Here is a 144,179-nt window from a genome sequence, read left to right on the forward strand (position 1 = left end):
CTCATTGTCTCTTTTTCTTGGAAACTTCCTTTTGAAAAAGATCATCCAATCCCTCCTTTTGCAGATGTTCCTTCCTCCTTCTAATCTCCCTTCTCTCCCCAGTTCACTAGGAATCAAAATGTATAAAGACCTGATCCTTCTTCTCCTCCTGATCCTCCTTCCCCTCCTCCTCTTCCTCTTCCCCTTCCTTTTCTCCTTAGCCTTTTCCTCCTTCTTCTTCTTCCTTTCTTTCTCCTTCCCTCCTCATCTTCCTCCCCTTCCTTTCCTCCTTAGCCTTTTCCTCCTCCTCCTTCATTTCTTCTCCTCTTCCTCCCCACCTCTCCTTCTCTTTCTCCTTTTTTTTTTTTTTTTTTTTTAAATGGGGTATGCTGGCAGGTGGGGCTAAAGAACATTTTGATCCTCTGGAAGTAAAATCAGGAGGCGTGACCTCAGAGGCAGGCTGGATCAAAGCCCAGTTGGTTACTGGAGCAACCGGTCTAACCCCTCCCCTAGCCCAGTGCTGTTGGGAGCATTGCCCCAGCAACGGCTCCCAGCTTCACCTGAGCCAGGTGACAACAGCTGCGCCTCATCTGGTTCGCTTTCCACCCTGCCGGGAGCTTTCATTGTTATTTATTTCAAAACAAGTCCCTGATTCTTGTTTTTGAAGCAGATCTGGCTCCTTCCAGTCACAATGAACATTGTCCTGTCCAGGTGAGTGATTTCACTGTAACCCCAGCCTCTCCTGTGGACCCAGTCATTGTCTTTGACATTCTGGATTTCCCTATCCCTGAAATTTTCCCATAGAAAAGGGGGAAAATAATGGAATGGTTAAGGTCTGGGGGTTTCTGCCTCAAAGACATTTGGACAAGTTGCGTAATCTGTGCCTCAGTTTCCATATCTTTAAAATAGGAATAGTAATTTCTGCTTGACACTGCTTGTCTCACAGGATTATCATGTTGAAAGCATTTTGTGAACATTGGAATGCTACATAAATGTAAATTTGTACTATATTTGCCTCAAAGGAGACTCAGGCAGATTTTAGAATTAATGTTTTCTCTAATCAGATCAATAAACTATCGCTGGCAGGGATCTTAGACACCATAGAATCCAGCTGTTCTCAAACTTTGTGGTCTCAGAACCCCTTTTCACTCTTAAAAATCACTGAAAAATCCCACAAAGCATTAGCTTAGATGGGTTATACCTCTCAATATTTACTATGTTAGAAATTAAAATGTCTCAGTATTATTAAGAAAATAATTTTGACTTCTTAGGTCCCCTTGAAAGGGCCTCAGGGGATCCTAGATCACTCTTTGAGAATCACCAATTTAATCCAATCTCCTTATATTACAGATGAGACATGAAGAAATGATGTGATTTTTTCCCCCCCAGGTCACATGAACAGTAAGAAGAAAAGCCCACTCTGAACCCATTTATAAAGCAAATAAGTTAAATTAGATGATCACTAAGATTCTTCCTAGTTCTGAAATGCAATTTTTATGATTCAATACCTTCAAATACCATGATCTTTCCCCTCCCCACAATCTGATTTTTACGTGACTCTAACCTTAAGTTTCCACTATTTCCCTATGCAGAGTTCATTACACCCATAATTATCTTCCACACTCTTCCAAAGACATCATGTGCATCTATAAGCTCCCACTAACTTGCTTTGTATCCTTTATGCAAACCAGTTCTGTCTTCCAAGTCCCAGCTCTTCCTGAAAGCCTTCTCTGCTGATTTCAACTCAGTGATCCCTGGAACCTTTAAGCTGTTGTCTATAACACTCATTTGTCATTTAACCTAAGTTACATGGGTCCAACCCTTTTTTGGTGTCTTTGTCTTGCCTTTTTAGCTAAAAAGTAAGAAACTGCCTGGCAAGGGGATGGTGTTGTACAGGAGCTAGAGGATCTGGGTTTGGAGCCCAGCTCTGCCATTCCCTATTTTAGGTCTTTTGAATCTATGCAATGAGAATGTTGGACTAAATGATTTCTGAAGTTCTTTTCAACTCTAACTATGGTCTTATGATTTGTAAAATGAAAGGGGTACATTAAATGAAGTCTAAGGTCCCTTCCAATGCTAACTTCTCTGGTCCTTTGTGAGGAACATGTGGGAAGTGATCGATAAATATCAGTTGTGAAGTCCCAAACATCAGTAACAAAATCTCCCTCCCTTCAAACTCACATCAGATTTTGTTTTGCACCATCCACATATTTACATGTACTGCATCTCTAATATTGTTGTATTCTGTACTTCTTAAATTATAAACTCCATGAGGGCAAACACGGAATCTTTTGTAATATATATATCCACACCCTGCCACTTCCCAACATTTAATGCAGTGTTCCGCCCATAGTAAGTTCTTAAGAAATATTTGCTGAATTAATAAATCAGGGAAGAAGCAGAGTGATATGGTGGAAAGAGATTCAGAATCAGAGATTGGTTCCCACTCTATTACTGACTGATGATCTTTTGGGCCTTGATTTGCTCCTTGTGAGATGCACAATGATTAAATGACCTTCCTGTTCCAACCTGGTTGGTTTCAATGAAGGCTTTGAAAATCCCCTAAAAGCCAATGCCAGAAAACTAAGGATGAAAACACTTGATCAGGGGCATAGAATAACTACCAATTAAGTGATCATTCTGTAGCTTAACTATAAGCTACAACCTTATTTAATGTTTTCTTGGCAAAGATACTGAAGTGATTTGCCATTTCCTTCTCCAGCTCATTTTATAGATGAGGAAACTAAGGCAAATGGGGTTAAGTGACTTGCTCAGGGTGACACAACTAGTTGGCAAAGATACTACTTTGGTTTATCATTTTCTTCCTCAGATCATTTTTTCAGATGAGGAAACTGAGGCAAACAGGGTTAAGTGTACTTCCCAGAATGACACAGTTAGTAAGGATCTGAAGCAGGATGCACGTTTGGGTCTTCTGAACATTGGCTTCATCCATGGAACTATCTTCAAAGATAAATTCATGGCAGGGTCTTGGTTCCATGAGAAGGGCTTTTCAATCCATCTTCATGTAACTATTTGAACCATATTATTATCAATAGCAACATTAGTAATATGTTACATTTGCATGTAACTTTGTGGTTATAAAATGTTTTACTTGCATCCTTTCATCTGACCCACATAGGAACCCCAGTAAAATAAATAGGGAAGGGACTATTATCCCCATTTTGCAGGTGAGGGTGAATATCACTTAGCCAGGAAAGAGGCAAAATCAGGGCTCTTCTGAATGCTAGCCCTCTAGGGTAACTGTATTAAAGAACTATGATAATTATACCTAAAGGGCTATCAAACTATGAATACCCTTTGATCTAACAATGTCTCTAATGTGTCTGTATCCCAAAGAGGGAAAAGGATGCATGTGTGCAAAAGTGTTTGTAGCAGCCCTTTTTGTAGAGGCAAGGAACTGGAAACTGAGTGGATGCCCATGAATTGGAGAATGGCTGAATAAGTTCTGGTATATGGATGTGATGGAATATTATTGTTCTGTGAGAGATGATGAACAAGTTGATTTTAGAGAGGCCTGAAAAGACTTGCATGAACTGGTGCTAAATGGAGTGAACAGAACCAAGAGAACATTGTACATGGCAACAACAAGATTATGTGATGATCAATTGTGATGGACTTGGCTCTTCTCAGCAATGAGGTGATTCAGAGCAATTCCAATAGACTTGTGATGGAAAGTGCCATCCACATCCAGAAGAGAACTATGGAGACTGAATATGAATCAAAGCATAGTATTTTCATCTTTTTGTTGTTGTTAGTTTGCTCATTGTTTTCCTTTCTCAAGGTTTTTCCTTTCAATCTCATTTTTCTTGCACAATATGATGAATATGGAAATATGTTTAGAAGAATGAACACATTTAACCTATAGTGGGTGCTTGCTGTCTAGAGGAGGGAGGGAGAAAATTTTGGAAAATTGGAAAAGGTTTTTGCAAGGTGAATGTTGAAAGCTATATTTGGACAAATAAAATACTATTTAAAAAAAGAACTGTGGATTGGCAATCAGGACACCCAGGATGTTAATTAACTGTGTTACCCCAGGAGAGTCTCATCTTCCTGTGCCTCAGTTTCCTAAAATGTAAGGGGGGATAGTTAGGATGACTTCTAAGGTCCAGCTCTATCACTGTAGGATTTCAGGTCCAGGTCTTTCAATTGCATTGTTTTCTATAGCTTTAATAGAAGAACAAAAGACTTCCAGTCTTTTGTATACTGTGTGTATGTGTGTATTATACCTGATGATTATTCAAAGTAAGCTACTGCATGTTAAATGATGAATGCAAATAACTTTCCTTCTCTAAAATAATTTCCTGCCATAGAGAAGAGATGGAGAGATGGAAGACTCAGCAGGGGGCACTATTACTATTCAGAATTATATATTTCATAGTCCAAAAAAGTGAATAAATGACATTTCCTTGCCAGGTTCAATGGAAGCCAGTAAATAACTCTTGAGGAAAATGGTCACCCGAACTGCAAACAAAATGCACATTAGCAACTCTTCAGCATGAGAAAGATGCAGTAAAAAGAAATCTTATTTTAACGCTAGTCCATATTTGGCCATTTTCTTTGTGTGTGGTCTTAGATAAGTCATTTCCCTCCCTGAGCCTTAATTTATTCATCTTTTCTTCAAGGGGCTAACAGTGGTTGATCTTTAAAAATTCCTTTTGCTTCTAAATCATATAATCCTGATTTAGAGAAAGACAAATGAACCTAGAAGAAAGAATCAGGATTTTAATCCTGACTGTGACACTTACTTACTGTGTGACTTTGGCTAAGTCAACAAGCATTATTAAGGCCTACCATGTGCCAATCGCTGTGCTAGGCAACAGGGAAATAAAGAGAACAATGCTCTCAAGTTCCTGCCTGGAAGAAGGTTAGGTTTTTTTTCTCAAGGAGGCAGAGGAGTAATATAGAGAGGGATAGAAAAGTTAGGTGGTGTGAAGTCTTAGAAGGCTTTGAATGCCAGGCTAAGGGAGAAGTTTGGATTTTATTCTACAGGTAATAAGAATCCATTTAAGGACTCTGAGTGAAGGAGAGCTCTAATCAGGTAAATCTATGACTGCATAGATCATTGATTGCACCAGTCAAGCATGGATTGGAGGATGGGAAAATGTAGAGAACAGAAGAGCTATGAGGAAGTTATTAAAATCATCCAGGCAAGTGATGCCCAAGGTCTACATTGACTATACTTGTGGCCATGAGAGAAGAAGGAATGGGAATGAGAGCGATTACAAAGACTGAGTCAACAGTGTGAGGGTGTGTTAGAAAAATAAAGCATTTATTAAGGTTTTACTGTGTATCAACTATTGTGCTAAGGCTTGAAGATCAAATACAAGCAAAACTGTTTCCTATACTATCCTCAGGAAGTTTATGTTCCACTGAGTAGAGAGGCAAGGCAGAAGTCAAGGGGAAAGGGGTGGGATTTGAGATTTTATGAAACCAGTTGGTCAGTAAATTTTTATTAAGTACCTGCTATATGCCAGCAACTAAATGCTGGGTATACAAAAAGAGACAAAAGGCAGTCCCTGCCCTCAAGGAGCTTACAATCTAATAGGAGAAAGAATAAGCAAACAGATATATTCAACCGGATAAAAGGGGAATAATTACAGAGGAAAGGTTCTACATTTAAGCGTTTGGGGGAGGCTTCCTGTAGAAGGTGGGATTTTAGTTGGGACTTAAAGGAAGCTAAGGAGGTAGAGATGAAGAGGGAGAGTGACCCTTCTTCATTTCTCATTTGAATGAGAAACGGTCTGAGAAAATGTCCACTGGCAAGAGATGGAAAATGATCATGTTCATGGAACAGAGAGGAAGCCAATCATTGGATCAAAGAAGACATGGTGTGGAGTGAGGTATAAAAGGACTAGGTATAAAGAACTTGAAATGTCAAAGGTTTTTATATTTGATCTTGGAGGTGAGGGTTAGCCATTAAAGTTTATTGAATAGGAAATAGGGGGTGGGGGATGACATGACTGGATTTTATTAAAATCTCTTTGGTGGCTAAAGGGAGGATGAAGGATGGACTGGAGTGGGGAGAGACTTGAGCAGGCAGATTCACCAGCAGTTATTACAATAATCCAGATGTGAGGTGATAAGAGCAGCACTAGAGCAGTGATTGTATCAGTGGAGGGAAGGTAAATATATTATTCAAAATGTCTGAAAGGCTGTTATGAGGAGATGGCCATGAAGTGTTATGAAGGTCTTGGTCCTGCAAGAAAAGACCAAAGACTACCCTGCAGAGCTGATGGACCTAGAAATGGAGTGACAAGTTCTGACAAGAGGGAGAGGAGGACAATTGACAGAGAACAGGTGACACGGCAAAAAGATAGCCATGAATTGAGGGAAAAACCAAGGCTAGCACTCTAGTTTTAAAAGTGGGAGATGAAGGAGGATCTGAAGGACTTCAAATCTGTTTAACACTTACTGGCTGTGTGACCCTGGGCAAGTCATTTAACCCCAATTGCCTCAGGAGAAAAAAGAGTGGGAGATGAGTGGGACAGCTAGATGGGGCAGTGGATAGAGCACTAGTGTGTAGGCTAGAGCATCTGAATTCAAATCTGGCCTCAGAGAGTTATCACTTACTAGCTGTGTTTATATTTGATCTTAGAGGTGGGCAAGTTGCTTACCCCCCAATTGCCTCCACATAAAGAAAAAAAATTAAAAAGAATGGGAAATGGGCTAAATAAGGGAATGGGAGGGTGCCATCGACAAATACTGGAGTCAAAAAAAAGAATCTGTTTGAAGGAGAAAAAGTAATCACTTCTGTTTTAGGTACGTTGATTCTATGACAGATAAGCAGTTTCAGTGGGCAACTGAAAATTTAGGTATACCACAGTGGCGGGTACCCCTACCAGCTGTATGATATATGAATTTCAGCATATGAGCAGAATAAGCCAATATTTTCTGCCCAAGCTGTAATCTACATGTCTCCCTGCCTGTAATCACTTCCTGATAAGATGACCATGAAACTCATTCATCAGCCTGATTCCATGGCAACTACATCCAAATGCATCACTCTCGGAGGCTTGGTCTAAGCAACTCAGCAACTACCTTATTCCAAGTCACTGTGAGTAGATGATCCCAAAATCTTTTGTACTGAATATCAACAGGAGGTATTATGGGATTAAAGCTGGAGATGACCTTAGAGTTGATTATTTTGTTCCTTGTACTTATATCCTCAGCATTAGCACAATAATTGGAATAGACTAGACTTGTTGATTCACTAGTATTCCAGCCGTCTCCTTGTCCATCAGAGGAAGAGATGGGAAGATGGCTCACCCAAGTTCACCTCATTGAGGGTATTAATAGAACCAAGATTCAAAACCCAGGTCCTCCTAAGTGACCCAGGGTCATTCTATTAAATCCCATACCTTCTCTTCTGGACTTGTTTTCATCTACTCTGTTTTATTACGGTCTAGGAAATTGTAATATTTAAAAGAAGATAATAGACTTCACACTATCAATAGACCAAAAAGTATTTATTAAGCACTGACCATGCAATCCAGTCTCAGAGATACTTACCAGTTGTGTGATCCCAAGCAAATCATTGTTTACCTCAGTTACCTCATCTGTATAATAAGCTGGAGAAGGAAATGGCAAAGCATGCTAATATTTTTGACCAGAAAACCTCAAATGGGGTCACAAAGAGGCAGACGTGACTGAAAATGACTGAAGAACAATAACAACTACACATGTGCTAGACACTGTGCCGGGCTCTGCAGATACAAATACAAACAATTCATTTTAATGGGAGATGTGGACAATGCATAATAAAAATACCCTAACTCAGATCTCTTCATTTCAAATTCAGCATTCTTTTCACTCTATCATTTTAGAAAAGAATGATTATTAAGTCAAATTACCCTTCTTGGTGGAATTTCAGGCAGTGTAAGAACAGGCAATCTAGAATTTCAGGAAGTAAGAAGTGTAGGGACTTCCCCTTCTCTCCTGTCCTTATATCTCTTTTCTATGTATGTTAAATAAATATAAAGTGAATAAACATATTACATAGGGTATTTAGTGTCAGTAAATACCAGATAGTTTTTGGGGAAAGGCATTAGCTATTGTAATCAGCAAAGTATTCATGCAGAAGATGGTGCCAAGAAGAGAGGTATGAAGCAGAGATAAGGAGGGAGTGCCTTCCCAGCAGAGGGGGTCAATGACAAGGTGTGGTGATGGGAAATAGAATAATTTGAAAAGATTAGACAGATGACCAGTTTGGCTGGATCAAAGAGTGAAAATGAAGGAATGGAAAAATCACCACCCCCAATTCTTCCCTTTTCATCTATTCCATGTAAAAAAGAAACAGGAAGAAAGGGGGAAAGACAAGGAAAAAGAGAGGGAGACAAAGAAGAAAGGAAGAAGGAAAGGAGAGGGGAAGCTAGAAACAGAATGAGCATCGTCTCTAAGACTGATTCAAAACACCAGCTTACTACCAACCTTGGAATAAGACAGTGTTTTGGTTTCAGAGGCGTCTTACAAGGCTGTAGACATAATAACAGGAAATAAGAGCTGGTGAATTATGTTAACATAGGCCTTGATCACATGCCATCTCCTTGGCCTAGTTAAGTTATGGGAGTTGGAATCGAGACACTTTAGCTTTCCTGGCATTTTCTTTTCCCAAATAGAAAGAAGCGTCAGGTCAAATTACAGGATGGGCTGAGGCTCTGGAAAGACCATCATTTATTTCCACATAGTTGTGACCATTGCCTCTCCTCAGAACTGTTACTGAATGAAGTGTGGCATGGGGTATCGGAAACACATTGGACTGGAAATAAGGAGGTCTGACGTTGTTTCAATGTTGATGTTTATTCGCTGTGGTTTTATTGGCCAAGTTAGTTATTCTCTCTGGGGCTCAGTTTGCTTTTCTGTCAAATGAGAGGGATGAATCAGATCCTAAGGTCATGAATATAGAGCTTATTAAATGATTTGTCTAAGTTTGCAGAGTTAGGAAATAGTGTTCTTTGACCGTGATCCAGTGCTTTTTCCCCTATGTCCTTATCACCTTGTTCGCAAAAGTAGGTGTTCTAAGGGTCCTTCAAGGTTAGGCTGTTTCATTTTTCTGAAATGGTGGCTCCTGGCAGATAAGAGTGTGTAGATCAGAGGAGGAATTTGAAGAAAGGTGAAAGAAAAGAAGGAAAAGATAGTATGAGAGAAAAAAAAGGAAAGGGACATGAAGAGTTATACCCAGGAGTGGTCTTATCATAGTAACTGATATTGCCATAATATATGGCAATATACTTTTTAAAAATTTATTAATTAATATTTTAAAATTAAATTTTATTTTCAGTACATATTCTTTCTCCCTCTACCATTAAAAAAAGCAAGAAAAGTAAAACTGGTTATAAATATGGATATTCAAGCAAAACAGATCTCTTCAATGGCCATGTCCAAAAATTTTCATACACACACACACACACACACATATATATATATATATATATATATATATATATATATATTTATTGTACATAGGCTTAAGACTATGGTGTAGTCTTGTAATTTTGGCTTTTTTTAATATATCACCATTTCTCCCTGCGTATGATATATATATATATATATACACACATACACATATATATGCATTCACATATACACATACACAGACACACATTTATATACACATACATACATACATGTGTATACATGCATACATACTTATGAATGTGCACTGAATCCATTATTCTCTATGAAAAGATGGGCAGAGTGTTTGATCACAAGTCTTCTACAATTGTTCCGTCAGTATGTTGATTCAACCTTTCAGATTTGTTTTTACAATGTTGCTATCATTGTATAAATTATTTTCCTAGTTCTGCTTATTTCAGTAGTCATCAGTTCATATAAGTCTTCCCAGTTTCATAGTATCCCTTAAGGTTTACAGAGTATGATCTTAATTGAGCCATATAACTAGGAAGTAAGAATTATCTATTAATCAGTCATCATTCAATCATTTTCAGTCATGTCCGACTCTACATGACTCCTTTTGGTGTTTTCCACTAGAGTGGTTTGCCATTTCCTTTTCCAGTTCATTTTATAGATGAGGAAATTGAGGCAGACAGGGTTAAGTGACTTATCCACGGTCATATGGGTGGTAAATATTTGAGGCTGGATTTGATTTCAGTTCTTCCTGACTTTCCAGCAAGCCATTTATCTTAGGATAACATAAATAATAAAGTATCTGAGTCAGTATTTGAAACTAGTGCTTCTCAACTCTTTTCTTGGTGGTGGTGGTGGGGAATGTGTTCATTGTACACAGGCTTAAGGCTATGGTGTAGTCTTATAATTTTGTTTTTGTCAATATATTTTTTCATCATTTCTCCTTGTAGCTACTCTTAAATTTAAGTGTCCAAATATTAAAGCATATGTAGTACCTTAGTTTGGAGGGCCTTATGAAGTCTTTCATGGAATTTTTCTTTTCATCTTAACACTACAGATCAGCTGCACATTAATTGCAATTATCTTCATGGTGGCTTGCTGTGAGCACTACACCAGCAGATAAAGAAGCATCCCATGAAATAATTTCTTGTTGCCTTTAGATATACGATAGAAATCATTTCTTGCGATGCCTTTATTTGCCTCCCCAAGAATCCCTGAGTTATCTTTCTATATATCAGCCCCTTCCTCCTAACTTCTGGTTTCATTTACAGCAAGAATGGCAATATTGACATGACTCCATTCCTCCAGTAGAATGAACATTTGTTAATCAATTGGACAAGGATCTAACTCACAGTTAGAGTAGCAGCAGCTGTTGGTATGATCTTGATTGTTGACTGTTAGATATAATCTTTAAAATTAGTCTAAAAACTCCATAGTTATTAGCTTTCTCTGCTCCCTTTCCTTCTTTTCTACTCCTATCACTACAGAAGTTGAAAGTGGGGACCATGCAGGGCTAACAGCTATGGTGTATTTTTCTCTCTCGCTTGTTTCATGGATTTCCATGGCCAAAGAAGATAATCCCTGGTGACTAACCGTCTGGTGGTGAGCCTCTCCATACTTATCCTGGTCAGTCCTTGGAAAGTAGATGTATTCTCTTGCCAAAACCATACTCAAAGGAAGCTAAATAGTGTGGTGGATAGAGTGCTAGGTTTAGAGTGATGAAGACCTGACTTCAAAAATGTTCTCAGACACGAACTAATTATGTGATCCTGGTCAAGTCACTTTACCTCTGGCTCAGTTTCCTCAATTTTATAATGGAAATAAAGTTGTAATGAGGGCCAAATGAGATCATAATTATAAAGCACTTAGCACAATGCCTAGCATATATAAGGCAAAACAAAAATGTTCAATAAGGAAGGAAGCATTTATTATATTATTATCTTTTTGACTTGGTAGATCACACTCAGGCTGATACTACAATGATACAGCTTTGAGAGTCTAGGATCACCTCCATTCCTTAATGAAGCTTTGGATTTAGGATTACTGTTATAAAATACAAATATCCTTAAGAGGGTTAAGAAATTACTCAGGATTAAATATTCACAGTAATCCCTAGTAGATATCAAATTTACAGAGGAAATAATAGTTTGATGGAAAGATAAAAGAGGGAAAAGTGATTTTGGAATCTAGAGCATTGGGTTCTGACTGAATGGAGGAGAGGTGGAGGTGGGGTACTTTAAAAGGAGTTTACTCCTGGGCAGGTAGGTGCAGTGGATAGAACACCACCTCTGGAATCAGGAGTTCCTGAATTCAAATGTGATCTCAGACACTTGACACTTATTAGTTGTGTGACTCTGGGCAAGTCAGACAAGCTCCATTGCCTCAGAAAAAAAGGAGTTAAATGTGGCTAATATACAGCAAAGGGAAGCCTGGAAACCTACAAGAAGGTGGATGTTGTCCAGGATAGTGCAGAAAAGAAGGTGGGAGGGTATTCAAAGACCAACTTCACCCACTTTGCAGCTTTTCTTCTAAGTGTGGCTAAAGAAAAGATGAGTTTAGATCTTGGTGAGACAAGTGTATAAAAATAGTAAAGATTGTATAAATAAATTCTGCTTGGGGGGAGAGTCACATTCAGCATCTAATGTTACTGTAAAGGATCTTTGTTCCTCTAAGAGAAACTATATTTAATATCCTTGTGTATATTTGGAGAAATAATTAAAATTTTTCAATTATTTTTAAAAATTATTAAAATTTTTTAAAATAACGAGATCATTTGATATCTTTGGGGAAAGCATTGAGAAGAAAACAAAGATTTTGGGCCAGGCAGTACCCAAGGGAATCATCCTCTAGTCCTGTTTCTCCGATTGCTAGGTAAGCCATGTCAGCTCTCTATGCTATTCTCCTCAGAGATAGCCAAGTCCGGGTGATGGAGAACACGGTGAACAATGCTGAGAAGTACTTCGGCCAGTTCTGCGTGCTGTTGGCTGCCTACACCCGGAAGACAGCCAAACTGCGAGATATGGCAGACCTGCTCGTTAAGCAGCTCTTGGATTTTGCCAATACCGAGAATCCTGAAATGCGTACGACCTTGAAGAACTTTGCGGAGGAGTTGGCTAAAGTACAAGATTACCGGCAGGCGAAGGTGAGTCCCTGCTCCAAATGCCACATTTCATAAACTGCCTATCTGGAACATATTGATGACTGGATACAATTCTGTTCAGGAAGCATTTATTAATTGCCAACTGTGTGCATGGCACTCAGCTTACGGCTATGTATGCATAGAGAAACAAAAACCTGCAAAAAGATTTCACTCTTAGGATGTGTGGATGGAGGGATACAATGTGTTCATAAATAAATAATTGTAAAGCAATTTCAAGAAGAAAATGATAATAAATGGGAAAGTGCAGGAGGAGCAGCTTCATGGAGTAGAGGTATTTTGAAAGAAGCCAGTGATTTAATGGGATGCAGGTGAAGGGGGAGATATTCCAGGCCCAAAGCACAGGAGATGGGATGTCATGCACTGAGAACAGCTAATAAACCAATTTCACTGAAATGGAGAGACTATGAAGGGGAATAATAATATGAAACAAGACTAGAGAGATAAGTGGGAACCAGAGTGTAGAGGGCCTTAAATGTCAGGTTATAAAGAGAGGTGTTACTGTGAAAGTAGATCAATTTTGAAAGATTTTTTTAAAATATCCTATCAGAGTTCCAAAAGATTTTTTCCATAAAGCCAGAAAATATTAGCACTAGAAAAGAACTTCATGGACTTCTTAATTCATTTTGCCGGTGAGGAAACCAAGTCACAAAGGAAGAAATGAGCTGCCTAAGATCTCCTAAACAAATAAATAACTTCGTTAATGAAAATGTTCAATACACGCTCAATAAATATCTTATGGATACATATCAAAAAGTCTAGAAACTATGCATTATTGAATATTCAATGAGTACTTATCAAGTTCTTAGGACCTAGGCACAATCTTAAACACTTATTAGCTGGGTGATCCTAGGCAAGTCATTCTACTCCTCTATCTATTCGGTTTCCTCAATTGTAAAATAGAGAAAATAAAAGCACCTCCCTTCCTATCTCTTCCATTTGGTGCTTATATAATTTTGGTCAGATCACTTAATTTCTATTTTCTCATCTGTAAACTGAAGGGGTTGACTTATTGATCAATAAGGTTCCTTCCCACACTAAATATAGGAAGAGATATAAAGAAAATTACAGCTCCCCATGCTCAAGTCTATTGTATGGCAGAGGACTTGCTGACAAATAACTTGAATACAAAATTGATTTATCAAAAGGTAAAAGCAGTAGAAAGGGATAAACAAAGAATCAATTGAAGGAATTGGTGATTTTTAGTCTGGGTAGAATACATAGCTAGGTGGTGCTGGAGTACTGGATCAGGAATCCGGAAGATCTTAATTCAAATTTGACCTCATACCTTTTCAAGCTATGTTGCCCTGAGCAAATCACTTCTCCCTGTTTGCCTTAGTTTTCTCATCTGTAAAATGAGCTGGAAAAGGAAATGACAAACACAACTGAAATGACTGAACAACAACAAAGTCTGGGAAAGAGACTTGTATAAAAGTTACTGTCTTCAAATATCTGAAGAACTGTCATTGGACTTGTTCTGCTTGTCCCCAGAGAGGCAGGGCAAAGACCAATAAGTGGAAGTTAGAAGGAAAACAGATTTTTGAATCAATATAAAATGAAGAATGATGTAGTAAATTAAGTTGATAGACAATACAACAGGCTACACTATAATCACCCTGTCACTGGAAATATTCAAACATATCACCTGTCAGACATTTTGCAGAAGAGATTCCTTTGAAAGGCAGAAAGATCACATGACCCTCTATTCCCTCCCCTTTCCCTCCACTCCATTATCTTGTGATATTTATTTCACTATAATTCATTTCCTAACCATCCATGCTCATTCTTGAGATTCTGAGTTATAACAGGAAAAATAAAAATGAAACTACTGGGCTAAGGAATCAGAGAGCCCGGTTTCGAGCCTAAAGGCAAGCATTCTTTAAAAATGGTATGGCCCAAAGGAAAAGACTGTGTATCCCCAGAACATAGGTTGGTTCAATCAAGAATATAGGATAATAGGAAGACTATTGGATTGAGTATCATAGGATCTGGGCTCAAATCTCTATTAGTTATTGACCTTGGTCAAATCATTTAATCTCTCCAATTCTCAGTTCTTCAAATGTAAAAGGAAATGGTTGAGCAGGATAATTTCAGAGAGACCTGGAGAGACCCTTATCTGACAGGAAAACAGTTGATAAAATACCATTAGACTTTAATAAAGTTCTAACTCATAGTTTTCTCAGTGCTTTATCCATCTTATAATGATGGGATGGATGGTGCTATGCTGCAGAGGACAAAGAGCTGGATCTGGAGTCAGGAAGAGTTCAGTTCTTGCCTTAGTCACTTATTAGCTGGATGATACAGAGCAAGTCATTTAACCTGACTCAGTTTCAACTGTAAAATGGAGAAAATAATAGCTTCCTTCCAGAATTTTTCAACTATTCAGTCGTTTTCAGTCATACACAACTCTTTGTAATGCTATTTGGGATCTTTTTGGCAAAGATACTTAAGTAGTTTGGCATTTCCTTCTCTAGCTCATTTTACAAATGAAGAAACTAAGACAAACTGAGTGAATTGACTTGCCCAGGATCACACAGCTAATAAGTGTTTTAAGACAAATTTGAATTCAGAAAGATGTTTATCTAGCACTCCATCTGTACCACTTGGCTATTCAGGGTTATTTGAAGCTTTAATCACATATCCAATAAAAAATTTTATATTAATTCCCTCTGAATCATATGTTTACTTTCCCTTTGACTTTAGGTTGAAAGATTTGAACTGAAAGTCATCAATCCACTGAGACTGTATGAGACTCAGATAAAGCAAACCCGTGTATGTATAAGAGGACACTTCTAACACCATGGTTGGTTGCCTCCCCTATCTTGTGGTGTTTTTTTTTCTGCTTTCAATGATGTTGAATATTAAGTACTGCTAATCTCTTTCATTTAGGCTGAGATCAAGAAATTCAACAAGGTCCGAAATAATGAAATCAAACAACTAGAGAAATTGGAAAGACTGAGGCAGAAGTCACCTTCTGACCGACACACAATTGTATCCTTCCATATAGAACCATAGAGGTTTCAAGCTAATATATCCCTAGTGGTAGCAGGAGGAAGAAGAAGAGCAATGATAGCTAACATTCATATGTCTCTTTATAATCTATAAAGCACTTTATAGAGTGTTCCAAAAATCTTAAGGCAGTTCTAAGCTATTAAATTATGTTCTTTCACTCAATCCTTACAACAATCCTATGAAATGAGTGCTATTATCATCCTATTAACATCCTATTATCATCTATTTTGTAGCTACTGTAATGGAGAGAGATTATTTGCCTGGCATAGAATCCCACAGCTAGTAACTGTTTCAGGGAGGATTTGAACTCCTGCTCTTTCTGTTTCCAAGTTCTGTCCACTATACCTCCAGTATTAAGTTAAAAGACCTGGATGCAAATCCTGTACTTGTTATTGGTGTGACATTGGACATTATGTCTCCAAGTTCCAAAATCTATCTACACATTCCAGATATGAAATCAAAGGACCTAGATATGAATCATGAATATAGTACTTGTAACATGCATGATTTTGATTTTCTCATCAGAAAATGAAAAGATTAGATTTGATGGCCTTTGAGGTTCCCCCATCGATTTTCCACTCAGCTGGTTTGTCTAACCTATGTCACTCCCCCCACCCATAGTTCCCAGTAGCTCTGCAATTACCTCCAGAATAAAGGTCTTTGGGGGGACATTTTTAGCACCACCTTGTCTTTTCCTACCTGTCAGGCTCCCTACACTTTATATCTCTCCATGTATTGATGATTTGGCCACACTGGTCTTTCTGTTTCTCATACATGACAGCCCATCTCCTGGTCTCTGTCTTTGCACTGACTTCCTCCTGGGCCAAGAATTCTTTGTCTCCTTACTTCTACCTTTTCACCTCCTTTAAGACTCATCCAGAAGCCTTCCTTCTGTGGGAAGTCTTTCCCAGTCACCCCTTCAGCCCCCCTCAAGTGGCCGAAGTCTTTCCTTTCAGCTTACATTCCATCATCTCTCTATCTTGTATTGCCTCGTTCTTTGTTTGTGTGGCTTTTATTACTATGTCTTCCTCCTGCCTCCTATGGGAACAAATGTTCTTTGAAAGGGAGAACTGTTTTTGCCTTTTATATTCTCTTCTGCTATTTTGTATTCCTAGTGTTTAGCACAGTTTTTGGCACTGAATAAATACATAGTAAATATTTATTGACTGATTGACTGAATAAACCTATGATCTTGTGATAGTAGGTTTTTTTTTAGTTTTGATCATTGTGTGAGGGATATTTATAATAATTGCTCCATATTGACTTATTAAAAGCTTCCACAATTGCTCCTATAATTTAGATTTCCTTAATAACTGCTTTTTTTCCAGTCCCAGGTAAGAGTAGCCCCTGTAAGAACATTGCTGGTATGAAATGGTAATAAATTCCCCTGACAAACCAGAGGTGAGCATTATATTAGATAATCAGACCTGGACAGAATTCAAAAGAAAACAATAAACATTTAGTGAGCATAAAAATGTCATGGAAAGAGCATAATTCTAGGAGATTAAAGATCTAGTACTGGTTTTGTCTCATGATATCAGGTACATCATTTCAGTTCTCAGTCTCAGTTTCCCCATCTGTACCACTATGAAAAGGTTAGATTGGATCTCTAAGGACCCTGACAGTCCTGAGATTAACTTGGTCATTGACCTCAAAGGACATCCCTCATCTGGTCTTTATAATTTTGGTTGGTAGGCTAAGATCCTAGAGATCATTTCAGTCATATAAAGTCAAGCCAGGTCAACAGGCATTTAATAAATGCTCACTAAGTGCCAGGAACTGTGCTAAATGTTAGGAATACCATACTTGAACTTGTGTTCAAGCCCTATGTTCTACATAACAGCCAATCAACAAGCATTAGGTTTTTTTGTAGATTTGTGCTTTTTTTGATTTGGAGGCAAGCAGGGTTAAATGACTTTTACATAGTCACATAGGGAATACATGTCTGAAGCTGGATTTGAACTCAAGTTCTCTTGACTCCAAGGCCAGTGCTCTATCTACTGGTCTACGTACCTAGCTGCTCCCTCAACAAACATTTACAAAGCACTTATACAGAGATCATTTAAATCAAGTCAAGTCAAGCCAACAAGCATCTATTAAGTACTTACTAAGTGTCAGGAATTGTCCTGAATGCTCAGAAAATGAGAGTTGAACTTGTGTTCAAGCCACTTATTCTATAGATCAATTAACAAGCATTTATTAAGTACCTGCTGTGTACCAGGCAAGGAATACAAAGTCCAAAAAAAACCCAATCCCCACCATCAAAGAATTTATATTCTACTGGGGGAGAAAACAAGGAGCTATATAAATTTATATTGAATAAATATTCATAGAGTGAGTACAAAATAAATACAGGATTGTTAAGAAGAAAGGGCAATAGGAGTTGAGGGAAATCAGGAAATGCTTCAGGTAATAAGTGGTTTTTGAAGAGAATAATTCTATGAGATGGAGATGAAAAGGGAAAACAATCCAGGCTTGGAGGCCCGTGCCAATGGGGATTTGAATCCTTTCCCATCTAGATCCTGCTCTGGCTTTGTGCCAGGTGGCCAAAGGGAGAGAGACCAAACTTAGGATTCCCTTAGTATAGGATAGGTTGGCACCTTCTTAGCACCTTAAAGTCTTAGAGAGAGAGCCAATCCATGTCAAAGGAAGCACTTGTACCCAAAGTTTCCTGGCTTTAACAGCAACTCTCACTCCACTAGAGCAGGCTACAAAAATAGATGGTCTATAATCAATAAGCTAATCATTCCTGCTAATGAATTCTAGCTGGAGAACATCTTATTTTTTCCAAGTAGCATAATGAAATAATCATCATGGTAGAATGATAAGAATGCTGGGTTTGGAACCAAAGGTCCTGAGTTTGAATTCTGCCTCTTCCATTTCCTGCCTATGTGACCTTGGACAAGTTAATTCCCCTCTCCAGGCTCTAGTTTTCTTATCTGTTAAAAAAAATGTTCCTTTAAACTCCATTTAACTCTAGGATTCTATGTACAGACCTCTCCATTATAGGTATTTGATGAGAGTATCTATAATGGTGGAAATCTCAAGCCAGTGAAAGGGAGATTTTTAGCCAAATAGGACTTCCAATGCCTGAGAAATTCCACTATGTGTGGCCACCTACTCTCCCTATGCACAGAGCCCTCCCTGGATCAATCATTTAAGTCAATTCTCTTTACTTTCATGTTAACAGCAAATGTTCCTGGATTTGGGTAAGTATGTAAGTGAGCTGAAAGCTAATGTCTCATTCCTATTTCTCAGGCTGAGACAAATGTGCAGAAAGCGGCTGTGGATATGAATCGTACCACTCACCAACTTGAAGAGACTATTGATGTATTTCAAAAGCAGAAACTGAAAGACATCCAGGTAGATAAGATACTCACGGATCTCCCATGGAGCTCTCCCCATCTCCAACTTCATCTTGGAATCAGTGCATTAAAGAATGCATTTGTGGGCAGCTAGGTGGTGCAGTGGGTAGCGCACCCAACCTGATATCAGGAGGACCTGAGTTCAAATGAGGTCTCAGACATTTAACACTTACTGGCTGTGTGACTCTGGGCAAGTCACTTAACCACCCCCCAAAATGCATTTGATTGGCCAACAAAGCACTCTTAGAAGCACTAATTTTTTGGTATGGCTACTTCTGGCAAAAGTGGGGTACAACTAGATAAATGTCCAACATGATAGCCTATGAGACAAGAGGAATGAGAAGGCCAAGATCCCCATGGGGGTAAGAGTGATTAGAAAAGAGTTTGTGCAGGAGTTGGGCCTTGAAAGTGGATAGAATTTAAAAGAGCTGAAAAAGAGGGTGTTAGCAATATAAATGGGGTAGGAGAGAAATTCAGCTGAGGTTATAGATCAGTGACACACCTCAGAGTCTCCCCTCAGGTCCAATAAGTATATAATCTAGCTAAGGCTGCTGTATGTCAGTCAGACTGGCCCAAATATTGGGAGTGTCTCAGTGCCAGGAGGAAGAGGATGAGGAAGGGAATTCCACATAAACCTCTAGGTATACAGTGGCTCAGCTGTGATCATGTGGCATCTTCCTTTGCCATTTTCTCTGGGGCTGGCACTTGCTAACATCCCTCTGGAAGGGACAGTCCATCAGGAACTCACATCTATTTTATCCTGAGGTCTTGTGTGATTCACAGTCAGATGTTGTGTGGCTTGGGAGTCAGGACATATTAAATCATAGAGAGCATCTGGCCGGAGATTTTCACATCCTTCAGATTGGGCCTTGGAGGTATGCATCTGATTTCTCACAAGCAAACAGCCATTTTGAATGCTAATTGCTAGGGAGACTTACTCACCTCTGAGGTGACCATCTTCATGACAAGGAGGAGGACATTTCAGGAAGGTGTAAAAACCTGAAACACATTTGGGAAGAGGGAGACAAGAGGCAGAGCTTAGCTCCAAGACCTGAATAAGATCTGAAAATCTAGACACGAGTCAACAATAGAATTTTAAAGATGGAAATGCTCATGGACTCTTAGGATGCTTTTAGAGAGACATCATATACAGGATGAGGAAAATAAATATAATCTTCCAGTTGGGTTACCTGCTCAGATCACACTCTGGGAGATTTCTTAGTTCTGCCTTGTTTGGAGACAACATTTTAAGACTTATCGATAAGGGAAGAGGATCAGGATTGTAGAGAGTACACTCCATGGGAGTTGGTAGAAGGCATTTGTGGTGTTTAGCTCAGAGAAGACTTAGGGGTGACATGATGGCTGTTTTAAAGATTGTGTGTGAAGAAAAGATTAATTCCTTTGTTCTGCTAGTCTCCTCCAGGTAACACTAAAAGGAAGAAAGAGAAACTTTTAGGCTTCCAAAGGAAAAAAAAAGCATTCTAACAATTAGAGCTATCCAAACGTGATATGAGCTGCCTCGGTAGACTAAATGGGGTTCATAGGATCATAGATTGAGAACTGGAAGAGACTTCAGAAACTATCTAGTCCAAATCCCTACAGATGAGGAAATTCACTGATTTGCCCAAAGTCACACAAGTTGTAAGTGTTGGGGGTAGGTTTTGAACTCAGGACTTCTGTACTCCAAAGTCAGTATTCTTTCCATGATCTGGTGATTAGATTATTTTATATATGACTTAGATTGAACAACCTCTGGAGATTCCTTCTAAATTTGAGATCTCATAAATTCTAAGGATTTTAAAAAACACTTTCTGGGGCAGCTAGGTGGTGCAGTGGATAGAGCACCAGCCCTGAAGTCAGGAGGACCTGAGTTCAAATCAAGTCTCAGACACTTAATACTTCCTAGCTGGGTGACCCTGGGCAAGTCACTTAATCCCAATTACCTCAGCAAACAAACAAACAAACAAACCACCACCAACAAAAACACTTTCTTAAATTATATCTTTTCTGCCTTGATCTTGATGGTCTTGAATGTCTTATCATTTCTTGCATTTTTTTCTTCATGTCCTATTCTTAACACCTGGGCTTTATCAATGCTCCTGTGTGTTCCACCCTGAAAATGTACAGGATGAGCGAATTAATGTAATGCATGTGTGTGTATGTGTGTGTGTGTGTGTGTGTGTGTGTGTGTGTGTGTGTGTGTGTAGCCATCTGGCGAGCCCAGTTTATAGGAAAATAATCTCCATCAATTGCTTTGCTCTCTATCTCACTTATTGTTATTGCTGTTGTTCAACTTAGCAGTTACAGGAGTGATTTGCCATTTCCTTCTCTATTTTGCTCCCATGAGGAACAGAGGAAAATAAGGATTAAGTAAGTTGCCAGAATCACACAGCTAGTAAGTGTCGGAAGCTGGATTTGAACTCAGATCTTCTTGAATCCAGATCCAATATTCTATCCACTGTAGCACTTAGTTTGCCCCTCTTACGTTACTTACCTCACAATTAACATGGTCTTCCTCAATGTTAATGCCATATGTTGAGGGCATAGTGAATAGAGCTCACGATCTGATGTCAGAAAAAATGATATGATCTTAGACACTAACTGTGTGACTCTGGGCAAGTGACTTCAATTTCGTTTGTCTCAGTTTCCTTATCTGTAAAATGAGGATAATAACATCACCTGCCTCACAAGATTGCTGGGTAGATCAAATGAGATAATAATAGTAAAAATATTTGGCATTGTACATAGTTGGAGCTATATAAATGCTTTGACCCTTCCCCCATCCCCTCCCTCTTATCTGTACATAGTTAATTGCATGTTGTCTTCCCCTTAAGTATTATATTCCTTGAGGATAAGAACTGTTTTTGTCTTTCTTTGTATCCCTAGTGGTTAGCATACTTAGCACACAGTAGGCACTTAATAAATGCTTCTGGTTTTGTGAGTCCCAGTGAAGTTAAATAACTTAGTACAGTCAGAGACAGTAATCTTCCTACCATATTTTATTTCCAGTTATTGGTGTGACTTACCCATGGTTTTGGTTTGATTTGCTTAGTGATGAGACTCCCCATCTCGCCTGGATCTAGGGGTACATCACCTCCAATCCTATTCCCCACCACTGATTGGCACAGAAGCTTGAGCCTGACCCATTTCTTACCCGGACCAGCTTACCCTTCCTTAGACAGCCTGCTGGTCTCTTGCTTCCAGGAGCTCACCATATTGCTTCTAGCCTCAGTTAACTCACTTGATTGGCTTGGCTCATTGTAGCTCAAAAGCCATGAGCTCAAGGGATCCTTCAGCCTCAATCTTCTCAGATATAGGAATTACAGGCATGTCCAGCACCATGGTTGTTGCGAAGATGATTTATAAAATGAAAACCTCTATAGAAATACAAGTGATTGATATGATGATGTTTTTACCCCCCAGAAAATTTTCTCTGACTTTGTGACCATTGAGATGGTTTTTCATGCCAAGGCTGTGGAGGTATATTCCAAGGCCTTCCAGATACTAGAAAACTACGACTTGGAAAGAGATCTAGAGGTAAGGAAAAGATGATCTCTTCCTTTATTTCTCTCCCCAACCCTGCCAGTACACAGAAGAATAACTTTTGTTAATTGAAAATGTATATATTATTCATTCTAAAGTCTGTTCTAAGGAACTTGAGACTCCGATGTCAGATTTCATGGATGGAATTTTCCTCTTGCCACCAGCATGCAGTTTATAATGGGCTAGTTTTGCTATCAATGGCTATCATCAAGGTAAAACACATGATCAGAAAACCATGGTGCAGTGAGAAGGGGAGTAACAGGCTGAGAACCAAAACTGACCTAGTAACCTTTGTGTCACCTATTTGCTCCATGTACAAAATAAGCACTTAATAAATTTTTTTTTCATTCATTCTCTTATCACTTGATGAGGTTCAGATAGAAATGGCTCAAGGACAAATCATTATCTCGCTAATATTCCTTTACCGTTAGTATTCTACAGACAATTGTGCAGGTGAGTAAAGTTTTTGAAGTTGAGGAAAAATATTAAAATGCAAACTTATCCTCTAAAGATTGTGAAAGCATTCTCAGACAGCAGAAGGAAAAATAAGAATGAGTTCATTCTTTTTCCAGCTGATTTTGACCTTCTCTGCCAGATCAATCAATCAATCAACAGACATTTATTAAGTGCCCGGCACTGGGCTTTGTCTCTTTACTTTGAAAGCTTTAATCTCATCTGGTTTGGAAAATTGAATGTTTGATATAGAGATAAAATCTTATTTATGTGAAATTTTAAAAATAAGATTAAAAGTTTTTATAAATCAATTTTATATCTAGGTAATTTGAGACAACAGCTTACTTTATGAGAAGGCTTTAGTGCTAGTATAGTTTACTGGTTTAGTTCTTGGGGATACTCTTGAGGTCTGCAGTTGTAGTTTAGGAACTTGTTATCTGTCTGTCCAAGTAGTGTAGTAAGTTTCTCATGTTTAAATCCAGCCATGAGTCTGTGTCTTGCTAAGTATTTGGTAGGAACTAAAATATGAAAGTCTGCAGTGATGTTTCACAGTTCCTTATCCTTTTCTTGAATGATCTGCATTAATCATAGCAAAAGAAAGGAGCTACATTTAGGATTTGATGATGAGGATGATAACAATAGGTAGCACCTTTGATTTCACTGGAACAGGAAATTTCCTAGCAAGATAACTTCCTTCATCACTGCAAAGTTTTTCTGAAACTTATAGCCAGTTGCCTAAAAATTGAGAAGTTAGGGTTACTTGTTGTTGTTCAGTTGTTTCCAACTCTGTTTGCAGATAAGGAAATTGAAGCAAAAAGGGTAAAGTGACTCTCCCAGGGTCACACAGTAAGTGTCTGAAGCAGATTTGAACTCAAATTTTCCTGACTCCCATCCCAATGCATTACCCATCATGCTCCATAGATCACGTCTTAAGTCTTCATGACCCCATTTGGCATTTTCTTGGTAGAAATACTGGAGGGGTTTGCCATTTCCTTCTCTGGCTCGTTTTATTGATGAGAAAACTGAGGCAAACCAGGTTAAGTGATTTGTTCAAGGTCATGCAGCTAGTAAGTGTCTTTCTTGTTCTGGATCATAGAGCCAGCATGTATCAGAGTGACTTAAACCAGGTGTTCCATTTCCCTCTACAACATTATGGAACTTCTTTTTATTCTTTATTTCTGAAACAAATCCCACAATTATCTTCTTTTGTCATCACTCCCTTACTTATTTTCTGTTATGTTGCCCTTTGATATTAAAATCCAACCAAGACTGTTTTTGCCTTTCTAGGATTTTAGAGCCAAGGTACATGGTGTTCGTGGGAATGTTGATGCAAGGCCCATCAATGCTACCAACCCTTCCTCATCTCTACCATGGTCTTTTGCCACTCCGGTAAGTGTTGGAAAGTGTTCATCTATAGTGATCACAGTAAACAGGTTCCAAATTGAGAAGCAGCAAATTATTCTGAATTAACTCAAACCATTGCTAGCAAAAATCATACCTACAATTCTAAGATCAAATTAAATCTAGAGAGATAATAGATCCATGTCCTTAAATGTCTAATCCCCTAAATTTACAGAGGAAAAAGCAGACCCTAAAAAAAGTTTAGTGACTTACCATCAGTCCCATGAGTGGTAATATCTTTTCCAGTATCTGGGACTTAAGATCTTGGATCTAAAGTTAGAAAACATCTCAGACACCATCTTGTCCCATGCCCTCACTTTACAGATGAGGAAACTGAGGAAACCTAGGGAGATTCAGTGATTTAACTAACATCACAAATAGCATCCAAGGTGGGATTTGAATCCAGATCCTCTGGTCTAAAAGCAGTGGTTTTTCCACTGTCATTTTTTGAAACAAAGTTGCTTTTAAAACAAACATATTTAGAAAAGCTACATATTCTAGTGGAAAGAACTATACTCAAAATCTGTATTCAATTCCTCACTTTTCCACTCTCTGAGTAACTTAGATAAGTCACATACCTTCTTTGGGACTCAGTTTCCTTATCTGTTAAATGAGAATAAATGAGCTCCAAGCTGTGAAATTCTAATAGCTGTGAAGAAGTAAAAAGTACTTTGAGAATGGAACATCAATTTTACTTCTTTTTTTTAAAAAAAAAATTTCTTTCTCCCCAGTTACTCATAAAAACAAATTTTAACTTTTGTTGTTTTCTTTTTTTCTTTACGAGTTTTAAGCTTTTCTATCAGTTGAAAAAATTTGTTCACTCCCTCCAAAGCTGTTTGTCCATTCCCAAACCATAGAATGTTACATGTGAAAGAGGCTCTCTAATTTAACTAACCCCTCCCATTTTCCAGGTGACTATCCTGAGTCCAAGAGAGGGGAAGTGATATCACACAATTGGTACAGATAGTATTTGAAGCCAAATTTCCTGAGTCCTTGGTATCCCATAACTTCTCCTGTAATAGTGTCATATGACAGAACTCCCTGAAAATGAAATTTTAAAATGATTTCTCTTGGGCAGCTGGGGCTTAGAACAAATACTTGCTAGTCTTCTAAAAGCCACTAGACCTAAGGTGAGTTTTGCCTTTGAGCTTTACCATCACCTTGGGCATTTAAGTATTGCCTGGCTCATGGGTGCTCTCTGTTTTTTCTTTCTCCTTCCTTTTCCCAGTTCCACTGCAGCCTCTTGGTATTATGAGATAGTTACAAGACCCAGATTCTGATTGTGCTACAAGTCTCATATGGCCTCCAAAGACTTTCTGCACTCTAAATCTGATGGCTCCTTTCTAAGCAAGATCAATGATGCCATCTAATATTTGTAATATTGAGTAACAGATGATGATATTTCTTCTTTATAGAGTGCCCAGAGCACCATGCAAAACCAGAGGCAAGAGGAGGAGGCAATGAGTGGCGAAGCCTCTGCAGAAGAGGACCAAATAGAAGATCTCAGAGAAACAAGGACTTCTCGGATTAGAAAATAACCATCCCTTGGGAGTCACCAAAATTCGAGTTTGAAAGAGCATTCTGTATCTTTCTTAACAATGTCCTAAGTTCATTCTTCATCCATAGGATCCTTTGATATGACCTAAATTGGAATTATCCAACATGGCTCCCCATGTGGCTGGCAATAGTCCTAAGGGAGGCCTGGACCAGATCAAAATATAATTGAGGTATACGTATATTGTACTTAATTTATACTTTAACATATTTAGCATGTATTGGTCAACCTGCCATCTGGAAGGGGGAGGGGAAAAATTGGAACAAAAGGTTTGGCAATTGTCAATGCTGTAAAATTACCCATGTATATATCTGGTAAATAAAAACTATAATTAAAAATACAAATATATATATATATGTACATATATATATATATATATATAATTGAGAACTATTTAACAAAGTACATCAAAATGCAATAGAGCAAAGGTGATATTAATACGGTGTTTTGTGAGTCAAAATGTGACTTGCAGGGTTCTTTATGTAGGTAGTGTTTAGCAACTTTTTTTTTTCTATTTGGATTTGATCCCACTTATTTAAGTTAGAACTTCTTAAACTGTGGTTCAACATCCCATACAGATCATATAAATGAATGTGGGGGTGACAAAAAACCTGGCAATAATAAAAGATATCAAATATTCCACCAAGATCTAATTCTTTATGTAAAATAAACAAGTATGTCCATTTCATTATTATGCAAATTTGAAATTGTATGTATACCAAAGAATTGTTTTAATAAATTTCATTATGATTTTTTCTCAGTAAATGTTTGATTTTATAACTATTTTGTATATCTAAAATCAGGATTATGTAAAAATTTTTTGGGTAAAAAGGGATTGTGAGTGGAAAAAAAATTGAAGCCTTGATCTAAGTTGTTTAAATGTAGAGAGCAGAGTGGCAAAGTTTATCCATAAAACTGCATCCAGGGGCAGCTAGGTGGCGCAGTGGTTAAGGCACCAGCCTTGAAGCCTGGAGGACCTGAGTTCAAATTTGATCTCAGACACTTAAGACTTTCTAGCTGTGTTATGTGGGCAAGTCACTTAACCCCAATTGCCTCAGCAAAAAAAGAAAAAAAGAAAGAAAAACTGCATCCATGATGCAATGCTAGACTTGGAGAAATGCTGACTCATGAAAAATTGAATTGCTAGATTGGGTTCTCTTGATGATAATTTGGAGGCTTTATATACCAAAGGTATATATGACATTAGCTCACCTGAATTGGGTGGATTTTCCAGTTGCATCTTTGAAAAGCAAATCCCTGTGTTTTTTTTTTTTTTTTTTTTTTTTTGTTTGTTTGATAGGGTTTGTTGTTTTTTAAACATCTCTACATCTCACTCCTCATGATGAAGAAGTGACTCTCTCTGGTCTCTCTGAGATTTGAAGGAAGCTATGTGACTCTGGGCAAATCACAGTCTTTCTTAGCATGTATAAATGGGAAATATAAAAAAGACATAAAATAATAAAATAGCTTAATATTATTACATGAAATAATATAATAAATAAAAGGGGATAATAATAGCATCTCCCAGACTTATTGTGAGGATCAAATGAAGTAATTTTTGTAAAGGGTTTTGCAGACTTTGAAGTGTTACATAAATGGTAGCTATAATGATGATGATAACAATATTTTAGCCCTTGTTGATATTTTATAAGCTGGTAATTTTCAGAATGTTTTTGTTTGGTATTGCCAATTCAATATAACAAGTATTTATTAACCACATACTGTGTACCAGACAATGGGGAATACAAAAAACAAAACAAAAAAACAAACAAAAAAGCCCACTAGTGCCTGTCCTCAGGAAGCATATATTCTATTGGAGGAAATGGTATGTATAGAGATAAGCACAGAAACTGAACCTATGATTTCATTTGCATTGGCAACTCCCAGGGAGGAATTTCCTCCATCACTGTAGGTTTGATGTAATATGAAATCCTAAAACTTGGTTTTGAGGTCTGCCTCAGGAAAACTCCTAGGCCCAATCTGTCTGATTCTGAATAGACTATTTCTCAGTTCATTGCTGACTAATGAGCTGGTCAGTGATAATCAAATGTTGAAGACCACCCCTCAGTCTGGAGAGTACTTCTTAGCCCTACCCTTGGGCTGTAGAATTAACAGGCCAGCGATAGACTCCCTAGCCCTTGAGCCATAGCATTGGCATATCTATGGTAAAAGCTGGATAAAATGACTCTCCTTGCTTCTGTTTCTTTACTGAATTCCACAGAGTACCATTACTTTCAATAAAACTTTGCCCCTTGACTAGGACATGGCTTCAATCCTGCAAATTCTTTTGATTTACCTCATGACAACGGTCTGGGACTTTTGGGGTCCTCTTTTCCTAATCTCAATAGGTTAGCACTTTTCAGCAACTTTGCAGATTAGACAGTTCCCTAGAACACTGAGTAGGTAAATTATTTCCCCAGAATCAGATGACAAATACATGTGGGAGAAAAGCCTGGAACTAAGGAGTTCTTAGCTCAGAGGCCAGCTCTCTATTCCTACACTGGTTCACTAAATAAATATAAAATATCTGCCAAGATTATCCAGGAAAGTACAATAAACTGAGGGTGATTAGGAAAGGACTTATAGGTTGTGATATTTGAACTGAGGCTGGAAGGGAAATAGAAAATTGTGGCGACCATGTTAGCACCCTGATACCTTAGAATCAGTCAGAATCAGGATAATTTCTTGGTCTTTAGTGGTAGAAGTGAAGAGAGTGGATGCGTAGGATCTTTGCGACCTCACCTCCTCGTCTCTCTCACAGAAGTGACCCTGGCTAGTCTCTCTCCACCAAACAATTGGGCCAGCAAAGGATAGTGGGAAGGGCCATTTTCTAAGCATATTTTTATATTGTCCAATCGATAATTAGCTTCAAGTGCTCGATTGTCCAACTTCAGTCCATTGCCTCAAGAGTTTCAGCCCTTTATGTCTTCCGCTTTCTTTTGTTTTAGAACACAGGTGGTCACACCATCCCTGACTTCTCAGGGAAGTGAGATCCTCAAAAAGGAGGTGATCACACCCTCCCTGACTTCTCAGGAAGGGAGGTGAAAGCACTAAAAAGGAGATGATCATGCCCTCCCTGACATCTCAGGAAGGGAGATGAAAAGCACCAAAGGGAAGTAGGGATTGCTAGCAGGTTTCTGGATTGAAGGATCTTATTAGAGACAAGTATGCACAAACCCATCAGCATGGGAGTTATTACACAAGCACATAGCAATAATGTACAGGCTATTAGTGATGACTCTCCCCACAGCCAGTGCAGGCTCAATGTGGGGTAACAAACATGAATTGTACATGCAGGTAGTGATATAACAAACAATATGAATTAACATGGTGTTGTAAAAGATTTCCAGAAGTCCTAGAAGGAGGGCATATAAACAACAGTCACACATATGCCTTCTTCAGCAGCCAAGAGATAGTCCAAAACTAATTTATTGTCCATTACTTCACGTGTCAGGGAATCCAATGATCCCCGCAAGTTTTTGAAGTCCTGCAACAGTCTTTTTATGTGTTAGGGAATCCAATGATTCCTGCAGATTTTGAAGTCCTGCAACAGTCTTATCATTTTTCATAAAATCCAATGATTCCTGAGGGTTTTCAAGTCCTATAACAGTCTTATCATGTCTCAGAGAATCCAATGATTCCTCAGGGATAAGACAACAGTCTTTTCATGTCTCAGAGAATCTAATGATTCCTGAGGGTTTTGAAGTCCAACAATTTTTTTATGTCTATGAGTCAAATGCCATAACTGCCAGGCTCTTTCAGTAGTGAGCACAGTCAGTGACAGAACGACCCAATGTTTCTTGGCTCTTTTCCTTCATTTCAAGGGTCTGCTCCATTTCTCTCTGATGGACAAGGCTAAAATGACTCGTTGGCACCCATCTGATTCCTTCTCCATCTGTAGAGATATAAGCAAACCCTCTCCCCTCAAAAGTTAATCTATCTGGTCTCTTCCATTCACCACTTTCTGGGTCTCTTCATATCACCTTGCGATTATCTAAAGATAGTGGAGCTGCTCGCACTGGACATTGCCCTTCTGGTGGGTTATAAAACCTGTCTGCTGGAGCCAGTGCATCTTTGTCAAAAATCAAGAAGTTAATAGTTTAAAGAGCTAGATTTAGAAGTTCTCTAGGGTTACCTGGGGCTCCCCCTTTCTTTTGTTTTTGGAGAAGCATCTTAATGTCTCTTTCTCCTCTCTACTATTGCCTATCCTTGAGGATTAAAGGGTATGCCAGTGGTGTATAAAATCTTATACTGTGCACAAAAGTGTGCAAAATGTTTAGAAGTATATGCAGGTCCATTGTCTGTTTTTATTGCTTGTGGCACACCCATAATTACAAATGCTTGTATAAGGAATTCAGTAACCACTCAGGCTGTCTCTTTTGCTGCTGGTATTGCAAAAGTGAATCCTGAAAAAGTGTCTACCACAACATGGATAAAAGACCAAAAGATTTATAATGGGTTACATCCATTTGCCAAATTTCATTAGGTCTCAAACCACGAGGGTTCTTCCCTGGAGGGAGTGTAGGAGCATGGAAAGGAATGCAAGCTGTACAGGCTTTTACTATACTCCTGGCTTCCTCTCTTGTTATTCCAAATTGTAAATGTAAAGCTTGAGCAGCCTGATGATATTTAAAATGAAATTCTTGGGCTTCTTGAAATAAAGGAGTATTGGCCAACATGGTTAGAAGGCTACCTATCTTTGAATTACCATCAAAAATAGGATCTGCAACTCACTTCCAGTTGATCAATGATGGACAGAAACAACTACACCCAGAGAAGGAACACTGGGAATTGAATGTAAAATATTAGCACTACTGTCTATCTACCCAGGTTACTTATACCTTCGGAATCCAATACTTAATGTGCAACAAGAAAATTGGATTTACACACATATATTATATCTAGGTTATACTGTAACACATGTAAAATGTATGAGATTGCCTGTCATCTAGAGGAGGGAGTAGAGGGAGGGAGGGGAAAATCTGGAAAAATGAATACAAGGGATAATGTTATTTTAAAAATTACTCATGCATATATACTGTCAAAAAATGTGTAATTATAAAATTAATTTAAAAAAAATAAAAAAACAGTTAACTTTCCAAAAAAATAGGATTTGGAAGTCCACTATGAGAGTGGACATGCAAGATATAAATCTTACTGGGATGCTTTCTCACTTGCTCTTGTAGTTCCTTAAAGAGCTGATATATATTAGAGGCTACAAAGTTTATTTGGGCTGTGGCAATTTTTTGTACCACATCTACTGAATTGGCTGAATCAGATATTATATTTATATCTCCTGGATAATAAATAAGAGCTAGAATGATTTCATTCAATTCATTCTGCTGAGTGGATTGAAAAGGAATTCTGATTACTCTCTTTATAGTGAAGTCATGAGAGTATACAGCGCAAATACAGATGCATCTGTAAAGATAGTTTGTCCTTTAAGAGGAACTTTAGAAACATTTTCTTCAATAATCCATCACCAATTATGTAATAGTCTAGTTATCTTTAATGGAGACCCGTGTATAAAATTTGGAGCCATGGCTAAGAAAGTTTGCCACTTTGGGATGGCTTCACAACATACATTAATTTGTGCATTGGTATAAAAATGTATATCTTGTCAGGTCTTATCCCAGATAATTGTGCTGCTCACTTAATGGCCTTTTAAAAAATTCTAGCCACAAGCACTGGGTAAGGAGTAAGGATTTGTCTTGGTTGTGCTGGGAGATTCACTCACTCTATCACACTGTTTCCTTGATGAAGGACTGGTGTAGGTGCCTCTTATAGCAAAAACTGGTATTTCCAAGGATTTTTGAGTGACTCTTTCAACCACATTGGATAAAGCCAGTTCAACTTCTCTCAAAGCCTCTTGAGCTTCTTTTGTAAGCTGGCGTGGTGAGTTTAAAGCACTGTCTCCCCTTAAAATGCCATATAATGGTTGCAATTGATAGGTAGTCAAGCTAACACTGGACACATCTATTGTATATCTCCTATCAATTTCTGAAAGTCATTTAAGGTGTTTAGCTTCTCTGTTTTTAAGGAGAGTTTTTGTACTGTGAGCACCTTAGAGTATATTTCATATCCTAAATATTGAAAAGGAGCATGTCTTTGAATTTTTTCTGGAGCTATGTGCAATTTGTAGTTCCTTAGTGTTTCTATGATCTTTTGTAGACATGCTTCTAACAATTGTTCCTCAAGTGCACATCCCAATATATCATCCATGTAATGTAATAACTTTACTTTTGGAAATGCTTTTCTTACTGGAGTAAGAGCAGCAGCAATATACATATGGCACATAGTAGGGCTGTTTTTCATTCCCTTTGGCAAAACTGTATATTCATATCTTTTATAAGGCTCAGCTAAGTTAACGCTGGGCACTGAAAAGGCAAATCTTTTCATATCCTCCTTAGGGATAGAATAGAAACAATCCTTAATGTCTCTAACCCAAATAGGCCATTCTCTAGGCAATTGAGGAGGAGATGGAAGTCCAGTTTGAAGAGTTCCCATAGTTTCCATCTGTTCATTTACCTTTCTTAAATCATTCAACATCCTCCATTTTCCAGATTTCTTTTTTACAACAAATACTGTGGAATTCCAAGGACTTAGGGAAGGTTGTAAGTGTCCTTGGTCAAGTTGCTCCTGTACTATATCTAATAAGGCCTGAATCTTATCACTACCTAAGGGCCACTGTTCTATCCATACTGGTGTATCAGTTTTCTGTTGTATAGGAACAAGTAAAAGTGTTGGCAGGCCTTCAACAGCCCTGCCTAAAAAACCTAAGTACTCATTTTTAACCCTAATTGTTGTAAAATGTCTCTTCCCCACAGATAGATGGGGATTTTTTCAACTATAAAAGGAGTAAAAACTCCTGTTTCCCCTTCAAAAGTCCATCTCAAAGCGATAGCACTAACTTAAGCTGCTATTGATTCTCCTACACCAGACATGTTGGTGTCTGCCTAAATCTTTGGCCAGTGACTGGGCCAGTTGGCATCTCTAATGACTGTATGATCTGCACCAGTGTTTACCAATCCTTCTAATAGTATACCATTTATATAGATAGTGAGCATAGGTTAGTCAGCTGTCACAGCTGCTGTCCAGTATATTCTTGGATTTTGTTGCGTGGAGTCAGAATCTGGGTCACTATCACCAGATTGCTTATTAGGAGTCTGTATCAGTAAACCTGATGCTACTACTTCTCCTGGTTGATAAGTCACACATTGTCTACCTGTATTAGTGACTGGGATATTATCTACACATTCCCCAGTTTCCCACATCAGTTTATGGATGAACACTGTTTTGTAAGTACTCTCAGGAGGTGAATGATCAAGCCAACTGTGCCTGGAGGCAAGGGATCCACCTCTCCTGGGGATATCTCAGTTGTCCCAGCTGCATACAACTCTATTCTCCCCAATTGTAATCCCTTTCTCCTATCAGGTTGCTTTGTGGCTGATTGATTGTGTAATCCCTTTCTCCCATCAGATTGCTTCCTGGCTGATTGGTCATGTCTGGGTACTGGACTTTTAGGCACTCTCTGGGTGTAGCATTGGCTGGCATCATATAGTATTCACACAGTTGTTCTCCTTCCAGCTTTCAATTATCTAGCCCTATTTCTTCTTCCTTTAAGAACCAAGGGGACATGCCTTCTAAGGTACCCAAGAGTCTAGCCATCTACAACCAAGTTATAATTTAACCTTGTTCCTTGATCATCTTTTTTTTTTTTTTTTTTGAATTTTTTATTTTATTTTATAATTATAACATTTTTTGACAGTACATATGCATGGGTAATTTTTTACAACATTATCCCTTGCACTTACTTCTATTCAGATTTTTTCCCTTCCTCCCCCAACCCCCTCCCCCAGATGGCAAGCAGTCTTATATATGTTAAATATATTACAGTATAATTTAGACACAATATATGTGTGTAGAACCGAATTTTTTGTTGCACAGGAAGAATTGGATTCAGAAGGTAAAAATAACAGTTTACATTCATTTCCCAGTGTTCCTTTTCTGGATGTAGCTGGTTCTGTCCATCATTAATCAATTGGAATTGGATTAGCTCTTCTCTATGTTGAAGAAATCCACTTCCATCAGCATACATCCTCGTACAGTATCATTGTTGAAGTGTATAATGATCTTCTGGTTCTGCTCATTTCACTCAGCATCAGTTGATGTAAGTCTCTCCAAGCCTCTCTGTATTTCTCCTGTTGGTCATTTCTTATAGAACAATAATATTCCATAACATTCATATACCATAGTTTACCCAACCATTCTCCAATTGATGGACATCCATTCATCTTCCAGCTTCTAGCCACTATGAAAAGGGCTGCCACAAACATTTTGGCACATACAGGACCCTTTCCCTTCTCTAGTAGTTCCTTGGGGTATAAGCCCAGTAATAGTATGGCTGGGTCAAAGGGTATGCACATTTTGATAACTTTTTGGGCATAATTCCAGATTGCTCTCCAGAATGGTTGGATTCTTTCACAACTCCACCAACAATGCATCAGTGTCCCAGTTTTCCCACAGCCCCTCCAACATTCATCATTATTTGTTCCTGTCATCTTAGCCAATCTGACAGGTGTGTAATGATACCTCAGAGTTGTCTTAATTTGCATTTCTCTGATCAATAGTGATTTGGAACACTCTTTCATATGAGTGGAAATAGTTTTAATTTCATCATCTGAAAATTGTCTGTTCATATCCTTTGACCATTTATCAATTGGAGAATGGCTTGATTTCTTATAAATTAAAGTCAATTCTCTGTATATTTTGGAGATGAGGCCTTTATCAGAACCTTTAACTGTAAAGATTTTTTCCCAATTTGTTACTTCCCTTCTAATCTTGTTTGCATTAGTTTTGTTTGTGCAGAAACTTTTTAATTTGGTGTAATCAAAATGTTCTATTTTGTGATCAATAATGGTCTCTAGTTCTCCCTTGGACACAAACTCCTTCCTCCTCCACAAGTCTGAAAGGTAAACCATCCCATGTTCCTCCAATTTATTTATGACTTCGTTCTTTATGCCTAAATCTTGGACCCATTTTGATTTAATCTTAGTATGTGGTGTTAAATGTGGGTCCATGCCTAGTTTCTGCCATACTAATTTCCAGTTTTCCCAGCAGTTTTTGTCAAATAATGAATTCTTATCCCAAAATTTGGGATCTTTGGGTTTGTCAAAGATTAGATTGCTATTTTTATTCACTATCTTGTCCTGTGAACCTAACCTATGCCACTGATCAACTAGTCTATTTCTTAGCCAATACCAAATGGTTTTGGTGACTGTTGCTTTATAATATAGCTTTAAATCAGGTACACTTAGACCACCTTCCTCTGACTTTTTTTTCATTAGTTCCCTTGCAATTCTCGACCTTTTATTCTTCCATATGAATTTTGTTGTTATTTTTTCTAGGTCATTAAAATAGTTTCTTGGGAGTCTGATTGGTATAGCACTAAATAAATAGATTAGTTTGGGGAGTATTGTCATCTTTATTATATTCGCTCGGCCTATCCAAGAACATTGAATGTCTTTCCAATTATTTAAATCTGACTTTATTTTTGTGGCAAGTATTTTGTAATTTTGCTCATATAATTCCTGACTCTCCTTTGGTAGATATATTCCCAAATATTTGATACTATCGACTGTTATTTTGAATGGAATTTCTCTTTGTATCTCTTGCTGTTGGATTGTGTTGGTAATGTATAAAAATCCTGAGGATTTATGTGGATTTATTTTGTATCCTGCGACTTTGCTAAAATTCTGAATTACTTCTAATAGCTTTTTAGCAGAGTCTTTGGGGTTCTCTAAGTATACCATCATGTCATCTGCGAAAAGTGACAATTTGATTTCTTCATTTCCTTCTCTAATTCCTTGGATCTCTTTCTCGGCTCTTATTGCCAAGGCTAGAGTTTCTAGTACTATATTGAATAGTAATGGTGATAGTGGGCAACCTTGTTTCACTCCTGATCTTACAGGGAAAGGTTCTAGTTTATCACCATTACATATGATGTTTACTGAAGGTTTTAAATATATGCTCCTTATTATTTTAAGGAATAGTCCATTTATTCCTATACTCTCAAGCGTTTTTAATAGGAATGGATGTTGGATTTTATCAAATGCCTTTTCTGCATCTATTGAGATGATCATATGGTTTTTATTAATTTGATTATTAATATGGTCAATTATACTAATAGTTTTCCTAATATTAAACCAGCCCTGCATTCCTGGTATAAATCCCACTTGGTCATAGTGTATTATCCTGGGGATGATTTTCTGAAGTCTATTTGCTAATATCTTATTTAAGATTTTAGCATCAATATTCATTAAGGAAATTGGTCTATAGTTTTCTTTCTCAGTTTTCGATCTACCTGGTTTAGGTATCAGTACCATGTCTGTGTCATAGAAGGAATTTGGTAGGACTCCTTCAATCCCTATTTTTTCAAATAGTTTACATAGCATTGGAGTTAGTTGTTCTTTAAATGTTTGGTAGAATTCACCTGTAAATCCATCTGGTCCTGGGGACTTTTTCTTAGGAAGTTGGTTAATAGCTTGGTCTATTTCTTTTTCTGAGATGGGACTATTTAGACTACTTACTTCTTCCTCTGTTAATCTGGGCAAGCTATATTTTTGAAGGTATTCTTCCATTTCATTTAAGTTATCGAATTTATCGGCATAAAGTTGAGCAAAGTAGCTCCTAACTATTGTTCTAATTTCTTCTTCATTAGTGGTGAGTTCACCCTTTTCATTTTCAAGACTATCAATTTGCTTTTTCTCTTTCCTTTTTTTAATCAGGTTTACTAAGGGTTTGTCTATTTTGTTGGTTTTTTCATAAAACCAACTCTTAGTTTTATTAATTAATTCAATAGTTTTTTTACTTTCAATTTTATTAATCTCACCTTTTATTTTTTGAATTTCAAGTTTTGTGTTTGTCTGGGGGTTTTTAATTTGTTCCTTTTCTAGCAATTTTAGTTGTAAACCCAATTCGTTGGCCCTCTCTTTCTCTACTTTATGCAAGTAGGCCTGTAAAGATATAAAACTTCCTCTAATTACTGCTTTGGCTGTATCCCACACATTTTGGTATGATGTCTCATTATTGTCATTTTCTTGGGTGAAGTTATTAATTATGTCTATGATTTGCTGTTTTACCCAATCATTCTTTAGTATAAGATTATTTAGTTTCCAATTATTTTTTGGTCTATTTTCCCCTGGCTTTTTATTAAATGTTATTTTGATTGCATTATGGTCTGAAAAGGATGCATTTACTATTTCTGCCTTACTGCATTTGATTTTGAGGTTTTTATGCCCTAGTATATGATCAATTTTTGTATAGGTTCCATGAACTGCTGAGAAGAAAGTATATTCCTTTCTGTCTCCATTTAGCTTTCGCCAAAGATCTATCATATCAAACTTTTCTAGTATTCTATTTACCTCTTTGACTTCTTTCTTATTTATTTTGTGGTTTGATTTATCTAATTCTGATAGTGCAAGGTTGAGATCTCCCGCTATTATAGTTTTGCTATCTATTTCCTCTTGCAGCTCTCTTAATTTCTCTTTTAAGAATTTAGATGCTGCACCACTTGGTGCATACATGTTTAATATTGATACTGCTTCACTATTGATGCTTCCCTTTAGCAGGATATAATGCCCTTCCTTATCTCTTTTAATTAGATCAATTTTTGTTTTTGCTTGATCTGAGATGAGGATGGCTACTCCTGCTTTTTTGGTTTTGCCTGAAGCATAATAGATTCTGCTCCACCCTTTTACTTTTAGTTTGAATGTCTCATCCTGTTTCAGGTGTGTTTCCTGTAAACAACATATAGTAGGATTCTGACTTTTAATCCAGTCTGCTAACTGCTTCCTCTTTATGAGGCAGTTTGCCCCATTCACATTTATGGTTAGAAGGACTAATTCTATATTGCTTGCCATCCTATTAACCCCTGCTTGTGCTTTTCCCCTTTCCTTCCCTTTTACCCTCCTATCCACTATTAAACTGGTAAACACCACTTGCTTTTCACAGCCCTCCCTTTTTAGGATCCCTCCCCCACCTTAAAGATCCTCCCCTTATTTTATCCCTTTTCCTCGAAATTACTGTATTCCCTTCCCCTTAGCTTACTCCTTCCCTTTCACTTTTCAATGAAGTGGAAGAAGTTTCACCATAAATCGAATATGTCTATTGATACACGCTATGTTCATCTCCCTCCTTTCTTTCTCTCAGATATAATAGGTTACCTTTGCCTCTTCATGAGATGTAGTACCACCACTTTATACTTTTTTATGATATAATCTCCTTTCCACCTCTAGTTTCTAAGACAAATTGTACATATGTTCTTTACATATTTTTTTGACAGAAGTATAGTTCTCAAGATTTCTTTTTACCTTTTTTAGAAGTCTCTTGAGTTCTGTATTTGAAGATCAAACCTCTTATGTAGGTCTGGTTTTTTCATCAAAAATAGATGGAATTCATTTATTTCGTTAAATGTCCATCTTCTTCCCTGGAAAACGATGCTCATTCTTGCTGGGTAAGTTATTCTTGGCTGCATACCAAGTTCCTTAGCCTTTCAGAATATCATGTTCCAGGCCCTGCGTTCTTTTAATGTGGACACTGCTAGATCCTGTGTTATCCTTATTGTGGATCCTCCATATCTGAATTGTTTTTTTCTAGCAGCTTCCAATATCTTTTCCTTTGTCTGATGGTTCTTGAACTTGGCCACTATATTTCTTGGCGTTGATTTTAGGGTCCCTTTCAGTAGGTGATTGATGAATTTTCTCAATGTCTATTTTACCCTCTGTTTCCAAAACGTCTGGGCAGTTCTCTTTGATAATTTCCTCGAAAATGGTGTCCAAGCTCTTTTTTTCCTCCCATTTTTCAGGGAGTCCGATTATTCTCAAATTGTCTCTCCTGGATCTGTTTTCCAGGTCTGTTGTCTTTCTGGTAAGGTACTTGACAGTCTTTTCAATTGTTTCATTTCTCTGGTTTTGCTTGACTCCCTCTTGGTTTCTCCTTGAGTCATTCATTTCTACTTGTTCCAGTCTAATTTTCAATGATGTATTTTCTTCACTCACTTTTTTTATATCTCTTTGTAATTGTCCAATTGAGTTTTTATCTTCTATGGAATTTTTTTCCATTGTATCCATTTTATTTTTTAGAGAGCTGATTTCTTTTTCCAGCTCTCTAATCCTGTTTTCCTTGGAGTTGTTTACCTTTTCCAGCTCACTAATCCTGTTTTCCTTGGAGTTGTTTACCTTTTCCAGCTCACTAATCCTGTTTTCCTTGGAGTTGTTTACCTTTTCCAGCTCGCTAATCTTGTTTCTCAATGATTTGATTTCTTTATCCATTCTGTCTTTGAATGCATGGGATGACTTCTCCAGGCTCTCTTGCCAAGCTTCCCTTTCCTTTTCCCATTTCTCTTCCAGCTCTCTTGTGAGAGCCTTTTTGATTTCCTCTATGAGGTTCTTTTGTATTGAGGAGCAGCTTATATCCCTCCCAGGGGATACATCGGGGGACATTCTGTTCCTAGTCTCTTCAACATTTGAAGTCTGCTCCCTCTCCACACAGAAGCTGTCAATGGTTAGAGCCCTTTTGAATTTTTTGTTCATTTTGTCAGAGTAGGAATCAAAGAAAACAAACTGACAAGAGAAACAATTGGTCTGTTTTGCGGGGGATAGGGCTGGATGGTATTAATGGGCTTCCTCTACAGACTGGGGGTAGGGCAGCAGAGAGCCACTAACAGAACAGCAATGACTGTACTGAGTCTGCGCTCTGAGGCTCTGAGAACGCACTGAGTCAGTCCAGGTGGGGGTTGGGGGTGGCCTGGCTCTGAGAGACGCTGGCTTTCTGCCAAGACGGAGCATCCACACTGGGGCAAAAGCCCTTTCACAGAAACGGCAGAGATCACACCCCTCCCCCTCAGGTCTGAGCTGTGTGAGCTGCCTGTCTTGCTCTGGCTGTCTGCCCTCAGTCTGCGCCCAGTCTGATTGACCCTCCCCCGAACAAACACAGACCTTTTCTGGCGACTTTCAAGGATGTCTTCTCTTGGTGATAATTTGTGGATTTCTTTCTGGGTCAAGCATTAAGTCAGAGGCTTGTCATGAAGTAAGTTCTGAGAGAAAATGAGGAGCTCAAGCAGCTGTCTGCCTCCACACCACCATCTTGGCCGGAAGTCGTTCCTTGATCATCTTAAGCATGCTTTCTATAGCACCCCCTGTGGGTGGGGGTAGGGCTGGGGGAGAATCTTTTCCTAATATCTGCCCCATTTCAGCTAGAAAAGGTTACTAGTTTAGCCCTTAACAAAATAAGTTCCCTGTTTGTCTATTAAAATACTCACCCTATTTTCTGGTCCCCGAGGGCTTCTTCAGTGAAATTAGGGTCTTTGGACCCAAGTTGGGCACCAAATGTGATAACCGTGTTAGCATCCTGGGTACCTTAGAATCAGCCGAAGTCAGGATAAGCAAAAGTCTTTATTCTTGGCATTTAGTGATAGAAGTGAAGAAAGTGGTAGGGGATCTTTGCAACCTCACCTCCTCATCTCTCTTGAAGAAGTGACCCTAAGCTAGTCTCACTGCACCTCCTAGTCCCTCCCACAATTCTCTGTATACACCAAATGATTGAGCCAGCACAGGATAGTGGGAAGGGCCATTTTCCAAGCATATTCTACAGAGTATTGTCCAATCAATAATTAGCCTCAAGTGCTCGATTGTCAGTGTATTAACTCAAGAGTTTCAGCCCTTTACAAAAAATATAGGAATAAGACATGAGGAAGGATAATTTGTTCAGTAACCTCTCACGCAAAGTCTCAAAGATGGAGATGGAAATGTCTTATAAAGGAAACAAACTTTACAAAGCATGACTGAAACCTTTCTGGGTTCATGGACAACTTGCAATAGTTGTAGAATTTCCCATGCATATTTAATAGGAGAATTATTTTCTATCAAAAGTGCCCTTTCTTTCCATACAGTCACATGAGTGTGTGAAATACCAAGAGTCTGTATAGATGTTCACTCTCATTCCTTTCCCCAGTTCCAAAGTCCTAGTAAGGGCAATGGGCTTGGCTTTCTGGGCAGAACTCCCAGGGAGGAGAGGCTTGGCCTCCAAGATGCTATGGAAGGTCACCCCAGAGTAACCTGAGGTAGAGGGCTGAAACACTTGAGTTAATGCACTGGAGTCAGTCAATCGAGCACTTGAGGCTAATTACCAATTGGACAATAGTCCATAAGAATATGCTTGGAAAATGGCCCTTCCAACTATCCTGTGCTGGACCAATCATTTGGTGTATACAGAGAATTGTTTGGGGGACTAGGGGGTGGAGTAAAACTAGCCAGAGTCACTTCTGGGTAGGAGACTAAGAGGAGAGGTCGCAGAGATCCTATGTCCGTCCCCTTCTACTGATAAAGACTAAGAATAAAGACCAAGGACTTTTACTTATCCTGACTCCAGCTAAGGGATCCAGGGTGCTAACACGGCCATCACATTTGGTGCCCAACACGGGACCAACGACCCTACTTTCACTGAAGAAGTCCTTGGGGACCAGGAAATAGGGTGAGTATTTTCATAGACAAACAGGGAACTTACTTTGTTAAGGGCTAAACTAGTAACCTTTTCTAGCTGAAATGGGGCAGATATTAGGAAAAGATTCTCCCCCAGCCCCAGCCCCAGCCCCCCCAACCCTGATGGGGTGCTATAGAAAGCATGCTTAAGTTGATCAAGGGAAAAGGCTAAATTAATTATAACTTGGTTGCAGATCGTTGGACTCTTGGGTACATTAGAATGCATGTCCCCTTGGTTCTTAAAGGAAGAAATAGGGCCAGATAATTAGAAGCTGGTAGGAGATCAACTATGTGAATACTACAATAATAAAGGTCCTCATTCAATTTCCAAGGAAACATTCTATATATACAACATAATACAATTGGCCTTAAAGAATCTTGCAAGTTATAGAAAAAAGAAAAATTTTCAGATGAGGAAGTGTGAGGAAAAAGAGGAATACAATGAACAGATTAAGGGCTTGGTGAAGAAAGTAATGATTCTCACTCTGACTAGGCAGCTTCAACCCTGCCTAAACTGGAACTGGTTCTTCACATGCCCCCATCAACTTCACCTTTTGGGATGGAGGGAGGAGGAGTAATGGAAGGGGCAGTGATACCATCAGCAACTCCCCCTAAGCAATCACCCCCCCTCCTGGGACTAGATTACAAAAGGCACTACTTAAAGCCACAGAAAAAGGGCAGGATTTAGATGATTTGAAAATCAATATGTATCTAGTGATTCAACACTTTAACTCTTCAGATCAAGAAGACACACTCCTTTTGATATAGAAATCCTCAAAGACCTGAAAAAGTCTTGCTCTCTTTATGGGGCTACATCAGCTTATGTTAAGATGTTATTACAGAATTTGGCTTATGATGTCTTAACCCCTAGGGACTGGAAATCTATAGCAAGGACATGCTTAGAACCTGGACAAAACTTGTTGTGGCTTTCTGAATATAGTGAGCTCTGTAGAATACAAGCCCACCAAAATAGTCATAGTGCAGTTAATCTTCCAATCACCAGTGACAACTGGGTGGTGTAGGTTCTTATGCAGACATTTCAGTACAGATTAATTACCTTATAGCAGCATAGGAGCAAATTGCTGCTGCTGCTATCAAAGCATGGGCTTTTCTCCCTGATAGAAACAACAAGGGAGAGGCCTTCACAAAAATTGCACAAAGGCCAAATGAACCCTTTGCTGATTTTGTGGGACGTTTGCAGACAGCTGTCATATGAACTAATGGTGAAAATGCAGTAACAGACATACATAATTGGCGATGAATTCTTGAAGAAAAGGTTTCTAAAGTTCCTCTTAAAGGACCTACTATCTTTATAGAGGCATCCAAACATAATATTTGCGCTGTATACTCTCATGACTTCACTATAAAGAGAGTAGTCAGAACTCCTTTTCAGTGCACTCAGCAGAAAGAATTGTATGCAATCATTCTAGCTCTTACTTATTGTCCAAGAGATATAAATATAATATCTGATTCAGCCTATTCATTAGATGTGGTACAAAGAATTGCCACAGCCCAAATAAAATCTGTAGCCTCTAATATATATCAGCTCTTTAAGGAACTTCAAGAGCAAGTGAGAAAGCATCCAGGTAAGATTTATACCTTGCATGTGCACTCTCATAGTGGACTTCCAGGTCCTCTTTTTGATGGTAATTCAAAGGCTGCTAACCATGTTGGCCAATACTCCTTTATTTCAAGAAGCCCAAGAATATCATTTTAAATATCATCAGACTGCTCGAATTTTATGTTTACAATTTTGAATAACAAGAGAGGAAGCTAGGAGCATAGTAAAAGCCTGTCCAGCTTGCCTTCCTTTCCACGCTCCTACACTGCCTCAAGAGAAGAACCCTTGTAGTTTGAGACCTAATGAAATTTGGCAAATGGATGTGACCCATTATAAATCTTTTGGTCGTCTGTCTTTTATCTATGTTGTGGTAGACACTTTTTCAGGATTCACTTTTGCAATACAAGCAGCAAAAGAGACAGTCTGAGTGGTCACTGAATTCCTTATACAAGCATTTGCAATTATGGGTGTGCCACAACAATGGACCCAAAAAAGGAATTCCCTGCTGGTATTTTGGGCTATCTCTTTTGACCTTGTCAGTATCTTGGACTATCTCTTTCTTGACCTATCACATCTATCTATCTAGGTATAGATATAGATATAAATTTAGGCACTCATACATATTCCCACCCCAGATTAAGAAACCTTGATCCAGAAACTGCAATATCAATGAGATGATTCAAACCAGTTCCAATTGTTCAGTGATGAAGAGAGCTATCTACACTCAGAGAGGACTGAAAGAACTGAGTGTGGTTCACAACATAGCACTTTCAATCTTTTTGTTGTTTATTTGCATTTTGTTCTGCTTCTTTTTTTTTTTTTTTTTACTGGTTTGATTTGATTTTTCTTGTGCAGTACGATAGAAATATGTGTCCATATATTGGATTTAACATCTATTTTTACCATGTTTAACATATATTGGACTACTTGACATTTAGAGAAGGGCGTGGGGGAGGGAGGGAAAATTGGAACACGAGGTTTTGCAGGATAATGTTAAATAATTGTCCATGCATATGTTTTGAAAAATAAAAAGCTTTAATTAAAAAAAAAAGAATCTTGATCCTAGCTTGGCTCCAACGAGGGTTGGAGCTGATGGATACAAAGGCTTTTAATCCAACACCAGAAAAATTTGAGCTCCTACTATACTATAGGCAGGCTCAGCGAAGAGGGGATAGAAGTTCCCAAGGCTGCTCCATTTTATGGGATCAACATCATTCTCCATAGTCTCTTCTCTCTATTATACATAAATGCAGAAAATAAAATGAGGGAGAAGAGAAGAAGGGAAGGCATGGGATGGGCTCGAGAGTGCAAATGAGACAAGAATCCAATTTATTCCTCTTACTAGAAAGCCTAGCCAGCACTGAATTTGAAGTAGGGAACCTCAAATCTAGCTACTGACCATGGACCAAGCACATGAGGACTGGGTAGAGGATCAGCCTCAATATGGCAGACCTGTATACAGATATTGCTTGACCCTTGGCAAATCCCTCAACATCTCATTTCCCAAGGTGATTGTCTCAGAATATAAATTCCAGAGAAGGTGTCTTCCCAGGTCATCTCCCATCCTCATCTTGGGCAAGTGATTTCTTTTCTCTTTGCTTATCTGTAAAATGGAAAAATTGGATAGATCTTTATCCTATGTGAGCTTGGCTGAATCATTTAATATTCCTTATCTATAAAATGAGATGGACCTCTGAAGTCTGTTTTAGCATTAGATCTGAGATCCTATGAACAAAAGTTCATAGTTTTAACATGTTTCAAGTTTCAATATTCTTGATTCTGGATCAAGGTTTCTTAATCTGGGGTGGGAATATCTATGGGTGCCTAAATTTATATCTATATCTATACCTAGATACATAGATGTGATAAGGTCAAGAAAGAGATAGTCCAAGATACTGACAAGGTCAAAAGAGATAGCCCAAAATACCTGCAGGGAATTCCTTTTTTGGGAGAGGTGGAAGGAGATAACTAAAGAGAATTCCTGTCTTATTTACAAAACTCTCTGGAACCTCCTTGAATACAAACATCACTACATCAACATCACTACATCTGAATGACTGTGCTCATGTATAAAACAGAGTCCCAAAAATCTATTCTTTGCAATATTGGCCTTGTACCTTACAGCCATTATATTTTGCCCACGGATCCTTTGGTGTTTCCATTCTAATCAATAAAGACTTTGTTTCCACACAGCATTGAGTAGTGAAATTCATTCGCTAAAGGACCTGCCCTTTGGAACTTTGGGAAGGAGAGAGATAATCAGACATCCCAAAAAGAACTGACCTATCTCGATTTAGGACCTCAGTTTACTCCTCATCAGATGGATAATAGATCCTATATCAATCTATATCTATACCTAGATAGATAGATAGATAGATAGATAGATAGATAGATAGATAGGGAGATAGGAGATAGGAGATAGGGAGATAAGAGATAGATACAGAATGCCTGTGAACTCAAGGGGAAAATTATATTTTAATTTTCATTCATCTAAATGAAATAAAGCTGGAATATCAATTTTAGCTGTCTGATATCAGTTCTAAGATTATTTCCAGTATACCATGCACTAATGAATCTAAACCATATTCTCAGACTACAGCTCTTTCCTAAGATTTCTAACTTTTTTTGTTTTTTTGGTTTTTGGATTTTTTTAGGCTTCCCTTATGGAAAGTCGATCAACTCCTTTATATAAGAGCACCAGATGCTACATTCCAATTTATGAGTACTTGTCCCATTTCTTTATTGGAAAGGGAGTGAAACTTTCTATCCCCTAGAGCAGGATTCCCTAAATGGATGATTCATTATCTACCCACACAACATCCCTGTGGAGATTTTGAGGGAACAGTCCCCCTCAAGCCTTTTCTCCATTCTAAATATCTGCATCTCCTTTAACTGTCCTTACAAGTCCAGATTTCTCTCCTCCTAATTACCCTTCTGCTTTCACTCATGCCCAACTCAGTGTTTCCATTTGGATTTCTCTTGGGAGGGATAGAATGGTTTGCCATTTCCTTCTCTAACTTATTTTACAGTCACTCTTCTCTGGATACATTCTAGTTTTAGGGAATTAACTGATACAATGTAAAGAGGGCTGGGAGTCTTGAGTTTAAATTCAACCTTAGATACTAGTTAACTGGGTAACTCAGTGCAATTTCCAATTTTCTTAATCTCTGTCTACCTCAGTTTCCTCATCTATAAAATATTAATAGCACCTACTTCCCAGAGTTACAGTGAAAATAAAACATTTATAAAGATCTTTACAAACCTTAAATTGCTATTATTTTTAATCAATATTTCTCCTGCATGTAGTACCCAGAATCAAACATAATATTCCAATCATGATCTAAGCAGTTCAAAGTGCAGGGCAGAGTTCTCTGATACTTGAACATTAAATAATATACTTTTTAAGGAATTTGATGCAGGGTTTCTTTTGATTTTGTATTAATTTTTATTGATATCTTTTATTTATTTCTGAATAAATTCATTCTCTACCCATTCATTATGGCAAAGAAAAACAAGTATATAAATGAATTGAGCAAAACTAACTTCAAATCACCCAGGGCTGATGATATCTGAAATATTCCATACTTTTAAATTCTGCACATCAAAGAAGAAAGGGAAGTGCCTTCCCTCTCTTCTCAAAACTAAATTGTACATTATAATTTTATACAATTTAATTTGGTTTTAATTGATGTTATTTGATTGATGTTGATATGATTCCATTCATATCATTGTGGGTATTTTCCTTATTCGGTTTACCTTCACTCTACATTGGTTCATATAAATTTAACTTTCCTCTGGATTTTTAATATTCATCATTTCTTATTGCATTTTCTTATTCCACTGCCTATTTTTTTTTCATTTTAATAGTATTTTGCTTTTCCAATTATGTGTAAAGATAGTTTAACATTCATTGTTGTAAGATTTTGAATTTCAAATTTTCCCCTTTCCTTACTTTTCTTTTCCTCCCCAAGATAGCAAGTAATATAATATAGGTTATAAATGTATAATCACTATTAAATTATTTCCCTATTAGTTGTGCTGGGGAAAAATCAGAACAAAATGGAAAAATTATAAAAAAAGAAAAAAACCCACAAAGGTGAAAATAGGATGCTTCAATCTGTATTCAGTCTCCACAGTTCTTTCTTTAGATATACATGGCATTTTCCATCCCAAATCTATTGGAATGCTCTTGGATCCCTCTATTCCTGAGAAGAGCTAAGTTGAACACAATCTTGTTGTTACTATGTACAATGTTCTGCTCATTTCATTAAGAATCAGTTCATAAGTTTTTCAAGGCTTTTCTGAAACCAGCCTGCTCATTATTCCATTTCTTTAGCCATATAAAGATGATGATGGTGATGATAGCGAGCATTTAGGTAGCCCCTATTATTTATCAGGCACTATACTAATCATCTTACAAATATTCTCTAATCTTCACAACAGTGGGAAGTATTTAACAGTTGAGGAAACTGAGGCAAACAGAAGTGACCTTGCCCAAGCTATCACATGCTTTCCACTGTGCTATTTCCTAATTGATTTTTTCTGTCACGCCAAAAAAAATGCTATTATGAATATTTTTGCCATACATAGGACTTTCCCTTCTTTCTGATCTCTTTGGATATTTGCCTCGTAGTGAGATGTGTGGCATCTAAACTGATAGTTTAGACATTTCTTTTGTTTCTTATTTCCAAATTGTGTTCCAGAACAGCCAGATAAATTCACATTTCCACCATTGGTACTCTCTCTTTCCACAGGAAGGTGTCCTTTTAGAAAGTTTTCTGATAGGGGCAGCTAGGTAGCACAGTGGATAGAGCATCAGCCATGAAGTCAGGAGGACCCGAGTTCAAATGCGGTCTCAGATACTTAACACTTCCTGGCTGTGTGACTCTGGGCAAGTCACTTAACCCCAATTGTTTCAGCAAAAACATAAAAAAGAAAGTTTTCTGAATGTTTCTCATCTCCTGAGATTGACATTTGAAATAGTTGTGGGATTTATTTCCTACTTTCAAACCATTTTCTCCTACCAGAGGCTGCAGGGACATACTCTCAAAAGGAGTGTCCAAGTCCACAGCAATGGAAAGAATTTAGAGTGGTAAGTGCTCTTAATGATCATCTTTATTAAATATAGAGAGAATTTCATGCCATTAGAGCTAGAAGAAACCACAGATCAATCTCTCATTTTATATCTAGGGAAACAGATCCAGAGAGGTTATTTACTCAGTCATATGAGAATGAGTAGCAGGGCTGAAATGTCAATCTTCTTTTTTTTTTTTTTAATTATAGCTTTTTATTTACAGGATATATGCATGGGTAATTTTGCAGCATTGACAATTGCAAAACCTTTTGTTCCAATCTTTCCCCTCCTTCCCCCTACCTTTTCCCACAGATGGCAGGTAGACCAATACATGTTAAATATGTTAAAGTATATGTTAAATACAATATATGTATACATATCCATACAGTTATTTTGCTGCACAAGAAGAATCGGAAAATGTCAATCTTCTGACATCCAGTGGTCTTTTTTGCCACACCTGACTAGGCCTGTTATAGATCTCTATGAAATGAGGGAGCTGGACTAATTAATCTCTAAGGGCTTTTTCAGCTCTAAATCCCATTATCTCCAATAACATTTCTGAGAACCTAACTGTTTTTATGGAACTAAATAGCATGAGGCAGTTAAGGCTATAGCGATGTTTTTAATACACATGCGCGCGCACACACACACACACACCCTAGACTAAGATAGCACAGGTGTCTGACCCAGTTGAGGAACACATTTCCACTTAGGCAAACATTATGAAAAAGTTACCTTTGCAGCACCCTCCTTCCCTCTACGCCCCCTCTTCATGAACCAATGGTGTGACTGAGGGGCATGCAAATTTTTAACAAGTCTTCAAATACCTCTCCATTATGACAAAAAAAAAAAAAAAAAAAAAAACTTAAGCAGGTTGACTTTTTTTTAAAAGATAATTTATTTCTGTTCCCTCCCTTTGACAGTCCAAGGAGCAATATATATATTTCCTTCACAACAGTTTATATTCCAGCACTGCTTTGCAGCTGTCCTTGAAACTGTCTCAACAAAATGCAGCTTCCCTCCCCCCCCCCAAAAAAATAAAAAAAAACCAAAACACCCAGTACCCTTTGGGACACACAGATTGGTACAATGGCAATATACACATCAATCCTTAACTGATGGTAGGTGGACTTGGAGAGGCAATTTTGGATATGGCAATAACAAAATTTCAGTTGAGTAAAGACAAAACTCAAGAATGACTTGAGCAAAGAGTAAGGAAGAAATGCACACAGAAAAGACAAATCACAAACATCTCAAATAGGAACCACAATTATAACACAGGTAGTTAAGTAATCAAACTATCACACACAAGTTTGAACTTTTTAAGGGGACAATAGTTCCCTTTGCTAGTGTCCAAAAAAACCTTCAATTACTTTCATTGAAAAAGATCGAGTAAAATGAATACCAAGTCCATTGCATCTTTCATTCGCTCCAGTCAGAGGAGATGGAAGGAACTTGGTAGAGTTACCTCTATTTCAATATAACTGTTACCTTTGCAGCCTTTTATATTTTGTTTTATGTGTTTAAAGAACATTATTCTGAAATGGGGTCCACTTGCTTAACTAGATGCCAAAGGGCCCAGAAAACAAAGATGAAGCCCTGATCCAGTCCAACCCATTAATTTTGGGAAAGAAATCGATGCCCAGAGAGAGAAAAATCCCTGGCTCAGGGCCAGACCAAAAGAGATGGGACTGGAGAAAGGAAGAAGCAGTAGAGTCTTTGTACAAACCCAGGTACTTTTTGGAGTCATTTTGTTCCTGGTCCCTCTCCAATAAACAACCTGAATCAGTATAGCTTTCTTGCTTTAAGAAAAGAGCTGTTCAATTGTATTACTATTCCACATTCCTCTATGTAGGACAGGCTGAATATTTTCTTCTCATTACTGTGATAAGATATTCATACCGGGTTCCTGTTAACTTTCAGCACTTAGAAGTTGTCATAGAATTTGCAAGCAAAGGTCAGAGGAAGTGGAATATGCAAGAGAGTTAATGACTTCTTCCTTTATTAAGCAGAAATGTGATTAGACATCTATTAAAGCTGGGTGGGAGATGATGTCCAGCATTATTTTATAAGTTAAAGGAGAAAACAATTGCTCAACAATTCATCTACATCTTAACATTTTATATTCTTGTATTAAAGACTTCTTTAGATAGTTTTATCACCTACCAATTCGAGATAGCACTATGTGGCTTGGGCAAAGTAAGTGCTCAATAAGATAGAAGACAGTTTGGATTGGCATTCTATTAACCCCGTTATATTTTCACCTGTCTACAATAGGATTCAAAATAATAGCACTGAATGAACCTGGATTTCTTCTCGAGTCCAAAATTCAATAGAATTCAATGTGGTTTTGATGTTGAGTGATTTCTTATTATGTTCTGAATTAATCAGTCATCCATAGGTAACTGTTAACCTGAGTACATATTTAATTAACAAGCAATTGTATTCCCAGTCACTCCAGGTAACAAAGGGTAAGCTTTGATTTATTATTTGTACTTCCAGAAATCAAGAGTCAATCTTACTGGGAAACTCTGGAATTTTAAGGTGGAAAATGAGTTGGTATTAAATCAGTTGCATCTGAAGCCCCCAACATGCTCCTTCACCCAAAACTAGGCTCCATGGAACTGAGCTGGGAAGAAGGGAATCACTTAGGTTGAAAGTGAGACAAATAAAAGCTGAATGGGTCTTATAAAGAAGCATAGCAAAAGGATATCAAAAATGGGCAATGAAAACCTAGACATGTGTATTGTAGTTCTCTACTTTTGGTTCACCCAACCCTTGCATAATCATTCTCCTGTTTGACTCTCACAACAATCCTATGAGACTGGGCAGACATTTTCTCTATTTTTATAGATTTAAATAAAAAATGCTGTTCCTGGCATTTTATGAATAGTCCTGTTCTGGAATATAATGAATAGTGGAAAAACTCCACAACTAGCTGGTTCTCTGTATCACAGCATGGATCCATGGGTTATTGAAACTGATTAACAGTACTTTGGTAAAGAGAATATCCAGGGGGCAGCTAGGTGGCTCAGTAGATAGAGCACTAGCCCTGAAGTCAGGAGGACATGAGTTCAAATGTGACCTCAGACACTTAACACTTCCTGGCTGTGTGATGCTGGGCAAGTCACTTAACCCCAATTGCCTCAGTGAGAAAAAGAGAAAGAGAGAGAGACAGAGAGAGACAGAGAGAGAGAGAGAGAGACAGAGAGAGAGAGAGACAGAGACAGAGAGACAGAGAGAGAGAGAGAGAGAGAGACAGAGAGAGACAGAGAGACAGAGAGACAGAGAGAGACAGAGAGACAGAGAGAGAGAGACAGAGACAGAGAGAGACAGAGAGAGACAGAGACAGAGAGAGACAGAGAGAGACAGAGAGAGACAGAGACAGAGAGAGAGAGAAAGAGAGAGAGAGAGAGAGATGCCCAAGTGGCTTCACCCTTCTGAAAATGAAAAGAGCCCTTCAATCCAAGGGGTTGGAACATGTGGGACTGAATCCTATGGAATTTCACTGAGAAGAAGGGCAACTGAGTGCTGAGGGGCAAGAATCCCGATTTTGATTTTTTTTTTTTAAAACTCAATAACCCAACACATTTGCAAATGCCTTGTAAGCCTTAAATAAATGTTGACTGACTGAGAACTCGAGAAGGCAGTCAACCTCCGGATTTTTCATGACTTGGAACATACCTACCTACATGACTGGTTCAAAGGCCAGAATACTACTTCCTCTAACACCTAGCTTAGTAATGTCAACAAAGAATGCAAAAATATTTCTACCTTCTCTCAGCCCCCTGATGCCCTTTGTTTTTTTTAAACTCTAAACCTCCTCTTCTATTAAAAGAGGAGAAACCTTATCAGCCAGCCACTTTAGCATTAGGACCAATAGTCTCTCTAGGTTAAGATACCTTGAAGGCTTGACTCTATACTTGGTACAATGACCAAGTCATACTGATCTAACCAATAAAAAAAAAAATCAAATCAATAAAACAACCCTATAAAATCTATAAGGGTAAAATCCACTTCAGCAGTCCTACAATATAAAGATACAGGTATAGTCTATAATATTTAAAATTTAAAAAAAAAAAAAAAACTGAGTGTCGTGTAAATTGTATAAGATTTTGCTTTCTGGAAAAGCTGACTGGTCCCCCAAGGTCAGACAATGAAAATCTCTTGCTGGCAGTGTTTGCACTGAGGTTTCTGAGAAGAAAGGGGCAAAGCCCTGAGCTCTGAAAGCTGTCCTTTTCTTGCCCTAAGAAAAGACATTTTGGGTACTGTTGGATGCTTCTCAGATGCTTCTCGCACGGAGCCAAATGTCCTCGAGTTTTGCAACAACGGGTTATCACTTGCACTCATTCCAAAACATATGTATGCAATTTGCTTTTCCACAAACAGAATGTTTTTGAAATCTGCATTTGTTGAGAGGAACATCCCAGGAAAGGGCAACTGTTTGGATCATCTGGATCTGTTCTTGCCTAGGGGTAAACAAGGCAGAATCACAGATTCCTTTGTGACATGATAGGACCGAGGAATGTAGATCAGCATATTCTGGGCTACTCTTATTGTACAGAACAGCAGGCAGCAGAGCAATAAATAGCCATGCTCAAGGAGAGCTTGATTCTCAGCAGTCAGCACAGCCAAGCTCAGGCAAGCATCTAGCACAGGATTAATAGATTTTAAGCTAGAAGAGACTTTAGGAAGACACAAATAAAATCCTGTACAAATCTCCCTTCTTTAGCCTTTGGTGCCATCCAGAAGCATGGACTGAATCCAGTAATCTATCTTTCCCATCCAATTCTTTGTTTCACCGGAGCTTCTTGGAGTATGGTTTAGATATAAATAAGGATCTGACCTAAGTAGCAACCAAGAGAAAGCCTTTTTCCTCTATTCCAAATTGGTTTCTAAAGATGTGCCTGAAGACTATACTAAGTGAAAGAAACTTAGAGGCTTTATTAAAAAAAAAATGCTGGAAATATTCTAAAATGCAAAGGAAAACAGGAGGATGTCCAAAATCCTTTCCTTTCCAAAGGGCAACCCTCCTTAACACCCAGTCTCTCAATGGCAAGCTGGCAATGCCACAAAGAAGGCATCAGGAGGAAAGAAAATCCAAGGAGATCCAATAAGAAAATCCAAAATCTGCCTCAAATGTGCTTATGGATACAAAGTATTCACGGGGGAACACTTCAGAGCAAAGACTTAAAGCTAAGGTAATCTAGCAATTCTTCTACAGAAAACAGATCAAGACTCAAAGACTCAGAGGAGAAAGGGATTATTTTCCTCCAAAACTATTTTATAAGTGGGGATATTGTGCATAGCTGAGAGTTAATGCCATAAAAAAAGTTTCAAAAGGGATGTTGGAGAAGGCTGTTGACCTGTTGACTTGTTGGGGGATTCCCAAGCATTGGTTACAAGGAGATTTTTGTTGTCATGGACTTGGTACTTTGTCTGGGCCAAATCATAGGCACTTGTGCCCATCATGGGCCCAACAATGAAGCTGGCTCAAAAATATCATACATGGCTTTCTAAATTGTGGGATTACTGAAAAAGAAAAATGAAGTACTTCAAACCCCCATCATTTGTGGAGGTGACCAATCATACAAATACATTCAGATCGGCATGTCCCTTTCTTAGGGTCACTGAATGCCCAAAAGATACATCCTATTTATTGCTTATTCACTCTGTGCTATTTGTTTTGGACTCATCTGGCCATGGACTATGGTCATTTTTAGAAGTGTCATTTGTTCACGACATTCATGGGAGGTATCCAGGGGATAAAGTGGCTGGTTTGATGGAAGTGTTTATCAACGGTACTGTACAGGGAAATGTTAATAGGAAGGATAAACTGGAAAAGGAAAGGAGAAAAGGACCCAGATCTTTCTTAATTTCCTTAATTGCTATAGAAAACCCTACCTTGAAGTGGGGAGGAGGATAACTAGTTTTGTAACCAGTTGTCACTAGAAACATTTACCCAAGGAGCACAGAACATGATTCAGGGGAGCTTAAACCTTAAGATATGACTTAAATGACTTTAAAAATAAGAATATGTCATGTACCTTAGTCTAATCTGGTGCTTCTGGTGGAAACCGGAAGCCAAAGCTTCCAAGAAATACAGAACTCACTAGCATTTGCAGAGAATTGAAGGAAATGATTCAAGGTGCTTGAGGTGATAAGCAAGGAAGATGAACAAGCAGGAAAGGCAGAGATCTCCATTAAATACTCTCTTCCTTCCCTCTCCCAACTATAGTGAGCCTGTGGCTCAGTGATATGGAAAAACACACTTCATTTATGTGCCAACAAGGGCTTCTGACTTTCTCCATAGGCTGCTTTGTAAGTAATAACTGGAATATTGGAAGGAAAAAGAAAAACATTAAACATCCACAATAATCAGGATCACAATTTAAGAACCTATTCCACATACACACTGGCTCAGATACAAAGCTTTGCTCCATGGAGTCCTCTTGGAGGGGGTCTCCCTCCCCAAATTTGGCCAAGTTCCACCATAAGTTGCTTGTCCTTTAACCATCTCATACGGAGATTAATGTAACACTGAACTGTTTGATACTCTATGTACATATATAAATATATGATATTATATATGAGGGGAATGGGGGAAAGGAGATTGTGCCCAACAAGGAAAATTGCATTGATGTTTGATTTCAGGAAGGGCAGCAGCTCTGGGTACCAGAAGAACAAACAGACCTCTTCTTTTGCAACTCCTTCAAAGCAAGCAGCCCAAAGCTGCCCTCAATATGTCATATACAAAAGAAAAGAGAATCACTGACCCTGAAAGCTTCCAAGGCAGTCTGGCACAGACACATCTGTGTTGATAGGATTCATCGCAAATAAGTCCACATAAATCCTACTGTGTCTCCAGAGCACTGCCTCATTCACACATCTAACTATAATTCTCCCCTAATGATAGCCTCAGGTTCAATCCTTCCTGTAGTCAGGAAGGAAAATTTTCTGCCCTTATTTCTGCAAAATTGGAGATTGTCCTTTCTTCTTGTGACTTCCTCAACTTCATTCAAAGGGGAGGAGAAGGAACAAGCAAAGGGGAGGTCTACTGCAGCTCAATGCTTCCCTCCTCCTAGGTAAGACTTCAGTGAGAAGTCCAGCTATTAAAGATAGCCACAATTTGGAATAAGGTCACCTGCCTGGTTGGGAGAGAATTGACATCTCAGGCCTGTAGTAAAGGGTGCTAGCCCTCCAAAGCTAACTTATGGAATGTAGTCATTCATGTTAGTGGGGGTCAGAGCTGCAATAACCCAAACCTGTAGATCACAGATTTATCTTTATATAAGAGACACTGAGGTACAACTTAAAGACCAAAAGACCAGGGCTCAGCTCCTCTGATTCCTAAATCAACTTATATAAACAAGTCATTCACTTTCTCTGGGACCAATTCCCTTATCTGAAAAAGGTGAGCTTGGATTAGATCTCAAAGGAAAGTTCCAGTTTTAATAATCTACATTGGGAGATCCTTTCTACAACATTCTATAATCTTACAGCTACATGGACATGCATGCATTACATTCCCACCAAATCCACTCCCTTACCCCCCAGTTCCCAGCATTCAGCTTTATTGGTCCAATGATGCTACCCCCTCCCCCAAAATCTCATCGCCAGCAACTAGCAAGAGTCCTTCAGGACCCTGTGGCAGTAAGGGATGTTGCCCCATGACTTGCCCTTGCAAATAGTCCTCCCCTCCTTTTCTTTAAAGGTCTTCACTTTTTAGAGGGGATGCTTGGGTCTGTAAAGATAGCTCATCAATTCTGCTTTCACCATAGAAACTGAGGAGTGTTTCTGGTGTGTGTAGAACACACACAAGAGAGGACATGGCAAGGGGAAAGGACAAAGAGTTTTTCTTCACTCCTATGTCTACTGGCAGATCGGGGCTCTAAGTATGGCTGACAGTCATGCAGGTTAATTGCAATGGTGCTAAGAGCTGGTTGTTGGTCCTGGGTGTTTGGGGAGGAGACTTCCACCTGTACTCCTCCCTCAGTAGATGCTGCAGATTTGGTCCTCGTCAGAGCTACTCCATAGTCATTTGCTCAATATGGTCACTCAGCAGCTTGTATTGCTCTGGAAGAAAGAATATTTCACAGAGGAAATGTCAACTTACGTACAAATCTCAGAGAGAAACAGAGAGAGAGTATGGAGGTGGGGGCTCACTAGGAAAACAAGAACATTAAGATGATGTTCAGTATATTCGGGATAGATACTTAAGGTGTTTTTTGGTTATTAAATAATTAAGGTCCTGGGATTAAGCCTTCAGGCTTAATGCCTGAAGAGTTAAATTAATAATCATCTTCATTAGAATCACAGAAGTTCTCCAACCAGAAAATGGGTAGTGTTGCCACAGTTTCTTAGAACATTATAGATTGAGATTTGCTTTTTCTTTTTTTAACTTTCTTTCATGGTTTTTTTAGGGGAAGGGGTAGATGGGGAAGAGCTATGTTTTCTTTCAAAACATAGATCAAAACTTAAGGAGATGTTTTGTATGGCTTCAAATGTGCCTTCTCAATGAGGTGGGAAGAGAGGGATAATCTGGAACTTTAAAACTTTTTTTTAAAAACAAGTGTTAAATTAAGTTGTTTTACATTTAATTGTGGGGAGAAATAAAATTTTAAATAATAAAAGGTTTTTCAAATGAAATAAAAATATTATTCTCACTTTTTCAATATTGTATTGATTCTTCCCTTATTCTGCTAATCAAAGAGATTTTTTTCATCATGGTTCTCGTAAGGATAGGTAAAAATTTCCAACTTGTCTGTGTGGCTGAAGGATTCTAGAATGTTGTAGAAAGGATCTTCCGATGTAGATTATTAAAACTGGAATCCCACCTTACATTTTTCAGATAAGGAAATTGGTCCCAAAGAAAGAAAGACTTTTTATGACTGGGATGGGTATGGAGATATATGATAAGTACAAGAATATATTTTGGCAAGTGTAGGTCAGTGGGTGAAAGACTTTCTGGTACTTGTTAAATGAGATCTCCACCACTCCTATTGCATGCCAGATTAAAATAAAATTGGGAAATATTTAACAAAATAAATAAAATATAGACATTATTTACATTTCATAACAAAGTCATATGGGCCTTCAGGGAGCCTTTTTATGGTTTAGTGGCCTAGGTTTCTATTTGAACTTGACACAGTGATATAGAGGTCTAAGATCTAGTTACTAAGCATTGAACCTACAGTATTATGTGACTTCTAGACTGGAAGCTCCTTGAGAATATAGACAAACCATATAAATTCCACCTTCCTTAGTTTTCAGTCTAGTGCTCTGTATACAATAGGCGAGCAGATTAGTAGCATTAGGTCACAAGGGAGGTTAAAGTTAAATTAAAATTAATTAAAATTAAAATGCTTGTGTTAGGAGCTAAGGAGTTAAGAATAATAAACATGGAAGAGATAAGAAAAATATATAAAAATATATAAAAACAAGGGAGTAACAACTCAAGCTAGTTTGGAAAAATGGACAATTAATGGGAATCAAGAAAGACTTCATATTGAGGGTGGGAACTATTAAAAGAACAAGTTTTCTTGCAGGGAAAGAAATCTCACTAGCTAGAAATGTGACTCCCCAAAAGATGAAGTCGGAGCAGCTCAAAAGAAAACAAAAACTAACACAACCCCATTAGTCAAGTTTTCTGGAAAACCAAGGAATATTTTTTCATGAATTCTTTTGCTTTGTCCCTGTCTACTTCCCCCCTTAATTCTCTATACTTCTTTATATTATACTTTCATATATATATAAAATTCTCAGCAGTAGTAGAGCTCATTCACAAACTTGCCCCCTCACCTTCATCCAGATTGCCAATCACCGCCTGCTTCTTCAGAAAGTCATTGCACAGCTTCTTGCTCAGTCCAAAAGCCAACATGTTGTGAGTAAATGTGCTGGAGGAAGGAAATCACACATTATACCCATTGGGATTCCTACCTACACCATTATTTATACCTTTCTCCAATGAGAAGCAGAAGATTGAACCACCTTTGTCCATGGATAGATAAAGCCCTTTTTCAGAAGACCACATTGCTCCTTTTTAAAATTCCATCTATAGAAGGTCCTTCATTAACACAGGAAATGAAGTATTCCCAGAATACTCCTATTTCTACTTCCTCCATCATTTTCTGGTATCCCTCAAAGGGAATGGCTATTCTAGCAGTTTCTGTCAAGTTGGACAGGCCTTGAAGCCTACCTTTTTCAATCAATCAGTAAACATGTATTAAACACCAACTGTGTGCAGGGCACTATGCTAAATACTGATGATATTAAAGATTGTTCTGTCTTCAATCTAAGCTATTTAAAAGCTAGCTTAATTAGAGTTAGAAACACTCATCACCAGAGACTTAGCCAGTGAATTATGATTGGGAAAGGAGTGCAGTGATTAATACAATCCACTGAAATAAGGAGGGATTGTGATTAGCATCAGGAAAGTTAATTCTGTCCCCTACAGTAATAAAATGACAGATCCATGTAGTATACAATAAGTTAAGAGGATCATTGGTCTGGACCATCAAATCTAACCCACTCATTTTAAAGATGACAGAGCTAGATCTCACAGCCAGTAAATGTCCATGGCAGGATATGAACTCCCTTATGTCACCTCTCAAGGTTATCCAGTTGAAGGACATGGTCTTGAAAACTAAATCCTAGAAATAAGAACTGGAATAGATTTTTCAGGAAGTTAAGTGAGTTTTCCCATTATATTACAAGTTCCTTAAGAGCAGGGACTGCTTTCTATCTTTCTTTGTATCTCCAGTACATAGCATGGTACCTAGCACATAGTCGGTGCTTTATATATGCTTACCAACCAATTGTTTGCCCAAGCTCTTACCCAAGCTGCCCAAAGGTAATGTTCTCATTGAATCGAAGACTGTCAGCCCGTTCCTCTTGGGTCATGTGACACCACTTCTCCCTGCAAGCACAGGAGGCAACAAGAGAGCAGGTTTTTGGAGAACTTAACCCATGGACCCAACCACAGCCCCAATAATATTCACAGAAATTACACCTAGCCCATCATCCCCTGCACCAAATAGTTCTTTCCATGGGAGATCTTTTCATTTTGCATTGAGCAAATTTGCATGGGAAACTACTACTAAATTTACAAAATACACAGCATCTAAATACAAATGTAACAGTGACTTGTTATTTTACCAATGTCTTCCATCATTGGCTGTTACTTTAAAATTTACAGACATAAAATCTCTTGGAGAGATAAAATGAACTGCTTGGGTCCACAAAGCTAGTATGTATCAGAAGTCTTCCCAGTTCCAAGGCTAATCCACGGTCCTCGCTAGCATGATTTATAGCAACAACAAAATTAGCATATATTATTTCATCTCTTCTCTCCCATTAACCCATGAATTAGGAGAAGACAAGTTGGTGATTTCTCTAGTTCATAGATGGGGAAACAGAGGAAAAAAACGTGCTTAAGGACACATAGGGCAAGCCAATTGGGGTGGAAACTGTTATGGGTTCCTAGATCCTGGATTTGTGAATATTTACTGGTTTCCTCATATAATAAATGTTGCCTCCTGTCTAGGAGGATTCATAGAGAGACATAGAGCCTGTATTACACCAAACTTCGGAAAAGTTGGAAAACTCCTGTTGGAAAACTAGGGGCTGTCCTAAACTATAGACAGGGATATCCTGATTGCCTATGATCTTCCTTTGATCTAAGAAAAGGTCATTTTTTTCTAGTTTTGGCTTCTGGCTATATCCTCCTCTGGATGGCTGGACTCCAATCCACACCCAATCAATTTTTCAAATATTTGTCCTCTGCTTTTATCTCCTTCCTTCTAACTCCAAAGAAGTCAAACAAAACATTCTTTATTCTAAAGCCATTAGAAAATGTTAGTCTAACGTAGCCTGAAGACCCGTTTAAGATCCTAAAAGAGGATAATGTGCTGAAAACCCCAACTGACGAAGTTCCTATGTGCTTTTATAAGATACACCCTCGATTTTTGAGGTTCCAAGTGACATTCTCTCTCATATCTTTACAATTCCTCTTTATATGTTCTCCAGAAAAAGAGTATTCAAGGTTGGGAGAGGTGGAGGAAGGAGATGAGAGCAGAAACCAAGCATGTTCTCCCAAGAATCCCTCTATATAGAGGTAAAGGGAACACTGGGTCACCACCTCTGTGGTGCCGTAGATTATAAAATGTTTTCCCTCACCTAGATAGTGGATGGTGTAATATTTACAAATGTAAAAACAGAGGCTGAGAGAGATTAAGCTTGTTAAGGAACTAATGAACAAATATCCTCCAACTCCTAACTGCTACTCAAGATCTAATTGATGGTAAAGAGTAGACTGATCTCACTTGAAAAATTCAATGTTCTTGAAAAATTCAATAATAATGGCTGGGATTTATATAGCTCTTTCACATATGATTCTCACAACAACTCTGTGTTATTTTTATAACAATTTTTATTATCTCCTGTGCTATTACTATCTTCATTGTACAGATGTGGAAACTGAGGCAGCCAGATTATCCAGAGTCACATAATAAAGTATGGCATTTATAGCATTTGAACTTGAGTCCTCCCTACCCCAAGTCCAAACTTCTATCTACTGCCCTATGGAGTTACATAGCCTATGTATCTTTTTTCTTGTAACATTGCCTCCCTTTGTCTATCAGAACTTAATAATGCCAGATGGAAATGTGGCTCCAGGCTTCCTGGGCTTTATTCATTTGTCTTAATGAATGAAAAGCACGAAGTGTCAGAATCAAGGAATTAAGGGCTTCCAGGGAGGGCTGCTGCATTAATGAGAACCAGGGGGCAGGCTTGAAGGAAGAGTGCGTTTTAACACATTATTTACTCTAGAAAAATAAAGTTCTTGATGGATTAGTCAGGAGCTAAGATCAATATAAAAGGAAAAAAGAAAAAATAGTCTGAAGAAATAGGGGCCATGGAGAAGGAATGCAAGCAACAGGAAAATGAATGCTCTGAGGAGAGGGCAGTATCCAGTGAATGAAGTGCTTGGATACTCTGTTACATAAGGCTTAACAATGTTGAATATGAGGATGGGCAGAAAGTATAGAAATAGAGACATACAGTCTTGGGGGAAGGTATAAGTGTGGAACTTGCTAACAAATGGCTGAATAATAACTACTAACTAATAGTAATACCAATTTTAAATTTCTAGAGACATCCTTTGAAGATGCACCTCAAAGCACCCTATTACCTATCCTGACAAGGATTTTTATCCCCATTTTTCAGATTAGTAAGCTGAGACTCAGAAAAATAAAATGATTTGGTCAGGATTACATAGCTAATGAGCATAGGAGAGGGGTATCTCCTGATGTCTTTCCAAAAGTCAAAAAACTTCTCTAAACAGGATGCATTACGTTATTTATGAGAATTATATTACTCTTGTTTAGAGTCCCTCAGCAGAGAGCTGACACTAAATACCATCCCCTTAACTTTAATCCCTAGACAGGCCATTATAAAAAATAATTTGCTTTTTCAGCAATATAAAGTAATAAAGGTGTCTTTACTCAAGGTTCAATCAACTGACCATACTGAAAAGCTGAAATTAAAATTTAAAAAAAAATTATGCATGTTTAACTTATATCAGATTGCTTGTAATATTGGGCAGGAAGGGAAGAGGGAAAGTTTTGCAAAGGTGAATTCTGAAAACTATCTTCGCATGTATTTGAGAAAACAAACAAAATACTATTAGGTTGAATTAAAAATAAAAACAAAAAATGCTAACTTTACCAGTGTCTGGTCATCAGACTTATGAAAAGAGTCAGAGGGTTAATGTGTACCATACATGATCTTAGCCATACTACACATTTCTAAAGAGATCTCTCTATTCTTTATAATAATTGTCAATTACTGTCAACTAGGATATCATTATGCCCATTTTTACAGAGAAACAGAACCTTTGGTAACTGAAGTATCCAGCCCATAGTCTCACAGCTCACCAAATGCTAGACTCTGCTCCTAGTCCAAGTCTGATTCCAGTATTCCATCTACTTCACCTATACTATGCATTCAAAACCTAAATCACACTTTGAAAATGGAACAATCCATTTAGAAATACTAAAAATTTGATATTTCAAAAAGAAAAAGAATCTCCCTGTTGGAATCTCAAGCCTCAACTTCTTACATTTTCCAAGTTCTAATACTACGATTTTGGGAGTTAGTGACAGAAGGAATCATTAAATTCATATGGCCAAACACATTTTACAGATCAGGAAACTGAGGCATAGAGGGATTCATTAGGCAACCCAGGTCATATGGCCATGCCTGGATCTTTTGACTCTGCTACTCTTTCCACTATAATATAGCTGCCCAACCAGAAAAATCATCATCTCCCTTCAAAAATACAATTTAAAAAATATTTCCTGTACAAAGCATGATTTCAGTTTTGCCCTAGAGCCAAAAATCATTTTCTCTTGCAGAACACTGCTAATTTTGTAGAGGAAGGAGAAATTATTTGATTTATAGAAATTCAATTTAAAAGCCAGCTTTTCAGCAACAGTGGTAATCTGTAAAATGAGGCCCACTGGATCAGGACCAGAACAGAACTTGTCTCAGGGAGGACAGTGATGATTGCATTTCATTCCCTCTATGAAAATCCCATGAGGAATTGACAAAATGGATAAGGAAAGAGGACAAATTCATTTTTTCCCCTCAAAGGGGAAGAGAATGCTTCAGCTTAATGAATGGTCAAAGGAATTGTTTTTCTACATTGATAAAAACACACTCTGTGTGTGTGTGTGTGTGTATGTACGGACACACACATATGTACATGTATGTACATACTGTCAGGTGCATTATCATTAGAATGCTCAAATACCATGTGAAAGGCTTCCCTGATTAAAAGAGACTGGGAGAAGGAAGGATCTGAGAAGGGAAGAAACATTTCTTCTGCTCCTAAGTTTCTAAATCTGTAAAATGAACCTGAACTTGTCTTTGAACAACAACTTTCCTTTCCTGGCAGCTATTTTCTAAATACCAAGAAAGAGTCATAAAGGGATAATTTTTAATTATTAATTTTTAGAAGAAATCTTTTTCTGTCATTTAATCTAATTAATAGATGAGGAAGAATGAGGAAATGGGGGATTAGAAAGATTTAAAGCTTAATTATGCTTAATTAAAAGAGGCAAATTCAGAGATTCAGTTTGGATGCCTTCTAGATTGTCAATTATCCTGAAACTATTTTCTAATTTCTATAGACTTACACCACTCACCCAAGGCCAGCCCAGTCCCAATGGAACAAAATGTAAGTTCTAGGAAGGTATTTTTTTTTTGTCTTTGTAGATAGATCAGAAGTTTAATAAATTCAAACTCCTTACAAGCTTGAAAAGTTCCCAGACCTTGGTACCTTAATTTAACCCCTCAAAACTAAAATGATCTTCCCCATCTTTAATAATCATGATATACTATAAAGATCAGGTTAAATTGAGTCAATTAGCTTAAAATCAAAATCACGTCCCCAAAGGTGTATCACTACCAGTCAAAAAGCCAAAGAGACAGAATCAAGGATACAGGATCACAGAAACTTAGAAGAAAAAAATAAAATAATAGAACTGGATGAGAACTTCCAAATAATCACATCCCTGTCCTTGATTTTAGAAATGAACAAATACCCAGGAAAGAAATAAGAGATTAGACTTGCCCCAATTTATACCCGTTAGTAAGTGGCAGCTGTGGAATTGGGCAAGAAATAAATATGGCTTGCTGCAGGAGGAGCTGACCATTCCAAAAAGGAGCTCTGATGAAAACTGATTTATTCAAGACAAATTTAGAGTCATCATATGAGGGAAGTAGGGTGTCTATAAAGGGGCATGGGGGATACCACAGAAAATAATACAACATGCATCTATTGTGTCTTGTCTACACTTGCATATAGACCTTCTTAGTGTCTAGCACTGGGCTCTGAAAACAATAGACATTTGATAAATCCTGTTATCATTGGGTTAAGATTTATGATTCCATCCTCCCTTTCTCCATCTAGTTCAGGGGCCACATCTCACAGAATGTGAAGAGAATTGGGTTCCCTGATTTAAAGGATATTTGGCTGGGGAGAACCTTTATATAGGACTTGGGCAGTTGGTAGAGGGCTATGTGCCTCACACTTGTGGCCATCTTCAACTCCTCCATGCCCAGGGCTTCCCACAAAGTAAGACTTGCTGAATATGAGTGATTAGCAGACACCATCTGTTTGCACTGTCCTGAACTCCCCAGGTAACACCTCTACTACAGGAAACAACCTCCTGACCTCCACTTGGGCCTGTTAGGACCACAACAGCTAAAATTGTACATTTCCTCCCCCGCCCCACATCCCACCCCTTAGTTTTGCCCTGAAAAGGAAGTTAAAGTGGATCAGAAGTTACTATCAAATGGAACAAAGACCCGGGGGACACACACCTCTTTTCTTCTTCCTCTCCAGCATTCCCTCTGGAGTGGCAGCAGAAACAGGGTCAACAAAGGGCACATGTTAAGATCATGCAAGATAAATGGATGGAAAAAGAGAACAAGTAAAAGAATGAATTATTATAGACACAGAGAAAAGACAGAGAGAGACAGAGAAAGGACAGAAGAGATAGAAAGAGAAGGACAGAAAGACACATAGAGGCAGAGGGAGAGAGAAAAGACAAAGAGAGAAGAAAAAAGATACAGAGACAGAAGAGAAGGGGAAAGAAAGGGGAAATAAAAAGGGAGAAGGAAAGGGAAAGAAAAAAAAGGAAGAAGGGAGAGAAAGAAAAAGGAGGAGTAAGAGAAATAGGAAGATACAGGATATTTAAAATAAACTTCTTTCCTGATAGAGAAAAGCCCCACTTGCCCTTAATTATAAAACTTTTCCTCAACATTATTTCTAACATAACACAATATTTTTTCTCCCAAATAGCCTGCAGTGAAATTTCAGGGTACTTCCCCACCCCTTTTCTTCTCCCAGACTTACCCCAAAAGGTTAAAATCACCCTAAGCTTTACTCTGCTTTACCCCACTCCCATGACCACCCTCCCCCTACTCCAGTGGTCCAGTATGCAAAAGCTATGCTAAAAAAAAAAAAAGAAATCAGCCATTGCCTCTCTTTGCTGGGACCCCGGTAATGGGTAATAGCATCATACAGCTGGAAGGGTTCATACAGGCAGTATTAGTCCAGTTGCTTCTTCAGGCCAATGACATGCCCGTGGTCATACAAGCTTACCTCTAAGACTCAGACCCGAGTCTTCCTCATTAGAGAAATGAGGAAGCTGAGGTTTGGTGAAGGGAAGTATCTTGCCCTAAGGTCATACAGCTTGCCACTGGCAGAGCTGGGATTCAAACACAAACTTCCTCACTTTCAGAATGGCAGCTTTTTCTACTACATCATACTAACCACTCAAGTAGTGGTTGGGGGACATCAAAGAGCTCAGCGTGTCGGGCAGTTCAGCTAGGAAGAGTGATCTTAAGCAGGAGACATCAGCCTGCTCATGCCATGCAAGCCAAGCACTAAAATCCCTTTTCAGAAATTGAAATTGGCCTGTCCTCCCTGCAAACACTCACCTGGGGGAGCTACTCCTTAAGCCAGTCTGGAGTGTCTTTGGAATAATAGAAGTTAGAGGGATTGCAGAGATTACCCCAAAGTCCCCATTTTACAGAATGGAAAAATGAGGCTTAAAGAATAAATGTCAATTGCTGTAGGTTGCAAAGCAGTTGCCAAAGCCTAGTAAGGGATCTTTCCATTCCTCTCCCATTTATCCCTTTGCCACAAGATTCTTCTGACTCTAACAGCCATAAATCAGCTTCTAGAGGCCCAACTTTTCCCTCATGGTGTCCCCCAATACAGAAGCAGTAACACCACGAAAAGCTCTCATGTCAGCATTTCCCTATTGTAGAATACTGTAGCCAACTTTCTATAAACCAGTAGAAGGAACCTCTCCAACCCCCAGTCAAACTGCTAATCATTGGATCTTGGCAAGACCAAAAATGGCAACTGGGTTCTAATGGAGGTTAAGCCTCCTGATCGCCTCTTTGCAATACAACAAGCTAGATGGACTCCATTGTAATGGCTTCACCTTTGGGTGTCCTAGTGAGAGTGAGTCCAGAGGGAGATGGAGAAAGAAGGTGATGTTGTCATCCAGTGTCTGGGAGAGTCAGGCCAAGTCATCTAACTAATCCCAGGCGAGAAAGCATACATGCAGGTTCTGGACAATCAGCCTCAATCACCTCCTTCTCAGCTATGTGTCCTTCCAACACAGCAGACAGAGAAGGTGGCAAAGGGATGGTGGGAGGAATGAGTCCCTTCCCCCATCTTCCCACTTACACAGAAAGATGAGGGGCCCATGGCCATCTTTAGCTCCTACCTAGTAGTAGGTGATCTTTTCCTTCTCTCACAGTGGACAGCATCAAAAAAAGCTGCGTTCCAGAATCTCAAGGTATGCCTGGAAGAGAAGAAAGCATTCTGGTGAAGAATAAATTACATTTATTCCTTTATTAATAGTAGAATTATTTATTCTATTAAGACCAGCATATGTTTTTGCTCATTAGTTTAATACATCAATATTTCATGGTATCCTATGGGTATTCCATCATAGCAGTTTGCAATGTGAGTTGAAGTTCAGTAGCTCTGGGATCATATCCCAGCACCATCGCTTATTATCTATGTAAAAAGATGGCACTGGCATAGGTCCTTCAGACATGGTCCTTCTTATGGTCTAGTTGGTTAGATGGCATGAAACAGAGATCCAGATAAAATCCAAAAAAGCTTAGCTTAGAGTTCTAGGATACTCTTTATCAGTCAGACTATTCTGAGGGTTCAGTTCCAAAGCATCATCAGTGTTATGAATCAAGGAAATGCCTACTACTTAACAGGCACTAGGGATATAAATATAAGGAAGGCAACAAGTCCTACTCTCCATGAGCTTATATTCATAGTAAGAAGATTCCGTTGTCCTTCATTCTCTAAGAGCACCAATATGACATCACCATGTTTGACTGGCTGATCAGACAAATATAAGGTCAGAATGTTCTACCACAGATCAGATACTGATAATCCCTATGAACATTTCAAGAGCTTCTCTTCTTCCAAGTTCCGTTTTGCTGAATTCTGTTAATAGAGTCCTTGAGAGTAACCCTCTATTGCTTTTTCTACTTTGTGAGCACTTGTCCTGCATGGTTTCTCCACAAAATATTTAAAAAAAAAAAAAAAAGACTAAAAAAAGGACACAATGATGGAAAACATTGTGGACAATAATGAAAGTAAATTAATAATGAAAGTAGAATAACAATAATGAAAGCAGTTCCACTCATGAGGGTGGAGCTTTTCAGTTAAGAGCAAAGCCTTCATTCAAGATGAAGTTACCTTAAACAATTATCCAAGTCTCCTTGGCTTTTTAAAGACTTTGCTTACTACCTACAATTCACCATATTAAAGAACTAAAGAAACAAAACCTTTATTAAGCACCTTTTGTGTTCCAGGAATGATACTAAGACATGGTCCCCCATTTCCTCATGAGCATAAAATGAGATCTGGAAGGATAGAGCAAGGAAAATTATTTCTACCTATCAATGTCTATGTGTATGGGTAAATTGCTTAACTCTCCTGAAGTTCAATTTCCTTTTCTGTAAGAGATATAATTGCCTTACATGCATTGCACCAATAAGATACAAATGTTTTGCAAACTCTAAAGAAAGGGAAGCCATGAATTATTAGCATTCTTCTTCAATGCAAAGGGTCATGGTTTGATGATGTCAAGGAAAAACCTTGGTGAAAAGTTACATCTATTCCCCAAGATAGACAGATGATGAGGCAGCTAATTCCCTGAGCTAGACGCAGAGACACTCTCAGAGGGACCTGGGAGCCATCCAGGTCAACCCTCCTCATTTATCAATGAGGAAACCAAGACCTTGAGGGCTTAAGCAATTGACCTGAGGTCACATCCCAATTCCTCAAGTGGTTTCCTCCTTGGGAACATTATTAATGGAGTTCTTGGGAGGGATATATGATGTGGGTAGTTAAAAAACTCAATGTGGGGGAAGGAGTCTGAAAGAAATCAGAACAGTATACATATAATATTAATATGAAAATAGCTTAAGGTATCTAAGTCTGAAAAATCCTCTCCCACTCTCTTTTTTCTCCTTTGCTTTTTAAAGCACCCATATTACCTGTGAGACCTTTGCTAACCAGCACAGCTCAAAGGATCTCTCCCCACTATGAACTCTTACATTTGTGCCATCAAACATCCTATGTGTGAAGGATCTAAGGCAATCCCATCTTTTTATATAGGAAAAAAAACTCAATTCAATATTTAATACATAGTAAGTAATGGTGCTGGGACATGATTCCAGAACTACTGAATCTCAAGTCACATTGCAATCTGCTATACTGAAACAGCCATAGGATAACATCATGGATCCCTGAAATATTGATGTATTGAACTAGTGAGTTCAAATAAAGCAAACTCTCAAAAGGATGAACGGCATTTCCTCCAGTGATTCATAGAATTATAGTCTTTAGAACCAGAAAGGATTTAATCTAGTCCAACTCCCTCATTTCACTGATGAGGAAACTGAGGGTCAGAGAAACTAAGTGATCAAAGTCAGGGATTTCAACCTAGGTCATTTTACTCCATATTCCTTTTTTTTTTTTTTTTTTAATTGTACCACACACTAGCTATCAATGTTTAAATATTTCTGTAGCATTTTCTATATGTGAAGCACTGATAACAAGATAAAATAAAAAGGAAAAGACAACATAAAGCATATTTTATAATTTATATAAACTTATATTATATAAATTATAATATTCCAGAGAATATGACATAAAAAGGGGATTACAAATGTCATTTGAGAAAGGACACCATGAAGGACTGAGAGATGATGGGATATGTGTAAACAGATTATAAGAAGTCCCTGAAGGAAGGTAAGATGGATGGAGTGCATTCCAGGCATAAACAAAAGCATGCTGGCTGGTAGGAAATGGAATGCAGCAAGTAACCCAGGAGAAAAAAAGCTTTAAGGAGATCCCAGAGTCTACTTCTTTTCAACAGTAACCAGGTGGTATGGAAAAGTAGCTGCCCAATGCTTACCAGATAGGTTGTTGCTTAAGATGAGTATACAGATAGATCTTTTCCCCTTTCTTCTCTTCATCTGGGCTATACATGGTCACTGCAGGAAAACATAAGTATTCCTAAGTGTGGTCTCCTTTTGTTTATCCACACTGGCATCAGACTGGCACCTTCCCAGTTATCATTAGAAGTCTTCAACCACAATCCGGATGACCCATCTGTGTCTATCTTAAAGCTTTTTAAACTGTGGACTATGACTGAATATACTAATTTATTATAAGTAAATGTTTTATTTATATACCTATTTTATACCCCTATATATCTGGAGTCACATAAAAATTTCTTGGGTCAAAAATGGAAAAAAGTGGAAAAATGGATTTAAAATTAATAATGGATTTAAAATTCAAGCTACTCCACCAAGTAGCAAAAGAATAAGGTTTTATCAAAAGCAGGGCAAAAGGATTATGTTGCTCTCCAAGACTTCTTTACTGAAACACGGGTCTTAAGCCTAGGCTCCAAAAGAGCCAAGAAGGAGACTCAGCGTCAAAATAGCATTTTTCACACATTATATTGTTTAATGTCCTCATTGTCCTCAAATATAAGCTACAGGGGAACTATTTGCCTGTCTCTGCCCTAGAGTCTGAAAATTTACAAAAGCAGGGGAATTCTCACCAGACTTCTGCTGCTTCTCCTTCAGTTTACCTTCATCCTCCCTAAGGAAAAGGAAACCACAGCAACCATCAAGTTAAAGAACCTGCATTCTCCAAAAGATTAAACTTCCTGGTGATCTCATTTTACCCAATTCTTGAAGTTGATTGACCCCCAAATGTTTGAACCATCAGTAGTGAAAATGCCAAGATGCTTTTGGCATCAATAATGCTAAATTTTTACATGCATCACTGAATTGTAGTGAGAAACTTGAGAAACATGATATAATAATAGCCAACCAGCCCAAAACATCATCATATTTACAGCTGACCATCTACTTCAAATATATTATAATTATAACATTATAAACCATCTTATTTTCCATTTGAGGAAACAGGGTCAGTGAAGTCATTAAAGGGCTGTCCTATATTGAGAGTGGCATTAACCTCTGAAGATCATCGTATCATAGACTTAAAGTCATATAATCCAACCCCTCCATTTTACAGATGAAGAAGGCTCAGTGCAGTTCTAGGGTCTATTCTTGTAAGCATCTGAAGCAGAATTTGAAATTAGATCTTTCTGACTAATACTCTGGCTCCATCGAATCTGCCTTGTTCAGATTTATTTTGTTTGACTCCAGAATCAAAAAGAACTATGGATACTGGATTTGGAGGTTTCCAGAATTCAGATTTGGAACAAATTTAACATTCAGAACAATTGGATCATCAGATTGGCATAAGTTACTCTGATGGATGAGGAGTTCCTAATCACTGAAGCTCAGAATCTGAATGCCCTTGTCTGTTTAGGAATAGGTGGGATGAGGTTACTTTTAATTCTATGATTCTAAGAATATTTAAAGCAGGAATCTGGGAGTCCATGAACTTGTGTTTCTAAAAAATATTTTGATAATGGCATTTCAGCATATTTGGTTTTCTTTGTCATTCTCAAAATATTCTTCTGAAAAGGGGGTCTAAATGGACAAAAAAAAGATCCATAATCCACACCATGGTTAAGAATGACACATTTCTTACATCTGGAAACATCACAAACAGATTCTGGAGACCATCAATCTCTGAGGCAGCAGATCCAGAACAAAGCATCTCACTGCCTCTTTCACATTGCACACAAGAAGCTAATAACATCTGCCCTGAGGTCTGACAAGCCCATGTGACCAGGTTCTCAAAATAGACCCAACAAACAGAAAACTAGGACAAACTTACTCATTTCTCTTGGTCAGTGGTCCCTTTAGCTTGGTTTCCAAGCCTCCAAAAAAGCCTTTCACATTTTCTGTTTTTGCGGATGTGTTCTTCAGGAGACGTTCCGCAATGTCCTTCTTTTCTGCCAGCCAACTATTAGCAGATTTCAGGTAGGAGTCGATGCTGCCTGCAGGTTTCTCCTTGGATTCCAGAGGCAACATATGAGGTTTACCTACAAAATAATAATAATAATAACCTTTAAAAAAACCCATAAACCTTCTGTTCTAAAATCTCCAGTGACTGGGAACTCTCTACCCAATAGAAGAGGAGAAAGAGAGAATTGAATCATTTTCCATTTTACAAATGTTTTCATAATATAGCTTTGGATAGCAGGGAGAGCTGGATACATCCTTGTCCAGCCTCCTCATTTTATATGGGCAACTCCTGAGGTCCAGAAATGGCAAGTGATTTGTTTAGGATTGCCCAACTGGTAATACAAATCTCTCCCTGCACTGTATAAGACAACGGGTTAGAATTGGAATGCTACACCTTAGAAAATTATAAGCTGGGATAATGTAAAGATTATTCATCTTTGTATTACTGTGTGAACACATCATTGCATTATTCTATGACCATATAGAACAACAAGACCGTCTATTCTATGAGATAGACCAGGACAATTCATGATGCCCTGGGATTAGCCATAGATTCCACTTGTTAGAACATTCCTGGAAGAAACATGATTGGGGAAGGTCACACATTCACGGCACTTCCTAGCAAAGAGGTCTTGTATTTCCATTCTCTATAGTGAATGAGTCTTACTTACTCCCTTTCATCTCTCTCCCAGAGGAGGGCTTATTTTACAGGGACATAACTCACCCATTGGTTATCTTTCTCAACCTGAGTATATACATTAGTTTTCCTTAAGAAAAGTTCAAGAAACTGATGCTGGGTGAAGTAAGCAGAACCAGGAGAAAATTGTGTACAGTAATAGCACCATCGTGTCATGAACTATAATAAAGCCTGGTAAACAATATATACAGTCCAAGACAATTTTAAGGACTCATGATGGAAAATACTATCTATATCCAGAGAAAAACTGTCGAATCTGAATGCAGATTGAAGTATACTGTTTTTTTTTCCTTTCTCCCCTCCTTGTTCTGATTATTCTTTTACAACATGATTGTATAGCCTACACTTCATTGCTTGCAGTTTTGAGGGAAGAAAAATTCAGATCTAAAATTACATTTATATGTAATTTGAAAAAGGTAAAATATTAAGTGAGGGAGAAAAAAAATCTCAAAGATATATTTTCCTTTCTGGACATCCAACTTTTTCTACACCCCCTATCCAGGGAAATAGAGGATAATGAGATCATATCTATCATAGAATATTCATAGGAACTCTCTTTAGAGTACTAAAAAACTGGAAACAAAGCAGGTGCCTATTTCAGTTGGGAAATCCATGAACAAGCCATAAACATAATGAAATATTAGTCCATTAAAATATAAAAATATTCCATTAAAAGAGTATGAGGCACCTAGATAAATATAGGAAACACTATTTAAAATCATTCGGAGCAAGAAGGTAGAATCAAGGGACTGATATACACAATAACTGTAATAAGTAACAGTAAAATACTGATGATTCAGAGTAATTGCATTGGGCCAGTTGATTTCAGAAGAGATGTAAAGAGCTAAAGATTACACATATGCTGTCAGATGTGATTACTTTGGTGGTTAGGTTTTTGCTTAAATTAAATCTTTTTTTTTTTTTTTTTTTTTTAATTAATTAGGGAAGGTTCAGTGGATTCCTCATTTCTCTCTAGGCTATATTCCCAACTTCTTCTACCATGCTCCAGTTCTTCCTGAAGCCTCACTCAAGCCCTAGAATTTCCCCTCCATACTCTGCCTGGATTGCTTCCCCATTTAAGAAAACGACATAAGTAAATTAGGTCTTTGATGTACTCCCAAGCCTAACCATTCTCCCTGCCTAATATCTCCCATTATAATTTCCATAAGGGTGAGAATTGGTGTTTTTTTCTGCTTGGTATTCTCAATGTTGGGAACTGCCTTTCTTCCTTCCCTATTAGAATATAAATTTTTGAAGTACAGGAACAGGCTCTTATTTAAGGCTCCTATACTAAGTGGGTATCCAGGAAGAATTTTTTCAAGTTATAGGCAGTAGACCTTAACTCAATTACCTGCCGCACTTCCACTACAGCCAACAATAATTCAAAGGGTGACAAATGGTAAAACCATATTGGGGAATGACCTAGAGTAAGTAACAGGGTGATTGAATCTCCATCACATCCTTATTGTAAACTATAAGTTTCTTGGCCACATATCATTTATTTTTGAATTCACCTCAAAAGAAGCATTTGACACCAGGCCTTGTACCTGATGGGTAATGAACAAATGCATCATTTGGTTATCATCAATCAAGTCCTAAGAACTATTAGAAACTGAGAAAAAATAAAACCCAATGACTTACCAATGTGGTAGTATGTGAAGCACATGGTCATTAGATTCTTTGCTGGTCCAAAGTCATCCATCTGATGACACCTAAAAGGTGGAAGGTCAATGAATTCCAATTCCAATTTTAAAATGTGATTTTCTTAACCTCCAAAAAGATTCTCTTAGAAAGCAGGTTCAGAAAATCTCTTTGCCACGATTATAGCTAAGATTCTTGCCAGGACAGAGGACCATTTCCAGAATACTTGTATAATATATGTTATATTATATATTATAATATATATATATGATATATAATCATAGGGATAGAAGAAGGCTTGGGTCTAGTTTACCTTCTTCATTTTAGGTCATTCTAGGTAATAAGCTCAAGCAACAGAAGCAGGCTCTAACTCAAAAGAGCAGCATAAAGCTAACAGAACTTGGAATCAGAAAGACCTAGATTCAAATTCCATCTCAGACACTTGTCAGTCATATGATCTTACACAAATCATTTGGCTTTTTTTGCCTCAGTTTCCCCATTTATAAAAAGTTAGATTAGATGCCATCTAAGGTCCCTTGTAGGTCATGTTCCTACAACTCCTAAGTTAAAGAGGGATGAAAGGGCTATTATTGGAAGTTCAATCCACTAGCCTCATTGTGACATTGAGGAAGGTGAGTATTTGCCAAAAGGTCACACAGCTAGTTAATTGCTGAGATAGAACCCAAATATTCCAATTTCCAGGCTCCCCTTTCTACCACTCCCAAGCCATTTGACAAAAGCCTGTTGGGGTGAAAGCTTCCCGCAGAGACTAATTGATACTGGTGGGAAAAAAAAGATTTATGCCTGTCTGAGGTCATCAAATAACACTTCTAAAGCATTTATTTGCTTGAAGGCTGGGCGGTACCTCATATAAAGCCCTTCACAACAGGAAATTGAGACAAATTCTAGGTCTTTGCCCAGGAAGAATGCAGCACAACTGCATGTAATCATTACTTAGCCTGAATGCTTCTCATAGAAGAATTTACTCACACCCCAGCTGTTTCTACCCTCTGCTTTCCACTGTCAGAGTTCTCCTTCTGCAGCAAAGAGATGTTGATCTCTGCCATGCTGTTCAGGTGATTCTAGATTGATCAGAAAATTATTGTTCGACTCTTGGAGATCCGTTTGGGATTTTCCTGGCAGAAATACTAGAGTGGTTTGCCATTTTCCAGACTGTTTTATAGATGAGGAAACTGAGGCAAACAGGATTAAGAGAGTCACTCAGGATCATAGAGCCAGGGAGTGAAGCCGGATTTGAACTCATCCTTCCTGATTCCAAGCCTTCAGAACAACTGTTGTCAATTGTTGTCAAGAGCAATGGGGAGTTTTCTGGGCTTTATACCCCATCTACTTCCAAAAAGGCAGCTATTAGGAGAATTATGATAGTTTGTGGCTAGTAAAAAAAGCAAAAGTACACATTTAGAGCTGACATTGTGAAAACTTCCTGGCTTAGGACAGTACTTCAAATTGAATCCAATTTGTGAAATAGTGAGAAATGAGTACCCCAGAGTTCCTGATTTTGCCCTATATTTATATTTTTTCCCCAGAGATTTATTTTAAGAAGTAAATAGAGAATGGCAGCATGTTCAGTACCATATAGGTACTGCTGTTTAATACTCGGTATCCAGAAAAGGCTTAATGAAGTTCTGGGCCTTTTTTTTTTTTTTTTAAGGCACTAAGAGTTTTAGGAAACCCCCTATTTTATCACAAATTTCTCCTTTTCTCATCTAATATAAAAGCTACCACCCCCGTATGTTCAATGGGGGCAATGACAGTGAGGCAGCCCTTTAAGAGAAAGATCCTTGATGAGAATCTGTGTTTCTGGATTCCTTTTAAGGGACTGTTTCTCCTTGGCCTCCAGCTGTATTGTATGTCCATAATAACTAGCAGCCTCCTGAAAACTGCCCCTCCTGAGTTTGCATAGAAAACAGAGCAGAGAGAGTAGCATAAGGAAAGACACTGGATGAAATCACTAAAATATTAAACCAGCTGCCCAACTTACTCAAACAGCACCACTGCGAAGGACTGCACCAGACGGTAGAAAGTCGCCTCTGAGACACATTTGGAATAGCAGCGCTGTCCAGGGAAAAACGGACAAAGGGAGGCAGAGGTCAGTCTCCTTATGGAGTGGGCCAGGCTGCTGAGTAGCTTTCCTTGAAAGAGCATCCATCCCCCTCCAGGCATCCTGTTCTCTTGCATCCCTTCTCCTATCTCCCAGTCCTTACCTGTGCACTCACGTATCGGGCAAACCACTCACGACCTTTTCCATTTTCACTGCTGCAGAACTCTCCAAACTTGGCCTTCTCTTCTTGATCCAAATCTTCTCTGAAAGAAAAGATAGACACATCATATTCCTCCCTATAAGAAACAGGATCTCACAAATCCAGGATCAGGATACCAAGTGGCTGTGCTATTTTGAAATTTCATTGTGCAATCTTTAACTCAAAAATAGTCTTCCTCAGTTTACAAAAAAAGGAATAGAGGAAGATTCTTGTTGTACACCTATCCACATAGGGAATTTATTCTTGAATAAGACCATGGCATGCAAGTGAATAGGGTTTGAATGAGAGGACTTTTTCCTCTAGAAGGTCACAGAGTCAGCTAGTAGGCACAGGACTCCACACCAGAATTAAGGCCCTTAATCTAGAATTCTACACTACCCCATAATATATTTATCTTCTTACCCTCCAGAGAAGATCTTTTCAACATAGTTCCGCATAAATTCCCGGAGTCCCAGAGACTCCTCATCTTTGGCTGACTCTGTACTCTGGTTGGATGAGAAGGACTCATTGGATGATGAGCGGTGATAATGGTCCCAGGTCGGGTGAGTGGGGGACTCCCCCATATCATTCTCACTATCTGCCGATTCTGTGGTGTCGCTCTCTGATGCCCCATCACCAAGAGAGTTACTGCCATCTCGGGGTTTCAAAGGGAGTGACTCTGAGGAGGCCAGGGTCGACGGCTCACTGTCAAAGTCAATCAGAGATGCCACAGCAGCATCGGGGGCTTCCATGGCTCAGATAGGATGTTGAGAGGACAATCAATGGGCAACCGGACTTCTTGGGGAAAGGGACAATGAGGCAGTCTAGAGTACCACAGTCACTTGAGATATGTGGGCTACAAAACACAGGACCCACAGGACATCCTCATGTTGTCCTAAGGCATCTGGAAGAAGAACACAAATAAACAAATCAATAATTTCTAATTACACTACCAATAATTCTTGCTTGACAGAAACTGCAGAATTCTAAGTTAAAAATTAACTAAGGAAAAATGTACAGAACCTGACAGTATTAAGCCATTCTCTAGTGTACATGTTATGGTACATAAGACTTTTTCCAAGTGCACCCTTTGTATGTACTGACCCTCTCAATAGGGACATCAGTCATAGGAATAAACCATTAGATTGGACATAAAGTGGTATAGACATACAAAAGAACTGTGTTTGAAATCTAGCTTTCTAACTGTGTGATCTTGGGAACCTCTAAAGGTCAAATGCAATCACTACCTTTCTCAGAGGGATGCTGTCGAGAGGACTTAGCAAGGAGATGGAGTGTAGGATTTAGAAGTCAGGAAGAACCGAGTCAGAACCTTGCCTTAAACTTGCTGTGTGACACTAGACAAGTCACTTAACTTCAGTAAGACTCAGTTTCCTTACCTGTAAAATAGAAATAATAGCACCTATTTCTTGGGGATTTTGTCACCAACAAATGGTAGCTACTTCTCAACAAGAACACCCTCTCTCTTTGTGTGCCTTTTATCCCATTCCTCTCTCCCCACATATTGGCACCTTTCCTGTAATTTGCAAAAGTGCCCAGGTCTTCTCCTTCCTTTAAAAGACAAACAAGCCAAAAACAAAACAAATCCATACCATTGCCATTCACTTGAATCTGTCATCTTCTTACACTATTATCCTGCTTCTTTCCATCTGCATTTTATTTTCTCTGCTTCTCTCTTTCCCTTATCAGCCCATTATAATCTATCTCCCAACCTTACCACTCAACTGGTACTGTCCTTGCCAAGGTTACCATTGAGTATTTTAATGGTCAATTCCAACAGCCAGTGCTCTTCTGCCATAATCCCTCTCTAGCTTATAAAACTACTGACCAGTCTCTTGAATACTCAGCTTCTCATAGCACTGATCTAGTTTTCCTGTCTAATTTCTCCTTATCTTTTTGCTGAATCCTATCAATGTCTCACTCCCTTACTCATCCACTAGTGGCAGCTAAGTGACCCAGAGTCAGAAAGAGTTAAATCCAGTTTCAGATACTCATTAGCTGTGGTACCTGAGGCAAGTCACTTTTTGCCTCAGTTTCCTCAGCTTTTAAATGGGAATAATAACAGCACCTACCTCAAAGGTTGTTGTGAGGACCAAATGAGCTAATCCTGGAAAAGCATTTGGCAGAGTGCTTGATACATAGTTTTAAAATGTACACACAGTGCATACAGCACTGACCTTGAAGGAGGATATGAATTCAAATCTAACCTCAGACCTTAATATTTCCTAGCTGTGTGACCTTGGGCAAGTCACTTAACCCCAGCCTCAGAGGGAAAAAAAAATAAAATAAACACACATACATACATTTGATGAGCCTTTATATTTCCTGGGTTCCAGGCACCATATTAAGTGCTGGGATACAAAATAGCACTGAATACCCATTGAGTATGTCTAAATGGATTAGGCAACTAGACATCTAAACTCAGGTTTCCCCCAAAAAACTTACCCCTTTTCCTTACTTCCCTATTTCTATTGAGGGTACTACCCTTCCTGTTTGCAATCTAGAGTGATATTTGACCTTTCTCTCGTTCACTATCCATACACAATGCCAGACCTGGTCTATTCTTTCTGCAGTATCTCTCCTCTCCAATACCCTTTCTATACTCACATAGCTACCACCCTAATCTCATTTTCTTGCCTCACATCTTTCCTTTCAAGTCCATCCTCCCGGCTGCCCAAGTGATATTCCCATAATATAGATTGCTGTGTCACTTCCTTGCTCATTCTTGTAAGAATGATTCTTGTATACAAAGAAGCTTTCTATACCACTATGTCTCCCTATATTTCTATACTTTTTCTACATTTTTCCTTGCTCATTTGTTGTTCTATCCGACTCATCATCCTGCCACTAATTCCTGCTGTTCTACATGGCAGAACAGCCAACTTTGAATCTCGGAAAGTTTAGTTAATTAAATAGGATGCTCCCAGAACTCAGCCTTCTAGCTACAGGGAGATTTCTTGGACAACTCCAATTTTAAGGATGATCTTGAGAATAACCCCATGCGCAAGAGTTCAAAGATGAGATCTTCCTGGAGAGAGAAAATTTCTTTACTTTGAAGCTAAAGGAACAGTTAAGAGTTAATGTCATGTAAAGGAGAAAAGAAGAAAGGACATGGGCTGCAAGAAATTGAGACCTTGCTTCTCTTCCTCTCACCCATATTCTTCTTAGGACTGTGAGTTATTTGGACAATATATATCTCATAGGAAGGGCATTGCTGGTTTAATAGCACTAAAGGGCATTTGCCTTATAAGGAAGGCCAAATCCACAATATGATACCATAAATCTTTCAGAGGACTGTGGAAGATCTTGTAGGAGTATTGCTCAAACAGTAAACATGAGTCCAAATCCCTTTTTTATGCGTTACTAGGAGAGTCTTTTTTTTTAATATCAGTTTATGGGCTTCTGTGAATCCCTTGTACTTTCTGCAAATGACGTGGGTTGAAATAAAAGCTGTCTACCGATAAGCCTTTGTTACCTTGAGAGCTTATAGTGAGGAATCTTAGTTACCCAATTATGGTAATTTAGACACAAGCACTATTTGCCTCAGACCAAACAAGACAGCCACCCAATACTGAACTCAATAAAGTTTAGTTTTTAGTAATCTTCTCCATCAACTTTTTTATTGGTATATATATTTTTATTGACTATCAATATTGTCTCCTCAGGAGGATTTAATAAACTCCTCAATGGCAGAGTTTTATCTCTGTTGAGTGACTTATGCAGAGTCATACTAATAAGTGTCTGGGGCTATATTTGAACTCAAGATGAATCTTCCTGACTCCAGATGTGGTAATCTATCCACTTTTTATCACCCAGCTTCCCCTTTCTTGCACATTGAATGAAGACAAACTAACTCACTATCTCTCCTGTAGAATAAGACAGCCATGTTCTTTCATGAAGTAGGGAGCTAGGAAACACCAGGACCCATTTATCTCTACATCTCCCCCTCCCAGAAGACCTAACTAATGGGTCTGACATACAGTAGGCCCTTGAAAACCAGTAATCCAGTTTCCATCTTCATAACTTCATAATCTCCCATATTTAACCCTCATTTTTTTTCACAAAAACCTTTAGCCAGACAGTTAATTTGGTTGCATTTATTAATGTTCTTTCTTAAGCCAATTATCTTTCTCTATTAAAACTCAGTAGTCTCAAAAAGTCCCTTTTAGCCTTGCCATTCAAATTCTAAGGATGCTTTCTGTTATCTTACCATACAGTCTGAATCTATAAAAGCTCCTCTTGCCCCATACCTTCCCAATGGTCAGGAGGGATTGAACCATAGTTCTATGTAATGATTCTATTGCTATAGCTTTCCTGTAGCAATGTCCTCCCAGCTTCATTTCTTGGTATTCTCCTTTACTCTTTCCTCATCCACAGACTACTGCAGGACTCTCTAAATTGTGGCATCCTGAGTGGGAAATATTGCATACCAGATTGCTTGGTATGCAATGGCTCAGCCACATCCCTAAGGAGGTTTGTTCATCAGAAACCAATCTGCTGTAACTCTGATTTTCTTACCACTTCAGAACAGCCAAAGTCCCACCTCCCCGTCACAGCTGGCCAGCCTTGGAGAATCAGCTTAGGGCATGGCCAATGCCAAGGGAAGGATCACTGTCAGTCCTTTTCCACATTTGTGGGCCACAGCTTCCAGCCACAAGCCACAATGCTGAGTGATGGCCCTACTCTGTTCTTCCATGTTCCCAAGGACAAAAGAATACATCCCCCAAGGGAACAAAGTATTTGTGCAAGCCAAGCTGTACACACACATAACTCACATTTATATTTTGAGCTACAAAGTGTTTTTGGATGTTCCCAGGAGTGATGAAAAACATGGTACCCTTCTCCTCATGCAGAGGTCATGAGCTGAAACCATTTGGGGCATAGCCACCATGTGGATTCATTTTTCCTGGCTATGCTTACTTGTTATGATTAATAATCATAGCATCCATATACTGCTTTAATAAAGGATTTTACAAATATTAGCTAATTTTAGCATCACACGTAGGTGCTATTATTAGCCCTATTTTTAAATTTAAGAAAACTCAGCCAAACAGTCTCTGTGGATACCTAGGTGGTACTGTGCATTGAGAACCCATTCTGGAGTTCAAATCTAACTAGCTGGGTGATCCTGAACAAGTTACTTATCCCTATTTGCCTCTTATCTGTAAAAAAAAAAAAAAAAAAAAAAAAAGTGCTGGAGAATATATGGGGCCACTAAATAGCGCACTGGATAGAGTCCCAACAGGAGGACCTGAGTTAAAATCCAACCTCAGACACTTAATTCTTCCTACCTGTATGACTCTAGGCAAGTCACTTAATCCCAGTTCCCTCACCAAAAAGCTGGAGAAAAAAATTGTATCTCTGCCAAGAACACCCCAAATGGAGTCACAAAAAGTCTGAGCACTATTTAAATGTTAACTATCATCTTTGTTGTCATCATCATTTTAGAGTTGGCAATCACTTTCCTCATGAACTGTCAAATAGGCTTTCCCATCCTACTTATCATTTTCACTGAATCCCATCTATTTTATAATAAAAGAAATATGCCCGATTCCCTGACCCAATAACCCTACTTACTACACTTAAAACAGTAGATATTACTATATGCTATCCACTGGTCCTCAAACTTTTTAAATAAGGGCCAGTTCACTGTCCCTCAGACTGTGGGAGGCCGGACTATAGTAAAAACAAAAGCTCACACTCTGTCTCCGCCCCTTAGCCCATTTGCCATAACCCAGCGGGCCACATAAACGTCCTCAGCGTGCCACATGTTCTATATCCTGGAGTTTTTTTTTTTTTAATCATTTATTTTCACTGAATGAGAAAAATTCTTGAAAAATTAAAAGTTGGAAAAATACACCCATTCCTTGATGTAGTAATTCCACTTGTGGGATTTTAGGTCTTTACCCTAAGACCTAAGAAAGGACCCATCTGTAGAAAAATACACTCAGCAACACTATTTAGAACACATGCTCTCCCAAAACTGGAAACAAATTATGTGCCCAGTGACAGAGGAAGACCTAAAAAAAGATGGTGCATAAGTATAATGGAATATTAATTGTGTTATAAGGAACAAATATTAAAAATAACAAGAAGTATGGAAATACAGGAAAGATGTTTAAAAAAAAAAAGTAGAAACAAAAGAGCAATCTCCAAAATGACTCCATTTACGTAAAGATAACATCAAATTCCACCAAAGCCAATAGTAAATATAGTGAACAATACTGATGAATCCATGTCAAAGTAGAAGCCCATGCTCTTTGTTGCTTTCATCAATAGGAAAATGACATAAGGGGACGGTGGCAAGGACAATAATTTGCTTATTGGAACTGGACATTTTTTTTGTTCACACAATGATGCTTGGGGAAATAATTAAAACAATAAATCAATTTCATCTGCCTGTGAAAAGTCTTATGAAAGATGGTGAGGACATGTGACCTGAACAGGAGGAGACAATTATATAATGAGAATGAGAAGATAAACAACCCAAGTGCTGCAAAATATTAAAAAAATAAATGAAGATGGAGCAGCGAGGTGGTGCAGTGAATAGAGCACCAGCTCTGGAGTCAGAAGGAGCCAATTTGAAATCTGGTCTCAAAAGTATGAGATCCTGGGCAAGTCACTTAACCATACACAGCAACAACATAGAATAAAATACTTCAACTGTTTTTGTGAAAGGATTGTTAATTCACAAAGGGCAGAAGTTTGTGACATCTACAAATATGCAAAAAGAAAGGAGAGTTGGAATGCTGGACAAATCACAGCCTCTATGTCAGAAAGATGAAGTCCATCTTTGGGTCTTCAATATGAAAAAGAATTTATTGGGATTTCACATTAAGGTCCCTTTCCAACTCAGACCTCGTATTCCAGGTCCCCTTTGCCAATTTAAGTTCTGAGGTTACTTTCCTGTTCTGACATCCTACAGCTCAGGGCCTCTTTATAACTCCTTTTTGCCTGAAAAAATTTTACATGACCCTAGAAATATGGGTATATAAGATATAATACGATATAAAACATTAGAAAAATACCTGGCCTGGCTTTTTAATGAATGAAATTATCTAGACCAATAGTGTCATCCTTAAAAAGAAACAGGGTCCCTAAATTAAGTGCAAGAATCCCAGTCAACTGATAAAACCATATTAACATTATAATATATTTATTTTATTTTTCAGGCCATTTCATATTTTCCATTCTCATTACATAACTGGTTCATCTCTTTGGATCACATGTCCTGGCTGTCTTTCCCATGACTTCTTACATGCAGATAAAATTGATTTATGTTCCATTATTCCCCTTCACTTAAGAAATGGATTTAACATGAAGTATGAGGTAAGGTAGAAATACATTGAATTTAGAATTGTAAACTGTGGTTCAAATTCTGATTTTGTTGCATACTACTGAAGTCAGACAAGTCACTTTCCCTTCTTCCTAGAGTTATTTCCTCTTCTATAAAACAAAGAGGTTGAATTAAAACACTGAGAACTTTCTGGGGTGCCCAAGACTCAGGGAATATGGGAAATCAAAACTATCTCTAATTTTTCCAACATAATTCAGATAAATAAAGCTCTTTAGGGGCCTCAATAATTTGTTTAAAAAAAAAAAAGTATCACTGAAGTCATGTCTAAAGTCCTTTTCTGTCCTACATCCTGATGCTAGAATAGTGGTGCTTCCTGAAAGAGGGAATCTGGGACCTAGGAAGCCTTGCTCAAATGGTAGGAAAACATCCGGGATGGCCAAGAAGGCCAATATGTAAATTAAGAAAAAGCTCATCAGCCTCTCCTTGCCCACTCTCCCCAACACCCACCAAATGGTTCTTGCTCCAGCAGAGCCTCCCAATCATGAGGAAAAATTACTTCCACATCTCTCCTTCTGCATGCCACAAATAATTAGCATCAGCAATGAGCTGGCTGTTCCCGCAGTGCCCATAGGCATCTGTTAACACACTGATGCTCCCCCCTGTAATTCCTCTCCCTACCCTTCCAAACCTCTTCCCCTCCCATTTCCCCTTTCCTGTCACAAGTGAAACCACAACATTAGTAACCCTGCCTGTGGGGTCCAGGTCGGGCTGAACATTTACATAATGATGCTGTTGGATCCTTGTCCAAACCAGGACACTGTGGAACCTTTCGGTTAGAGGCCATTAAAAGCTGTAATTAAAAATATACCCCATGTTGTTTCCTAGTTCTTGTTTTGAAACCACAATGAGAAGCTTTCATTTCAGTTTCTATCAGATGATGACTATCTCAGCTCAGTAGTTCCTAACAAAAGAAACCTGCTTATTGCTTTCTGCCCGGGTGATAATTGCTTCTGCTTCAGACCTGGAGTGCTATGGGGCTGTGAAATGATTGCCATCCAAATGGCAGTCCCTGTTAAATTCAAAATTCAACAAATTAAAAAGAAATTCAGGTAAAGGGTCTAGTTTACTAGAAAGTTTACTGGAAAGTTGTGTACTGGCCTGAACACCTGTAGTGGCACTTAGTTGTGCACAATATTGTGTCAAAGTTCCATGACCTTTGCCCCCTTTACACAGGTGCCCCAAGAGGTCAAGGAAGGGATGAAAAGTTATGGTTAAGGAAACGGCTGCCATTGTTGTCATCCAAACCCTTAAGCATTTTTTATGATTTCAATCTAATTCATCTTTATTATGATTTCCATGGCTGTATTAGCTGGTCTCCTGAATGACCCACTTATCAGTACTTGGCTTGAAATGGACAATTACTATATAACTCCCAATAACTTCTGGAGACTGCATAAAAGTAGACAGAGAAGTACCAGACCATCATTTGGGGAGCTAGGAACAAATTATGGCATGAACACATATGACAAGAGAGATGGTTTCAAAGAAACTTGTATGAAGTTAGCTTGACTAGGATAATTTAAACAGCAACTACACAAAACTGGACTCTGACCAATGCAAATAACCAACCATGAAGTGGACGTCCCAAAAATGAAGTTCTCCTGGAAGATGACAGACATAGGATGCAGATAGAAATACACATTTTAAGAGCTCACCAATATAGGGATTTTTAAAAAATCACCATTTAATAGTATTTTTTTTCAAATGCATGCAAAAATAGGAATCTGTTTTCCTTTTCTTTCCAACCAATTTAGGAGATGGAATGGAAAAGGATGTAGGCATAGGATAGTTTTGTTTAAATAAGGGGAAAAAAAGTTAAAGCATTTTTTAAATCAGAAAAGAGAACAGATGAAAGGTCAGATAGAATCCCAGAGAAGTAGGACAGCTTTGAAAATTACTTATTAAATTTATTATATATTTTAAAAGAAAAAAATGGGGATCATGTTTCATGTAAAGTCCTCTTTTTCTGTTCTACTGGGCACAACAAAATACCTATTTCGTTTGGTATTTAAGTTCAAAACAACCAAAAAAAAGTTTTAAAGGTGACATTTGAACTGAGCTTTGAAGGAAACTAGGGCTTTCAAGAGATCAAAGTGAATGAAGAATGATTTGATTTGGGGGCCAGAGGAAACAGTCCCAGATCTGCTTCCCACTATGCGTGATGTTGGAAAAGTCCCATTCCTTACCTGGATCTAAATTATCTTATCCCTAAAAATGAGGGGATTAGACTTTATTATTCATTCCTTTTCAGTTATGTCTTATACTTTATGACCCTTTGCGGGTTTTATTTCTTTCTATAGCTCATTTTACAAAGGAGGAAACTGAGGCATAAAGTTAATTGACTTGCTGGGGGTCACACAGCAACTAAATGTCTGAAGGCAGATTTTGAAGATAAATTTTCCCTGATTCTAAGTCCAGAGTTTCATCTAGGTGCCCTTTTCTACATGTCAATCCTTATGCTGAATGGTGAGTCCCCATTCAACAGCAGGCAGTATCTGCATTATCTATCTTCCTAGTCAGTACTTATGCTCCCAGCAAGTGTTTTCAAAACAATAGCCACCTGCCTTCTGATAGGTGTTTACTACTACCTCTTTGGATGGACAGAGCAAATGAATGGTGTCTTAACCAGAGCCTACATTTATTACATGCTGTGGTCTCATTCCTAGAAAGGGATGACATAGTTCTAAGGAAAAGAAACTATAATAATACTGTAACATCATTTGCTTTTCATTCAACAAAAATAGAAACATCTATTTAGAATCTAGCAATTGGGAGCAGCTAGGTAGGTAGTGCAGTGGATAGAGTACCAACCTTGAAGTCAGGAGGACCTGAGGTCAAATCTAGCCTCAGTCATTTAACACTTCCTAGCTGTGTGACCCTGGGCAAGTCACTTAACCCCAATTGCCTCAGGGGGAAAAAAAACCAGGAGACGAAGAATCTAATAATTAATCATCAAAATCTTCACAATAAAATAAAATTTAAAATCTTCACAATAAAATTAAAATTGTGTATGAAAGGTTCTCAAGTTAAAATGAGATTTGGCCTTTTGTAAAGGCTATTTTTCTTCTGCATTTTGCCCTATGTCACTTTTTGTTTAAAGAGTGTAAATTTTACAACTTTTTGAATCTATACATAAAATTCCACCATATTTAATTCTATTATACTTGCACTAGATTTGAGTTTTAAGAATTCAACCTGGACATGATCATGAATAGCACAAACCTTAGAAGAATAGGGCCACATTTGAAAGTAAAGGATATTTTATTTAAAAAAAAAAAAAAGTCTAGCAATTAGATGGTACAGCGGATAAAATACCATCTGAGTACAAATTCTACCTTATTTACTAACTGTGTGACCTTTGGCAAGTCATTAATCCATAAAAAAAAAAAAAAAAAAAAAAGTGGGGGGGGTTAGAAAGTCTGCCATTGTTAAGAATTAGTAAGCCATGGCCTCTGACATCATGGGAATTCAAAGTCTGGCTACAGAGAGTATATATAGGTGCAATATCTAAACAATTCAAAATGTAATTAAGGATTCAATTGTGCATGAAGGGAGAAGGGAAAAATTCAGAAGAGTATGTTTAATGAGGGCTAGAGTGATTAATGAAAGACTCTAAAGGTTGGAAGGAGGTTGGGCCTGGCAATTGAGAAACCAGTGTTTGAGTCCAGGTCCTGCTATACTTACTAGACATATATCTTTAAGCATCTCTGGACCTCAGTTTCCTTATCTGTAAAATGTGGATAATTATAATCCCTACAAGCAAGTCAAAAGTTCCCCTCTAACCATTACTAAAAATAATAGCTTGGAACCTTGTCCTCTGACTCAAGGACAGAGCTGGGATCATCATGACACACAATACTGGTCTTGGACAAGCGAAGCAAAATCTCTAGGCCTCATTTTCCTGAGAATGGGGCAGTTAGACAGTGCAGTAATTAAAGCCTGGACTGGACCTGGAGTCAGGAAAAAGGAAATTCAAAATCAGCCTGAGATACTAATTAGCTGTGTAACTCTGGTCGCTTAAGCCTATTTGCCTCAGTTTACTCTATAAAGTGTATATATATATATATATATATATATATATATATATATATATATATATATATATATATATATATATATATAATATGGGTATATATATAATATATATATATACATATATATATATATATATATATAAAACATATAATGATCTAGAAAAGGAAATGGCAAACCATGTCATTATCTCTGCCAAGAAATTTCCAAATGGAGTCAAAAAGTCACACTGAGTTGACCCCATTTTTTGAGTGGAAGGCCCAAAGTTCTTTTAGTCTTGAATGAATGATTCTAGACTCCCTGGTTCACTTTCCCTTAAAGTCAATTGCCAAACTCTGAAAATGGTCTTTTTCAGCTAATCACTGTTGATTTCCCCCTAAATTACAATTCTCTCCATTTTCCTTATAAACAAAAATCATTTCTATGTTATAGGTCAGAGGCAGAAGGACCACTCGGAACATAAAATTAAAGGGTTGAATGGAATCTTACTCATTTTAGAGATGAGGAAATTGCCGTTATATATAGTGAAATGAGTTGTTGACAAAAACACAAATCCAACCCCTGCTATGCTCACAAATGGTAGGGGGTCTAATTCTTTGAAATCTTCCGAATTCTCAGAAGTCTCCCCAACACGGGATTGAACCACTCAAAAGTCACTTCACACATAATCATAAGCATCTGGTTATTCATTTCCCATCCCACAGCTGTTCTGTTTATCATAGGGAACTCCTGAGAAAATCATCATGCCCTTTGGTTTAGCTGCAATGAGGTGGAATCTGATGACTGCTGCTTTTCATTAACTTCCCCAACCCAGCTGAAGAATAGGGGCTGCTGTTATTATCATTCATAAAAAGAAGCTTGAAAAATTACCCAACTGTGAGGATTTGCTCCAAAGCACAGAACTCTCTTGTGGGAACTTAAGGGAGTAGCTCTGCTTATAATCACAAAATCAGACTTAGAACCAGGAGGTCCATCAGGGCTTAACTTTTTGTGTGTCCTATTGGCAGTCTATGAACCCTTCTCAGAATCATGTTTTCATGTGTATGCCTCAGTTTCCTCAACTGTAAAATGGAAATAGTAATATATCTTCCAAAGATGTGGTGAGGATTATGAGAGATAAAGGCATTTAGCACAATGCCTATTAAATGTAGGTATTTAATAAATGCTTATTTCCCTTCTCCTTTCAAGTCCAAGGCTTAACCTGAAAGGTAGGATACCATTACCTTCCCCTGTGGCCCCTCACTGTTTACAAGCTTAAATCAAAGTCTTTTAGCCAGCTCAAGGCCTTCCCCAATATTAAGCTGTCTGGCAGCCTGGAATGATAGGCAAAGCAGGAGACTTGAATTGGAGAATCTGTTTAAATGACTACCACTCATCGATAAAAAGACATAACATATAACAAATATTGTTGAACTCTTCTGAATATGCATCTTAGAGGTTTATTAGTCCATTAGTAAAATTCAGAAGGTCCTGCAAGCTTTTGATCCCATGGTTCTCAGAAGCCAGCTTTTTCAAATTATTGAAACTCTCTTCTCTATCTCCTCCCTTTGTAGATTTTCCTGCACTTCCAGTCCCTTAGAATAATTCATATCCCACAACTCTTCCTGCTTGGCAGGTTCCTGGGGTCCATAGAGAGAATGGTGTAACCCAATTGATTACTTCAACCTCCAAGGCCATAGGAAAGGCAACATCTTTGTGTTTCTGCCTAATTAGACCATGCAAATGATGTGTACCTCTCCTGGCTCAGCAGGAAGTTGTACTGGTTTTATCTCCCATTGCTCTTGGAAGTAGGTAGCTTTCTAGAAAAGATGATTCTATGAGAAGGAGGAAGGAAGCATCCTTTCCCACCTGAGTTTAATAACAGGGTGGGGGCCCAGCTGAATTGAGCCATAGTTCCTTCACTGCTCCTTTCATGGGTTTTTTTTTCCCCCTCTAGTAATAATTCCCCAAGAGGGAGGGTGAAAAAACACAAGGTTTTGCAAGGGTGAATGTTGAAAATAAAAAGCTTTAAAAATAAAAGAGTAAGGGCAGAAAATCTGGATTCTAATGAGGAAACTGAGGCAAACTGGGTCAAGTGACTAGTCCAAGGTTGTTTATCCTTCTTTCTGAAAAAGAATATCAGTGAGGTGATGTCATGACTTGCAAGTAAATTTAAATGAGGGAGAGTAAGATTAGAACAACTGGTGATGGATGAGATGCAATGGGAGATTTTGGCCTTTTTCAGCTCAAGTCTTCACAGATCTCCATCTGACTGAGGCAACACCCATTCAGTGATTAAGGCTAGGTAGCAGTTGAGGCAAAAAATCTCTTGGTACCTAGTTCAAATATGAGAGGTGAAGCAAGCAGAATTTCAAAGCAGAAATAACTGCAATATACATTCAGTCTAAATATCTGGGCCAGATTTGAAATCAGGAAGATGAGTCTCTGACTCCAGACCTGACATTTTATATACTGCACCATTTCTATACAACTCTATATACTGTACATGCAATATACGGCATCAGCTACCTGCCCTATTCCTTAATAGCTAGCATTCATAGAACTACAAAATACTTATTTATAAATATAATCATTCGATCCTCACAATTATTGCCCCCATTTTATAGGTGAGAAAAATGAGAAAGGATCACATAGCTAGTAAGTAGTTGAAAATTTGAATTCAGAGATTTTCCTAGACACCTAGTTTATCTAGGATTCAAGCTCCTTTTTTTTGTTCCTTTTTTGGGGGGGAGGGGAGGAAGAGAGGTTTATTGTTTGTTGCTTTTCTTTGAATCCCCAATAATTTAAATTTTGATAACATAACACACACACATTATATATTATAAAAATATTTGTTTTCTGACTTCAAGTTTCTATGATCAGAGAGGTTTCCTATAGATCTCATACTATGGAGCTGATAAGTGCATCCCTATAAAAGCCTTCTCAGATCAGTGCAGGTGTCAGTAATCACCCTTGCCTTCTACATTCCTACAACCCTGATTATCTATTTCATGTCCTGGTTTCTCACCTTGGAACAGGTTCCTCTAAATTCTTCTCTTTTGTAGAAATGGAATCTTCCTAAATCCCAAGGCAAGCTCTAGTATTCTTAGCAGTTTAAAAAGTCCCGTTGGACAAATGACTTCTCAAACAACTACTCCCTGTGGTTTAACTGAACTCAGACTCAGAAATTCCCTAAGAGTTTGTTAGTTTAGTTATAACAAGGGGTAATTATAAGATGTTAAGATGGCTATGTTTCAGTGGTTTTCAGACTATTGTTCAAAACCTGCCCCAGTTTTTTATTATTAGTTCTATGACTGGGTAAATCACAATCCTTGTTTGTTCATTAATAAAGCAGTCTTATGAACCATACTCACCTTCCAGGGTTTTAGTGAAGATCAAACAAGATATATATTAAGATAAATATTATATCAAACAAGTTAGTATACCTACTCACATTGGGATGGGTTCAAAAAGCAAGACTACAAATATCCAAAATCTATAAAGAAATAAGGATGGTTGGGTGGAGAAGCAAAAGATAAAGGAAGAAGACTCAAGGGAGGGATCCCTGGATTGGAGGGAGGTTAAGTAATAGTAAGTTATAGGGCAGAATTTAATGCAGAGATAAGAAAGAGGTGTGTAGGGGGGGGGGGGACTGTATATGTATGTATACATATGTATATATATTATGTATACATATGTATACATAAATATGTGGCTTGGAGATGGTAGGAGAATGAAAAGGTATATGTATGTCTTTGTATATGGGTATGTATGTTTATGTATATTTCTATATATGTGTATATAAATAGATCCTTTAACTGTAGCCTGTTTGGGAGTGTGGGGATGTTGAAAGGGAGAAAAAGAATAAAATAAAAAAAAAATGTACACAGAACACAAAAGAGTAATTTATAAGGAAGTAAAGAAAAAATGGATACATGAATATAATTTCTTCTACTAATTATATATGTATATATACATACATATTAAACACATATACTTTTTAAAATTGGTTTAAAATTTTAAAATTTGTTTTTATATATTTATATCTTGTTCTGCTGGACATGACAACGTTCTCTTTTGTTTCATTTTGTTTTGAATTGCTTTTCTGTTTTTCTTCTCTTATTCTGTTTCTTCAAATAAAATAATTTTGATTAAACAAAGATATTTCAAAGTCTATCACTGCATTTCAAAGGATACATTTTAATATGCTAACTAGATAGATTCAATATGCTCACTAGTTTTAGAGGGAATCCCTAAAACTTTCTATTTTGGTAAAAAGAGTATTTCCAGATTTCACAAAACCTGGTACTACTGCTTCACATGACAATTCTCAGATTTTGGGCCTGGTATGAGCTACTTGGACTAAAAATTAAAAAGCAAATCAGTGCCACCTGCTAAGGGAGGGATGGAAGGAGGGAGAAAGAAGGAGAGAGAGACAGACAGAGGAAAAGAATCATAGAGATGGAGAGAGGGAGCAAAACAAAGAGACATAGTGATAGAGACACATATGTATGCAAGTGACTTGGACTTCTTCATTTGTAGAATGGAAATAATGCTACCTTATACTGACCACTTCTCATGAGAAGTTGTGACTCAAAGGACACAATGTCTATGTCTAAGTGTTCTGTGATCGTAAAGTATCAATAAAATGTTAGCAATAGTAGCAATAATAACCACCTTGGAAAGATGCACAGAAGGTATAGATACATTTTTGCCAATTTTGCCATTTCCCTCCAAATGGCTTCTTTGTATTCATTTCACATGTGTTTTATTGGCCATATTTTATTGGCCATTTATTTGGCTGAAGAGAATGTAAGCTCCCTAAGGGCAGAGCTTTTTTTTTTTTTAAATCCCCAGTAGCCTTCCACAGTGCCCAGCATATAGTAGGAATAAATAATTTCTCAACTCATTTGTAGAAACACAAGGACACAATTTATTCAGGTAGCATGAGTAAAGTATACAAGATGTCAAGCCCAAAGGTTGCAAAAACATTAAGAACATAAAGACTTCCAAGCCCATTGGGTGATTCCTCTGCAGGAAATTTATAAGCACCTCATAGTTAGGAAAATATGGGGAGAACTTATGAGTACAATACAGGATAATACCTAACAGACAGCAGGTGTTTTAATGCCCAAGACCTTGGATTGAAGAGAAGATAATTAAAGCAGAGAACCAGATCAAGTGATCATCCAATGAGATCTAGGTCAGGTAGGGATCTAGGTCAGGGATTTTTTGGATTTTTCCAGTCCAACTTCTTTGTTGGGGAAGCTGAGTTCCAATGAAATGATTTGTTTAAGATCACTCTGAGAATCTATTTAATCATAATGATAATGGAAAGCAATATAAAGATCCTCATTGGTTAATTTCCTTTTAGGATTTCTAAAGGAAGGACAGATCAGGTGCTTTTGTTTGTGCACTAGGAACCCAATTAACCCAGGCAGGGTGGAGCAAAGTGAACCCTTTCCAAAGTATCTGAAGACAAACATTCATCTGGGTGAGGCACTCAAGGAGAGAGGGATAGTACAAGTACAGAACCTGTACTTGTCTCCCTCTTATGACATTTAATCTTTAGTCATTTAATTTTTAGTCTTTGGGGAGGGGCAACAAGCCCAGGCTCCCTGTTTCTACCTACAATCACCAGGTTCTCAGAAAAGTCACTTAATGTCTAGAGGAAGAGATGACAAGATGATAAATATTGCGAAACCTTAAAAAAAAAAAAATGTATATGCTGAAGTGAAAAACATCTGTGCTTTGGTTCACCTCCCTTTTCTTGCCAAGCCTTGTACTGGCAGATTTTATACTACAGGCCTGAGAAGCCAGAAAGCAAGAACTGGCAGGGATATTTAGAACCAAGACTTGCTTGGAATGTAACACCGGAGAAACTGAGGCAAGATAGAGATTAGAGAGGATTTAATATTTTATTTGAAAGGGAGACTGAGTCAGGATAATAAAAGAGAACTGTGGCACAACAGGAAGAGGTGTTAGAACATACTAATTCTTGGCACTGGAGCCCAAGGACTTTTTTCAAGGTTTATACAGCATTTTTATCACAAGCATACTCCAAAATCATCTCATCTAATTTCATCCTTCTACAATTGGGGAAAACTGAACTTGGGGGAGGGGGCTGTCTTGCCCAAGGTCACATAGCAAACTGGGCTAATGCTCCATTCACTCATCCTTGATATAATCATGCAAAATAGAAAAAGATTCTCTTATCCCCTGCTATCCACATCCTGGAAATTCTCCCTTTGTCCTTGACTGCCCTATCCCCAAAAAATATATTACCCCAGAAATATAGACTGCTTCCATGTTATAACTCATCCTTGTCTCTAAGGGAGGCATTTACTCTCAAATAAGAAAAGAGCAGTTTTCTTGGCCCAGATCCACACTGAGTCAACCACACTTTCTCCCAGTTAGCTTCTTTGCTTTCTTTTGTTCCTTTTATTTAATCAGTGACCAAGTCTTGTTGATTCTATCCCCCTAATTTCCCCTCAAATCAACTCCACTACCTGGGCCACCACCCTAATTCTTATCACATCTCACTTGCACAATTGTACAGAGATAGAAATGACCATTATACCATACATGATATCACATATATTATATCATTTCCTTGATCCAGGCCACTAGTTGAGGTCCAGAGAATTCTGGGAGGGAGGGTATCTCTGAAATCCTTTCAGTTAGAAATAAAAATTAAAATGGTAAAATACATATGGGTAATATGACCAACATAAATAAAAACTCTTGAGTACAGATTCTTTATAGCATGCTTTATTATAGCTTAAAAGGATACTGAGAACAAAAGTCTGATCTGAAGTCTGCACTACCTACCAGACCATCTTACCCTATTATAACTGGCCTCCCCAATTCTATTTTCGACTTCAGAAACCATCCTTCATACTTCTGCCAAAATCATCTCCCTAAGGCACAGAGCTGATGTTATTTCTCTGCTCAAAGAACTTTCAACAACTCCCTGATCTTTATTCAAGGTGTCCCAAAAGTGTCAGTGCAATTTTAAGCTACTAAATTTTAAAATTTTTAAATAAAATTAAAACAGCACTGACACCTTTGGGACCAAGTGTTGTACTAACCTTTTACTGACTAAGACATAAACTCATTAACATGAGATTTAAGACCCTTGACAAGCTGCCTCAAGGGCTTCCCAAAGTTATTTCTCTTTGCAAACTCCATGGTCCTAGTCAAAATGAACAAGCTGTTTCCTGATCTCTGCCCTGCTTTTCCCACTCTAAGACCAGAAATGTACTCCCTTGGCATTTTTGCCTCTCAGTATCCTTATCTTCATTCTTCCAGGCTCAGCTCAGGTTCCATGTGTTCTGCAAAACTTTGATTCCCTCCAGCAGTCACTACTCTCTCCACCCTCAATTTACCCCATTTCTGACTTAATCATGTGCACATTTTTAACACAAAATTCCTCCTGTAGTAGAATGTAAGCTGTCTATCCCTAGTACATAGCTAATGGTAGATGCTTGTGTTTGTTGAACTGAAATGAGTCCAGGGATGCCTGAATTCAAGTCAATTAAGTATTTATTAAGTATCTACTATGTGCTAAGCACCAGAGGTAAAAACACAAAAGGAAACAATCCCTGCTTGTATTCTATTTAGGGGAAAACATGTATATTAATAAGAAATCAATGCAAAGTAATTTTTGGTGGAAGGGCACAGATATAGTAAAAAACATAGTTTATTAAAAATAGACATTCCAGAAGGCAAGATGAAAGGATTGGAGAGAGATACTAGAAACATGGGGACTGGTGTGAATAGATATGATAGAGCAGGGAATGGTGGTAAGATACGGAACACAAATCACAAGACAGGAGAGTGCCATGAATTTCACAGCAGCAGAGGTAAGATTGATCATTCTCTGGGAAAGCAATGGAAAAGGGAAGGGAGGAATAGGTTTATGTCAGCAGAGTAGATACCTAGTCCCTGGTTCTGTTTGACTGGTAAGTGTGGTATTGGGTCCAGGTCTATAATGCCATCAGGGACAGCTAAGTAGCACAGTGGATAAAGCACTAGCCCTGGATTCAGGAGAACCTGAGTTCAAATTTGTTTTCAGACACTAGCTATGTGATGCTGGGCAAGGGCAAGTCATTTAATTCTGCCTCACAAAAAAAAAAAAAAAAAAAAAAAAAAAATCCCATTCTCTACTCCATACCATTTCCAGAGAGTAATCTTTTAAAAACAATGTTTTACATTAGCAAGCCTAGGAATAAATGGAGTTTTCCTTAAAATGATAAGTATCTAAAACCATTAGCATCATGTAATGGGGATAAACTAGAAGCATTCCCAATAAGATCAGGGGTGAAACAAGGTTGCCCATTATCATCATTACTCATATCTACATATATATATATATATATTAGATATATATATGTGTGTGTGTGTGTGTGTGTATTTTTCTAATATAATATGTATGTGTATATAAATCTAATATATATGTAGATTTCTACACAATATAGATATACACAATATGTGTATAGTGTATTAGAAATGTTAGCTTTAGCAATCAAAGAAAAAGAAATTGAAGGAATTGAAATAGGTAATGAAACAAAATGAAAACTGTAAGATCACAGTATGGATCACAACACTGTATTTTCACTTTTTTTGTTGTTTGCTTTTTGTTCTTTCTCATTTTTCCTTTTTGATCTGATTTTTTATGTGTAGCAGGAGAATTGTGGAAATATATATGGAAGAACGGCACACATTTAGCCTATTACTTGCTGTCTGGGAAAGGGAGTGGGGGAAGGTGGGAGAAGAAAATTTGGAACACAAGGTTTTTCAAGGCTGAATGTTGAAAACTAGCTTTGCATATATTTTGAAAATAAAAAGCTATTATTTTTAAAAATAAAATAAAATAACTGTAGACAATGTGAAGACAATGTTTTAAGAAGTCACTTTTTTTTTTTTTAAACTGAGGCAATTGGGATTAACTGACTTGCCCAGAGTCACACAGCTAAGAAATGTTAAGTGTCTGAGACCAAATTGGAACTCATACTCCTGACTTTAGGGCTGGTGCTCTATCTACTACACCACCTAGCTACCCAAGAAGTCACTTTTTTGCTTAAGAATCTACAATGGTTCCCTATCATCTACTAGGTCAAATCCAAATCAACTCTCTTTATTCTCCAGAATGGGCTTTCTGTTCTAATTAGACCCATCTTCTTACTGTTTCCCCAAGTATGTCATGCCAATGTTTCCAAAACAAACTCTTTCTCTTCCCCTCTGCAATATGCTTTCCTTAACATTCATATACCACAACTTATTCATATCCTTTGACCATTTATCAATTGGAGAATGGCTTGATTTCTTATAAATTAGAGTCAATTCTCTAAATATTTTGGAAATGAGGCCTTTATCAGAACCTTTAATTGTAAAAATGTTTTCCCAGTTTGTTGCTTCCCTTCTAATCTTGTCTGCATTAGTTTTTATTAGTTGCAAAATTTTCTATTTTGTGATCAATAATGATCTCTAATTCTTTGGTCACAAATTCCTTCCTCCTCCATAGATCTGAGAGGTAAACTATCCTATGTTCTTCTAATTTATTTATAATCTCTTTCTTTATGCCTAGATCATGAACCCATTTTGACCTTATCTTGGTAAGTGTGCATCAATGCCTAGTTTCTGCCATATTAATTTCCAATTTTCCCAGCAATTTGTCAAACAGTGAATTCTTATCCCAAAAGCTGGAGGGTCTGGGTTTGTCAAACACCAGATTATTAAAGTTATTGACTATTTTTTCCTGTGAACCTAACATATAACTGATCAACTAGTCTATTTCTTATATGCTTTCTAAAAATGCCCAAATCAAGGCTCATTTTTCAAGACTTGTGCAAGGGGTATGTGTATATAGAGATAGATACATATGTATATTTTTATACATACAGCAGTAAGCTGGTTATCTATTAAGAGCAAATTTAATGGACTGGGATGGGATGATATTCCATGAATGTCTCAAGAACCAAAGAAAGACCTCAAATAGATTATATAAAGGATTTTTGGAAACATATGGACAAGAATCAGACTAAATCAGAAGGCAAGGACAGATAAATGGAAAATCTTCACCAAAGGAGGATATACCTACATTGATAAATCCATGATTTCATCTAAGGACACAACCACACACACACACACACACACACACACACACACACACAAAAAAAAGTAAAAAACATTATAATAGCACTAATGGGCTTCAATAGACAATCGAGTTTAAAATTGAAATACCACCATCTTTTTAAAAATACCTGGGAACAAGGAGTGAGCAGAGGCTATTCTCTATATGAAAAGCAGCCAAAATAAATATATATACTTAAATAGCTTTAGAAAGCTTGCCTTAAGTATATTGATGCATTAAGTGAATTGGCTATCTCCTTGCAAGGTCTTCGCTGTGTCTCTTCTTTCCTCGTGGGATTTTAACTTATGATTTAAAATTGAGGCCAATTTTCTGATTTAACCTCATACCCATCCCTGTTTTTCTTAGGTTATTTGGGTTTTTAATTTTTCTGTTATAATGGAGACAGTTAGGAGAGAGTTAAAATAGATTTTTGTGAAAAAAATTGTGTTGTCTAAGATCCAAGAAAAGGACTGGTAAGACAAGAAATTCATAGACCTAGAATATACACTTATGGAAGATATCCAGTTGGATGTTTCTAAATTATTCCCTTAGTAATTTTCTTCAATCCTTCTAGGAGTTATTATTTTAATCAGCCTTGAGGTTCCTCTATCTTTACAAAACTGAGAGCTCTTTATGCCTTGGATCATTGAGTTAACCTGCCTTATAGATATTCTAAAGATAAGCTTCTTCACTCTTGGTTCTCAGTTCAATACAAGACTGGATTTTATTGAACATCTTTCATGCTTGGTCCACCACAAACTACCAGACAAGACAGTCCATTACCTTAGTCTGAGTAGCCAAGGTCACTACCTCCAAGCCACAGTGAGATAGCACAAGGTTCAGCACAAATTGCTCAAGCATTAAGTATATAAACTTGAAACTATAAAATGACTCTAGAAAGTCAGACTGACTTAACAACAAGGCAGCAATAAAATCTGCAGACTCTCAATTGCTTCATGTGACCTAATCAAAAACCATTTCTTCTCTTGGATATGACTTTCTGCACAGAAAGTTATCAATTCACAGGAAGGCAGATAATAATGGCTTTAGGGTATAGCATGGACATTCAATTGTCAGAGAAAAAAAAATTGGACCACCTCTGATCCAAATTTCTCCTTTGATTTCACCAGCATGAGAAATTTCCATTTTGGAAGCCTCTTCTGCCATTATAGATCAGCAAATCCTAAGGAAGGCACAGAGTTTGAGTGACACAACCTGTATCTTCCACGGTTTGTCCTCTTTCTATCGTAATATGGCCCCAAATAATAAATTAGTAGAAAGTACTGATCTCAGTCAGGAAATCCAGCCTCTGTGACCCTGGGCAAGTCCCTAAACTTAGTAGTAGTACTTTAAGCAACTCATAATCATAATTTACAAAGCACGTATGCTGAATCAGGAGGGAGTGGTCTCAATGGGAATTCCCTACACAGATGCCTTTTACTCCTATGGAGTTTAATAAGCAAACAAAAGAGTTTCATAGTTACTGAGATAATATTTCGTAGGCGAATGTCCAACCAAGAAAGTGTGCTTTGCTTTCATTCATTTATAAACATATTAGTTTGTAATATGTATGTATGTAATATGGCACCCTAGCCAATCATTCAATTCTAATCATAAGACATGATAGAAAATAAAGAGACTGAACTGATTTCATTGTGGCCAGAAGCTCCCAATGAGGAAATCTCTCTATAAGTGCAGCACCCTTTCTGGTATACACTGTATAGTCTTGTATCTTATATATAAGTATATATATACAAGATACAAGACTATACAGTATGTGTGTATACATATATATGTATATTATTTATACTTGTATAGTCTGTATAGATGCCTGGGGCACTGAGTAATTAGGTGGCTTACCCAGGGTCACCCAAACAGGATAGAGTCGCCTTTCAGGATAGCCATCTACTACTCTCCACAGCCTCCTGAAATGGGTATTAATATTTTATGCAGCATATAAACATGTAACACATTACTCCACAAGAACCACCCAAATATAATTGGAGTGGCAAAGAGTTAGGCAAAAAATAGTCCTTCCTCTTTAGTGAATGGGCAATTTCATATGCATAAAAGCATAGAAGGCATTCTCTAGCAGAAATTAAAAGAATTAAATTCAACAGATTTTAAACACTTCAGTTCAAGGTATACTGGAACCACAAAGGCAAAAAGTGTCTGCACTTACTTCGTGGCAAAACATGGATAGGATTTAAAGCTAAAAGGGACCTTGGCGCTTATCTGGCCCAAACTCCTTATTTAGAGATGTCATAACTGAGGGCAAGATTGTATAACATGCTCAAGAACATACGGTAAGTGATAGGACCTGGATGTATAACCTGACATATCCAGGTCCTAACACCAAAACTAGTACTCTTTTTAATATAAGACTGTTTACCCCATTTCTTCACATTTTCCCAAGGCAATCTACCCACAGCTCTGTGTCTGTCAATGTCCATCATTTTCATGTATCTAAATTTTCAGATTGAATTTACATATGTCCCTAGAACCTAAGTGTCTTGAGAATAAGAATTGGGATTTTTTTGGCATTTGTATCACCAGTACCCAGTACAGTGCCCAGCACACAGTAGGCTCTTAAATGCTTACTGAATTAATGATAGTTCCTATCCTCAAAAAGTTTAAAATCTAGTTGGTGAAGTCAATAGGTCAAAGTGTTCACTTTGTCTTTCTAGTCTTTATGGTTTTTTATTCAACTCAACAGAAAATAAAAATCCAGGCAAACAAATGGAAAAAAAAAACTCCCAATATGAATTCTGTGTAATTATAATGATCAAATCTGGTTCCAAAAATTAAATATGAGAATACACCTACCTCCTTTCTTTGAAGAAATGGGAGGCTTTGGATGGGGAAGATTTCTAAATTGTCAGACTTAACCAATACTTCCTTCTTCCTTTTTCTTTGTTATGATTTTCTGAATAGGGAGAAATAGATGGGGATATGAATGTAATGTAAAAACAAAAGATAACAAAGTTGAAAAAAAATGTTAAATCATAAATATGATTTTAAGTTTTCAAGATGGTTGTCTGATCCCTTATACCCCAGACAGCCTGACCTGGCCTACCTTACTTTAATATGAACTGAAATCAAGCAGTACTCCCAGGATTGACTGTTGAATATTCTCTAGCAACCAAGTGACTTTTTATAGTGAATTAAATGTCAGTCAGACATTATGAATTTGCTCCATTCCAAGCACAGGGGATAAAAAGGCTTAAAATCTGCCCAAGGTCACATTCTAAATGGGGAGGCAATGTGCAAAAAAAAAAAAAAAAAAAAAAAAAAAGACATACAAAGCTATATACAAGAAGACCCAAGGATACCACATCTATTTTGACTTGCTTCCCCAGAAGACTTTTGGACTTCAGACAAAGAAAACTTAAGTGAGACTAGTCTTTGAATAGTAAGTAATAGTAAATAACAAATAATAATATAAGTAATAAATAGTAAATAAAGTAATACTAAGTAATAGTAAATTTTCTCTAAGTGCCTTTTTTTTTTTTATCAAATGTCTTAGAGGTTCCTAAATTACTCCATTTTGCTATCATTCTTGTCCAGAAATCCAATAGTTACTTATTTGACCCTTTCTTTAACTTGTAGTTGCTTTTCTCCTAAAAAGCTTGGCTTAAAAATGAACTAGAATCCATGAATGTGTCAGTGCTTTCTTTTCTAATTCTACAAAAATCTTAATAAAAGCATAATGCTCAGAAGGGTTCCACAGGCTTCCCCAAACTGCCAAAGGTATCTATGGCACAAAAGGGCAGTTAGATAGCATAGTGCATAGTGCACTGGCTTTATGCTCCAGAGGATCTAAGTTCAAATTCGGCTTTTGACTTTACTAGCTAACTTTTTAATGATTTTAATATAATATTAGCATGCTATATAAAAGTGTGTTATATAGGAATAGATAACAAAACTGAATGATTTCCCTATATTATAATTACCCTTCTCCAAAAATCACAGTACCAATCCTACATGAAATCTGGAAAACATTTTTTCCCTCCATCATTTACACAAAAAAGCCATTTCCTTTTCCTCCCTGGACCCCATCTCCCCTAATGTGTATTCATAATTAAATGTTTCCCTTGCATAGCAACCAGGACTGTTTATCTCGAGGACAAACAGCTTGCTACTCCTCAATAGGGTATCACTAGATTATAATGTGACTGGTTTGTGAGCTAGGAACTTTCCTACTTCTGATACATACTGACTGGAGGACTATGGGAAAATTACTTGTTTTCAATGCTCTTGGTATTTCTAAGGTTATAAACTGTGCAGAAGGTATGCATCTCTATCTTAAGATAGTTAAACAAAGGAGAGTAAGGGTCCAATCTCCATTATATCATTTACAAATCACTTCCAGTCTTGGGCTATCTGTTTAAAATGGGGATAACACCTTTTCTATCTTATAAGGATATGGGGGAAAGTAAACCTTCAAGTGCTTTCAAAATTGGGGTTATTATTTTATTTTGATAATGATATTTTATTTTCTTCTCCCTTGGAAAATTTATTTTTTTTCCCATTTATCCTTTGTTCTCTCCTTTAAATTTAGCTTCCTGTAACTCCCTATCTCACAGAGGGTATAGGAGCAAAAGAACAAAAATAAAATAGAAATCTGGTTATTGTTATTTGGGCTAAAGGAATATTATGTCAGGTCTCATTTCTATTTATTTTACATTCTTTATTTGAGCTTTACATCTTGGAGTGGCTACCCCATTTCTGTTCTTGGTGGCTTAACAATGGGACTTTATTCTAGCATTTTCCCTGCACCAGCATTAGCTTCTCAGTGGGCTCATTTCAGCTACCAAGTAATGATCCCTTGAAAGCTTTTCTATTCTCTTTTTAAAATTTTTTTCCAGCTCATTGGCCATTTTAACCACTGTTGAGTCATTTCATCTGAGTCACGACTGGCTGTGGTACAGGGCCCAGCAGAGCTTCCTCAAACCGCACCTGGTTGGAGTGAAGCTATTGCCAAGGAATATGGACCTCTAGGCTCTATGCCCATCAATTTGCCAATCAAGAATATTAAAGTAGATTTTTTTTAAAAGGGAAAGGCCTTGATTCTCTTTCCTTTTCCCTATTTATCTCTCTCTCCTTCAAGTCTTCTCTTTCTCTAATGAGTCATAAAATAGAATTCTAGAGCCTTCACTACTCATACTGATATCTTTAGAGGTTGCAGAGCATCCTATGAATCAGTCCCCCTGAGGATGAAAATGGTTTGGCTTATGTAAGGGCTTCCCATCTTGTTCTGTAAGTACCTGCCCTGACATTTCTTCTACCTTTGAATCACTTCCTCTGCTGCAGGAATAAATTATCCCAAACACCAGAAACATTAATCCCAAATATGCTTTTTACATATGAAAATACTACCTATCCACCTCTAATTTAAGATAGTGGGGATAATTTATTATAAAAGCATTTCAATGTGCCCACTGTGGAACCAATGGCAGGCATTTGCCAACAGGGCTCTGAGTGGCAAGGAAACAGGATATAAGCCCTGGGGATCTGGTACAGATGGTGAGCTCCAGGAGTAGAAAGCCTCAGAAAGGAAATATGGAAGAGAATCAAAGATAAATTCTGCCAACTTCACTATTATGTCAAGGGTCTGCCTTCTACAATCCCATTGGGTGGCAAAGTGGATAAAATGCTGGGCTTGGAATCAGGAAAACTCTTCATTTCAGAGGGGCAAGATATCCCAGGCAACATTTTTCCTGAAGCAGATTTACTCACATGATATGTGTCTACTGACAACCTCAGTGAAGTTCTCCTTTTGCAAGGATGAAGGGAAGAAGTGATTAACCTCACATCATAAAACAGAACCCAGTTCAGGTACCCTACAAGCTTAATTCCAAGTCACTATGTGGCCTGGGTTGAAGATCTTTCAGGATCTCCATTCCTACAGAGGCCAGACCAGACTAGTTTTTTAAAATATGAGTCACCACTTCTTATGGAGTCACATAACTGAATGTGGAGGTGACAAAATTATGATTATCTGTAAATGTGTTATTTGCATACCTATTTTATATATCTATATTACTTGGGCTATGTAAAAATTTCTTGAGCAAAAAGGGGTCACCAGTGGAAAAAGTTTAAGCCCTTTAGTTAACCTCTAGGATTTAGGCCACAGAGCTCCAACTTTTATGAACCAATGGGCATTTTATGATCAACACCCTCAGTGACATTTGTAGGGGGGGAAAGCATGTTCCCCTCCCCCAGTCCTTTCCTATATCCTATACTTTCTCTACCTCTCGCCCCCAAACTCCACCTTCTTCAGAGATAAGACAGAGCCAGGTTTGAGATTTTTGCCCCCAAACCCCACCTTCTTTAGAGATAAGGCAGAGCTAGGTTTGAGATTTTCACCCCCAAACCCCACCTTCTTCAGAGATAAGGCACAGCCAGGTTTGAGATCCTGACATTCTTCTTTGCAACAGTTGCTATTCCTTGCATTAGAACAATAAATTACAGTCTTTAAAAAAAAAAATCTTCCTTACTAGCCAGTTTCACCATCCTATACTATTTATTGAGTAATCTTCCTTTCTTTTATGCAACCTCAGCTAAGTCTTTCGATTTGCATCTCCAAATAATAAAAGTTATTCTTTCAGTGAATTACCAGGAAATTCTAATATTTTCCTCACAAATATCATGGGAACTTAGACATAGACTCTTAGAAATCTCATTCTCTGTCATTCTACATGAGGAAACTGAAACTCAGGAAATTTAACTGAATTATCCAGTAACTGAAATTAATGTGCATCCTTTTCCTTCCTCAGCCCCAACCCCAAATCTGTGTACAAGTTAATTTTCATTCCCAATATTGTTAATTTGGAGAGTGGAAGAACTTTGGAAACTAATCTAGTCCAGTCATCTTATTTTACTAATTACTGAGGTTAAATGATTTGTCCAAGATCATATAGTTAATTCTGTCAAACCAGGCCTCCAACTTCAAATCTAATAAAATTTTCACTGTCTTGGGGTACTTGCCCTAGAGAAAACAAGCAAAGGCAGCATGCTATAATAATATCACCACTGGCTTTGGAGTTCAAATAATAATGAAAGTTTATGTCTTAGCTCTGTCATTTACACCCTATGGGAACTAAGATAAATGTTCATTTCCTTTTTATGGAGATCCATTTTCTCTTATTTCTTCTGACTCAAAAAAAATCTATAATCTCAAATGAAAACTGGAAAAGGTAACTAAGAAGGCAGCACCTTCAATTTCATAATCATCTATTTCTCTATAGGGTGGAGGACAAGAAAAAACATCAGATGTGTGGAGTTACAATTGAAATGCTCTATTTCATCACTGTTCAGAAGCCACCTAGACTAAATATTTGGAAATTCTGTTCAGTTAAGCAAAATGAACTTCTCCCAACTACTTCCTTCTGGGTTTCTTAAATATTCACAAACAAATCTAATCAAAAGCAGTGGAAAGCAGAAGGCTGCCTTAAAGAGGGTTGCTCTACTCCAAGGTTAGGAAGTTGGCCAGTGACTCAGTAAGGAGGGGAGCTCTGCCAGCTGGGTACTTTTATTATTATTTTAAAGACCTAAGACTCATAGGAATATAATCAGTCCCTAATTAGTCCTCCCACACACAGAGGGCCCATGCCTCCCCATCCAATTTGTTTCACACCCTATAGAGGGGTGTCCTTTAAAGTACTTCTCTTTCAAAGCTCCCTAAATGTATAATTTATCATAATGGGGCAAGTGCACACAGTATGATTTGCCCTAACTCTAATCCCCATTATCCCTAATACAATGACCCTAAAATGAATTTCCTTGAAGCCTGACTTAGTTGTAATCCATTAAAAAGATGCATCTTCTAGGTCAGGGTTTCTTAAACTTTTTCTACCCCTTTTTGCTCAAGAAATTTTTACGTGATCCTGGATATACAAGTATAAAACATTTACTGAGAATAAACCATAATTCAGCTAGGAGACCCAAGGGCTGGCAAACCACATTTTAGAAGCTGTCTTCAAGTATTTGGAGGGCTTTCAGGAAGGAACAATCAATTTGTTCCATTGCCCTCACGAGATTGAAACCAGGAGAAAAAGATGGCAATCCAGAGGTAGATTTGAGCTTCACGTTCAGAATAAACTTCCTAACAATTAAAGCCGTTCAAATGTGGATGCACCTTCCTCAAAAAGAGGTAGGTTCTCCCTGCTTTATCCAAGAAGGTACAAGACAGGTTTGCAATAGTGGGGAATTGCTTTTATTTAATTATTGCTCTTTTCTTTGTATTCCATGCACTTAGCACACAAAACGTATTTAATAAATCCTAGAGATCAGTGCCACTAAATGGAAAATATCCCAGGCAACAGTTTTCCTGAGGCACAGATTTACCCATACAAACCGGGTTCTAAGTCTTCACAAAGGGGAGGCAATACTCAAAAGCTGTCAGCGCCCACCAAACTTTGAAGGGAAGGTGTGAGGATGGAGAGACCAGAAAAGGAACTGAATCCTAGTTGATTTCTATGGACTATTTCCCTTTATTGGGCTGAAGAAGGCTAGTGGGAAGTTAGACCAGCTTAGGTCCGCAGCGTGATCTAAAGCAGCTGTGGCCCTGACAGCTGTCGGCCTGCGCAGGGAACACTGACTCACCACAGGGACAGCTTCCACGTCAGTGACACCTCCTCCTTCACCTGGGCCAGTGAAGAGGCGGGATTCTGCACTTGGCCTTGGCACCGAGGAACAAACTCAAGGGGGCTCAAGGCTGACGTTTCACACGGCAAAATCTAGGCCGGATCTCCCGACCCTCATTATCCCTCCTTCGAAAATCTGGAAACTTTGTAAGCAAAGCCAGGACAAGAGAGAAAGTGAGCGCTCTGCTCCCGCTCCCAAAGGCGTGTGTCTGCCTGGGAAGCAGCTCCAGCGCGCTCGGTAACAGCTGTCCCGGGGCCCTGGAGAAAGCAGATGGAGTCCTTCGTGCGCGACCCCCCAACGCAATTTAGGCAGGGCGGAGAAATTGGGGGGGGGGGGAGGCAGGCAGCCCGGCTGGAAGGCGGGGAGAGGGAAAACTTGGAAAGAAAAAAAGGCGAAATATTCCCAAAGGCACTAGATGGAGCTTTGTAGACTTATCCTTGTGTCTAGGGGAGCACAGGACACCGCAGGGCACAGGATGCTCCCGGGAGATCTGGTGTCCCCCACCTCCTCCCAACTGCCATTTCCCCGGGCCAGTCTCGTTAGCAGCATGGAGGGAGCGCTGCTTTGACATTTCCAATTCCCACGTTGACCGGGATTTTGCATAGACCCTTATCCCCACAAACCCCTACAACCTTTTCCCCCAACCCCCCAAAATTCTCCTGGTTCCTACAGCTTTTCGTGACCCCACTTTGCTCCCCAGTTGCGCGGAGTTCTTACGGAACCACATCGTTCCTCATCATAGTCGGGAACTATGGTCGCCCCCTCTCACAACCCCCCCAAACCCCAAATGCCCTTTCAACCTTCCCGAAATCTTTAAACCCTCAAGCCATTTACGAAGTCCGGGGTCACCCCCAACTTCCACCGATCTCTCCGCTCTGTAACCCCGAACCCTGAAATTTGCTTCTCCATCATTTCCTCCCCCCCCCCAATCCTCTATACCACTGCCTGGGCTGGACAGGTCCCTCTTCCCGCCCCCCACAGCACTGCGCTACGCTGGCTCCAGGCCGAGTGAGCAGGGCAGGGCAGCCCATCTCCCACCTTCCGGCTGCGGCATCGGCTTCGACCCTGGCTTACCGCGGCGGGATGGCCCGGCAGGCTGCTTCCAGTTCCCACGGCCGCAGCAGCAGCAGCACCCAGGTTCTCCCAATGCGCACCGCCCGCAAGCCCAGCTGTCAGTCGGCCGAGTCCCTCCGTACTGCGCAGGCGCCTAGGCTGAACCCCTTTTCGCAGGAAGCCAGCCAGTGCAGGAAAGGAGGCGTGGGGAGGGAGGAGGGAACTGGGGAGTAGTAAATGGTCTCGTGTCACGTGTTGGGGGAGGTGCCAAGATTCTGAGGCTGGGACTCACCTGCTGATGTGTCCCGCCCCTCGCCCCCTCCCCGTCCTTCTCCGGTTATTAATAATATTTTATAAAAATTAATTCCATTTCTCTAACTCCTTTCCCGTCTGCCCTATCTTTCCTGCCACTAACCTAGCCCAGCTTCTAATTACCGACAACTGCAAGAGTATATAGGGCTGGATAGAACACCAACCCTGAATTCACGGAACCGGAGTTCAAATGTAGCGTCAGACACTTAAGGCTTCCTAGCTGTGTGACCCTGGGCAAGTCACTTAACCCCAATTGCCTCAGGAGCTTTGGTTTTGAAATGAATAAAACGGGTTCAAATCCTTGGAAAGGAGCAAATCACTTAACTTTTTTGTGCTTGTTCTGCAAAATGATGGGTCTGGTCTTCTAAAAGAAGTCCTAAGCCTACCTGCTTCATCAATCCATCTTTCCCAGTTCTCAGATCTATTTCCTTGCCTTACCTTCCTTTGCTACCTACATGTCATTTATCTACTGTGTTATCCTCACCGGTTCCTTACTGCATACCAGATAAAACTTCAGTTCAAGACTTGCCACTCTCTTGTGCTGTCCCGCCTTTCCAGACTTATTCTACAGACCACAGGTCCAGATTGGACCACACTCATCCTCCCCTTCCAACTGGTATTTTTGTAAAATAATAACAACCTAATGCCTTTCTTCTTCAGGATGTTTCCTGTTCCTGGGATGCTCAGAGAACTGTAACTCCTCCTTTGGTTCACCTCTCGAATTGAATATCATTTTCTCCAGGAAATCTATCTTTCCCCTGGTTTCCCTCTGGCTTTATCTGGTACCTCTTCTGGGATGCTACATCATCCCAAGGTATTATTGTTATTGTTGTTGAGTAGTATCCCACTCTTTGTGATGCCATTTGAGATTTTCTTGGCAAAGATACTGAAGTGGTTTGTCATTTCCTCCTCCAGTTCATTTTTTGCAGTTAAGGAAACTGAGGCAAACTGAGGCAAGCAGGGTCACACAGCTAGTGAGCATCTGAGACCTGAGTTGAACTCAAGAAGATGAGTCTTCCTGCCTTCAGGACAAGTTATCTGTGCTACCTAGCTATTCACTTATCAAACGCTTACTATATATATTACACCAAACATTAAGCATTAGTACAAAGATAAAATTGAAAGTCCCAATCTAAAGCAATATGCATTTTATGGAGAGAAACCATACATACACAAATAAGTAAATATAAAATTAAATAAAATTTAGTTGGTGAAAACAGCTGCAATTAGAAAGATACTCAACTAGGTAGCTGGATTTGAGCTAAGTCTTTGAAGAACCTAAGGATTCTAAGAGACAGAAGTGAGGAAGCAATGGGAAATGGCCAAGGTGAAGGCATGTTGATGACAGATTGATTGTAATGGGTGAAGAATAACAAATACATCAATTTGGGTTGTAATGGAAAGGGCAAAAGGGGGAGCAAATCAGCTCAAGCCAGATTTTGAAGATCTATAAATATCAAACATAATAGTTTCTATTTGATTCTTGAAGTGATAGTGATAAAGTCTAGATATGGGATACCTAAATGAAATTAGGGGTTAATTGACATCTAGTGGCAAGTTCGGGGTACAGGAGTCAAATAGAGCTCCCCTGCAACCCTTTTGGATTCCGCACAAGGATACAGAATTAAACCCCTGTAAAGGAATTTACAGACCCAAAAACCTAGATTGATAAAAGAGATTTATTTTGGGGTTTGGAAATAAGGTGAAAGTCTAGTTAGTAAAAGATGAAGGTAGAGGTAAGAGGGCACTGGAGGAATAGGATAGGTCCAAAGGAGAAAATATTCAATAACTCTAATAACCTGGTGTTTGACAAACCCAAGGACCCAGCCTTTGGGATAAGAACTCAATATTTGACAAAAATTGCTTGGAAAATTGGAAATTAATATGGCAGAAACTAGGCATTGATCCACACTTAACACCGTACACAAAGGTCAGGTTAAAATGGGTTCATGACCTAGGAATAAAGAACGAGATTATAAATAAATTAGAGGAACACAAGATAGTTTACCTTGCAGACCTGTGGAAGAGGAATGAATTTATGTCCAAAGAAGAACTAGAGATCATTATTGATCACAAAGTAGAAAACTTTGATTATATCAAATTGAAAAGTTTTTGTACAAACAAAATCAATGCAAATAAGATTAGAAGGGAAACAATAAACTGGGAAAACATTTTTACAGTCCAAGGTTCAGATAAAGGCCTCATTTACAAAATATATAGAGAATTGACTCTAATATATAAGAAATCAAGCCATTCTCCAATTGAGAAATGGTCAAAGGATATGAACAGACAATTCTTGGATAAAGAAATTGAAACTATTTCTAGTCATATGAAAAGATGTTCCAAATCATTATTAATCAGAGAAATGCAAATTAAGACAACTCTGAGATACTGCTACACACCTGTCAGATTGGCTAGAATGACAGGGAAAGGTAATGCAGAATGATGGTGGGGATGTGGGAAAACAGGGACACTGATTCATTGTTGGTGGAACTGTGAATACATCCAGCCATTCTGAAGAGCAATTTAGAACTGTGCATACCCTTTGACTCAGCAGCGTTGCTACTGGGTTTGTATCCCAAAGAGATCTTAAAGAAGGGAAAGGGACCTGTATGTGCAAGAATGTTTGTGGCAGCCCTCTTTGTGGTGGCCAGAAACTGGAAACTACATGGATGCCCATCAATTGGAGATTGGCTGAATAAACTGTGGTATATGAATATTATGGAATATTATTGTTCTGTAAGAAATGACCAACAGGATGATTTCAGAAAGGCCTGGAGAGACTTACATGAACTGATGCTGAGTGAAATGAACAGGACCAGGAGATCATTATATACTTCAACAACAATACTGTATGATGATCAATTCTGATGGACGTGGCCCTCATCAACAATGAGATGAACCAAATCAGTTCCAATAGAGCAGTAATGAACTGAACCAGCTCCACCCAGCGAAAGAACTCTGGGAGATGACTATGAACCACTACATAGAATTTCCAATCCTTCTAATTTTGTCTGCCTGCATTTTGGATTTCCTTCACAGGCTAAATGTACACTATTTCAAAGTCTGATTCTTTTTGTTCAGCAAAACAACTGTTTGGTCATGTGTGTGTGTGTGTGTGTGTGTGTGTGTGTGTGTGTGTGCGTGTGTGTATATATATATATAGATAGATAGATAGATAGATAGATATAGATATAGATATAGATATAGATATAGATAGATATATAGATTATATTATATTTAATTTATACTCTAACATATTTAACATGTATTGGTCAACCTGCCATCTGGGTGGGGGGAGGAGGGGAAAAATTGGAACAAAAGGTTTGGCAATTGTCAATGTAAAATTACCCATACAAATATCTGGTAAATAAAAACTATTATTAAAAAAAAAAAAAGAGGGTACCAGAAACAGTGTTCCAGTGGGTAGAGCGCCTTGGTGTGTCAGATGTAAGGCTGCCATGTTTGGAACCTCTGCAAAGAAAGGACTCCAGCTTTGGTTCTTTTATAATGAGAGATTTAGCTAAAGGGGCCTGTGTGGAGTCCCAAGGAGGAGCTGGGAATCAGAAAGGAATAAATCCGTCTAAAAGGATCAGTTTCTTAAAGGGACCACAATCCACATCAATAGGGAGCCACTTGAACTTTTTGACCCAGAGAGTGACCTGGCCAGTTATTTAAGAATATATTTGGCAGCTTTGTTAAGGATGGATTGACAAGAGAAGACATTAGAGGCAGTGAGACCAATTATTGGCCAGTTACACCAGTCTAGATGAAAAGTAATGAGGGACTGAACTTGGGTAGTGTTTGAATGAGAAGAGAGAAGTCAGTTGGATATTCTTCTTTAATGTATTTATTAGGTAACGGGGTTCAATCTAATACATTGATGTTTCATCCCTCTACTAGATTGTGGCCTCCATGACAACAGAGATGGAAACTTATCATAACTATGTATCTTCTAAACCTAAATATAAAAAATTATATACCATAAGAAGTTAGGGAATAGAGATATATTTAACAACTATAAGTAAAAGAATTCTGAACTAAAGGTCAGAGATATTCACAAATGATAACACGTAAAATTAAAGGGGTTTTGCATACAAAATAAAACTAGAATGAGAAATTGTCATATGGCTCAAATCTTTGCCACAAAAATCTCTGATAAAAGCATGATATCCAAAAGATATATGGATATGACCCAAATATATGAGATCAAGGGTCATTCCCCAAAGGAAAAATTTTCAGAAGAAAAAAAAAATAATTTAAAATAATATTGAAAAATACACTAAATCTCTATTAACAAAACAAGTTAAACAATACCAAGGATTTATTTCTTTAAAGCCTCTTCTAGGATCTCTTAAGGTAGTTGATATTTTTAGTCCCTAAGGTTCCTAAGGGTAATTTCTCCCAGTACAATTGCTCAGGAGCTTCCACTAGTATGTTTTCCATTAATGGTCCACAAGGAGACAAAAATTAGCTCTTTAGAAAAAAACATTTACTAAAATGGCATAGTAGTTAAAAAACATTCTCCATAATAAATCTTGGATGTACTTTCTATCAAATATATTCAGGGTTCATGAGAAGAATGGACACAAACTTATCCTACATTGATAGTGAAGTCCACATGAGACTAAAACAGCTTGCTGAACTTTCTCTCCTTGTAGGATTTCTACAAAATTTGTATGAATCGAAGGAATGATTTATACAAAGACCACAATAACATAAAGGAAAGCAGAGCTGGAAGATTTCAGGATTCTGATGAATAAAACAATCTCAATCCCAAAGGAAAATGTCCTCTCCTTAGGTAAGTGGGTACTACAGAAATGGATGGACCATTGTCTACACTGTTCAATAAAATTGTTGTTGATTGACAATACTGTATGAAAATGTATTCTGATGGAAGTGGATATCTTCAACAAAGAGAAGATCTAATTCAGTTCCAATTGATCAATGATAGACAGAATCAGCTACACCCAGAGAAGGAACACTGGGAAATGAGTGTAAAGTGTTTGTATTTTTCTTTTTCTTCCCAGGTTATTTTTACCTTCTGAATCCAATTCTTCTTGTGCAACAAGAAATTCGGTTCTGCACACATATATTGTATCTAGAATATACTATGACATTTCTAACATGTATAAGACTGCCTGCCTTCTAGGGGAAGAGGGTGGAGGGAAGAAAGGGAAAAATCAGAACAGAAGTGAGTGCAAGGGATAATGTTGTAAAAAATTACCCATGCATATGTACTGTCAAAAAAAAAAAGTTATAATTATAAAATAAAAAATATTTTTAAAATAAATTTAAAAATATTATTGTTGATTGGATTTACATAATTGTTTCTTTCTCCAAAAAAAGGGCTTACTATTGGAGTGCTGCAGGTAAATGTGAAATGAGGGTGGTCTGAAACAAAAAGTAATGAAACTTTAAAAAAATAAATTAATAAACAATGCATAGCTTCTCCCCCTCAATCTTAGCACAAGATTTTCAACCCAGCAACTATGTAATAAATATTTATTGTGTAATATAACAACAATAAGTTATCTAGTGCTTTAAAGGTTCCAAAGAGTTTTCTACAAAGCTACCATGTAAGGAAGGTTGGAATAAGTAGTTTTTATCCTTGTTCTATAGATGCAGAAACTAAAACTTTAAAAGTGTAGTAATCTTAGAGGTTTCTTCCAGCTCTAAATCCTATTCTTCTTAATGACTTGTACTTTACTAATTACTCTTCCTTCTCCTATGGATGGTTTTTCATTCTGTGGAGAATGGTCCTCCATTCTTTATCTCTTCTCTCTAAAGTCTTTCCAGTATTGATCCTATCTATTCCTATCTATCATCAACTCTATTTACAGATAACTCCAAAAATCTATCTAGCTATATTCCCTATATTTCTAAAAACCAACTGGACCTGAATACCTGTTAGCATTTCAACCTCAACATTTCTGGAATTTAATTTAGAATCTTCCTCCTTAAAAATTAGTAAATCTCCTTAACTTTAACTAATTCGGTTGACAATCCTCCCAAATACCCAGAACTTGAAATCTTAGAATCATCACTGATTCTTTTCTGTCTTTCCTATCATATTCAATCATTTAACAAATCCTGCCCATATTCTTTTCCAGGAATGAAGGAGTAGGAAAAGGAGGGGTAGGAGATTTGTAATCAGATTATCTAGGTCCAAATCCCATTTTTGTTACTTATTACTTACACAACTTTAAACTATTCATTCAATCTCTTTAGATCTCATTGGCCACATCTGTAAAATGAGATGAGACTAGATGATTATTCACGTCCCTTCAAGCTTAGGATTCATGGATTTTATCTGAATTTGTTGAGGACAGTTTGACTTCAATTTACAAAGGACAATTGTAATTGTTGCTAGTCCTTTGTTCTCAAAAGGACCAATGACATCAGGAAAATGATGTCTTTACTTGCAAGTAAATTGGTTCTAGGTGAGGCTGGGCTGTGCAGAGTCATCAGCCTCACCTTCCCCTTTAGGATCATCTGAGTTCCATAGCAAGACATAGGCCAGGGTGACTGGAAATCACCCCAGATACAGTGGGAAACCTTGTCTTGTCAAGATATTAAGAGACACCCTTTTTTTCCCCAAATTAAAACCCAGAAAGCAGGCTGTGCCCCAAGCTTGACATAACAACAATCCTTTGCCTTTGCTCTCTGGTTGATCTCAGCACAGCAAAATCTTAGAATTTTTTCATATAATTATGGTATCTCTTTTACTAGCACTAGGTATCCTCTGAGCTCATGTTACAGTTATGAAACCCTCCTTTGAATCAAACTTGTCTCATTGTCGCTGTCACCCCTCATTGTCAGGAGCACAGTATAAGTTTTAAGACCTCCACACACAGCCTGAAATTTAAATTAAATTTCTGTTTCATTCCTGACTCTCCTGTCTCTAGCCTGTGTTGTCCGGCTCCTGAGACCCATAGGTTAGAGGCTCCTTCTTTATAGTTGACAGCCTTTTTAGGCTATGATTTTTCCTAGGTCTCAGTTTGTCTCAGGCAACACTTGAACATTCAGTGGTAAAGTAAAAGATAGCCTACTCAAAAAAAAAAAAAAAAAAAAAAAAATCAAACTGGCAAGAGAAGACCCTTGGGGCCAGAAAAGAAAAACAAAGTAAAATCTACCAACAAAATGACTAACAGTTTATACAACATTCCACCCCACTCCAACAAAAAAAGACAATTTTTTTTTCTTTTCAAATGAAATATTTGCAAGGTTCTTAGCAGAGTGACTAGACATTATATAAATGCTATTCTTTTCCCTTTACCCCTTCTTTTAGGTCCAAGATTGGTCACAACCATTCAGCTGAATTCTAATAACTCTTATTATTTTAAAATTTATGTTTTTATAGTTTTTGTATATATTATTTATTCTACTTACCTCATACACATCTTATACAAAAGCTCTTACAGGAAATGATCTGTATATTTTGAAGGAACTATTTTTTATTTTAAAATTCTTGTTAATTTTTGTCTTAATAATAGCTAACATTGAAGTGTGCCTACTGTGTCAGAAATAGTGCTAAGTTTTTTGCAAATATTATCTAAAGTGATCCTCACAAAAACCCCATGAAGTATGGTGATCTCCAGATTTTTTTGGTTGTTATTGTTGAGGCAATTGGGGTTAAGTGACTTGCCCAGGGTCACACAGCTAGGAAGTGTTAAGTGTCTGGGATCACATTTGAACTCGGGTCCTCCTGACTTCAAGGCTGGTGCTCTATCCACTGCGCCACCTAGCTGTCCCTATTCCCTATATCTATTTTAGATAAAGAAAATGATGCAGAGAAATTGAGTTATTTTTCCAAAGTCACATAACTAGTAAGTATCAAAAAGTCAAATCTGAGTTCAGGTTTTCTTGACTCCAGATCCAAAGCTCTATCCATTGCATCACTTAGCTGTCTCTGAAGTTAGTAAGAGGGAAAAACAACAACAACAACCATAATAAATAATGTAAGTCAAAAACCAACATTATTTCTTAAAAAAAAAAAAAAAAAAAAAAAAGTCATTTTGTAGGTAAATCAATAGCAATGGAAAGATGTATGGTAGGCATAAATAAGTTGTAGAAAATTACCAAAGGAATGATATAAATGATCATAAACAATCTCAGCCAGGCCATACGTGAGTACAAAAAGAAGTGGATTGATCAATCATGCAGCAAGATTGCTAGACATGAGATGAATAGGCTAAATGCTGCACCAATATCCAGGAAATGTGAACAGAATTAAAAGAAGGCCTTAAACATGATGGATGCAGCCTCCATGTGGGATCTGAGGAAAGAGGGGGGATAATGATCTTAAAAATGAGAAGCTGTAGTTGAGTTATGATTGAATTGCAATGGCAAGATGGAAATAACCATACCAATGAGGTCCATGCAGTTGTTGTTCAGTCTTTTTTCAGGCAGTCTGACTCTTTGTGATCCCATTTGTGTTTTTCTTGGTAAAGACACTGGAGTGGGTTCCCATTTCCTTCTCCGGATCATCTTACAGATGAGAAACCTGAGGCAGTGACTTGCCCAGCATCACACAACTTGTAATTATCTGAGCTCAGATTTGAACTCATGAAGATGCGTCTTCCTGACTCCAGACCTGGTGTTCTGTGCACTACGGCACCACTTTTCTACCCAGATCCACTCAAGTATGATGCTAAAGCCAATATTTTTTATAGCATATTAAGGCTTACAAAACTCCTTCTTTACAACAACCTAGTGAGCAAGGTAATATGAGCAGTCTTAATCTTCATTTCACAATTGCTGAAAATGAAGACCATGAGATTGCCTCAGAATAGTACAAATGGTAGGTATCCAAAGTCTTTTAAATCTTCTCTTCTGACTATCCTGTACCACCTCTAAGTCAGTGGAATAGAAGGAAACAGAATGGAAGCCCACAGGAGAATATTATGAAATTTACAAGCCAACAGTATTTGCAGACATAAGGTTATGCAGAAGGAAGCCCACATTTCTTCCAGCCCCATGATTTTGGACAAAAGTCCACAGGTGTACAATACATCCCCATTTCTAGATTGCCTATTTTTTCCTTCAAAAAGGATTCTAAAAACTCATAAGAGTCATTTTGGAACTTCTTCAGGAGCCTATGCTATATGACTTGCATGAAGTGCTTACAAATGTTTTTTTAAAATAATTTCCTATTAAATTCAGAAGGAAGTGTCTTAAGCATCACATTTCCTGATGTTCCATGAAAATAGGAACACCCCATTTGTCTACTATAGTTTAAGAAGGAATAAATATTTTCTCCATTTTTTCAGAATTATATGTGCATTTGTTAGAATGGAAGGCACTTAAAAGCAGGGGCTGCCTTTTGGCCTGGATCTGTATTCCACAGTGCCTGGCACATAAATGGGCAAAGAAGTTAATGATGTAGTGTGAACTAAAGAGCCCTGCATTGAGGCCTAAGACACCTAATTTTTTTCTTTCATTTTTTATATTCTAAACATAAATATAATACAAGAAACCAAGAAAATAAACATGTCCATGTATACAACAAAACACAGAGCATTCAATATAAAACCCTGAATTTCCATTTTGGACTGTTTATTTAAAAAAAAATCTATGCAACAAATATTACACTTTTTAACATCTATCCAGGTTTTTCTATGTTTCCTTCTGTTTTTTTTTTCTCTGCTAAGCTCCTTTTTTTTTTTTTTCCGGTCTTCTCCCTGTCTGAGAGGAAGCTTTTCTTTGGAAATGGGTAACATATTCCTTCATAGGTCCAAGTATTTTTGTGATTTTCTAAAATCAACCAGCTCATCATTTCTTATAGCACAGTAGTATTTCATCGCAATCATATGTCACAATTTATTTAACTCTTCCCAATTGAAGGGCATCTATCATTTTAACCAAAGTCATAAGATAATATCTCAAAGTTGTTTTAATTTGCATTCCTCATCAAAATAATGATTTGGGACATTTTTTCATATAATTACATATAGTTTTATTGATTCATCAAAAAACTGCATGTTCATAGCCTTTGATCATTTATTAATTTGGAAATTACTCATATTCTTATAAATTCAATAAAGTTCTTTAAATATTTGAGAAATGAAACCTTTATATAAAAGAGTGTCTACAAAATTTTCCTTATAATTTTCTGTCAAATTAGAAGAACAAAGGATAGTTTATCTCTCAGATCTGTGGAGAAGGAAGGAATCTGTGGCCAAAGAACTGGAGTTCATTATTGAACACAAAATAAATTATTTTGATTATATTAAGTTAAAAAGTTTTTGTTTAAACAAAACTAAGGCAGACAAGATCAGAAAGGAAGCAATAAATTGGGAAAACATTTTTATATTCAAAGGTTCAGATAAAGGTCTCATTTCTAAAATATATAGAGAATTGACTCAAATTTATCACAGGATATGAACAATTTTCAGATGAAGAATTAAAAAAAATTTCTAGTCATATAAAAAGGTGCTTGAAATCATTATTGATCAAAGAAATGCAAATTAAGACAACTCTGAGGTACTTTACCTCTCATATTGGCTAAGATGACAGGAAAAGATTATGACTAATATTGGAGGGGATATGGGAAAACTGGAACACTAATACATTGTTGGTGGAGTTCTGAATGCATTCAACCATTCTGGAGAGCAATTTGGAACTATGCCCAAGAGACTATTAAACTGTGCATACCCTTTGATCAGCAGTGTTTCTATTGTGCTTATATCTCAAAGAGATCTTAAATGTTTGTGGCAGCCCTTTTTGTAGTGACGAGAAACTGGAAACTGAGTGAATGCCCATTAGTTGAAGAATGGTTGAATAAGTTATGGTATATGAATGTAACAGAATATTATTGTTGTGTAAGAAACATCAGCAGGATGATTTCAAAGAGTCCTGGAGAGACTTATATGAATTGATGTTAAGTGAAATGAGCAGAACCAGGAGATCGTTGTACATGGCGGGGACAAGATTATAAGATGATGGATTCTGATGGCCATGGCTCCTTTCAACAATGAGATGATTCAAACCAGTTCCAATTATTCAGTGATAAAGAGAGCCATAGACACCCAGAGAGTGGACTATGGGAACTGAGTGTGGATCACAACATAGTATTTTCACTTTTTGTTTTTGTTGTTTGCTTGCATTTTATTTTCTTTCTCATATTTTTTCCTTTTTGATCTGATTTTCCTTGTGCAGCAAGATAATTGTATAAATATGTGTGCATACATTGGAATTAACATATTTTTATCATGTTTAACATATATTAGTTTGCTTGCCATCTGGGGGAGGGGATGGGGAAAAGGGGGAAAATTGGAACACAAGGTTTTACAAGAGTCAGTGTTGAAAAATTGTCCATGCATATGTTTTGAAACTTAAAAAACTTTAATTTAAAAAAAAAATCTGCCTTCCTTCTAATCTTGACTACATTTATCTTATTAGTAAAAGAACCTTTTAATTTAATGTAATTGAAACCATCCATTTTATACCTCACAATGTTCTCTCTTTTTTATATATTCATAAATCATTCTCCTATCCATGAGTCTGATGGGTAATATGCTCCATGTTCTTCTTATTTTCTTTGCTCTAGGTTATATAGGTATTAAGATATTGGTTCATGTTCAATTCTTGCCAGACTGCTTTCCACCTTTCCCAACAATTTTTTACCAAATATGAATTCTTATCCCCAAAACTTAAATCTTTATATTTGTCAAACAGGTTAATCATCTACTGCTATGAATGTTCATTCTGCTCCACTCAGGTACCTTTCTATTTTTTTAGTCAGTATCAGATAGGTTTTATATTTATTGCTTTGTAATGTAGTTTGACTTAATTGGAATAGCATTGAATAAATAGATTGGTTAAATAAAATTATTATTCTTATTATATTGGCTTTGCCTATCTGTGAACAATTAATATTTTTTTAATTGTTGAAATCTGGCTTTGCTTATATAAAGAATATTTTATAATTATGTTCATGTAGTTCCTGAATCTGTTTTGGCAGGTATGCATACAATCAGGTATTTTATATCATCTACAATTATTTTAAATGGGGGTTATGTCTTATTATCTCTTCTTGTAGAGTTTTGTTTGTGATTTATAAAAATGCTGATGATTTATGTAGGTTTATTCTACATTCTCCTACTTTGCTATTAATATTGTTTCAACTAATTTTTAGTTGAATCTTTAGGATTTTCCAAATGTATCATATTGTCTACAAAAAAGAGATAGTTTATTACCTCATTTCCCATTCTGATTCCTTTATGTCCTTTTTCTTTCTTTCTTTTTTTTTTTTAGAATGCATTAGAAGATTTATTCTATATGATAGGAACATCAATAGACAGAGTTGACATAATATTTTTTACTTTACCTTCCCCCCCTCAAAAAATGGAAATGTTTACAATATTTTCAGTAGGTTTTTTTTTAAGACATAAATGAAATCAGTAATTGCATGTGTATTCACTCATCATCTATGAATAACATCTCAACTAGTATTACTTAGGAATCATGACTTGCCTGGGTATTGAAATTTACCCAGATCAGCTTTTCATTCTTTAAAAATACACAACGGCGATAGCTTAGATGACAGTGGCTTTTATAATTTAAGATAATTTGAGAAAAGTAAATGCTTGTTTCCTTATTAGGAAACAAGAATACTTTCTTATCATCCAGTATCAAAAATATTTCACAGTTGATTTATCTATATCTAAGGATAAAATTAATCCCTCTTATACCTAGATGAAATTTTTTGGTATTCAGTAGCTCCAAAAGCAAATTTTATCTAAGGTACTAAGACCTATTTGTTAATAAATTATCAGCATATTATATATAATATATAATGTATATAACAAAATATATAATAAATGTATCAGCATATTGGCTGAAGTCCATCTGTTAACAAAAAGATTAATAAAAAATGTTCACCAACATTATTGTTAGAAATTGTGCTGCAATCTTAAGTAGCGAGAGACCTGATTGGTTCTTTTTTTACTATGAACATGTAAACACTAATAAATATTTTCAAGATTTTTTTTCCTGTCTGATTCCAAGCATTTTTTCTTCCCACGATTTAATCTCATTTGTATAATTAATTTTATCATTTTTTTGGCCCTATATGACAGATTTGTCCATTCTTCACTTAAAATCTTCATCATTTCCTTTGATGAAATCCCTTTTCTTTCCTTAAAGCATGCAGAAATTATAACCTGAGTGAGTTTTTTGGGGACTTTCCAAAGATGGTTAACTCTCTTTTTTCTTTATTTCCTTTCTAGCCCTTCTTCAATGCTTGTCTTTCCTTTTTTTTTTTTTTTTCTTCTCAATAGGATTAAGCTCTGCTGCCTTGGTAGCTTCTTTTTATACACTTCCTTCTGTGGTTGTGGAAGTTCCCTCCAAGCTTTAGGGAGCTTCTTAATTATCTCTGTGCTTTTCAAATCTGGATTTTGTTCTTTGAGTATGTATTGATACGCCACTGTAAAAAGAGTGTATGTAAACAAGGGCTTCTTTGGAGTATTAGATAAAGTTCAGTTTTTCATAAACCATTCTAATCCAATAGAACTGGGTTGCAATTCCAACAGCCCTCAGGCAGCAGCTGTGGAACCTTGGAGAGCAGCAGGCCCACCCAGGACCCAGGGCCCTCAGCCCTTCTTATGTTCCAGGCTGCAGCTGTACCACAGATTTCCCTGCCATGGTCCCAGCCCTGTACAATTCTCCTTTGGTGTGTATAAGTGGTGGCAGCAACAGGTCCCGAGCATGTTTGTGTCCATGTGAGAGGCGCCTCTGGTCTGTGCTTTAAGCCTTTAATTTCTTTTTCTTTTCTTACTGCTAGCATTTCCAAAATAATATTAAATAATGTTGGTGACAGTGTAATTTCCTTGTTTATATTTACTTTCTTCTTTAAGTTTTTGGATGTTCTTTTCCAATAATTTTCTCAATTTTATTGAATTGCTCTTTTTCCTCAGTCTTTCTTATTTTATCTTTGAAGTCCTTTTTAAAATTCCCCTAAGAACTCTTTTTGAGCTTGTGACCATTTGATGTTTCTCTGTGAATTAAAAGGTGGCTTCTCTGTCCCCATAGAAACTGTTTATAGTCAGGTTCTTTTTTCTTTGCTTATTAATTTTTAATTTAATTTAGTTTTATTTTATTTTAGTAACTTATTTTTGCAATCTGCCCAATCCTGGGATATGCAGAATGCTACCCCAGACCTCTGGTCCTTTTTCTTATTTTCTGAGCTCTGTCCATGGGTCCAATCTAAGGTATTTCTTTTCACTCCTAAGCCATGGCTAGGGCCCCCCAGTAAAGCATCCTGCAAATTTCTTATTCCTTGTAGGCCTTCCCTAGCCTTCAAACTTCAGTTCTCCCTTGTGCTCTGTTATTGCCCACACCACTCACTGAGCAGAGAATGTCTTTCTTGAAGCCCTTTCAAATTGTTTTAGGACAACTCCTTTACACCAACTTTTTAAATTTCTGCTGCTCCATGTTCATTTTGAGGAGATCTGTTTGTTTTGTTGGGAAAATCTGGAGGGCCTGGAATTTTCTAATCTATTTTGTCATCTTTCCAGAATCTTTTCCTAAGAGATCTAAATTCTCATCCTGATTCTGCCATTAATCTGATGTGTGATCTTGGAAGGAAGGAAGCAAATGTTTACATAACACATACTATGTGCCAGGCACTATACCAAGTGCTTAATAAATATTATTATTTTTGATCCTCACAATAACCCTGAAGGGAGGTGCTCCTTGTGCAAGCCATCTCTTCCTGTGTCTCAGTTGCTGTATCTATGTATAAGACAGAGGATGTTTTGACCAGTTCCTGGTCCTCTTGAGTGATTCATTTAGGTCCACCTCTCTTACTCCCACCCAGCACTTAAGGGTATACTTGAGATTGTCAACCTTAGTTCTGAGAGTAGCAGAAGCAATTTACTCCTTGACTACATATATTCTTTTTGTCAGTGGTGGCCATATCCTTGTCTTTCTAGGATATGAATTGATGTTTCCAACAATTCTACTAGTTCCTACCTTCATCCCACTCCAGAAATTCCTTTAAAGATCTAACAGGAACATAATTACATATAGATCTTAATCAGAATAGTCAAAAACAATCAAATCACATTAGCATAAATGTATCCAGCAAGCATAAATTCCTAGCCCATAATATTTTTTCAATTTCTTTATCAGTTTCCTGAGGACCCATAAGCCAGAAACACCAGTAGTTGATTATCCTACCCTGTTTGTTCTCAGAAGATAGCTCAATCAATTCCCATGACTTTCTGTTCCCTCTAAAGTCAAATATAAGCCTTCCCAATTCACTTCTCCAGACATGTTCTACATAACACCCTTCCTCACCCTTTTGGCCAAACTGACATTACTGAGGTTCCTCACACATGAAAATCCATCTTCTATCTCCATGACTTTGTAAAGGATTGTACCCCATGCCCAGGATGCACTCTGCCTCTTAGAATCTGTAGCTTCCTTCCAAACTCACTTTGAAGACTACTTTCTTCTTGAGATCTTTTTGGACCCATCCTAGTTGCTAGTGCCTACCCAAAAAAAATTATATTTATTTTGTATCTACTTGCATAGGTATATATTGTTTCAATAATAATTATAATAACAGTTATCATTTATGTAGCACTTACCATATGACAGGAACTGGGCTAAGTGCTTTACAGTCATTATCTTATTTGATTCTTATAATACTCCTGGGAGATATGTGCTATTATTCTCCCCATTTTACAGGCAAAAAACCCTATGGAACATAGAGGTTAAATAAGTTCATGCAGAGAGTATGTTTCTGAGGGCAAATTTGAACTCAAATATTTCTGAATACAAATTTAGTGCTTTATCTTCTAGCTGCTAATAAGTACTGAACCTCCTAGCTGCTAATAAGAATGTAAACTCTTGAATACATGAACTGCTTTATTTTTTAAATTGTCCCAGTGCCTTGGACATAGGAATTACTTTTACATGTTTGTTACTAGATTCCTTATATCTCTGTTCCTTTGGTACAAGGCAGATCTGTGGGATATCCTATCCCCAAAAGATGTAAATGGCTGGGTATCATAGTAGCCCACTCAAAGCAATGAGAGAAAGCATACCAGATGATGAAAGCAGGTCTCCATCTGTGAATTACTCTGTGAGCCCTCCCTAAAGGGAGGAAGAGACCATGGGATAGCCTTGTTCCTAAGGCAAGAGAATGGAAGCAGTGTGATATGAGGGAAAGCGCCTTGAATTGGATGGCAGGAGATGAGTATATATTCTTCTATGGGAAGCTCTGCCATTCACTAGTTGGATGACTTCAGTTATGCCCCTTCACTACTCTTCAAAATGAAAAAGTTAAAGTCTCCTACCATTTATTCTGAGGTTCAGAAGGCTTTGGGCTAAGTGCTGATGTTACCAAAAAAAAAAGCAAATATTGTCCTTGCTCTCAAGGTGCTCATATTCTTAATGTAAAGAATTTTATATGCACAAGTTATAAGAAACATCTTCAAGTTATTGTTTTGTAAAGGTGGGAAGTCCACAGGTGTTAAACATTGCATGTTTTTTATATTTTCAATGTATTAATCAGTATTGTTGATTTTTTTTTCTCTTTAAAAAGTACTATTTGTCATTTAGGATGGGTGTCTTGAAGAGGGAGGAGGAAGGCTTTTTAAAATAGCTACAAAATCAGAAAATATTAATTAAAAACATATTTTAAAAAGATATACTTTTCTACCATGTTTAACATGTATTGGACTACTTGCCATCTAGGGGAGGACTTGGGGGGGGGGGAGGTTTTGCATGGGCTAATATTGAAGAATTGTCCATGCATATATTTTGAAAAATAAAAAGCTTGGGGCAGCTAGGTGGCGCAGTGGATAGAGCACCAGCCCTGAAGTCAGGAGGACCCGAGTTCGAATTTGTCTCAGACACTTAACAAGTCCTAGCTGTGTGACCCTGGGCAAGTCACTTAACCCCAGCCCCAGGGGAAGAAAAAAAGAAAAAGAAAAAGCTTTAATAAAGAAAGAAAAAGATATACTGAATATTGTACAAAAAGAAGATACTATTCAGACTTAGGTGAAGGAGGAGTTTCATAAGTAACAAATAGCAAATTTGGATTTCCATTTGTGTCCTCTTTTTTTCCAATCCAATATTCTTTATATTACATCATAATAAAGTGAGACATATTTGAAAATTCAATTGTGAAGTATAATAGAATGGAAAAATGTGTTTAAAAACATCCCTTTGTTGATGCAGTGGATAGAGTACCAATCCTGAAGTCTCAAGGACTTCATTAGTTCTTGACACTTATTGGCAAGTCACCTAACCTGGACCATCCAGCCAAAGAAGAAGAGTAATAAATAATTTAAAACCCTAGCAAACTTCAAATAATGAATCCATGAAGAATATTTCTTATTTATTTGAATATTTGTATTTGCTGATGATTAAATTTATATATTTTTAAAGTGCTTCTTAAAATCTGCTTCCCATATACCACCTCAGCCCCAAACCCGAAGACAGAAGCAAATAAATCCAACACTTCACACATCATCCCCAGCTCTTCCAAATTTCTACAATTTTGTAAAGTCTAAACTAATAGTCTAATTGGAGATTTTTTTTTTAATTCTAGAAAGACATCGTTGGAACAGGTAATGTAGGAACATAAAGAAGATGGAAATAATACCATATGATGCCATCTCTCCTCAGTGGCAAAGCTCACTGGGCCGTCAGTTTATGGTACAGTTTGGCCCGTGCAGATTTCTCAGTTTGCCCCTCTGAAGAGCCGCAGGAACGCCACCTTGTGGTAATACACAGGGATTGTTTGTTGACAATTTCTTTAATGTCTGAACTGGCTTCTAATGCTCTTTTTAGGAGACAGGGATTTTATTTTTTTCTTTCTGGAAAGCATGGCAGTAAAAAGGAAATGCATCCGAAATCTCTACACTTCAGGACTTTAAAACAACAACCAGAGCCAAAACCAGAGACAATTTGAAAATTACCTTTACTGAGTAGAAAAAAAGGTTCTTTTTATTAACATTTATTAATTGTCTCCTATATGAAGGTACTGAGCTACACACTGGAAATATAGCTAAGACCTCCTTAGTGTGAATAAAGAATCCTCTAAAGTGTCACATCATTGTGATTTACATTTCATATTTACATTGGACTGAGACCAATCACCATATTTTACATAAAGATATCTTTGAATAGTGCAAATTTGAATGCATTTGACCCACGCAGGGGATTCATTATTCACACTAATCAGGATGCAGCTGAACAAAGAAAAAACAAAAAGTGTCCTCCTTCTAAAGAAGCCTATAACCTACTGGGGGAGAGCTAAATGCAACATTTAAACAGATAAATATAATATAATTGAGGATAATAAGAGTTTTAATCATTCAGTGAATCACAAAAGGCTTCTCTGAGGAGATAGTACCTGAGTTGACCTTTGAAGGAAGTTCAGGAGATTGGAGATAGAAAGTGCATTCCACATGTATAGCATTGCTTATAACAAGAAGGGGAAGTGGAAATGAAAATGGAATGCCAAGGATGTTGATTGTCTGGGAGATTTTATCCCTTGTGCAAAGAGAATTTTACCTTTGTTGTTCTGACCTAATGAAATTTTTTTCTATTTAATCTATGATTCTTTCTAAACTCATTTCTAGTACTATCTTCTACATGACCCACTCCAGCTATTAATGTCTATCAGAAAAGTCCATTTATTTTGTATCTACTTCAGTAGGTATATGTAGAGAATGTACTAAATAGAGCCATATTTCCATAACTACGATGACCTTCGAACACCTGACATTGAACATCAGAAATTTCAGAATCTTATGGGATTCATGACTTATGTATATGATCCCCTCTGGTCCATGTCGCAGATTCTTTGCAAAAGAATTCACAAACCCAAAGTTTGTGGCAAAAAGGGATTTAATTACACTAAGAAGACAGCTTTCTTAGCAGGCAAAAAATCTGTTACCATATTTTTGCTAAGATGGGTTTACACTGAAAAGAACTAACTTCTCAGTGGGCTTTCCTGATTAGGAATTAGCAGAGATGGTTTGACAGGCCTTTGGTTTTATTTGCCCTGGCCTGAAGCTGGGACTAATCTTCAACTCAATAGAGGAGTTGATCATACTCCAAGCTGAGTTTTCTAATTAAATGAGATTACTTATCTGGGAGTTACCTTCATGAATTTCCCATTAGAATGTAAGTTTCTTGAGGGCAGGAGCTTCCTTGCATGTTTTATTTGTAGCCCATGTTTTTTTGTTTTGTTTTGTTTTGTTTTCTGTTGTTGTTGCTTAGTGCCCTGCAAATGTCAAGTGCTTAATATATCTAATTTAAAAAAAAAATTATCTATCAGGAATTCCAATAATCTCAAAGAGATAACTAGTAAGAGAAAAAGTTTGAAATTGCCCTCATTCTTCTTTGCACCTCCCTCCTTCACTCCCCTCCCCACATTATTGCCTAGAATTGATGAATGATTTTGATACTTTTAGTTCCAAAGTTCAGCTTGAGGTAGGGGCATCTTTCCCACTGACTCAGTACCAGTACCCTTTTCTTTGAGCTGGGAGCAACTACCAATATGAATGTTAAGTCAAGTCAACAAACATTTATTAAGTGCTAATATAACTCTAAAGAAAAACACTGCCCTCAAGGAATTTACAATCTAATGGAGGAGAAAAAAATGCAAATAACTATATACAATAGCACATATACAGGATAAATTGGTGACAACCTAATTAGAAAGGATCTCAAAAAAACTTTTTGCAGAAAATGGGATTTGAACTGAGATATAAGGGAAGTTAGAAGGCCAAGATGAGCAATGAGCAAAGAGAATATAAAGGTGAGGTTTTCATTAAGTAATTAATCAAACCATACTCCCAGCTTAAATTAAGTGATAATATGTGCTGGTACTTTAGGTTGGTAAACACAATCAAGATCAATCATAGAGTTAAATTTCAATCAGTTGATCAGTCAGTCATAGGTTTTGGATTAAGTGTGAGAAGTCCTTGAAATTGTTGAGATGTTGCATAGGATTAGGTGGGGGAAACTGGTCATACCTTAGAGATCACTTATTAAATATCAAACTAGTTTAGAACTGGTATTATCTCGGAGAGGAGAGTAAGTGGGGTTTCTAGTACAGCTAGGAATTCATTGGAATGGAAAGAGAGACCTCAACATTGACCTTAACCTAAGTCCCCTTGCTGCCTATCCCCTTTCTGGATAGAGGAAAACTTTGTGAGTTTCCGGTCCAGGAGTTTTGGGACTTCCCATATTCTCATTGAAGAAGGGACCCCGAAACTCTAAAAATTCTTGGAGAAAACCTCCTTCAACTCTGCCTTAGTGAGGGTCCCCGAGGAGGGAAGCAAGACAAACAGTTTCATTCTGTTATCTAGGTGGGGTTAGTTCTAGTCCTTAGGAAAAGAATTCCAACTCTATTCAATTAAAGAAACTCATTCAATTCAAATTCAGCTCAAACTGAAACCCAGCTTGTAGATGAGCCAACTTGGGCTGTCCCAACCCCCACTAAATCCCAATATAATAGCTTCATTCAATGAAGGTCCCTTTTGCAGATGGTCCTTGGTAGCTCCCTTTTCTGCCAGGACCTTCTGTCCACTGAGAACTGCATTCTCAGTGCAAAACTCCATTTTCCATAGATCTGCCATTATAGAAGTCAGTCTCTTAGTAAACTGATTTCTATCTAACAATAAACTTTCATTTTGCAACTAATAATTTGGGAATGAGCGAATTCTTTCACTCCTAAAACCTGCGGCTAATTTAAAGGAGATTCTTAATAACTCTCTTATAGCCACTAATCTAGACCACTCAAACAGCATCATCATCAGTGTTGTAATAGCACTTCTGTCAGTAGATGGCAATGTCTGAATGTGTATGTGTGGTTAAAAGCTGGATTGGATATAGTTTAATGACTCTACAACGAGTCAAGCAAAGACTATATCATTCTTAGGGGGAATTTCTTGAACATTTCAAGAAGGGGAAGAAAGGAATTCTGGTAATTAGGAACTGAGAAGTATACTTTTGCCATATGTGCTCTCTATATTTGGATACTTGGACCTATTTCCCTTTGGATGCTGTATGTTCTGGTGAAAGAATTTGTCACACACTTTTAGGGGATATTTTATAACAACTCTTACAATATCACCTTAATAAATATTCCTTTATAAAAGTGAATTGAGTCTGACTGAATGATATGTGTGGGATGGCTGCTAGATCCCCTTACTCCAATAGACTACTCAGAGGCATCTTCAGCATTTATTTGGTCCTTGCAAGGAGAGGTTCAAGCACAGCAGCTGAGTAGACCCCGAGCCTTTCAGCTCCCATCTCCTAGCAAGCTGGGAATGTTGGATAGTTTAAATAGCAAAAGATGTAGGGTCATTGGATGGACTGAAAAGGAAGTAACCATTGACTAATGGTCAGCAATGCTGTCTACTTTCTGTGGGTCATGTAACTTCTTGACCTAGGACCTAGATTCTGCTCAAGCAGAATGGCCTTTGAAAAGACCAAGTTTCCTTTGGCTGCCCAGTCTTTTCTAGCTCCTATACTTAAACCTAGGGTCTGACCTTTTCTGCCATATAGACTTCTGAGAATAGGGATCACAATGACTTCCTGAAACTCAGAGGCCTAGGGTCTGATCCACTCCATCTCAAAGACTTTTTGAGAAATCTTCACCTGGTTCCATTCAATATCAACTGATAATAATGGGGGAAAACCAGCAATGGGGCTTATGAACTCAATAGCTTTAGAAAAATATCCTTAAACTCTCGAGGATTACCCTAGAACCTTGAGGGGATGTTGTGGCTATGCTTTGGGGACCATATATTCTTAGTGCAAGGAAGAAAAAGGAAAGGAACTTTGGCTCATATATTACATTATCGACTAATTTGAAGATTTTGTTTTAAATTGTTCTCTTATTGTTAAATTCTAAGTGTATGGAGCTCGTTTCCAAATATAGATGCACAACAACCTAATGACATTAGCTGGATGCCACCAGCCACATATGGGCAGTACAAGCATGAGTTCAGCATACATTACTGGCCAGCCAAGATCCTTGTGGAATGCAGATGCCCTATTCTTTATGTCACATCTGTCTGAATCCATAATGATACCCAAGGAGGAAGCAAAGGCATTCCACAAAAGGACTGATACAAAGGCTTATGGCCTGGTTACAGAAGGAAGTGCCAGGAGAATCTGGAGTTTCTTCTAGAGAGCAGGTATACCCAAAAAACAACTAGCTCAGATGATTCCCCCAAGTCAAGGTGTTGTGGGATAAAGATTTTTTTTTTTCCTAGACCTAAATCTTCCCTTCCTCAAGGTCATTCACAGTCAATATTTTAGACATGGCTCTAATGAACATTTGGAACCTGAAAACAAGGTTCAGTGGAGTTAAGACATAATATTTCTAATATTTGAAACAATCTCTTCTCCTCTTCCACCATATATTTGTGAGTGATGTTTACCATCTAGTTTTTTGTAAGTAGTTTAAACCAATTGTACCAATAAATAGCACTTGAAGTTTGAACACCACTTGCTTCAGCAAACTGAGTACTTACAATTTATTTTCTAATATCTCTGAATCTCTATAATCTATCTAATCTTCTCATCTGACATTCCATTCTAGGGGGATGAATTAATCCCCCCAAAACAAAAATTATGATTCTCTCTGACTTCTACTGTCTCCAGCTGATACGGGGTTCCCAGTATTACTTCCCTTTCCTTTTTCAGAGCAGCTTCAAAGAACTAATTTATTTGCACAAAATATAAATGCAATTATTAAAGCAAAATTAGAAAAGTAACATGTAATAGTGCTAAGATTGCTTCTGATGGTGTATGAATTTCCAGTTTCTTATTATCCACTCTTCTACTTTCTTCCCTTTTGTTCTTGAGGTGAGGAAAGATGCCCCCAAAACTGTTTTGGTATAGGAGTGCTATTAATATTCTTGGTTCCCAAAGCCAGTGTCTCACCCAATTAGTCCACAACATTTCTTTCTTTGCAGGCGACAATTATTGACTCCAACTTCTGGCTATTTGCCATGCAAATCTGATGACATAGTTTGATACAACAGCAAACTGTTTCATGCTCAAGCAGAATGGCCTTTGGAAAGACCAAGTTTCCTTTGATTATCTAATCTTTTCCACTTTTTAACATCCTATATTTAACTTATATCTTAACTTAACTATACTACTAATTTAACTATACCTTATCATCCTAGATTACACTAAGCCAGAGAGTCCATCACAAAGTTTTGTCTTGCCTTTTAAAATGCAACTCCACAGACAGCTAGGTGGCGCAGTGGGTAGAGCACCAGCCCTGAAGTCAGGAGGATCTGAGTTCAAATCTGGCCTCAGACACTTAATTCTTCCTGGCTGTGTGATCCTGGACAAGTCACTTAACCCCAATTACTTCAGCAAAAACAAATAAATAAATAAAATGCAACTCTGATTTCTTGGTTACCTCAAGTGACCACTGACCATCAAATTATTGATTATTTACCAGCTTAATTGATAAATTCTTACAAGGTGCTAAGTCATTGAAATTGATAGAGACAGTAATTATCTAATTTAGCATGGTTCAGTATGATTGATCTGATCCTACAAGGAGATATTATAGGCCAGAACTTGAAACAAGGTACTCAGTGGAATTGAGGAGATTCTCTAATTTACATGTACTTAGTACTTACTATAATTCCACAAGAGTTACACCTTTAAGAGAGCATATATAAGGAAGAGCTGACAAGCTCACTAAAGGAAAAGCCTGCTCTTGGACATTCCGAAGATTCACGAGTCAGAAGCCCACAAGCCCACTCTGGGAGGAGGAGTCAAGAGTCACTCCAACTTCCACCTTCGTGCTGGATGGAGACATTGGGAGCACTGGAAGCTGAAGGACAAACCTTTGGATTTGGAGACATTTGGAGGGAGCTCTTGGAACCAAGGAGAGAGAGAGGCCTCTAAGAAAGCTAACCTGACCCCAGGAAAAGATTCAAGACTTTGATTATAATAAAGGATCTGGACTTTAATTCCTGGCTGCATTTGGGATTATTGAACTGAACTGAAATGAAGGCTGCCTCCAGAAGCTCCCCAAGAAACCTGCTTCCAGAGAAGATTACATTTTAGAGAAGAGAACATAACATTTTGGCACCCGAACGTGGGACAGACACAATACTGATCCAGTGAAAAAGTCTCCTCGACCCAGAAGTTAGGGTGACTAAAACAACGAAACTGTTAAAGAGCTAACGTAATATTTCAGCTGAAATAGGACAGATGTTTAGAAAACTGCCCTCTGTTTCTCTTCAAGGAAAATGCATAGAAAGCATTGTCACTGTTATGAAAAGCTAAGGTTTGATTATAATTTGATTATAACAGGCCCTCCCTGTTCATAGCACCACCTAGCAACAGCCTTTGTCTGTTTATGTTATTCTTTGTTGCTTGAGATGTCTTTATTTCTCCCTTTTCCTATTTCCTATTCATCCTTTCATGCCATCTCTTCCGGGAAGCTTTTCCTGATTCATCATTAGTAAGGGAGAAGAAGAGAAGGGAAAAAGTATTTATATAGTACTACTATATATCAGGCACTATATTAAGTACTTTTTTTTTTTCTTATCCAGGATCACACAGTTAATACATGTCTGAGGTGGAGAAACCACCTTTTCTCCCTTGGACCTCATACAGTATCCCAAATGCCTTATGGCACTTTTAGGCTACTAAAGCTTACTAAAGAATTAGGTTGGTGTCCCAAAAGTTTTTAAGATTCAAGTCAGTTTCAATAGACTTGTGATAGAAAAAGCCATCAGCATCCAGAGAGAGAACTATGGAGACTGAATGTGCATCAAAGAATTGTATTTTTTATCTTTTTAATTGTTTGCTTGTTTTTTTTTTCTTTTTTATGTTTTTCATTTTTGATTGATTTTCTTGCATAGTGGAAATATATTCAGAAGAATTGCACATGTTTAACTTATATTGGATTGCTTGCTTTCTTGGGAAGATTAAAGGGAGAGAATGGGAGAAAAACACAAGGTTTTGCAAAGGTCACTGTTGAAAACTGTCTTTGCATATTTTTGGAAAAAGAAATTACTATTTAAAAGAGACTTCTATTATAATTCTATGCACTTCAGTAAGGGATCTATCATATATTCCATATGTTGTTTGCACTGCATCCCTCCACTTGATTATAAACTTCATGAAGGCAAGAATGCAAATTCTCTAGGCTCCGCTTCTCCTTTAGTTCTTAGCATGATACTCTGCAAACAACAGGTGTTCAATAACTAGTTGTTGAAGAAATGAACATTTCCTGAGTGCTAATACTAAAAGGAAACTCAAGAGGTTCTATGTTTGAATCTCCTACCTTTCAATTTTCAATGGGAAACTGGCATCTGAATAAGTTAACAATTGGAAAGTGATATTTGAGAGATATGAGTTCTTCAGCCATTTAAAACGGTTCATTTTGCCCTGAGGAACAGCTTTGAGGAACACTCAACAAACTATCCAAGCAAGTACTATTCTAGGTTCATCTTTTCCATTTTTGTTATTTCTATATCTCAAATTTAATTTGGGAAATAAAGGCTTTCCCTTACCCCTTACTCTGTGGAATACTTTGTGGTTTTGTTTTTGTATGTCTGCAGGAAATTTGCTTTTAATTCTTGATCAGTTTATCTTCTTTCCCTAACTTTTATTGACCTTAAGAAGATATTCTATTCCTTTATCCTTCTTTGATTGTTGTTTGTCCAAGATGACCATGACTCCAGGGAGGTGACATCATGACATGCAAGTGAATTGGGAGTGAGGGAGTGATAAGGTTTAGATATGGAATACCTAAATGAAATTAGGGTTTAACTGAGGTCTAGTGGGAAATTTGGGGTACAGGGAATCAAATGGAGCTCCCCTGCAACCCCTTTGAATTTGGCACAAGGATACAGAGTTAAATGAGGTCTAGTAGCGGTGCAAGAGTCCCCTATAAAGGAATTTACAGACCTCAAAAGCTCAATTGGTAAAAGAGGTTTATTATGGGGTTTGGAAGTAAAGTCTAGTTAGTAAAGTTGAAGGTAGAGATAAAAGGTACCAGAACCAAGGTTCCAGTGGACAGAGATCCTTGGCATTCCATGTTTGGAACCTCTGCAAAGAGGGTTTTAGTCTGGCTCCTTTTATAATGAGAGATTTAGCTAAAGGGGCCTGTGGGTAGAGTCCCAAATTGGCTCCTCCCTGGGTTTCAGAGAGGGCTAGAATTTGCTCGGTGTGGGTTGGGAAACCTGAGCAGATCATTAGAATGGGGGCTGGGGCAGCCCACTTTGGCTCAGATCTGATGGGGGTTTAGCAAAGGCAATCACCTATTCAGTGATTAAGGTTAGGTAAATTCGCTGTGTGCCAAGATCAGAATATGAGAGAGAGAGAGAGGGAGTAGAAAGAACATAGGTCTAGGTGGTAAAAGATCTTAATACAAAACCTGACTGATGGTCACTATGTTATTCTAGGCAGGTAATATGATCTCTCTCTGACTTAATTTCCCTAAAGTAAAAAGAGTATCTGTATTTAAAACCAGAGAACCTTAGTTGAAAGCCACATTGTATGTTACTCTAGGCAGGCCATTTGACCTCTCTGTGACTCAGTTTCCATATAGTAAAAAGAATGAAGTCCAATGTCATCATTTTGTAGAGAAAGAGACTGAGGGTCAAGGTTCATTGAAGTACCCAACATCACCCAGAAGCAGAGTTGGGATTCTTTTGCATCCATTTCTAGGGCTTCCTCCATTATATCACATGGTTGCACATCCTTAATTCCCTTCTTTTTAAAATAATGGGATTCAATTACATGCTGTGTGAGATTTCTTCTTGTACAGGAAAGAAGGAAGGGAAAAGGGAAAAATGAAGGAAAGAAAAAAGGAAAGGAGGAAGGAAGAAAGGAAGGAAAGGAGGAAGAGAAGATAAGAAATGAAAGGAGGGGAAAAGGTGAGGAGGGAAGAAAGAAGTGAGAGAGAGAGAAAGGAAGAGAGAAAAGAGAGGGAAGGAGGGAAGGAGGAAAGAAGGAAATAAAGGAAGAAAGAAGGAAGGAAGGAATGAAGGGAGGAAGGAAAAGAAGAAGGAAGCAAACAAATAAACATTTAAGTGCTTACTATGTGCTAGGCTTTGTTCTAAGCCCTTTATACTTTCTCAGTTGATCTTCACAACTACCTAGGGAAGTGGGTGCTTTATTTAACTTCTATTTTACAATTGAGGCACAAAGAGGACAGAATCATAGAGTCATAGATTCAGAACTAGAAGGGACTGCTGAGGTCATCAAGTCCAAACCTCTTATTTTACAGATAAGGAAACTGAGTCCCATAGAAATGAAGTGACACACAAAATCACACAAGTAGTACATGTCTGAGCCAAGATTTGAAATCAGGCCTTCCTGATGCCGAGTACACGGTCTTATCTCCTATGCCATCATGACAATAATAATTATTAGGTACAAATTATAGTTTGTACCTGGCTCTTCCTTCCTTTTCCGCCCCTCCTCTTCAACCAAATATTGTCTTGAGGATGATAAAATGACAAAAACAAAGACAAAGGGAAAGAGGGAGACTGAAAGGGGATGCCCACTGAGCTCTGCCTGGGCCCGTCTGCCCCAGAGCTGCTTTGTGCTTCGGTGTAAGAGAGCAGGAGGGGTCTGGCTTCTGTTTTTGGCTTGGTGGCAGCTCCAGCCAGAGCTCTAATCTCCCTGGGTACAGTATTTGCCTGAGGGTTCCTGCTGTATCCCGGGGATTAGAAGTGCGCCCCTCCCAGTAGCTGGGAGTTTTTATCTTGTCCTGTATTAATAGGGCAGAAATCAAGATGGAGAAACTCAAAGTTCACTTTCTTCTCCTGAAATTGGATCTCAGAAAATTCTGGTGACCATGTTTAAGAGGAAGGAAAGGCATTTATTAGGCACTTGTGACAGATACTGTGCTTTACAATAATTCTCTCATTTGATCCTCAGGATCGGCTCTGGGACCACTCATTATCTCCATTTTACTTTTGAGGAGACAGAAGCAGAGATATTCAAATGATTTGTGTGGAGTCTCACCACTAGGAAAGGTCTAAGATTACTTTGGAATTTATCCCCTGATTCCACTCCCAGTGCTCTATACACTGTCACGGCTGCCTTCTGCAAAGAAAATAAAATCCCAGTGTCAGTTTATATCCCCCAATTATAATGGCCTTTCCTCTATTGCACCTCACACAAAGCACTTTGAACTTATTTATAATGTTGTAACTGACACGTCTGTACAATTTTATATTTAAATTCTGAAGGGCAACTAGATAGCATAGTAGATAGAATGGAAGGCCTGAGCGCAAATCTAGATTTACTAGCTGTAGGCTCCTGGGCAAGTCGCTTCACCCTGTTTGCCTCAGTTTCCTTGTCTGTCAAAGGAACCGGAGAAGGAAATGACAAATCACTTCAGTATCTTTGCCTAGACAGTCTCACATGGGGCTATTAAGAGATGGATGAATGAACAATTTAAATTTATTTAAAGCTTTTTATTTTCAAAATATCATGAAAAAGCATTTACCTCCAGAGAAAGAACCAATGGAGTATGAATGTAGATCGAAGCACAGTTTTTTTTTTGTCAATATGGCTTAAATATGGAAATGTTTCACAATTTCACATGTATATTTAATATTACTTTTCTTGTCTTAGCGGATGGGGGAGGGGTGGGAGAAAATTTGGGACTCAACATTAAAAGAATGTTAAAAAATAATAAATTTAAAATAAAAAATTAGAAAGACAGTATCTTCTCTAAACTGGTTTATATCTCCTCTTCTGATCTCTTTCCTCTTCCCCTGCTCCCCCCCAAACGCTCCTTTCTGCTCTTCCTACTGGACTCCATCTCCCAACTCTTGAGTGGTGCCGTCCCTCCTAATCTCTGCTTCCGGGTTTCTCCCCCCTCTTTCCACCCCCCCCTCTTTCGGACTAACCTCATTTTTTCACATTTTACTTGAGATTTCCCCCTTTTGTCGGCTCTATTTGGATCTTACATATACATAGTTATTTTACATGTTGTCATCCCCATTAGGATATGAGCTCCTTAAGACAGGGGACCATGTTTCTGACCCTATGCAATAGACCCCAAATGAATGTTTGTTGAGTTGAATTGAATCGAGGACTGTTGATACTTAAAGGAATCTTAGATTTTGATGCTAATCCTAGCTGTGTGGTTTTTTTTTTTTTAAACAAAGGAGGAAATTGAAGAGCAACGAAAGAAAGGATGGGCCCGGCTGGAATAATCGTACGTTCTTGGGTTGGTTAAATGAGATAATGGCCTGTTTTTATTTCTATTGTTACGGCTGCAGTCTTAAATATTTTAATGGCTGATTTAATGATGCTTTTCCTCCGGGGCCTTTTAGCAGAGATCCTAATTGATGATAATAAGCATGTATGTGATTATTAAAAACATGCGAATAAATGATCTACACATTAAGTACAGAAGCAGTGCACACAAACTATATTCCCGTGCATCTCCGCTAAGGAACAGAGTTTGGAAATTGAACAGAGTTTGGAAATTAGTTAGGTTCTAGGTTGTCAATTTCATAGCCGCCAGTTAATTAAGCTGCACACTGGCCTCCCGGGAGGCGGACCTTTACAACCTGCGTGCAGCGGGAGCTGCGGTGCGAGGACTTTCCCGCTCCGCCCCGGAACCGCCACTAAACAGCGGAGTGTAGGTGGGGTGGCCACCATAGTCCCTCTCCGACTCTCCCAAACCACCGAGGAGTTTTATCTCTAGGCGGAAACATCTAGGAAAATCCTGCGATTGGCTAACGGGTTTTCTCCGCCCCCCGAGCTGATCTCCAATCCCACCTTCTTGCCCCACCCGCTTTATGCCTCTCATTCCCCAGGGCCGCACCCCTCCCCGCCTGTGGCGGAAGTCGGATAACGGCCGCCCCGACCTCCGCACATGCGCCGTGCCTCCGCGAGATTACTTCCGGGGGCTGCGCTCGGCTAGGCGAGCCCTGCGCGGCGGGGTCGCCTGTGAGGCGCCGGCCGCTGCTGTGGGAGGTTCCGCTGACGAGCCGCAGCGAGCCCGGCCCGAGGGAGCCAGCGTGCGGCGGTGGCCCGGCCTCCTCCTCCCGGCGCCTGCGGCCGGGTCATGAGCTCAGCCGCATGATGTGCGCCCGCCCGCCCCGGCTGCCGCCGCCGTCGCCCGCCAGCCAGGAGGAGCCGCCGCGCCGGGCGGACCCCCGGGGCTCCCGCCCAGCCCGGCCCGGGGACCCGGGTGAGTGAGAGAGCGCGGCGGCCCGAGTCTCCCCGCCCTCTCCTCCTCCCTTTCCCCTCCCTCTCCGTCCTCTCCTCCCTTTCTCCCTCTCTTCCTTACCTCCCTCTTCTCTCTTCCATATCTCTCACTCCCTTCTCTGTCATCCCCCCTTTTTTCCGCCCGAATCTTCCCATTTAATTCTGTGCTTTTGAAAACTTAATTCTGAGAAAAGACCCCTAGAAGACCCATTTTCATCTTCCCCTCCCCCCTCTCTTTCTTTCCCTTCCTCCCTCCCCTCCCCCTTTCCCTTCCTCTCCTTCCTTCTCTCCCCTCCCCCTCCCTTCTCACTTTACTTTTCTCGGTTTGGCCTCCCAGATTGAAACGTCTCAGTGCCCGGAGCCCTTCTCGATTTTCTCTAATCCGCCACTTTCCCATGTGTAATTCCCCCCTCCCCCCATTCTTTTTATTTTTGAGACTACTCCCTGCACTCGGGTTGCACCAGTTGCCAAATCCCATTTTTTCTCTCATCTGCCACTGATTTCTTTCTCCCTCACAGAGACACCGTTTTTTACGTTTCTCTGCTGTGCATTTTTTTTTTTTTTTTTACTGAATTTAATAAAGGACCGGTTAGGAAGGGATTCTTAACCTTGTTATGTGTTTTCAGATCCCTTGGTCAGTCTAGTGGAACCTTGTAGAACCTTCTTGGAATAAGTATTTTTTAAAGCAAAAAAAAAAAAAAAAAAGGAAATCAGTTATTTAACTCTAGTTATCCCAGAGTAATGCTGCAGTCAAACCTTTGTCATTTGATTGGTAGAAAAGTTTAGAAGGATCCAAGATCAGCAAGATCTTGTAAGTAATTAATTCAAGTTGGGATTGATTCTTACTCAGGTCTTTTTGCTACATTAGGTTTAATAAGTAAAATGTTTCACTTTATTCCTTCCATAGGAAATAATAGCATTTTTTTCCTATTAATTGTAGTAAGGTAGTTAAAAATATTAGTAAAAATTCAGATTTCTGGAGCCTTCCCTGGGACTCTTCCCCCAGGTGATGAATGATCCTCCCTCTCAAACCCTCACTTTTTGTACTTTCTCTAAGGCCCTGAGCTGCCCTAGACTCTGTCCCTGTGAATAGTACCGGGAGTAGTTAAGATCTGTAGAGCTAAGATTCAGTCCCTCTCCTTTACAAATGCAAGGCTGAGACTTGCCTGAGGTCTAAGAGATAGGAAAAAATCAGGGGTGGGACTTGATACGGGATACTGTGAGATAATGTTGTGTGTATGTAAAAAGGGCAGCAATCACATCCTTATTGACATTTCATCTTTTCCCACAACCTCTGCAGTTTTTTAGTACCCTTTTTTGACCTTGGGTAAAGCTTTCCTGTATGTAAGTCCTAGTTTTCCTCATCTGTAAGGTGAAGGGCTTGAATTAGATGATTTTTTAAATATTTTTCAGCTCTAACATTCTATGACTGGGAAATCAGGTTTAGTCTGTTCTTTCCCTGTAGTCAGGACTCTTTTTACCCCCTTAAAGGTGCTATTGCTGCTTCTAAGACCCTGAACATTACCCCTTTCTCTAGTAGGAACTCTGCAGAATAATTGAGGGTTCTTCCTGCCTTATGTGGAGCCATAGGAGAGACCTGGAATAAAAACAATTAAATAAATATATTGTTAAATGGAGAATAAGAAATTGCTGATGTTTGTAATTTCCCATTTTAGGTTAGAATTCATTTAATCAGAATTCATTTCAATTTTTAATTTTCAACAAGCTTTAGTATGCTGAAATTTTTTGATTATTATAACTCTTTGCTTATAGTTGTTGTAGACATTCTTCTAAAGATGCATAGTAAGAGAATCATAATATTTTATAACTATAAAGTTCTAGTAGATAATCCCTCATATTACAGCGGTCATCAAAGTAATTTATTTTGTGGAAGTGATAGAACTTGAACTAAAATAAAATGACTGACTCCCCAATTAGGTGCATACCACATTACCTGATCAAGATTTAGTAATCCTTGTATGATATTATTATTATTATTGTGTGTGTGTGTGTGTGTGTGTGTGTGTGTGTGTGTGTGTGTAGGCAATTGGGTTAAGTGACTTGCCCAGGGTCACACAGCTAGAAAGTTCAGATTTGAACTCGGGTCCTCCTGACTTCAGGGCTGGTGCTCTATCTACTGCACCTAGCAACTTACAATAGAAAATTCTAGAAGCATAGTTAACATTATAAATGGCTGAATATTGGGAATGAGTCTAGTAAAGTGAAACTTAATAGAGATAAAGGTAAAATGTAAGGATTAAAAAATCAACTTCACTAAACCTGAAAGATCTTGGAGTTTTAATTTATTTCTGACTCAGTAAAACTTAACAGTGTGTTATGCCAAGTTATGAGATACATAGTATCCAAAAAGTAGGGAGATGTAAGTCTCTTTGTATTTTTTCTTAGTCTTATTGCATTTAGTTGCAAAATGTTTGATCTGACATTGATAAACTGAAGAGCATCAAGAGTAGTGAAGAACAGCAAAGGGCCCTGCAATCTTGCCAGATGAGGCTCACTTGAAGGAGCTGGCAATGTGTTCTGTGTAGAGAAAAGAAGATTTAATGGGGACATGTTAGCTTTTAAATATTTGAAAACATCAACTCTGCAGAACTACATTTGGTCTTGTATATGCAGAGAGGATTGGTGTAGGAAGGAAAAGCTTCCCAAAGGATATTTCAAAGTGGAATGGCATCCTTTGGGAGATGATGGATTCTTTTTCAAAGGCTGAAAGCAAATATCTAGTATATTATAGGAAGAAATTCTTTTTTGTTTAGATCTGATGGCCATTGATACTCCTTCTAATATTGTGATTGAAAGTTCATTCGTAATATTTCATCTATAAAATGGGGATAATAATGGTAACACCAACCCTAAGGGTTATTGTGAGAAATGCAATAGTGCATAAAAAGTTCTTTGTAACCTTAAAATGATATGAAAATGTTAGCTGTTTTTAGGGATAAAGACTGAGTCTGTGATTATATTGATATAGGAAACTCCTGGATTTAGGAAAGTCTCTACTAATTTATATTGTCAGATTCTTTGCAATTTAGAGTCTCAGAGAAAGAGAACAAAGAATTTAAGGGATTGGTCAGGTTCATGTGGTTGTTAGAGACCCACTATAACAAGAATGTCAAATAGAAGAGGAAGCCACTAATTTGTACTTGAGGATTCCTGTAGGTCCCATATTAATTTAGTTTTAAAATAACTGTTGTTATATTTTTGCATATTTTGTTAAATATTTCCCAGTTTTAATCTGGTTTAGGCTGCACTGTGTAATGGGCTGCATGTAGATTGGGGCCACATTTAACCTCTGCACCACACCATGCTACTTCTGTTTATCACTATTATTGTTCTTATTAATAATTTCCCTGAAAACGGGGAAGTTTGTTTTTCAGTTTCTAGAATTTATTTGATTAAGTGATTTCTAATAATCAACTAAAAAGTGATCTTAAGACAAATTTCAAAGCAGAATAAAATTGGAAGCCAGTGTGGTAATTTAAAAGACCATTTCATACCTGAATGCCATTTTCCCCTTAAAATTAAAAGATACCAGGGAAAGCCTTTTAAAAATATATTTTGTTTTTCTGTAATTTAGAATGTTAATGAATGTTAATGGAAATTAATGAAATGTTAATGAAAGTAGAACATGTTCTCTTTTTTGTTTTTGTTTTTTTAAGTTTGCAGTGTTCAAATTGTAGCTATTTAAAAAAAAATTGCAATCATGTATATGAATGTCTGTAAAGTCTTAATTGATTCCAGTAAATACAATACTTAAGCAGTCTACTGTACCTTATTTTAAGGGGGAAGTGAAAGGAATATTGTAGTCAGAGAATAGAGGTTCATATTTCAGCTTTACCACTTTTGTTACCTCTTGACTTTGGGCTAATCTTTTAACCTCCTATGACCTGTTTCCTCATTTGTAAAAGAAGCAAGTTGAACTAGATGACCTTTAGATTCTCTTCTAGTGATCCCAGTAACCCTGTGAAATTCACAAGAACAAGTAAAATGCCATATAAAAAATGAGGTAAAATCCTTATTTTTACAGATAAAGGAATGGAACATCAGACACACTCAAAGTTAGTGATACAGGCAGAACTAGCACCTAGGTTTTTCGTTTTCAAAAGGCTACTATGCATTTTTTCCTAACCTTATTTCCCACTTCTCCCAAATGAACTCAATAGTTCAGTTAACTTGGAATACTCCTTGTCTTTGGACATATTTTTATACTCTTATTTTTCCTCATTCTTTTCTCTCTGTGTAAATGATTCAGTCTTGAGCTCAATTCAGAATCCAGCTCAGTTATCATCCTCTCTGAGTGGTTTCTTGGTACCAAACTACCTATGGAAAAACTGAATTCTTCATTTTTGCTCCTTGTATAAGCACTTAACTTTATACTAGTCACATGGTACTTTGATGTATTTCTGTGTATTGACTATTTCATGTATAATTTTATATTTTATATATGTTTTATATGCCAAGATGGCTTGGCATAGATAATCAATTTGATAATTTGTGTTATCATTATGGAATTCTTTTACACTCCTCTAGATGAAAATCTATCCTTTCTTCATTCAAATCATTAAACATCTATTGAGTACCTACAATGAGAAAGTCATTGTGCCAACAGGTCAGGTTATGGGGATACAGGGACAAAAAAAAAAAAAGTCTATCAACAAGCTTAATTTTTAATTGGACTAACAACACATGCAAGTATGTTGGAAGTAATTAGAAGGGTAGTTAAATTACTAGGGTAATCCATTATTATCTGGAGTAATAAGGGAGGTAGAAGTTCTATACAGTGTGCTAGAGACCTTATTATTTTGGAAGTAACAGTACCACATGAATGTTGTATAATTATAACTACATTCTCCCTCTATGATGTTTTTTTGTTTTTGTTTTTGTTGTTCTATGGCTCTATTTTCTGGACTTCGGTTTCCTTGATACTTAGTTTTTTGTTTTGTTTTGTTTTTAATACTGTTTTATATACAATCATCCTTGATCCATGGAATAAGCACTCTATAGTTGTTATGATTAGTTAATATCTTTCAGTAGTTACTGAATAAATTTAGAGAGGGTGCAGCTTTGCTTTATCTCCTTTGTATCAATTTGAAGGTACATAAAGGGAGAAATGAACCAGTTTCTCCCATCAGACTTTTGTAGTATTATTTTTGTTGAAGTTTTCACAGGATTAGAAACTCTTAGATCTAAATTAAAGTTACCTTTTGAAACCAGATACTGTGAACATTTATTCTCTGGCATTTGCTATCTCCATTTGCATGGATATGGTTGAGAATTTAGTACATTTGTATTTGAAATCCTTTGCTACTTATTTAAATATGGGTGGGTGTGTTTCTCTGTAAATTCACTTCAAGCAAAATAAAGAAACCTTTGGAAGATCTGAAGAAGTCTAGTTTTATTTTCTTAGGACCTGGTACTTGGGGAGAGATTTCTGGCTCCTGGATGTGCAAATGTGGAATTTAAGATTCTTTTGGATTCATTTACTGGGCTGACCTTTGTAGCGACTTTTCTTGTATGATTGATTTTAATTGTGCTTCGAATTTTAAGAACTAAATGGGGCATGTGAACATTATATGTGAAAAATTTCCTCTTATTCTCATTCAAAATATAAGTGTCTTCTCAATCTTGCTAAACTTGCCATCTCCTTGCTTTACAATTTCTCTAAGGGGATTCCAAGACAATGAAGTATTTTGATTGAAAAGATCTTTCTTGAAGTAGAAAGCCATATTTTGATATTTATAATATAGATTGTGGATAATGTTAGTATAAAATTGAGGGTTGACTGTAGTTGGCATGATAAATTAATATTGTACTTCCCTTTTGAATATTCTTTAGATTCTGTAATTGGAGAGGAAAATAGTGGGTTTTGTGTTCAGTGGATAATTGCTAAGCTTTTAAAGAACAAACTAAATATTTCATGATTGCAAATTAACAGAAAGAATGTTTAAAGAACATAATTGCTACATCTGCACTTTAGTTGATTATCTAAGTTATATCCTTGTAAACTCTAGTTTCCTAACTTGCCTCAGATACCAACTTCTGAGTCCTTTCTTGATTTTCTCAGTTACTTAGTACCTTTCCCAAACTTGTCATTTTGCCTTATAATTTTGTTGTTACTTATAAGATATGAGTATTGCCTCTTTCCTTAATAGAGTGCTAAAACTCCTTGAAGATAACAAGATAGTTTCAAGATGATTTCATTGTTGTCTTTCTGTTGCTGTGTGCCTAATACAGTGCTGCACTCAGAAATATTTGATTGCTTGATCCATAGTTAACTCCTTCCTGAGGCAGTAAAAAGGCCCAGCAATTTTTTTTTTCATAAGAGGTAGTCAGTGGACAAGTAAATGGTGAGGACCATACTTTAATCCAAGCTTTCATTTAGCTCACATCCCAGTCTTTAAAATAGAGCCTGTCATAACAAGTGCTTTTAAAATACTTGTCTAATGGAATTTAGTGCCTACTTGGTGTAACACATTGCAGGTGCTATATACCAAAATCCAGGGCAGCCACTTTGGCATATGTAATAGTAATAATAAACTATTACTTATATCTTGGGTTTGTATAGCACCATTGTTTCAGAAGAGCCTGGAGCACTTTTACCTAATTTGTTTTAGTATTATTTTTCATCCTCTTGTTCGCTGCCAAAAGAAGATGTGGGTGAGCCTAAATAACTTAGGCTGAAGTCACAGTTAAAAGTAGATATCCAGTTCTAGACTGGGTTCCTGACTTGCAGCCTCATTGTTTGGCCATAGGTCATGTTTTAACAAGCCAAACTAGGCATCAGGGTTACATA

At 37.8% G+C, this 144,179-nt stretch overlaps 3 protein-coding genes and 1 pseudogene across 9 annotated transcripts in view; 2 read left to right on the forward strand and 2 right to left on the reverse strand.

Moving 5' to 3' along the window:
• The first annotated feature begins 516 nt into the window (after positions 1 to 516).
• Positions 517 to 26,582, forward strand: CIBAR2 (CBY1 interacting BAR domain containing 2). The gene is made up of 9 exons (XM_074286308.1): positions 517 to 690; positions 12,271 to 12,505; positions 15,224 to 15,292; positions 15,410 to 15,511; positions 16,861 to 16,866; positions 18,791 to 18,895; positions 22,321 to 22,434; positions 24,181 to 24,282; positions 25,710 to 26,582. Exons 1-9 carry the CDS (start codon positions 671 to 673, stop codon positions 25,830 to 25,832), a joined length of 876 nt encoding a protein of 291 aa, XP_074142409.1. The 5' UTR covers positions 517 to 670; the 3' UTR covers positions 25,833 to 26,582.
• Positions 26,583 to 55,451: 28,869 nt separating this feature from the next.
• KIAA0513 (KIAA0513 ortholog) lies at positions 55,452 to 107,039 on the reverse strand. Of its 7 annotated transcripts, none has more exons than XM_074286309.1 (14): positions 106,877 to 107,039; positions 99,980 to 100,079; positions 76,056 to 76,536; positions 75,597 to 75,696; positions 75,374 to 75,447; positions 73,372 to 73,442; positions 70,903 to 71,110; positions 69,707 to 69,747; positions 69,056 to 69,134; positions 66,332 to 66,409; positions 64,410 to 64,439; positions 58,861 to 58,941; positions 57,825 to 57,919; positions 55,452 to 56,099 (listed from the first exon to the last, which is right to left on the reverse strand). In XM_074286309.1, the coding sequence occupies exons 3-14, from the start codon at positions 76,382 to 76,384 to the stop codon at positions 56,050 to 56,052; spliced, it is 1,236 nt and encodes a 411-aa protein (XP_074142410.1). In that variant the 5' UTR covers positions 76,385 to 76,536; positions 99,980 to 100,079; positions 106,877 to 107,039; the 3' UTR covers positions 55,452 to 56,049. The 7 variants fall into 7 exon arrangements, with proteins under 7 accessions (XP_074142410.1, XP_074142411.1, XP_074142412.1 ...); XM_074286310.1 differs by lacking the exon at positions 106,877 to 107,039 and adding an exon at positions 106,841 to 106,859; XM_074286311.1 differs by lacking the exon at positions 106,877 to 107,039 and adding an exon at positions 105,761 to 105,877.
• Positions 107,040 to 120,148: 13,109 nt separating this feature from the next.
• On the reverse strand, positions 120,149 to 120,814 carry LOC141552633 (transcription factor A, mitochondrial-like; annotated as a pseudogene).
• A 16,255-nt stretch (positions 120,815 to 137,069) lies between these two features.
• The window catches only part of ZDHHC7 (zDHHC palmitoyltransferase 7), a 37,909-nt gene continuing 30,799 nt past the window's right edge, over positions 137,070 to 144,179 (forward strand). Inside the window, exon 1 of the mRNA XM_074286316.1 lies at positions 137,070 to 137,351. The gene's annotated coding sequence lies outside the window, so the exon portion shown is untranslated. The remainder of the gene's footprint in view (positions 137,352 to 144,179) is intronic.

Source organism: Sminthopsis crassicaudata, chromosome 2, assembly GCF_048593235.1.
Source record: "Sminthopsis crassicaudata isolate SCR6 chromosome 2, ASM4859323v1, whole genome shotgun sequence".
In the NCBI taxonomy this organism is placed as follows: Eukaryota; Metazoa; Chordata; class Mammalia; order Dasyuromorphia; family Dasyuridae; genus Sminthopsis; species Sminthopsis crassicaudata.

Coding starts and splice junctions, on each gene's coding strand:
- CIBAR2 (XM_074286308.1), top strand. CDS start 671: ATGAACATTGTCCTGTCCAG. Junction 22,435..24,180: donor ACTTGGAAAGAGATCTAGAG/GTAAGGAAAAGA, acceptor TTGCCTTTCTAG/GATTTTAGAGCCAAGGTACA. Junction 24,283..25,709: donor CATGGTCTTTTGCCACTCCG/GTAAGTGTTGGA, acceptor TCTTCTTTATAG/AGTGCCCAGAGCACCATGCA.
- KIAA0513 (XM_074286312.1), bottom strand. CDS start 76,384: ATGGAAGCCCCCGATGCTGCTGTGGCATCTCTGATTGACTTTGACAGT. Junction 69,748..70,902: donor CCACTGACCAAGAGAAATGA/GTAAGTTTGTCC, acceptor CCTTTTCCTTAG/GGAGGATGAAGGTAAACTGA. Junction 66,410..69,055: donor CTTAAGCAACAACCTATCTG/GTAAGCATTGGG, acceptor CTTCTCTTCCAG/GCATACCTTGAGATTCTGGA.